This window comes from Aulostomus chinensis, chromosome 16 (genome assembly GCF_037954235.1).
Source record: "Aulostomus chinensis isolate RoL2024-O1b breed Wild chromosome 16, RoL_Achi_v1.0, whole genome shotgun sequence".
Lineage (NCBI taxonomy): Eukaryota > Metazoa > Chordata > Actinopteri > Syngnathiformes > Aulostomidae > Aulostomus > Aulostomus chinensis.
Genome location: NC_141335.1, coordinates 23,504,194 through 23,626,750, shown reverse-complemented (window position 1 = coordinate 23,626,750; position 122,557 = coordinate 23,504,194). Strand labels below are relative to the sequence as shown.

At 42.8% G+C, this 122,557-nt stretch overlaps 1 protein-coding gene, 2 long non-coding RNA genes and 1 pseudogene across 3 annotated transcripts; 3 read left to right on the top strand and 1 right to left on the bottom strand.

Annotated features, from left to right (window-relative positions):
• The first annotated feature begins 29,727 nt into the window (after positions 1-29,727).
• LOC147247895 (uncharacterized) lies at positions 29,728-31,159 on the top strand. Its single transcript, XR_015109340.1, has 3 exons — positions 29,728-29,914; positions 30,071-30,325; positions 31,036-31,159. It is a non-coding gene; the product is annotated as an uncharacterized LOC147247895 (long non-coding RNA).
• A 2,662-nt stretch (positions 31,160-33,821) lies between these two features.
• On the top strand, positions 33,822-84,088 carry wdr11 (WD repeat domain 11). Its single transcript, XM_086180826.1, has 28 exons — positions 33,822-34,015; positions 36,294-36,405; positions 37,469-37,622; positions 37,783-37,956; positions 38,182-38,383; positions 41,048-41,213; positions 46,263-46,374; positions 47,046-47,244; positions 48,211-48,311; positions 51,200-51,376; positions 57,910-57,994; positions 60,361-60,467; positions 63,590-63,665; positions 66,574-66,682; positions 67,482-67,603; positions 68,269-68,416; positions 71,127-71,233; positions 71,597-71,711; positions 72,912-73,083; positions 73,273-73,381; positions 75,085-75,147; positions 75,470-75,535; positions 76,797-76,986; positions 80,621-80,716; positions 81,961-82,126; positions 82,452-82,549; positions 83,228-83,373; positions 83,875-84,088. Exons 1-28 carry the CDS (start codon positions 33,930-33,932, stop codon positions 84,071-84,073), a joined length of 3,657 nt encoding a protein of 1,218 aa, XP_086036952.1. The 5' UTR covers positions 33,822-33,929; the 3' UTR covers positions 84,074-84,088.
• A 15,945-nt stretch (positions 84,089-100,033) lies between these two features.
• LOC147247893 (eukaryotic initiation factor 4A-I pseudogene) lies at positions 100,034-101,059 on the bottom strand (annotated as a pseudogene).
• An 11,796-nt stretch (positions 101,060-112,855) lies between these two features.
• LOC147247892 (uncharacterized) lies at positions 112,856-114,074 on the top strand. Its single transcript, XR_015109615.1, has 3 exons — positions 112,856-113,006; positions 113,566-113,590; positions 113,698-114,074. It is a non-coding gene; the product is annotated as an uncharacterized LOC147247892 (long non-coding RNA).
• The last annotated feature ends 8,483 nt before the right edge of the window (positions 114,075-122,557 follow it).

Sequence of the window (122,557 nt, the reverse complement as noted above, 5' to 3'; positions counted from 1 at the left end):
ATCCCTTCGAAATTATTTTAAACTTCATTCATTCTAAATTGCTAAAGGCATCAAGCTTCTTTCTCTAATGGAACCCACTGGCAGCCTCATCAACCTGCATGTGTGTGTTTGTGTGTGCGGCTTTTGACAAGGCCTATCTCGCACCGGTGCCATCCTAAATGTAAAGAAGAAACTGCCTTTCCTGGCATCCTCACCAGAGGGAAAAGGTGTTTGGCTCTGCACATCAGACTCTCTGACGGGACTTGACAAGAGTCTGGGACTCGACTGGGAACTTCACAAGGAGCTCCCCAGTTCCACAGAGTCTTTCAGCACAGGATATCTGTGAGTGTCAGGTTATAAATCTTGAGGATTTGGGATTCAGTGATTGTGACACAGATGCATTTGTTTGTACAGATCTGCATTTGCCTGATTTGGCAGCCCGATGTTTGTATTTTATCTTTTAGTTTTCTCCTTCTTGATGGCAGTGTGTGTTTTACGAATATCTGTGAGGGTGTTTTCGATTCATTTCTTCCTTAAATTCATTTGAAGATTTGTTTTAATTTGGTGCTATAGAAACATTTGTAGCAGTAGCTGTCACTTTTTCAAATATTAGATGTGCCGTTTTGAAAATAAACCAACAATTTTATACAGAGGAAAAAACAACAACACAAACACCCTTCTTTTCCAAATCAGATGCTAAAGGGCAATGAGTGCTTGCTGTTCCGTTTTTATTTTTCACTGACATTTCACCATCTCAAGGACTAAAGAGATTAAAAGAAAAAGAAACATCATCACTTCTAATGAATAGCTGTGTACAAGTCTTACGATTCTTTGTTCATGGCATGCCAGTTCCATTTGTGAGAAAAGACCGTTTTCTATGAATAAGCATGTCTGGCCTTGATAACTCATTGAGCTGTATTTTGCTGTTTATATACTTCATGTACCATGAAGGATTGTGTGAAATGTGTTCATTGAAGAAAACAAAGAAGCCTACACTCATGTATCTTGTTGAAGTGTGATTGTTCGAGCCTGTTTGTTGCTGAGAGGGCTATGAACTCTGTGCCAAACATGATCACAATTTGAAGATGTGTAGATTTAAAATGTGACAATAAAGGTTTAGAATATTAACAACGTATGAAGAAAATGTCAGTGTATTTTTATTTTCTCAAGTAGTGAGGTGATCCACCTGTCTCTAACGTACTGACCTAACATGCTGCAGGGGTTGATAGAAAGACCCTGGAATTGCTGCGTTCAAAGTTAAAGGTACGTCAAATTTGACCTCAAAGGCCAAGCAATGAGAAAGCAGCTGTTATACGTAGCCAGCAGCATTCGTGAGGGCGAGGTTCTAGAAGCGAGCAGCAGTCAAGGAGGGGAAAAAAACCACAAAGTTTTCACAAACTGCGAAGTGAAATGTAAGGGTTCATAAAAGTTTATCAAAGAACATTTATGAATAACCCTTAATTGAAATCAAATGTTGCATGACATCCTGGCAGCTCTCTCACTCAGCTAGCATGATGCTTATGGTGGTAGTTGTGAGTGTTGCTGGGTTTTCTGCAGGTTCTGTGTACGTGTTGTCGCAGTTTCTGAGGAGGTGGAAGTGGTACGTTCATCATAAAGCGAAGGGGGCCTGTGTCCACCACAGCTTTTTATTTGAACTGAAAACAACAGAAACTATTCTGAAAGTAACCAGCTGGGAGTGTTTGAGAGCATTTATGATACGTATGGCTATCTGAAGAAATATCAGCACGGGGGAGAACGCTTCCTTTAATCTTTGCTTTGCATGAAAATACTGAACCACAACAGGGGTGCAGTCGGAACTGCAGGTCTGTGCCGGTTCATGGAAGTTTTCTGGGCAAGGACACATATTGGCAGGAGGCATCTGGTTCAGAAGATCCTGACACAAAGCTGAACATTTTTCAATTTGGTGACCTGAAATCAAACAAACAAGAAAATACCAGGTACTCGGCACAATAATGGCACTCGGGGCCTCCTCACAAGTCTGGCATTCATAGTATAAAAGGGTCTCACTTCAAACACACCCGTAAAACTGCTACAGTCGCACGCAATTCACCCAGGAGCCTTGTAACCTAGTTATTTGTGTTAGTGCAAAGAAAAGTTGAGTGACTAGAACAGTTCACTTTTTATTGTGTTTTTTGTAAATCCTGCACGTGTTTGTTTTATTGTGTGGTTGTGTTGTTTCTGCTTGCTGATTACCGTTGTTCTCAGGCTCCTGCTGGACTCTTAATCTCAGTCAGAGCGTCCATCCAGCCATCCATCGTCGTCTTTCGCTTATTCGGGGTTGCGGGGGGGCTGGAGCCTATTCCAGCATCTACGGGCGAGAGGCGGGGTTCACCCTGGACAGGTCGCCAGTCCATCGCAGGGCCAACATACAGAGACGAACAACCATTCACACTCACATTCACACCTACTGTCAATTTAGAGAATTCAATCAGCCTCGTCCCCTCTTGATGTCTTTGGACGGTGGGAAGAAGCCGGAGTACCAACACAGGTACGGGGAGAACATGCAGAGTCCACACAGAAAGATCCCGCGCCCAAGCCGGGACTCGAACCCAGAACCTTCTTGCTGTGAGGCCACAGTGCTGACCACTGCACCACCGTGCAGCCCCAATCTCAGTCATATGCAAAAGATATTTAAAGCCTTAAAAGATTAGAATAATAATCTGGGAGATTGGTGCAATTTCTGTAACAGGTGAAAAAGTAGGGCTGCAGGTGTCTCACCTGAAAGTTCCCTGCCTCACCTCACAACTGAGGCTGCTGGGGCTCAGAGTCATGCGCACAACTATGAAATAATAGACTGACACCTCAGCCACTGCTGTTGAAGAGTGAAAACAAGCAGGATGCAATGCATCAAGCGTCAGCTGGCATCTAATATCAATTAACTTTGCGATACCCTTGAAGACGCTACACATAATCTTCATCACACTCAGCGTTTCCAAATGAGCATTTAAAGGGAGATTGTATGAACCTGCTGTTCCTTCAGCTCACACCATGAATAAACAAGGCTCATTGACATTTTCATGAGATTATGAGGCTGCTGGCAAACGCTGCTCACTTTGACCAGTTTGTTCTACAGAGAGAGATGATATCAAGTCATAGAGAAAAGTTAAACACCTGTTTAGGATCAACCCCTTCTGTTCTTGTGTGCTGCAGAGTGAAAGTGGAATTAAACATGTCATTAGCTCTCAAGTTTATTTTGTCTTTAAAGAACTCACAAAGAAAGTGTGGGCCTCACAAAGACATTTTACCCTCCTGCATTTCTTTTTGCTGTTTCCAGAAAGCAGAAAAAGCCAGCCACGTATATTTAGATGGAAGCTAACGATGCCTCGTGGCTACCAACTACAAGCAGCAGCAAAACTGTCGATTTTCAAACTATAACTTCCAGTGGACAAATGTAGACAAGTCGTAATAGTAGCACATTGCTTCATAGTAGCACAGAAATGGAAGGGTGATAGTTTGTTTTACTGTTGCTTGTTCGTCATTAGCTAACAACATTAGCTTTGAGCTAAATAAACATGGCTGGCTCTTCCTGCAATCTGGAGTCACAAAGAAGAATTTCAGGCTTGAAAAAATGTCCTTGAGAGCTCAAGACACCTATTTAAACCCAAATGCAAAATCCAGTGTTGGGATGAAGATCAGTTTAATTTACTATTGTGTAGTCAATGATTAACTTAATGGCCTCAGACTGACACCATTAGTGTTACGATCTGTTGCCAGTGGATGCAAAATCTCCTCCGTCTTAAGATGGTGAGAACAAATTTTTCCATCTTTTCTAATTCAATATGAAGACGTGTCTACCAGGGCAACCCTCTGCTGTGACAGGGTGACACATTCTCACACTTTGCCACACACCCTCAAAGTGATTATCAATGCACACTCTTAGGTGTGAGTATGAGATGCACCTTACTTTCAACGAACTTTATGGCCCTTGGCGCTGAAAAGTCTCAATTTTTAACTGCACAAATTAACACCGAAGCAGTAGGTGAACGTGTTTACCTCTAATACGTTTTGTTGAGACTTGCTTAACCCTCAAGCGATAAATTAAACTTAAATAAGGAAGACAGCACAATCACTGCAGGTTCTGCAGGTAACAGGGTTTTATTTTCCCTGCATTTGTTTTATTGCCAGCATCTGTTACTGCTAGAACTCCTGGAGCTCGTCCACCCTGGAGATCCATCAGTTGATCTGACGGGGTTCTGAGTGAAGAACCGGTACTCAAAATACGACTTAAACACTTGATAGTCACATGATCAGCATCAACATCAGAGTTCAGAAAGTGCATGGTGGGCAATTTAATCATGCTTTATTTGTTATGTGAAAACTGACATGTGTAGTCAATCAAACCTTCATGTTTATTATATTTAGGGGAAGAGGAAGGGATGTTTAATGACTTATGGGTTTAAACATTAAAGCATTATGACTCCGAGGACACATGGAAATGAACGGGTGACTATGAATGGGTGTCAGCTCAGTAGAAGCGCAGACTGTTGCAGTAGCTGCAGCATGATGATGTCATGTGGATTGTTTCAGCAAACATAGGAGCGATTCGACCACGAAGGGGTGCAGGATGACTCAGCTGCAAACTCAGAGACAAAAAAAAAGCTCAAATCTTTGGGTTTAATCAGTCCAGCGTTGCACACAGCCAATCCGGCAGCATGGGCTACAGTCCAGGTAAAAACAGTGGTCATAAAAAAAGAATAATCACGTGGCCATCAGAAGAGCCCATAGGCAGAATAAGGCTGGAACACTGACACAGGGCACAAGACGAACTGGCACAGAGGGAAAGGAAGATACTGTGCAACTGGAACACACTGAGGAGCAAAGACAATGAAGGGCAACACACTAGGGCGTGTCCAGGTAATCACAGCGGCGGGAAGGGGAGGATCTGTAACGAGACAACAACAGGTGAGAACCAAAATAAAAGCATGAGACAGGAAACACGAGGAATGAAAGAAAACACAACATGGCTGAGGTGACAAAGTCAGCAGGAGGCATTTAACTGCGATTCCAACTAAAAATCATTCAGCCCACTTATGCAAACAGAGACCACTCAACTGGGAGGCTGAGCGTGTGACTTAAACTGAGCTTTTAGATGCTGTGTGAGAGTGTTCCCACATTACAGGGACTTCCTCTTTGGATCCTGTGCTGGAAGAGTGGGACAAAGACAGCGGAGGAAGGTAATGAGACACCTCAGGCCTGGATAGAAAATGTGTCTGGGGAACTGAGATGTAGTGGATGTTCCCTTGATGTAATTCATGGAAATGTATTAGTTGTGATCATCACCATCTTTGGCTGTGAAGAAAGTGATGTGATATGAATTCCAGTCGGTTCACTTGACTACACAGTGTGTGTGTGTATTCAGCCACGATTGGGTAGGTACTCGTACTTTGCTATTTTTAAATACGGCTTGGCTTTCAATGACTTTGAACCATGATAATCAGAATAAATTATCACGTTGTCTTTGTGACAAAAGTGAGGCACAGGTCAACAAGAGGTTGTTGGAGAGCGTTGTTTCTTAAGTTCCCCTGGTGAGATGTGCTGAAATACAGTCATCGGATTCAAGTCCTTCCTTCTGATGGTCAAAACAACAACAACAAAAATCGGTTTTGGTCTTTGGTTTGTTTTTTCTTCATAAAGAAAAATGAAGTTGATATGTAAATGACGCATGCAGCTGTTTCTGTTGTATATGTCCTCTTTTCAGCAATGTCAACAAAAAAGGGAATCTTCTACTAATACTACTTTTACTACTTCTGTTACTGCAACTCTGCTACTGCTGGTATTTGCTGCTAACTTTTGAGAGCGATGGAGAGACTCCATGATCTGTGAGATTATGGATCAAGCTCTGGGCAATGACTCCTGAGACTCATTTGGAGAGTTGAATCAAATATCCAGTTTTTTTGTTGTTGTTGTTGTTGTATCGTCACTATAAGGAAGTATTTAATTACTGCAGAAGCTTTGAATAATAAATACCCCTTTCTCCCCTCTACTCTTCTAATTTGTTATCACTTTTCAGAAAACTCAGGATTTCTGAATAATGAATGGATTTGAATTCAGTCATCAGATTGTCTCATAAATAATGGAACAGCTAAGGAATGTGAAATTGATCTTCCAGAAGTTTCCGCTGCAGTGTTGTAACTAATATTGGAAAAAGAAAAGAGATAAGGTTTTGTGGCTGAGGCTCCCCTCGAAATACGTCAGGACACATTTACCATTTCTTTTCTGCTTTTGGACAGAGAAGTTTTTTTTGGTGTTCAGAGGCAGACGACCTGTCTGAATTTATTACTATGGCACCCATTCTACGATAAAACCACATACTCCTCCGTCAGGCCGTAGTCACAAACCTCCTGTCAGATCCAAAGTCTGCCATGTTCCACCTACACATACATACATTATTTGGGTGATCTGAAGTCCAAATCTCTTAATTCAGATGTGAATGCGCTTAGGACGTACTGGTCTAATCTGCATAACTGAGTACAACAACGTGTTCTGGATCACACTCAGGGACCCCCCTTCCTGCCTGACATCCTCGAGACCCGCTGAGGTGGCAGCTGGTGGAAAACCTTCACGGTAGCTTCGTGCTGCATGCAGTTAATTTCAGCAAAAATCCCAACATGATTTCCTTTAAATAAGCTTGAAATGAAGCAGTAAATATCATCGGACGAACACATCAGTACATTTTGCTTTTATCACCTTCGGGAGAATTCAGACAGATATGACACGTGTTTCCTGTCCTTTTTGGAGGGGACCCAATAGAAAGGTTAAGGTCAGGATTAGTTGAGATACAATGGTGTTTATATTTGTGGACGTTAATGGAGAGAAGCATGAAAGTTAAGTGCTCTGAGGTGAAGAGACAGTAAACTCCAGGAAAAATAAGGTGAAGAGATACAAACACAGAGCAGGATGTTTGCTTGAAAGCTTTTATTTCGTTCCATTTATTAAGGACATAAATTACCCATGTATTTTATGGATGTGTACTCCTCTCCTCCCCTCAAGTACTGCAACAGAGGAACTTGTTGTTCTTGTACCATGCCTACTTCAAAACTTTTCTTTGTTGTTTTACATTAAATATGAGAACAGTCATTGCCTAAACTTAAGATCATGCATGCATGTTTTTATTTTAGGATTTCTTCAGTATCCCGGGCCCACACTGAGACGGAGGCTATGGGCAGAGAGAGCTGATAGCACAGTATTACTGGGTGCATTGAAGAATTAAAATGCACAAACATGGAAAACTGATATATCATATATTTCGTACTGGTTGCGGCTCAAGGAGGATGGTGCCCTGCATTGGCTTGTTGGCCCTTGGAGGAATGTACTCATCTGGTCCTCAAATCACGTAATCTGAAAAATCCCATAAAGATGTATTGGTCTGGTCTATTTTTTTTTATTATTTCTTCAGTTGATAGATTGAGGCAAAGACTGCGCGTTGATATATCAAATTCAGAATAGAATTCAAAATTCTCCTTCTAACATAAAAAGTCCTCAACAGTCAGGCTCCTTCATATTTGACAGAGCTCCTAGTCCCTTATTACCCAGCTAGAACCCTTCGCTTCCAGGATGCGGGGTTACTTGTGGTTCCTAGAGTTTCTAAAAGTAGAATGGGAGCCAGAGCCTTCAGCTATCAGGCTCCGCTCCTGTGGAACCGTCTCCCAGTTTCAGTCTGGGATGCAGACACCTTCTCTATCTTTAAGAGCAGACTTAAGACCTTCCTTTTTGATCAGGCTTATAGTTAGGACTGCTTAGGCTGGCCCTTAGATATGCTGCCATAGGCTTAGACTGCTGGGGGATCTCCCATGATGCACTGGGCTCCTCTCTTCCCTCTCTGTCCTCCTGTATGTGTCATATATAAATCATACTCATACATATTACTAGCTCATCTTCTTCTCCGGAGCCTTTGGGCTCCCCTCATCCCAGATCCCGGGTGCTGCTGGAGGAGGCTGCAGACCTGAAGAGGCTCAAGCTGCCACCCGTAGCTCCACCTGCTCACGTCCCCGTCTGTCCATCAGTCTCTTCCTTTTCTCTCTCTCTTTATCTCTGTCCCACTCTTTCCTTCTGTATATCTGTCTTCCTCCATTATCTGTCTTTGTCCCTGCCCCGCTCTCCTGCTCTCTTCCCCCCAACCGGTCAAAGCAGAAGGCCGTCCCCATTGAGCCTGGGTCTGCTCGACGTTCCTGCCTGTTAAAAGGAAGGTTTTCGTCGCCGCTGTTGCAGGATGTGCTTGCTGATGGAGAAATGTTGGGTGTAGATTCATTGAAGGAGCGTGGTGCTGGACCTGCTCTACCTGTAAAGTGTCATGAGATAACTTTTGTTGTGATTTGGCACTAGACAAATAAATTGACTTGACTTGACTATTTTTGCAGAAGGAAATGCTGTTTATTTACATATGGAGCTGGGAAGTGAGATGGCTTAGACATTGTGTATCGTCACGCAGGGACCGGCGAGTGCATCAAAGGGATCATTAACGATAGGAGTCTGCGTCTCTTGCGTCTCGGCGGTGTGTCTTCGCTGTGGTGGTCAAAGAATCAAGTTGAACTTCAGGGAATTCAACTGTAATGAATTTTGAAGTGCTCTGCTCCAGGGAGCCTCAGAGAACGCGTAAACTTCGGTTCCTACTGATCATCGGTCCTCCTGCAGTGGCAGTTTTCGATCATATATGACGTTCTAGATTGTGGAAAGAGACATAAATTTCAAAGTGAGGCATTGGAAGCGTGGTCCTGAAGTTGGTGTTGCAAGTTTTGAGGTGGATAATGTATCTGGGAAAGATATAGGAAGCTGCACACTAACAGCCTCTGTAAGACCAAGCCCTGCAGAGGAACTCGCTGCCACCTACGTAAGAACACCCACTCCTGGGACAGCGTTATTCACAGAGCAGCCAGAGGAATTTATGATGCTCCCTGTGTGAACTTTCACTAATGCCATGTGTGAAGTTGCATACTTAGACGCGTCCACTTGTGATGAGATCACCCAAGATGCATTTTAAAAGTCTGAGCTCAAATGAATGTTATCTGGGTGTAGAAGTCTCATCCTGTGAAATATCTTTTTGCGTAGAAAAAACTGTGTATATGTCAGGTAGTGTTCAGAATGAATCTCCCGAGTCAGCATGAATCATTACCTCGTAGTGGAAAGTGACATCCATAATAGATCAATAACAATGAGCAGACAGCTGTAGATGTACCTCTCGTGCTCCTGCCAATTCCTCGGGGTACTGTGCTACATCGCAGCGATTTCTGTCATGTCTGCCTCATGAATACACAAACCTCAATACTGTCAAAGTGCAACATTCTGTGTAAACCCTCAAGGAAGGGTCTGGGGATTTGATTTCTCTCTCTCCATTCTTAAATGCAAATTACTGATTGCAGTCTCATTCAGAAACATGGTGTAGTCAGACGTTATTGTAGGACAAACACACTTTCAACGGAGCAGTGGAGGCCTCCCCCCCCCCCCCCCCTCCCTCAAGGGAATATTGTTAATTAATTATGAGAGGGGCTTTGAGAAACTTTACAAAGTATACTTTTTCAAACAACTGAAGTCTTTTCACACTAACGCTGAGGAGGAGCTTGCTCACGCTTTGCTGTGCAGTTTAACTGGTCAGTTAAACGTTTCAATTCAAATCCTAAAAAATGTAATTCGAGATCAATTTTCTGGTCCGTTAGTTCAAAATTGCGAAAGCAAATCGATGCCCATCCACTAACAGGCGGTGAAAATCAAAATACTATTAAGACGTGGTTTTGGTTGGATCCATTGTGTGGATAATATCAATATAAAAGGCAGTTGTGGAAGGCGGTAAGTGTAGCGGGATGGCAGTCAAAAGAAATTCTAGCTGACACAACTGCCAAGGTAAGGTCTCAATTCCAGTGTGTTTTCTCTGCCTGACTGTGCCGGCTCTGTTTTCCACTGTCACTATTTGTTTCCTCATCTGACTAAGCTTTTATCAAAAGAAAATCACTTGCCTCCTCCACGTCTCTTTACTTTCACTGCTACCGTTGCTGCTAAACTTTCAACATTAAAAGCTTTTCTTCACACAAACCTGAAAAAAATCTTTTTAGAACTTTTTGGAAAGAAAGTGACTTAATGGAAAGCAGGAGCATTATGATATGATAAAAATCTATTATTCATGTCGGTGAAGGTTCTCAGTCATCCAGGTCATGGTCGTCTAAGAGTGAGGAGTAGGCAGCTGGACTTCTTTTTGGTGCAGAAGACGTTTCACTTCTTATCCAAGAGTATTCTTCAGCTCTGGAGAAGTTGAGGAAGAACTGAAGAAGCCTGGCGATGACGTCATCGTGACATCTGGTGATTCTCAGCGTGATGAAACGCTCGACGGACAATCAGTTGCAATGACATCATCAAATCTAATCCAGTTCCGCCCAAAGAGGATTCAGCTCCAGGATCCCTCAAATCTAGCAAAAACACTTTCAAGGATGTGGTTCTCCATCTCAAATTATTCATTTGCACGTGAAATATTAGAGGGTCAAAGAGAGGTGAGTGGACGAGGATATCAATAAATGTTGGTTTCAGGGATTACAGTTCTCATCCTGACACACTGGACCGTCAAAGACGAAGCTCGAGTTCATTTTTAACAGGCAAAAAAAACGCTCCACATTAGTGGGCACACGTATTCATCAAAGTTCTCTTATCACAGAGAAACTTCTCATCAAAGACTTGAGTCAAAGTTTTAAACTTGAACTTCTCACTGTATTTGAGTACAGAATGAAACAGTATAATTTGCTTGTAAATGCCTCTTGAGACGATGATCCGGGGCAAAGGGGGGAAGATGGTAATGTTCCAAAAGAATTGTTACATTTATATTACATTTTAAACGTTAAAAACTTGAAAGGTTGTGCCAGTAAAGGAATAATACCTTATAATGAACCTGTTTCGGGGCAAATGCCGTTTAGCTGAGCGCTAATGTTCTCCGTTTTAAATGTAACATGATAAAAGTGAAAAGCACACTCAGTTTTCAATCAAAGTAGAACGCAGGAGAGAGGCCGCACTGCTAACGTCTTATTTCTAACTCTGTTACGCTGTGATCAAACCTCGTCATCATGAAGCTCGTTATGTCGTGACAATGAGGCAAAAGATGATTAACTTATTATTTTAACACGAGTCTCAAGCTTCATTTTACGAGTGGAAAGAAAAGTTTTACTTAAGCCACTGAGTGATGAGGAAGCTTTAATGATTGTGTGTGTGTGTGTGTGTGTGTGTGTGTGTGTGTGTGTGTGTGTGTGTCTCTGTGTGTAGACCTGGTGCCGACAGCTACATGTATTCTGATAACAAGCTTTGTTTTCTCAAGATGAGAAGATAACCTGTTATCATGAACAAACAGCTTTAAAAAATAATTTCAAATGCAGCTTTTCTCCGATTTCCACAACAGACACTTTGGCAAAGTAACAAAGAATTTTCTAGGGATGTGCGATAACATTTGGGACCTTTTTGAAGATTCACAAATACACATTCATTTGACACTGCTCCTGCCCCCCCCCCGGATACCAGAAAGGACCCTTGCTCCCAGCCTGTGGAGGACCTGGTGAGGAAGGACCCCTCCCTCTACGGAAGGATCCTTGAAAGACCTAAATGTTCTCTCCCTCAGACAACTTTCCCCGTTATCTGTTTGACACCCAGTGCTGCAGCTACAGGTGTGCTACATTATGCTAACAGCTACTGACCTAGTTGTGAGCTCTGACTGAGCGCCGTGCCTGCTGGGAGTTAATAGATATCGCTGCTGTAGCTGCTCCAGCCGGCTGCTCATACATACTGTACATCACAAACATAGGACAACTTCAGAGTTCCAGATAGGCAGGAAGCTGGAAAAATGATTATTGGCTTTGCTTTCATGCAGCTCATCAAAATAAAATATGCTGCACCACCATATTTCAAACAGGCTTTATTCTACAAATGTTCTTGGCAGACTAACAGAACATCAAATTTGTAAGAAAGGGATTTATGAATAATAAGTTGTATATTTAATTGATGAACGTCTTTATTTTGATGAAAGTCTCACTCGTCTACATGCTCTTTGTGTGTACACGTTACACATTTGTGCATGTACAACACAATAATGCTCACTTTCATTTACAGTACTCGACTGGACAGAAAACACATCCACGCTGAATGACACTGAAACAGCTGTAGACTCTGCACACACATTCCATTACACAATCTGCCGTGTTTCTCTGGGTGTTTCTTCATTGGATACGATTGCCATCAGTGCAAATGCCCCGGGGGGTGTGTGTGTGTGTGTGTGTGTGGAGGTGGGGGGTGGGGGGTGGGGGGTGTACAGTACACAGCAGAGGGTTGAATGTCTGGGAACTACTGCTCTATAGTTTCAGAAATTTCGGCTGACACTGATAGTTTATTTCAGCAGCTCACACCAACCAATCAGTCTGATACTACCTCGTCTGACAGCACTCGTTCTTGAGTTATGACTCTGAAGGGGGGTTGTTGTCGGTAATTCACAGCTGCAGTTGACGCACAGAAACTGAACGGAGACCTTCCAGATTCTGACTATTTTTCCGAATGAATGTAAGACGACTCCCTTTTAAGGACACGATTTCATTTCTCCTCAATCAGTTTCTTTTAACTGGGGCAGCTCCACCTGAAATACTGACTTATTCGCTATCTGCAGACCCGCGGGTGACACGGGGGACGTGAGGCTCTTACCATCCTCCTCCATCTCAACGCCATGACTGATGGCAGGATTCCTCTTTTTGATGATGCTCTTTATGGCATAAAAAATGCCTTGTACTTTCATGTCAATGTGAAACCCTACAGTAGATTTTGACAGTGACATGACGGGTCTGATGACATCTTTAACAGATTCATTGTGTCAGACAATCAGAGACTAAAAAGAGAACTATTTCATGAGTAATGTGAAGTAAGCAGGTACAGAAGATCTAACTCTTAAAACTGAATCCTAAACACCTCCAGTACACTGAATGCCAACTATTGTCTGTTGTCTTTGGAGGTCTGAGCATTATTTATTCAACATGTACAATAACTCAGCACAGGTTATAAACCTGGCCTCTTGTTTTATCTTTGCTTTACAACATCCTGCTTGTGTGACTTCCACTGTCACACTGAGCTCCACCGCCAAGATCTGTCAAACAAGATCATTTACTCCATTTACCTGAGCAGAGCTGCTGTGTATACAGCCTTGATAACAGGATGCACTTATCTCCTACTGTCTGTCCCTGCGGGACTGTTTCTTGGCTTTACGTGAACCTGGAATTGAAACTCAATAGCAAATATGCTGCCAGATAAATAAAGAACTCGATTAGAGAGTTTGACAGGATGATTCCTGCTCAAGTCTATGCAGAGGATATGAAGGCAAAGGGCACAGTTAGCTTAGCTTAGCATAAAGAATGAAAACAATTGGAACTCTTCTGTCTGCAGTTGCTTGGTTGCTCCACGAGTTTAAAAAAAAGTGGATACATAAAAGCTTTTGGTCCTGAACTAGTTTTTTGTGCTTAAACCTCACTAGGCATTAACTTGGCTGACGCTATATTTTTTATTCCTTTTTTTACTATAAATTTCCCCAGTATGAGATGAATAAAGTATTCCAATTATAACTGACTGAACTTTGACAATATTCTCTAAACTGCCACCCAGCATTGGGTGTCCCAGTACTGCAATGGGCTTTTGCATTGCTCATCAACTAAGGGGGGCACTGATTTGGTTCCTCTGGCTTGGTTGGTACAGGCATAATAAGCAGTGTTGTCAGGTGAGGGTTTGTGCGCGGTCCCCTGCATTTGCGCGTCCTCTGGTCAGTCTGGGTGTCTGTTCATGTAGGAGTAGTATGATCCTCTCATGCCCAGCAGCCAATGACTCCACATGAGACAGAGGAAACATGTGGTGGAGAAAAGAAGGAGGGGAAAGGCAAAAACAGCGACAAAAAAAACAACGGAATCTAGCTTTGTCAACTGCTGCTTATAGCAGCTGCATAATCAGGGACGTCATGTCTTCAGCACAACAGCTAACCCTTCAGCTGAGAGTTTCCATGGTGCTGTTGGTATTTCTGGCGGATGTCGTGCCACAAAAACATAATACGGTATTAAGAAGTTGTGGTCATTTCACATTTCTATGACAACAGGTTTTGAATTCACACGTTTATAACCGAGGACGTCTTACACGTCTCTCAAATTGCAACAATTACCCACAAACTCATCAGAGGCCGATCAGGAAATTAATGCGTTCTACAGTAACTGTCACGTTTTTCTACTTGTCCATTTCTTTGATGCGAGGGAGGTGGTAAGCTGGGAGGTAGAACAATTCAAAACACCATAATTGACAGTCCACTATAATGGTCCTCACTCATGAAGCATGACTAGAAAGAGATATTTATTCTAATATTCTACCTCATCTTGCTTGAGGTGCAAAAATTGTCTCCAAAACTATGTGTCCCTGAATGAAACCAGCCTAGCAACTGCACAGCCCCGAGGCTCCCCGAAGCACTCTCTTCCTCTCCTCGTCTTCCTCCCATCGTATCAGTGACGAATGCACCGGCTCAAACATTTTATCAAGAGCTCTCCTGATGAATTATAGATACATTGTTTTAGTATTTTTTTGGTCTGTCAGCGGAGATGTCTACCTTTAACATCACAACAGCAGACGTGAACAGTGAGGATGACATTCAAGAATTATATTTCAAGCTCCACTGTGGACATCAACTCTTAACAGGGATCTTTTTGAGAAAAGGAGACAATAAATATTTAAACAGTCTCCCGTCGCTGCTTATTTATTTATTTTTTTCTTTTTGATTGGCTTTCAGTCCCTTCATTTGGTTCCAGTTGCTGAATCACAGATGAATCACAGGCTATAATTATTTTTTTTTCCCTCCCAGAAGAACCTGGGGCAACAAATGTATACAGCTGTATTAAAAAAATGGAATTTCTGCTGTGTGTCCATCAGTCGTTGTTGTGTACTGGCAGAAGACCGTCATTGTCATCTGGAGGGCAGATAAGATCTATTCAGCAGCTATTCAAACTTGAATCATGTGACAGAAATTACTTCTCTGGGACTTTTACAATATGGGCTGAGGTGTCATTCAGCGGCTGTAATTTGTATGAGATGCAGATATAAATCACCATTTCACAACACAAAAAAAACCCAATCTCTCGACATTATTCCGGCAGCTGAATTGTATCAGGTTTGTTTGTGTCAGGCCTCTTTCGCGCAAATAATTATATTCATGAAATCTTTAATTGCCGCGCTTAGTTAATTTCTTGCACACAGACGGACTCACACAAGCGGTCGGCTGTCCCTCTGAAGTGGTGATGATGTGTGAATCTGGGGCATGCAGCGACTGATGTGGGGTGCTGATGGGCATTGGCACTCTTGCTCTGTCAGACCCATGAGGCACCTAGCAGAGGAGAGGGGGTACAGCTGGCCTGGATAAGATTCACCATCCAGAGTGACAGGAACCTGGCTTCAAGAGGACTGGGACCACAGTCGGCCAGGAACACTTCCAGGATGCTGGTGGTGCTGCTGACTTACGATGTGAGATGTTTTGTGAAAGATTAATGCTACATTTCTGTATCCTGGGCTGAGACTTAGTGAAGGGATCAATATCGAGCAGGAGAGAGGAGCTGAAATGATTTGTTGATCGGTATCAAAGGATCTTCTGAGAGAGACTAATTTACATCCAGTAAAACATGCAGCCCAAATCTTAGTGAAAGGAGGTTTACAGATTCAAACTCAGTCTTGGTGATGGATCTGAGTCAATCTGATGTTGTGGGATATAAATTCAATATTTGAATTCATGTCCTGTGGTGTGTGCATAGGGACTGATGCCAGGAGTGGAATGGAAAGCCAATAGGAGATGGGTTCACAGCGAGGTGAAGCTGGCTGCTTCACTGCAAACATGTACTGTGTGAGGGATTAGAGAAGGAGAATGTATCAGAACACAACTGGATTTTCCCTCCTTATTACATTGTGTAATCACGTGGGGAGGACAGATCTGAGATTTAGAAACTCATTTAATGTTAAAGATCCAGTGCGTGTGATTGAGAGAGAATTTTTGGCAGCAGTGGACTATCGTACTCAGAAGTATGTTTTCATCTGTGTTTAATCACGGAAAACTTCTAAAATGCTGTTTTAATGAGCTTTGAGCAGAGGTTCCCAACTTTTTCCCCATAAGTCTTGAAAAGCCTCCCACCTCCTACTGTGGACCTCCTCTGATTCAGGAGGATATGATTATTCTCCTCATCCTCAGAGCACCTGCCCGTCATCCTACTCCTCCTCCGATTGGTTCGTATTTGGTGCCTATAGGTGTGGGGAGTGAGCTGGGTCAGGGTGAGAGCAGAGGAAGAGAAGGGACGGGTAAAAAGGCAAAGGCATAAAACATGTTGTTGTAGGATTTTGAGAGGATACTACAGGTTTTTTTTTACCCCTCTGATGGAGCTGTGTGGACCCTTGGAGCTGCAAATACCCCAGTTTGGGAATTATGGGCTTATTACTCTTTGAAGTGGCAAAAAAATTTGATTTTTGGAGCAATGGTTTGCTCATCTTTTTATTTTGTCTTACATGTTTAAAACCTATTTAATCTGCATCTGCTCCAAGCAAGATTTCTGCTCTTTTTTCATCTTGGTATTCCTTTTTTTTTTCTTTTTTCTTTTTCACTTCAACAACACTGGCCAGGGACCAACCAGGTGACATCCCAACAGAAATTACGTGGACACACATTCAAAGAATGGAAACGCTGTCGAGGACTTCACAGGCTGCAGGCCATGACTACCTTTGAATTTCAGATGGTTCTGACGGAGAGGAAGAAACCCAAGATCAGGAGAAGAGGTGGTAGCGCCGAGGTGCTTTCTGAGATCTGCCGGGACTTAAATCATGTCAGATTGATTATTTTTAATAGTTTTTTTTAAAGCATTAAGCATCATTGTAGCTTAACAAAGTAATTATCCTGCAGGTCAATGAAGTTATTCTGATTCTGAAGGGGTACTTTATGCTGGTTAACCATGGTGTGACAAGCCAGATTTTGATAAATGAGCAAGCATATGTGAAGTATCCTCAGAAAGGGTGATTTAAGGGGTTGCATCTGCCTCTAGGTGTCACTAAATCTTATAAATTGCTCCTTTAAATATGCATGATGCACATCCCTTTTTTATGTTTTGACTGATTTTCAAAGTCTAATGTTGCAGCGCAGTCATAAGAGACCAGTTAGTGCCTCCAGACATGTGCACACTGATTGTGATGTCTTGTGCTGATGAGTCTTTGTTAGTCTACCAGCACTAACAGTAATAAGATGCCAGCATATGTTGGATTGTGTCCTCACTCCTTCTCTTCTGTTCTGCCCCCCAAACAGTGACAGTTTATGGCATAAGAATAACTCAAGTCTTCCAAATTGGACACCCCCTCCTGTCAGATTCATTCCCTTACCTTGCAGCATAAGAAATAGCAGCATGGAGCATGCGTGTCCTAAACTAACAACAGGTTTTAGTGCCTGGCTCCCCTGTGGAAGCACTCAAACCAATAAAAACCAAACTTTGTTTTTTGGCATGGAAGATTGTACACACTTTCGGGTCATTGTAGCATTGACGCAAAAGCTTGTCTATGTTTCAACAATAGAAATGTGGGATATAAAACTAATTAGGTCTTTTCTGTCAGTCCATGTTAGCTGCGAGGTTTAAAAAAACATCTCTTTCCATCCAGCTGGACTGATCTGACCCTCTCGCTCTCTCTCTCTCTCTCCCTCTCTCTGTCGCAGGAATGAGACATATCGCATTTGATTTGCAAAGTTAGTTTGGCTGCTTCAAGCATACAACAGGTCAAAATTAAAAATCTTGAGTGTCCGTGCCTCCCACGACATAAGGTCACTGGGCACGAATCCCTGGGCTCATTAGGAATCAAGCTTGCTCAACAAACTGGCTGCAAAGACCTGCAAATAATGACAGACATGAGCTATCACAGCTCTATGAAATATGGAGAAAATTACAGTTGTTTCTAACAAATTTGATATTAAATGTGGAGAATAGCATGTTTGCGTGTTGCCTTTAATTGGGTGCACAGTTTCAATGCATCAGCGTCACTGTTTTTTTACCCTGCTCTGCTATTTTTTTTCCTGTGGTGCTCAGAAAGAAGAACTTCTCCATTGTGTTCAACCTTTAAGAAGGTTATTTTCAAGTAATTGCTTATAAGACGTCAACCCTGCTCTTCAGTTTGCTCGCCTAAGTCCATTTTGACTGATGCGGGGGGCTTGTTAGCCGCAGCGGACTGTTTGCACAACAGAGAGAAGGATGCACACATGGGAACAGGTAGGTTTGTTCATCCAATCATTTTCATTTAGATCCACTCATCCATCTGAGGGGCTTCATGAAAGATGTTGCTTTCAGGTTACAGTTACGTGCATTCATTAGCATACAAAGCTGAAGGTGCATCTCTGGCCCTGGGTTTTACTGCTTATGGCTTCATTAAATATGCAGGAATCATAATAATGATTTACAGTATGATTTCCTGTGAATGAATTTTTAATGTCTCTTAATGTGTCATCCGGCAACTGTAACACCTCCTCAGCTATGACAAATCTGTTTTCGGAACCCTGTGGTCTCACTGTCTTCCGTGTAACATCTCACAACAAAATGTGCCTGTTGAGGAAGGTGTGTTAAAGGGAGGATTGTTTTTGCCTTTCTTTGAAATGATGAATAACTTTCCACATCTGTATTTTTTTAATGGATAATTATCCACTAACGTGTTCCAAATTCTGTTTCATTATATCTAATTGCAGCCAGTTATGATCCGGGATTTGCGTGTGGAGCATCTTAGAGGTAATTGAGCACCAATAAACCGATGGAACTGATGACAAATGCTACAGCTGGGAAGTCAACATACATTTGCCTGCAACACAGATGAACACTGGTGAACAATAAGAGAAATCTGCCGGCTAGTTAGAGCAAGAAAAGAACAACAGGAAGGATATTTTATTGGCACGATCACAGTGCAACCTCAAATGTGTCAAGGAAATTAATTGAGAACAACAGAAATCCCTGCTCTCCTTAAGTGCCACCTTTCCATCAGACTGCATTAATTGTGAGTTCTGGCGCCTGGAAACTTCCCATTTGGGAACGTCCCACTTTCTAGTTCAGAGCAGTCACATAACAGCAAACATGCAACACGGTCACCCTGAGTGAATGTGCTGGGATTCTGCTGTCACAATCCAGAAACTGACGGACACGACCCATAACCTCAGTGATGGAACCAAGCTCAGGGCGTCAACACGATTGGCAGTTAGGTTAGTTATTATTAAAGTTATTGTAGCTAAACAGAAGGCTAATATGGCATTACATAGTTGAATATCAGCCAACATATCATAACCATTTGAGGACGGCGACTACAGGTGTGAGCGGGTTGTGATGGTATCTGCTCCTGAACAAGTCTCCAGCTCAGAACCGTTTAAAGAAGTTGAAAGAAAAACAGTTCCATCGGCAAACTCACGCAGAAATCCTACAATCCTGAAGTGCGTCAGCGCGATGTTATCATCGAAATGCAATCCTGCATCACTCACTGTGGACCATTTTACATTTCACAGATTTAGCAAAGGTTTTAGAAGAACTTGGCTGCAACAACATGGTTTTGTTTGTTGTTTGTTTTGGTGTTTGCATATTACATGAGAACTGACATCAGTTTCGAGTTAGCTAAGGACAATGAAACGGTCAACCGGTCGTATAAAACAACGCTGGGTCTGAAATATCATCTGCGATGCTTTATGGTGTGAGTTGCTCTTTAGCTCTCCAGATAATTGTGCACCTTTGACTTTTTCTCAGTTTTTCTCAGGAGATGCTGGAGCAGAAACCAGGACTCTCATCCTCCTCCAGCTTCTCACCCACGCACGCCACAAACTGCAACCGTAAGGACATCCAATAATCATACAAGTAGCACAGGGATTCAAGCTGGTGAATTGTTGAGAGCCTCATGAATTCATCAGACTCTGATAACAGGATTTCCTTGAAATGTCATTAAGAATAGAGTTGTAAAATGTAAAAAAAACTGGAGAGCTTGTGATTTTGCGATGCTGACGTGCTATCGACACACAGCAGGCCTTTAGTGAGGGATGCGGCGGGAAAGGAAAGGGGTGCACATGATTTATTTCAAAAGGAGAGCACCATAGCAAAATGTAACGTGGTACAATTTATCATCATCTAATTCCAACATGCAATTCATCACTTTATTTCAGCAATCTTGTTTTAATAATTGTTGATTACCAAAATTGTTAACTGGAAATAAAACGTGATTAATTGTCCAGCCTTGATGTCCTATCTAGTTTCATTAATGCAGCCATGTTGAGTGGCGTCACACTCGCTCCTGTCCTAGACAGATAGTCTACATGGTCACAGTGTGGAGGTTTCCAACTTTCCCAATTTCCAGTTGCTCTTGAACACACTCTGTGTCTCCGATGCAGATGCAGAGCCTGTCCCGGTTCTCACGGATGAACTCCTCCTTGTGAGTTCCCTCCCATTGGTGTGTATTGCTAATCTTCTTATTCCACTGCCAGTTGGATTACCTGACTGCTGATAAATTGAGTAAACCTTGGTGTGTTTTCACTCTCCTGCTTCCCCCCAGGCGCTCTCGTCTTGTGAGTGTGTCCAGGCAGAAGATGCAGTTAGTAATCATTTAGTTGCAGCTGGTTGGGCAGCAAAATTGCAGCATACACTCACTTGAATATTATCTGAAGATGTACTCAAGCACGTATACTGTTCATCTCTTGAGAGAAACATATAAGCAGCAATGTTGGAATCCTACTGTGTTTGCACATTGATTAAACTTTCATGCATAATCTGGATATTTCTGGTGTAACCTTGCAGTGTTAATTATCACGAAGCCTTCAGGAGTGCTAGAAACGGGGGACATTTTCGTGTCAGCTTTGTGATCAACAGTTGCCAGCAGCTGATTGGAAAACAGCAGCCTCACCGTCCCTCATATGCCGTGACATTCCAGCAAGGACAAATGAAGCCCTTCCTCAGAGTTGCCTCAGGCTGTGTTTTCTTTCGCCTCCCTTTCTTACACATTCTCAGGAAAGTGCTTCATATCTACTCACACAAATGTGCTGGTGGTGCTCTTTCATCTCCCCGAGGCTCTACTATCAGCCCTGGAAACACAAAGATTTGGCATTCAACGGAGCAACAGCAAAACAAAATGTGTTTTGTTAATTTTCCCTGTTCTGCTCTAGTTGGTGCAACGGCTAAACTGCTGCTCATTAGAGGAGGTGCGACCACAACGTGTCCATTCAGCTCCTCTATGTTTGGGCAACAACGAAACTATTAAGAAGAGAAGCATTAAGCGTGCCCATTAGCGAGCGTACCGTGGAGACACATAAAAAGCAAAACTGCCCTGAACACTGGCAGAGAGATGCCGTTTCAATCTTTACGATGATGACGGAACTTCCAAAAAACCTGGACACACAACGTGTGACGACAGGAACATGCTTTCTTGTTTTAACAGCAATTAGAGCAACACTTCAATAAGTTATTGGATATAATCATGTTTCATCATCATCATCATAACTTCTGCATATTCATTCAGTTAAAAAGGACTAAATCTTATCGATAAAATCAAACAGAAACACCACCATAGCTGTCATACATAAACTGAAGTTTCGTTTCTGAATGAGGCTTTTGCTTGCATGGACAAAGTCAAATCATGTCGACTTCTAGCAGATTCTAAAGACGCATGTGACATATTGCAAAAACTAAATCAAATTTGTTGCATACAGTAGAACTAAAATCAGAGCAAACAGTGGTCGGAAAATATCTGAAAGAAATCACATTATTATGTATGTAAGCCTAGGACATTAGTAATCACCTATGGTTAAAGTGTGCTCTCCAGACACATGCAACAGTTTCTAGTCACCAACCAATTCAGAGCTGCTGCTGACTGCATATATTTAATGTGTTTGCTTCCAAAATACAGCAAAATCTTAAATATTTACAACTATTTCTCTATTTTGTAAAGGTTCAATCAATCAAATATTATTCAAAATGCCCCAAATCACAAACAAGCACCAAATGCAACATCCTCTCTCCTTAGACCCGCAATGAGGGTGAAGAAAAACTAAAACGGCAAAAAGGCAGAAACCTCACGGAGCGTCACAGAGGAGGGGACCGTCACCCAGGACGGACAGACATGCAGTAGACGTTGTAGTACAGACCACAAAACGATGACAGGACACGCAACGAGTTGAGGATTCACGATCCTAACAAACGTATGCAGAGGTTTGTTGAGCAGCTTCGTCGGCTGGGTCCTGGACGAACGTCCTCGTCTCGATGTGTTAGTTATGTTCCACAATCCATCAGCGCCATGGAGGAGGTCTGGTTAGGTTTAAGGAAACATAAATTGGCTTCACCTGCCGTTAGCTGAAAGCATTGAGCCTCAAATACCAACAGTCTTTGTTGGTATCAGATGTCAAGGGTTGCAGCAAAATGCCATTATTTGGCTCTGATGATGCAAACAGGCTGTTTTTTTTTTTGTTTGTTTGTTTTTTTTACCAGCGAGGTGGGAAACCATGTCTGATCTGAACTTTAACAACGTAGCAACTGAACGGCTTGAAAGGTCAGCGCTGCTCCCATCAACGCCGGTTTAATGTCTCACTAAGCCAGGCTCAATGTGGAACCATGCGTCTGTGAAACTTTTGTCTTTAATTTCCTCCAGGTAAGTTCACTTCAATAAGCCCTCTGCTAAGATGAAACAGTCTTTGACAGGCCGCTTCATCCCGGAAGATGATCTCTTCTATCTGCCTTAAAATCTTGTCATCAGCACTCATGCACATTTTCAGCAGCTGTTTCGTGTTAGTCTGTCTAAATGTTACATTTATTCATCACAGCTGTTTAATATTGCATGTGATTCTGAATGACAGTGGTTTGCAGTTAATCATTTATCTTTTAAAAAAAGGGATTTTTGGCAGGTTTAAGGGGGATCTTAATGGGCACTAACAGCTCAAATTCAGAGGAAATTAAAAAAAGGCTTGCGTTAATTCCCACTGACAGTCTCAGCACATTTTAATGTGTTTTCACACAGTCTTTTGAAATGTTAGGCAAACTTAATCTTCATGTACCACCTATATAACACATGAGATCAAATAAAAACAGCGGCTGTGGCTCTTGTATTAGATTAGTTGGAGATCTCTACCCTTTTTCTTCAAAGGAAGCATTAATTATTCTTATGATCTTCCTCTTAGTCAAGTTCTGGCGGAGCTGGTGGTGGTGGTGACCTCTTGGTACGCAAGAGAGCAAAATTAAAGTCTGCATTAATAGACAGCAAACTGTATAGAGAGTACATCGGTGGCAACACAGCTGTGTGGAGTGTCATGTTTTATTCAACACTGTCCTATAAAGTTAGACCTTGAAATAAGAACAATCTGGTTAGGAGAGAGGGAGAGAGGCAGGAGGACGGGGAGGAATCAGCAGAAATTTGCTTCTTTTTGACAGTGCACTCCAGTTCAAGTTGAATATACTCCAGCCGTCCTTTGTTGTCAAATATTCTTCTTTAAGGAGGTCAAACATTTCTCTTTAGGGATGGAAAATCTGCTAAAATGACAGTTTGTCTGTTTTCTAGAAGCCTGCTGACAACAGTCTCCACCAAATTACATTAATACAGTCTATATCACCCATCCATTCATTTTCTATACTGCTTATCTGTTAAGGGTTGCGTGTGTGTGTGGGGGGGGGGGGGCTATCCCAGCTGACATTGGGCGAGAGGCGGGGTTCACCCTGAATGGGTCACCAGCCCGTCGCAGGGCCATCAGGAGCAATTAGGGGTTCAGTATCTTGCCCACAGATTCTTGGACATTGTCACCGGGGGAAGTGGAGATCGAACCAGCAACCCTTCAGTTGCTCGATGGCCACTCTACCTCTGAGCTACGCCGCCCCCCTCAGTCTGTATCAGTTACCTCCTTGTCTGAAATGACAGGAAGGTTTTCTTCCCGCAGTGAGATCAGGTTTGGGTGAGATGTCAGTGTCTTGTGCTCAAAATCACTGGAAGTGAAGACCATGCTTTTTCTCTTAATTGGTTCTAATCAGTGTTTTAATGAGAAAGCACTCAGCGACCTCATACCTCAACCATGGAGAACCTTTGGCCCCTGACAGTATCTTGCTTGGGGAGAGATGAACCCTCACACCCCCAAGCACACTGTGGGGGCGTGAAACGTGATTCCACTTCCTTTGCATTTTAGAATTTCAATCTATTGGGGTTTTTACTCAGCCCTTTAATATTTGAACATAGGAAAAAGTGAAATCATACATTTCTAGAGTCTTCTTACAAAACCTGTCACCTTCCGCATATGAAGTTGAACTTGAAAATTGTCCTTGCGAGACCCAAGACTGCACTGCGAAGTTGTGATTTGAATGTGAAAAAGAATGAAACATAATCCCTGAAGTCATCTAAATTGTTCACCGTGACTGTGTGACTGAGTGCTCAAGACAGTTGACATTCTGGTGCAAAGCTCTCAATTTACCAGCTGATTTGTGTTCCCTCACCTACAGTCACAAGCCTCCGATGGTGACTAAAAGAAAGAGTTGAGTTTCCCCTGTAGCGTGGCTGGGGGGGGGGGGGGGGGGGGTGGGGGCTCCACTCCGGAGAGAGGGGGAGGAGGTTGGGAGCTCAGAGTAGAGCCACTGCTCCCTCGTACCCAGAGGGGTCGACTGAGGTGGTCCAGGCACCTAACGGTCCCCTGCTGAAGGTGTTCTGGCCACATCCAATCAGAAGGAGTCTTTGTAGTTGACCCAGAAGACACAGGAGCGATTATACTGTGTTGCTTGGGAGACAGACACTGTGACCTGCTGGATATCAACTGAAAACGTACGGATGTTACAGGGTCTTCTAGAATATTTTGACTCTACAATCTGCATCCACACAAACACAGTGCTGACTAAATTATTTGTAATTTCCAGTGAATGGTAAACATTTCGCCTGCGAAGTCATCAGAACACAGAAGCCTGAGGGGTGATGAGGAGCAGCAGGCCGCACGTCCCGAGCAGCTTTGCCACGCAGCCCTCCCTGTCTAAGGGGCCGGGTCTCTGGCCCCGTGCTTGGAAAGGGACACGATCAAACTTTTCCACCCCGCTGCACTTTATCTCAGTAACCTTCTCTCTGCTGCCACCCTGGTGTCTCTTCGCCTCCCCTCCCTCCTCATCAGCGCCGCTGGATCACTGCAGTGGAACTTTGTCTCATCTCATCTGTGCTGGTGATTAATTACCCATCAACACCCAGACTCGTCTACTCTTGCCATCACTGCCTCGCTGGTCGATGCTCATTTTTAAGTGCTAGCATTGATCAGAGCAGGTCTCTAAAGCCAAAAATAAGGACAATGACTGCTGTGGATTCTATCCCAGCATCGTTAAAAAAAAAAAAAAAAAAATCCTCTCATTTTGGTTGTTACTTTAACCAATTACAACCCTTGGCTCCGCAAGAGTTGAATGACCTTCGCACAGCAGTTAGATGATTAATGTCAGCTGTATTCTTCCCCAGCAGTGGCTTTAACCATCTTTTAGTTATGACTACATCACTTTATCAGATGCTGATGTAATGACTCGAGACTGCCCCTCTCAGAGCCAGGATTCTCTTCCTATTCGTGAGATTTATGGAGTGTATTGCAACTTAATTTACTTAATCAACATTTCCCTCCTTAATTAGATATGATATGATTTATCACACTATTTCAGATACTATATGTAGGTGATTTTGTTTTATATAAGCGGTTCCTGAAATCCTCCTTCATCCTAATTCCTTACCTACCTCTCAAAAACTGCACTTAACAACTAAATGAAAGAGCAGTTCAATTTTAAATCAATTAAAATGTAGCTGTTGGGATGGATTATTGTGAGCGTACAATGTTTGTTTCTTCAACCAGCTCGAGGGAAGTGGGGCTGGGGGTCCTGAGATGAAAAGTTTAGCAACCCCTGTCTTTTAAGGGGATTGTATACTTTGACTAGAAACTCAAACATTGGAGGATATTGAATTCTGCAGTTTTGGAGCTGAACATAAATCTTGATAGCTGAATTATTGGCTCAGGAGCGGAGCGTGAAGGAATCATCCTGCTGTGGTGCAGCCCGGTGAAGGGCAAAGAGAGTGGGAAGGTTTCACATGAATCTTTGGAGCTTTACTGTAAAGTTGTTGTTTTTGTTTTTTGATTAATAAAGATGGTAAACCTGGATTAAAGCTACAGGACTAAAGCGCATCTTATTTTGATTTGAATGAATGTCCTTTTGCCAAACGAGATTATGCCGAGTTTCTGTATGGTGTTGTATAAGTGAAGACATTCCTGCACTGCAGGAAGTAAATTCAAAGAACTACAAGAAATTAGACTCAGATAAAAGTGCTGGCGGATCTGCAATCAAGCAAAAAGACATAAGACACAAATTCAAAAATTATATATAAATGATGGACATGTGCTGTTATACATGAGCATATATCTTGCATGAAGGGGATATTTGCATCAGAGTGAGAGGAATGACTGTGTCATCCAATCAGCTGCAGGTCCTGACGACCGATTCTTTTGTCCTCACTGAGGTAGAAGCCGGACAACATTCTGGCAAACAGACGAATAAGATGACACTTTACGTTTTCAGGATCGGCCGCTGCGTCTTTAACAAACGAGATCTGTCAGCTCGTCGTCTTTCTTTTGCTGCTGGTTTCACTGCAGTGCTGCAACATCCCTCTCAAACAGGATAAACAAACATTTAAAGGAATCTCTGAGTGAAACTTTAAATTAACATTTGAAACTGAGGTAAAACCTGCTTTCATTCATCAACATGACAATCAAAGAGTACAATTATGCAACACTGGTGCAGCTTGTAACGAGGGATGTTTTGTTATAGAGCGGCTTTGCCTGACAAAAACACTGCTGCTCAGTGAAGAGAAGTCAGGAGAAGTAAACAGAAGATGGAACAGCCACTCCCTCACCCCCTCCCTCCTTTACGCACTCATTCACTCAATCGCTAGTCAATTAATACTGAGCTGTCATGCATCCTTGCTTTTGGAAAGTAATCTGGTTTAATTGAAACTCTGGTGATTAGCGCATAAGTCGTCCCCTGTTCAAGATGGAGTGCTTCTAATTCAATGCCAAACATGCACCAGTGAATGTGTGCATGCACATAATGTGTGCACAGATAAACTCACATTATAGAGGTGCACAAGAGAGTCGTAAACCTTTGTGGTCTAATGAAAGGGAGATTGAGGGGAGTTTGGATAATGCAAGGTTTCAACCGCATTCCGCCTTTACATTCTTTGCCTTTCTTTCACAGTTCACCTTCCGTTACACTCACTCTGTTATATTCACTCTGTCTCATGTCAATTTCCCATCAGATCAATATTCTTTATCATCAAAAATCCCGTGATCTCTTTGTCTTTCAAATCCGAAGTGCGATGGCCATGATTTAAGTGTAACCCATGGCAACAGGCTCTACATTGGCGCTGTAGCAATTGTATGGCTGCCAAGGATGAACCTCTTTGCTTTCTCTGTGTATGAGGGAATGTGGCCCCACATGTTTTCAGTTGATACTGAAGTCTGTTCAAAGGAGGGTGAGAGAAAATTGGGTATCCGTGTGTGTGTGTGTGTGTGTGTGTGTTTGTGTGTGTGTGTGTGTGTGTGTTTAATAAAATTGCATGGCTGTAAGACAGTGTATCAAATTGCTGGAGACAATTTAAGCTGGTTAAATTCCATCAAAACTGCTTTCATGGCTTTTAGAACACCTCTACAACACCATTCTTGCCTTTTGCAAATAGTCCTACTCTCCCATTGAAACATCACACACCCCAGTCTGAATTCATTTTACCAACTGGCCTCTTGGGAGAAATGTGTTTTCTTTAATGACATTTCATGTCCTACCGTCCATCACTTTGTCATTTATTAGATGCTAATAAAACATCAAGAGGGGGAACATTGTGAGAATAGTAATAGGCAGCCACATCAGCATATGTTGCTGTGTTAAGAAGGGAAACTAAAAGCACCACTGATGGTTTATGAGTCAACATTTTGCACCTGGCACCTCCGTGTTGAATGGTCTTCACAGGAAAATGAAACACTGTAACAGAATTTTGTTAAAGGTTAATTGTCTTTGTTTTTGTGTGTATGGAATGGTCTCTGTGTTTGACTCCATTCCATCACTCTCAGTGCTTTCTTCTCTGTCTGTTTAGTGGTTTAGCAACTCATTGCCTGAGATGTTTCGATGAGCCTGCAGGTTCAGAGGTCACATGACCATTATCATATACAGCTCAGAGGAACATGCTAGCCTTTAGGGAAATATGGTTATCGTCCATCCTCCCCAGAGCCAGAGGGGAAAATTGACTCTCTCCTTCTGTGAGTGCAGGAGGGACTTGCTGACTGCTTGCTGGTGCAGCACAATGAGTAGCTGCTGGTGTTCCCACTCCACACACTTTTCTCCGGAATGGTGTTTTCCTGCATTTGCCATGAAATAACTTTTTTTTTTTTAATTTGCAAGATATCCTAATTTTAGAATCAGACATACCAGAGAGCTTGTTTCCTGACTGGGTGCAGTGATTTGACAGGGCACTTCAACAAAAACAAAACCTTTCTTGATGACTAGAAGAGCAACGGCCACTACCAACCATCACCGGTTTTTAAAAGAGAACCAGAATAAATAAAGGCAGAACAAGAAATTTTTGGAAGCTGAGTGGGCATGACAAATGTATGCTACACAGCCCACTCGCTACCATTCATTATGCTAAGCTAATTAGCAGTCTCTGTGGATCTCAACACCCTTCATGCACTGAGGAGAGAAGGGTATCCATCTTCTTGTGTGTCTCTGGGGAGGATGAAAAATAAGAGCATTTCCAAAAGAAGTTGGTGTGTTCCTTTAAATAACTACATCTCACAGAAAATGGCTAAAGATACATTTTATATATATATATATATATATATATATATATATATATATATATATATATATATATATATATACATATATATACATTACTAAGATTTAAAAAGAAAAGCTACTGTTGTGTCACCTTGAGCTGCTTAATACAGGTGCACAGAGTAGATATCAAGTCTGTAACTTTTCTGGACGGATTCTTTCAAACAATATTTTCCTCTCTGCGTGTGTTTTGATGGTGAAGGAACGTTTTCAAACAGCACATGGAGGATTTTGAGTCTAAAGGCACTTTGTCAGAGCTGTGCTGATGAAAGGTACCTACAGACTCCCTGTTGCTAAGTACTTTGGAAATGACTATTTCTGTGAGTAATGTACGTCATCAGCAATGGATGATTGGTTATGCTTCTCCAAGTTTCTATTTTTATTTTTTTTGGTTTCCTAGCCACCAAAACGTCACTGCGCACCAGATACATCAACTGAAAATTCACTTGCAGAGAGACAAACAAATGTCAGATTGAGACATAATTTACTCTGTTAAAGGCTGTTTCCCTGGGATTTTAGTTGGGCCAACGAAAATGTAGTTCTGGGTTTGGTGGCCCATAACGCCAGTGCTTTAAAATATGTGAGTAAGGGTTCTGTTTTGTTTTTAATAAAAAAAAATTAAATAAATACTTAAACACAAACGCGTTAATCCACTCGCTCTATCTGATAGAATCTCTCTCTGAGTTTGTTGTACTCAGACAGGACTTGGACAGTTTTATGTGTAATCAGAGAAATTGTACAAACACATGACCCTCATTAGTATTCAGCTGATGAAAGTAACCTTCCTAGATGGACTGTGTTGGACTTTTCCCTTGTGGAAGCTTTCTATGCATATCCAATGTTGCAATGTTGCACCAGGCAACTCGTTCTCGCTCTCTCTCTCAACCTTTTCCTTACATGCGTGTTATAGTTAATTTTCTCCTCATCAGTTTCCAATATGTTGTTCTCATTATATCACTGAGTTTAGCATTATGTCCGTTAATGATTCTACTGTATTTGTGGTAAGATCTGCCAGTAATGTGTAATTGTCACAGCATGAAGAAATCAAGCAGTCTGTGAGTAGAATGATGACTCATTTTGATGTTACAATCTAGCAATTTAGAGTCAATGTCATACCAGCAGAAATAATAGAAACGGCGCTGGTAATTACACACGTGACAATGTCTTTACTATGGAACTCACTCAGGCTGTCATTAATATTCATATGGCAGATGTTCGATTGCCTGGATGATAAAAGATAATCAGGGTTATCTTGTGGGGATCTCGCTTCTGAATGTGTGACATCGTCACTCATTCTGACACCCAGTGCTGCAGCCATCAAGCGAGACTTTTTGAAATATGGGTGAGAGCTATTCACACATTGTGGAGACATAATTCAAAGGACTATCCTACTCATGTGGATATGACATTGTTCAGGACAACTGGCAGATGGACTCATCAGGGGATGAAAACACTGATCAGACTTTGTAAGTCAACTGCGGTGTGACATATAGTGAAATATTAACTTACTTGAAGAGGCTCTGTCTCATTGTTATCTCTGCCCGCTGGCTTGCAGAGGGAATTCTTTGGACATGAGCCTCAATGGATTTCTCTCATAAAAACACGTGACAGGCCTGAATTTGTGCAATTGTGTGGGAAATAGTGGTAGGGCTCATTGTTGTCTGTATTTGTGGTCTCAGCATGTGAGATAAACTGTCTTCAATACTGCCTACGGAAATCTATTTATATACCATATATATATATATTAGATTGCACAAGGTTTTTTTTATGAGATCAACTGCCTTGTGTGTGCTTTCTTCTTGTAACAGTTCACCAATTCCCTCTACGGGAGTAAATCATTTCTAACTAATACGACTGCATGGAACAAACAAAGGAAACAAAAACACATCATTTTTGTTGTCATGAGCAAATATTTGTGTTTTATTTTCAGTGTAAGTCACATCGCGGGGGCAGGAAGAGTCTGTGTGCATAAATATATAATGCAAACAGAATATCAATAAAACATTTCTGCTTGCACATGAAAGCAGCAGAAACCCAAGGGTGAGCCAAGCCAACAGGCCGTTATCATGGGGATATCTCACACAGCTGACCAGCAGCAGTCAAGAACACTCACATCCTAATTTGTTTTTCATTTGATCCAAAGTGTGATTATTCCTCCTGTCCATTTTCATTACAGATCCCCCATCACACACTGGCCCCCCCCCAGGTCCCTCGGCCAATATAGCAACAGACACTAGAAGGCTGCAGGAGTACAAACAAGACCGAGACATAAAGGACTGATTCAATCAGTCAAACGGTCCTGTGAGGGTATCTTGACTAAACGTTACTTCTTCAGCACAAAATGGGAGAAACTAAGTCAGACAAGTTTCGAGTGAGGAGAAGTGCACACCGAGCAGCTACAGTAAATAACTATATATCTATTTAATGTTTTTTATTTGCAGTTGAAAGGGATTAAACCAGAGCTAAAACTGTTTGCTTTATCAGATGACTGTTCCTCCAGGATTGAAGAGGTGTAACATGTTCCGTGATGCCCCCAGCAGCCAGTCGCTATGCTAGTCTACAGCTAAGCTGATTGACTGCTGGTTGTCTCAGTTGAAGGGGATTTGCAAAACGTTCGAGATCTTTACGTGTTTGCATAACTTTAACTTTAACTCCTGTTCACATTTATGCTATTGAACTTTTATCTAAAGGATTCACTCTTGGTGCAGGTTCTATGTTAACTTCAAAAGATAAACCAATCACTCACTCATACAAAAAAAAAAAAATCTAGTGACATCGGATGCTCATCAGGAAAAAATTAGTGCCTTAGTTTCTTCTTCACTGTTCACAGTGTTGAAACCAGGTATCAAACTAGCAACCCTCCAATTATCAGATAGCTAATCAACCTCCTGAGCCTCCTCATACCTGATCTGGACCCCCAGCATCAAAACCTAGTGGTCTATGTGGAAAATCTCTTGGTTCGAGCAAATTTGTGTGTCAAACATCAGCTATACTGGATAGTTTCTCTACCCTCCTGTCTTTTTAAGCTACCATTTTATGAACCAATTCTTCTTCCTCTCACATATATCAATATTTTCCCCCTTTCATTGACTGCTACCGAGGGTTTCTTCTCCAAGTCACTGCGATAGATTAACTGACAAACAATGCACTGCAAAAAAATGATAAAGTCAGAGTTGATCATATTCACAACCAATCATCTGTATCGGAATTAAATGTAGAAATATGTGCTACAGTAAAGGGTTGGGTAATGATTCTACATCAGCTCAGTGTTGTCCAGAAAGCCACCAGGCATACAATAATGTGAGAGGCTCCTGGTGTGTACACTGAAAGTGTAGAATATTGTGGTCATGGGATGATGTGATGTGTGAGGAGACATGCAGTCGAATCAACCAATTGCCAGTTAACATCCATCCATCCATCCATTTTCTGTCACTTATCCTGTTAAGGGTCGCGGGGGGTGGAGCCTATCCTGGCAGCCTTCGGGGGAGAAAGACCCCGTGCTCCAGCTGGGACTCAAACCTGGAACCTTCTTGCTGTGAGGTGACAGTCCTGACCACTGCACCACCGTGCTGCCTTTGCCAATTAACATGTTAATCAGAAATAACTGTAGGAGAATGCTGAGTAAGAAAGCTATGAGATATTTTGTCTGCCACCTGGGATATGTATGTGAAAATGAAATTCATTCTTTTGGTTCTTGGAAAGGCAGAGTTTATTTGACTTACTTTGCAGAAAATAAAAAGGTTAATGCTGTGACTGCACTATGTTGCTGTGTCAATGCAGCGCGAGTGCTTCACTGAGAAAGTCCCGAGGAAAATAATCTGTAGAAATTAGATTCTCTGATATCATTAAAACAACACAGCCAGCCAGAGCTGAACTGCAGCCAGTGAACCATGTGTGAAGCAGCTGTTAACCTGAAAACCTTTCGATTTGTTGTCAGCTTTTCTGCATATCTGTAAAACGGGAACAATGAATCTATCATGTTCAGTATGTCTAAGTCAGTGGGGCAGAATGGCTATATCTTTCTCAAAGGCCAACACCAGGTTTTGTGAGAATCAATCAAATCCTATCAGCTACCAGATAATAGTAAATCATAGTTAAAGTAATTTAACTTTCAAAGACAAAACATCAATCACAGATTCAATTAATTTTTTCTGCATTTTCCTTCTTTCATTCAACTTCAAAAGACACTAATAAGCTTTCAAGACTGGTACCCGATATCAAACAAAAGGCATCAGATGAATCAAAGCGGGATTCTCGTAGAACAATGGTGTCTTGTATTAGACCTGCAAATGTTAAATGTATCTCAGTGTAATTTACCAAATTACAAAAACAAATCAGCCAAACCTGTATTTTAGGGTCCTTGGGAGTCATGGCAATATATTCCTGTTTATGATATATAATATATTCTGTCAACATTTATTTAAAGCTCAAAATTAAGATTGATTTATGGTAATAGAAAAAGGAGGAAGACATTCAATTCAATCTATGACTATCAGTTTGAACTAGGAACTTTTGAAATGAAAAAAAAAAAAAAAAAAAACAGACCAAAAAAAACCTCCTACTGCCTTGTACTGGACAGTGTGTTCAAAAGATGGACCAAAGCTTCTAACAGTCATCATAACCACACACAAACTGTTTTTCTCACATTATGTTTTAAATTGCTTTGTGTAAAAAGTAGTTCATAAAAAAAAAATCTTCAGGCTTAACCCAAGGAATTTTATTATCATGATAAAGAAATTCTGACATATAGAAGAAGGAAAATAATCATGATGTATACTTCCAGAGGGGAAAAATGTTTATTAAAATACACTTGAATAAACATTAAATGAAATGTAAATCATAAAAAAGCATGTTACTTTTCAGAGAATGTGTTAATTTCACTACCAAGCGCAACACCCCATGTGGAACCTTTGCTATGCTTGGTTTCGTTCCCACACGACGTTATTTTTAGCAGCACTGATTCACTTCCTGCTAGAATTGACAACACAGAGCCGAAGCAAAGCACAGAAGCTAATTCCAGCGAAATTTGGTCAACTAGCGTGAATGAAGTAGAAATATCGATTGCCGACAATGATTCCTTACACCGTCAACATCAAACTCGCGGCTCGGACGTTGACTGGCACCCTCAACCTTCAGAATAAAACCGCTGTAGATTGGTGAGTACTGCTACTCCTCCTCCGTTAGCATCATTGATAACCTCAGCTGCCTGTACGAAATGAAGATGCGCGAATGACAGCCGATATCTACAAACTCTGGCTGTGTGTACTTTACATTTATTGCTAATTAGGATGATGCGTGTGTTCATATATGCCGGTTCCGTATGTTTTCCACAGCAAAGCATATGAACATGCGAAGCAACCTGTCATGTGATTTGAGATTTTGCTGGGCCTGATGCATTTCTGAAGTCTTGTGAGTCAGGAGCACTTGTTAGTAATTGTCACTCATGAAATCGAATTTTCTGGTTCACACATCAGTTAGTGCCGAGGAAAGCATGGCAAAGGATCTTCATGTAGCATTTTTGCTGCAGACATAATCAAATCCTCATTTAATAGTATAAAGTGTCAAAGGAGCGGCAGTCACACGTGTTTCCTGCTGTTATTGTGTCAGTTTTATCAGCCAGATGCACCAGGACTTCTTTAAAAGTTATATCTCCCAAAATATGATATGGAGTTTAATTAATTTGCTGTTTTGATGTATCGGAGTTACATGAATGCAGGCATTTAACTTTACTTAAAGTTGAGTTTCAGTCAAACTGTGCAGTCTCACAATGATCATTGATTATTCTTGATATATGTGTCTCCAAATGACCATATTCATTGATGTTGTCATCTCATACTTAAAATGGTGCTACACATCTGGGCATTTGCAAGTAAAAAAGAAAAAAAAATCAAAGACATCAGCTATGGCGGAACAATATTCAGCGTTGTACTGAATCGTGATAAGGCCTTGTGCAATATTGAAAGTGCAGGATATGTCTGCTAAAGGTGGAAAAAATATCACTCTAGACGAAGTACTTTTGCGCTTCGGTGATATTGGAACCATCGAATAGTTTTCTACAGATTTAAAAAACCCCATCTCTGTTTGGTACAGATTCCTTCAAAAAGGGTCACACCATAATAACTTCAGTATGTTTTTCACTTAGAATGTGACTAATGACACAAAAATAATAATTCCATCAAATATATTTTATCGTATCCTATTGCAGTATCAGTTGGACTAATCAGTTTACCTTCAGAACTGTCCAGCCCTGATATGTGCCACTATTCTCAGTCTGAGTGCTGGTGATGGTCGCCTGGCTGCTGACTGTCTTCTACCACCGAGGCTTCTCTCTTAAGATCAGCGCCTAGAACACGCCGGCACATGCCGCGTTGGTGATTGTGATGTTTGAACCATTTGTGAAGGCTGAGCGGGCTGCTAAACTTCAGCTGCTCACCCAAATAATGGAATCAACAGATCATTGAGACGCTCTAATTTAATAGTATCAATTTCCTTTGAAGTTCCTCTCAGATGATTTATGCCCCAGATTGGTTGAGTGCTTGACTGAGATGTTTTCCCAGTCATTGAGCTGTAACTCGGCCTCGTGGTTTAGTTCACAGCTCAGCTCACTCTGAAACATTTGTGAGGGAATAAGCAGTGAGCTGAGAATTTTGTTGGATGAAACAGCATTTTCAGACTGAAAGCTAATATCACGCCAGCTCTATTTTACAGGTTATGGTGTTTATATTTTTGTGGCATCCAATAAATCATCAAGTAAAGTGTTGAGTAGAAATTATGATGAGACACTTGAGGCAAGCAGGGTAAAAGCTTTAATTAATAGGCCTCATCGTGATTCTTCCACAGTTAATTACTTACTTGAAGTGTATAAGTGCTCTTGAAGTGTATAACAGTGTGTGTGTGTGTGTGTGTGTGTGTCACAGCTACGTGTGAGGAAACAGTGTGACACAGACTTGGTGGACTTGAGCTCTCTTCTGCTGATGGGGATTTGTCTTTGCTGAGAAGGGTGGTTTCAATTGTGTCTGAGTGGGTTTCCCAGTGGACGGATTAATCGCAGGGGTCTTAAGTTTGATTGATCTGGTGCGAGCAGCCTGCCGAGTTCCTGCACTCACACAGCTGATGAGAGCTCAGCGCCAATAAACTGAGAAAGTTAAAGACCATTTCAGGAAGTAATCAGGGTCAATTAGTTCACCTAAAATATTTATTCTTGTCAGATTTAACTCTAGCTTGCAGTGCTGTCGAACATGCAGACTATTTGATGTATGATAAATAATCAAAACACCTCTGACTGCATTATGCTCTACATTTGAAAACTAATAGTCATGTCCCCGGGATGGGTCAGTATGGGCTGTTTTGTGATCTCTGACCCTTCCACATCATTTCATGTCCTCAGCAACTGTAACCATCATCCCTTTCCTTCATTCTCTGGCTCTTCTGTAGGGGCTGGCAGGGGCTGATAGCTCAGGGATGTCACTCCAGCGTCCTCATTATTGATCCAAAGACAGCCCAGACCATCCAGGTTCTGGAGAAGCACAAAGCCAATGTGGTCAAGGTGAGCTGCCACAGTTGCTCCTCTTTTATCGGTGTAAATGTTTAGCAGGCTGATGGGAATATCATGTGAATGCTTCACACAAGACGGACTAATTAAAAAAATAGGTTCTCTTTAGGTTAGATTTATGATACAAAATGAAGCTGACAACTTTTGTTATTTTCTTATTGAATGGCAAATCTTTAGTTGCACGTTAAACCATATATGGTTGTCCTATATATGGTAGTTTTTCCACTTTATTCTGTTTTCTGAAGTAGAGTTCTTATTGACAAAGGACAATCTTTCCAAGGGTAAAACAAACACACAACTGCAGGTGAAATATTCTTTCACTCTGCTAATGTTAGCATTGTGTAACCTTGAGCTAAGTTATTGTCTTTCCTCTTTGTTAGATTCAGCTTTGTTTTTTCTTTAAGGCAACACTTGTAACAATGACAAAGAAGCCTCTGCATGGATAGGGAGGCCTATTGCGCGTGCTTGTGTGTGTGTGTGTGTATGGTGTGTGTGTGTGCGTGCATGTGTGTGTGCGTGTGTGTGTGCGTGTGTGTGTGTGTGTTGCTGAAGGGTAAATAATGGGCCATACATTCTAGAGTGATTATCGGTGGCTGGTCTCAAGCTGAAGCACTCATTCCTCACTCCAAAGCACACTTTAATCTTATAAAGCACCATGGCTGCAGAGGTAGGACGTTCCTCACCAGCCACCCTGACACAAGACAGTTGGACATGGAAGGAGCTGCCAGGAAGAGCAGGAACAAACACAGTCAAATCAATTTTTATACACCAATCTGTTCTTTGAATAATTTGTCTTTTAAAGTATAGGCTTGGCATCGATTGGCTGTTGATTTCTTTGTCTTTCCCCCTCTCACTTACATTTGTTCAGACAGTTGTTAAAAAAAAAATCAACTTTAACAAATGCTTTAGTTTTAAATAGTTGTATTCTTATCAGCCAATGTGTCACCAGTGACATTCATCATCAGGACTACATTATTTACTTTATTTAAATGGAAAATATGTAAATCTAGCAATGTCTCTGTAGCTTCTGCCACATAATCATGATTGTTTTTGTCAGGTTAAATGGTCGAGAGAGAACTACTACCATAACGTGAGCTCGCCCTACTGCCTGCGGTTGGCTTCAGGAGACGCCTCAGGGAAGATCATCGTGTGGGATGTCGTTAGTGGCACTGCTCATTGTGAGATCCAAGAACACTCCAAACCCATCCAGGGTAAGGGATCTTGTAGAGCCCCCTCGCCTTGATTCTTTATCCGGGAACATGGCAGCAGCCCTGCCAAGAGGAACATGGAGGCTGGATGTGCTCTTGCTGATACTCTGTTTACCATCCTCTATCCTCTTCATCCCTGGCTTCCATTTTCCCTCCCTTCCAGATTTAGAGTGGCTGTGGAATCAGGATGCGTCTCGTGATCTGCTCTTAGCCGTACACCCACCCAACTACATTGTTCTGTGGAACGGAGACACAGGGACCAAGCTGTGGAAGAAGAGCTATGCTGAGAACATCCTCTCCTTCTCTTTTGACCCATTTGACCCCTCTAACATGGCATGTAGGTGACCAGGCTTACTTACTGTTCAGTGTATTATCTAATCTTCTACCCGACTGATACACCCCATGTAACTATTCTGTAAAATTAATGCATACTTTTCAACACATAGAGATGCTGTTTTGGTTACCCTTGAACACGAGTTAATAGACACCAGATCTTTTTCCAAGTGATGGAAGTAAAAGATTCAAGCAAATTAATGTTTTTCTTTTTTGTTTTGCTCGGCAGTGCTGACCAGCGAAGGAATAGTCTTCATCACAGACTTTTCCCACTCCAAACCACCAGGGAGCGCTGGCAAAAAGGTCTATATTGCCAGTCCCCATGCAAGCCCCGCCCATACCAAGCCTGCGCCTGCTGCTACGCCGGTCCCTACTGGTGCCAAGAAGGCTCTCAACAAGGTCAAAGTTCTCATCACTAATGAAAAACCCACGTAAGAACCACTACTCACCTCCATCACAGTACCTGAGAATGTAGTACACAGGGGGTATGGTGTATTGCTGTTGAATCGTTCCGAGTCTGGACCCTCACCTAGGACCCCCTTGCTTGGGCTGAGTTTGCCAGGGGCTACAGAGGGATGAGGAATGTTTGTAGGCCAGCACTGAAGTTAGCATCACTAGAGGTTCCCTCCGTCATAAACCAATGGGATTTTAACATTGGATTGAATCACTGAAGAAAATAAACTCTTTGGTGAATAGAAAGTCAATGATATTTACATATTTTGCTCAGAAAGATCATCTCACAAATGAACAGAACATTCATGATTTTTCAAGAGTAAATGTAAACGCAGACGTGAAGTAAGCTAGACAAAAAAGCTAACGTCACAAGCTACTTGGAGGACTCATGACTTCAGTGTCACAACAAGCTTCACCAAAGATGATCTAGAAGGCCAAGAGGGGAATCAGGAAGGGAACAACAGCACTGCTGCCATTGTGAACTGAAAACAGCGATGGAAGCGACTCAGCAAAGGTCTTTTATTTTCCTGCCGACAACCACCCCCGCACTGTGCTGATAGCCGGTGTTTCCCATTTCTGGCCTTTTGGGGAGATAAGATGAGCTCACAACATCATTATCAGTGGACGGCACTTGTTTAGCCACTGATGCAGAAATGTGAGGTCAGCTGGCCGTGGCCTGTCAGCAGGAGCGCCAGGAACTGGAGGTCAAGGGCTGTGCAGATGCAGACGCACTGACAGATTCAGGGCTTAAGAGTTACAACTACCAACATCTGTTACAACATCTAATGTGTGTGTGTGTGTGTGTGTGTGTGTGTGAGTGTGTGTATATACATACATATACATACTGTATACTGTATACGTATGTATGGGATTTACCAGGATCCACATAGGATTCTAGAGGAGCAGGGATAATGGCAGCCAAACAAATTTTGAGTGTATATTTAGTGATATAAACTGTTTCCTAGGTGGACCATGGCACGTTTAAAAAATGAGAGATTTTCTTACATGTACTTCTATAAGAAGATAAAAATGAAATAAAGTTTAATTTATAAGAATTTTTTTAAAATGTTTTTCTTCCTTCAAGAGTTATGTCATTGCTAATGATACTTGTGTAAAACAGTATTTGTGAAACCAGGATGCTTTCAGAAGCGTTACCATCCCATGAAAATCTCATACCGTTGCAACTCTTTTATATGTATGAAAGATATCTATTATATAATGCATTGGAAACATTGTTTTCAGCATCTATTTCTTATTTATGTTTTCAGTGGAGACTAGAAGGTTCATCTGAGTGAGCCTCTGGTACTGTCAATCTCACCCAGGTCTTATCATCTGAATGTGTGTGTGTGTGTACATGTATGCTTGTGGCAGTGTACTCCTACATTACCTCCACCGCCTGCTGTACTCTCCATGCCTTGCTCGCAGCAGACGGAGCGATGTGAGGAGTGTGTGATTTTTGTGGACTTAGACAGCAGAATGTTTTGGCTTGTTTTCTCTCTGTTTTGTTTTCTTTCTCTCTCTGAAGAGCCGTTGCTTTCTTTTCTGCATCTAATGCAGAAGTCTCGTTCCCTTTTTGTTTCTGGTGTTTTGCCTTTGGTGGCTGTTTTCAGCCCCTGTTGCTGCCTCGCTCGGCTTCAGTGAACTGCTAACAGTGTGATGTAGCTTCGTAACACATAAGGTGCCTCTCTTGACTGCATTTTCTCTTCTATGCCTTTAGATGATAATGACCTCCATGGTGTCTGTCTCTCCTTTATTTGATCATGGTGACATGCAGGGATGAAGGTGGAGGCATGCATTATGGGTGGAATCCTGCTCATAAATTCAGTAAAAATCAACCCTTTGTCCCTCGTTTCTTGACTGAACTGCGGAGCATTTGTGGCTGCTTTGTTTCACGCAGAGAAAACATTCCACTGCCATGCATGATAGGATATCCAACTAATTTAAACCTGCTTGTAAGAAGTGAGTTAGAATCTTCAGTTGATACATTTCAGAAATTACAGAAGGGGATTTTGTTTGATGCTGCCAATACCTGCTTAATTCATCAGCCTCCCATCACTGCACCAAATTCACTTTTAAGTTCCCTCTCATTTGCCTCACTGAGACCACAACAGTAATAATTCACTCAGCCTGGAAGACATGAATAAAGATCTCGTTGCTCCCTAACATGAGCGCTGTAATTAAACTTACTCTAATATGTCATCACACTGGAATTATTTGTCTTTTTGTATGCATGTTCGGTTACTTGTAGAATGTATATTGCAGTATGTGGCATGATCCAGATCTTTCAGTGTGTGCCTGTGATGAATCGAGGCGAATGTATTTTTAGTTCACAATAATTAGGCGTAACAGCTTGGAGCGTAAGAATAAATCTGCAAAAGCATCTAAAACAAATAAGAAGAAGACGGTGTCCAAAAATAGCAACTACTGAACTGTGAGAGAGAGACTTTCAAAAGGGGTGGTGGCATAATTATCTTTGAAATGTAAGACAATTAATCAATAAATACACAATTATTTCTCTTAGAGTTTTAGCTGACCTGTTTTTAGTGTAATTTTTAAATATGTTCTTCATTCACAATATAACATAACAGTGAGGCTAACCCCCCTTTTCTGCTTTCCTCTTCTTCTGCTGTGTGGCCCTGCAGCACCGAGGCAGTGACCCTGAACGACTGCCTTCAGTTGTCCTACCTGCCATCCAAGAGGAACCACATGCTGCTACTTTATCCGAGAGAGATCCTCATCCTGGACCTGGAGCTCAGCCAGACAGTGGGCGTGGTGGCCATTGAGCGCTCAGGGGTGCCCTTCATCCAGGTGAGGCATCCTATACTTGCGCAGCCCATTCTGTTTAATAACAAACTCAATAAATCTTCTGCAATACCGCTGTAAATATGACCCCGCCGTCATCCCATCATGCTTGTTTACTTTGAGACAAATGGAGCCCCCAGCGTGTGGCTCTAGATAGCATGCTGGCACTCTGCAATCAGAAGTGTGCCTTGTCCCACTAGGTCCATGTCTCATGTGGTTCTGTCCTGAAGTCACATCCTCTCTTTTATTTATGATGTGTGCCAAGATATAATAAGAGTGCATATTCCCACCTTGAACAGGTTGGGTGAACAGGCTTGAGTTCCAGGGAACTTCCAGCTTCAAGTGATTTTTTTTGCCCAAAAATTGCATTTTATTTATCAAGTACTTGCCAGTAGATGAATCATATCCATGAATAGGGAATTCAGAAAACTCCAGCTGCATACTTGTTGCTCGAAGCTTCTGGAGACTGATAATTAACAACATCTAAACTTCCACAACCTCATTGGCCAGGACTCTACCCGGATGTTAGGCTCCACATCATGAACACATCTGGCCAATAAATGATGTTTTGTATTGTTTTACCGTTGTCAATTATTAGTCTCCAGTAGCTTCCAGCAACAAGCCCTCATTTTCTAAATTCTGTATTCACAAAGAAGTTGTGCAGGGGCAAAAAAAAAAAATCCCTCAGTGAATTCCAGATATCTAACAGCAAGTACTTGATAAACAAATTACAGTTTCTGGGTCAAATATGTCTTTAAAAGGACTTATAATGTGGTTAATTGGCCAATTATTCGGAATGTTCACGGTCAGAATGTCAGCTTGCCTTTGGAAGTTCCAAGCAGAGACAATTTACAAAATGTTTGCAGTATTAGCTTAGTTGGTCTCGGTGAAATTAATGAAAGGAAGTCTCGCTCCTACATGCTTGGTACATTACCATCTTTCCCTTCCCTCAAATGAACCCTCTGCGCAATTTCTACTTTCATTCCATTATTCGCAGGGCTTTACCAAAGTCTGTCTTTCTTTTATGGATGAATCTTCCAAGAAGCCAATTCCCCCTGCCGTGAATGATAAAGTTCTCTACTTTTCTTCCTCTCTCTCTGTGCTCACCTCATCATGGTCTGGAGAGTGCACAGCACAGCAGGCATGTGCACTCCGTAGCGACAGGAACAAAATAAAATAAAAAAAAAAAACCTCACCAGCACACACACTGCCGTCTTACTTGTTCCTGCCAGTATCCCCTTTCTGCAGCACCAGTGACCTTTAGGTGCCAATTCCCTTCTTTTGGAGTCTGGATTTCTAATTGGAAATTGATGAATGCTGCGGGGGTTAGATAGAGGATTTGTCACGGCTTCAGACCCCGTAATGGAACAGAAACTGTCTCTCTGTGTGTCATTCTGTTAACTATTCTTTCACTCACTCACTGTCTGTCTGTGATAAGATGGCCATTGTGATGGCTTGACATTACACTGAGCGTATCTTGTGGTTTTCTGGTCATGCTCTGTGCAGTTGGATCCATAATTTGCCCTTTTAAATATCTAACTTGAAGTTCAGGTTCTGCCCGTTCCATGTTTTTTTTGTTCCTCAAGTTGATTCCAAGGGTTAATTGACATCTTCTGCTCCATATTTTAGCACACATCCCCATAAATCATACTTTCTTTGGCTTGTCAGTGATCCTGTTTTGATAAATGTACCCTCTGCAAAACACTTCAAAGGTGGAAAACACGGCTTTGTTGTCAAGGAAGTCACAGAGCAGGAGTGGAGGGGTATTACTCAACTGCCCAGGCCAGTGCCTCCTTTCTCTAAGTGTTATAAAGTGCTTGTCATACAGCCAATTTGCATGACTGATGACTCAGCTTTAGCAAATGTCCAGGCAGGAGGGCAGAAGCTCGAAAGCCAAGAGGAGACGGGGAGAACCAGACACCTACACGTATATACTTCCCATCCCGGGTTGTCCCTTCGTGTGTGCTAGGCTCAGTGGATGCATGTACACTCGCTGTGGCTAGAAATGCAATGCAGTCCAATTGAAATTCAGCCTGTGTGAAGTTGATTTTTTTTCTTCGTTTAAGACATCAGGAGGTATTGATCCTTGTCCCTGGTCATCAAAACAAGGTGATTATGGTTCTGTTGTTAATTACCAGGTGCAACAGCATCTGGCCTGCTATTGTTTCTTTCCCAGTGAGTGTCTGTGTGTGTTTGTGTGGAATCATGACACAACACTGCCCCAGGGACACCCTCCTTAACGGCCCTGTCAGTCTCTGTGCCTGTGGACAGATTCTGTCAACCTTTAGTGCCACAATCATGCAACAAGCAGTCACCAAACATTTAGGTGTGTAGTTGAAATGAAAATGAACACCAAGTTCAAAGATGGTTGCTGTCCCATCCATGAATCCTGATTCCTGATGTAATAATGCAGTCATGAATTCTCACTACTCGGCTGAGGAAATGTCAACATGTGTTTCCGCTGTTGGGATCCCATCACGACAGCAGACCAGTTTTTAGTGTAGCATGGCGATGCTTCCTGGTCAGGTGACAGTCCAGACAGAAGTATCTCTTCACCTGTATAGGACAGATTACAGTACATTTGCTCATGTATCATTTGTTCAAGAGAACAATCCAAATATTGCCCATAAAGCCTCAAGTGTAAGTTTTAATCACTGAAAAACAAACCAAATCTGACAAGGTTGAACGATGCAATTATGGGACAAACTCTCGTCTAATGATGCAATGTTTTTCACTGTAATATTTTATGATGCAATTTCCCATGCTCTGTATTTCTGTATGAATGTTAATGTTTGATTACAATGCCATCATCAGTTCTTCATCACTGCAGACGACTGATGTAGCTATCTAGCCAATGACTTACCTTTGCCCCTGCTAGAGAATCCAGTATGACTGTGCCATGTCCTACCCCGATCATGGGGTTGCCTAAACGTAAAAATGTATTGTTTTCCAGAAAGCCACACAACCAAATAACCCTCTCTGGGTTCTTCACAGAAAAAAAAAGTCAGGAAATCTATAATGACACGACCAAATAACCCTCTCTGGGTTCGGGTCTAGGAATTTTTTCTGGGGGTTGCCAGATAGGAGCACAGACTGCAGAAGGGTGGAGTAGAATGTCACGCTCCATGCGTGTATGAAATAGTTACTAACTGACTGTGTTCACACCAAACGGCAATGTGAATTTTCGCGTTGCTTTATTCACGAATATAAACATATTGATCCAGCGATCAAATTCGCACGAATAAAGTGACGTGAAAATTCGCATTGTGTTTGGTGTGAACATTCGGGCTGCACCTAACGACTATTTTAATAGTCGACTAGTCACCGACTATTGAAACGATTAGTCGACTCATTGGATAATTATTAACTTTTTCTTAAATTTAGCATGAAGTTGATTTAATTATGTGGCAAATGATAATAAACAATTAAGATGGGTACAATGAAAAATACATCTTTTATTGAACATTCGTTAATTTAAAATACATTTGTCAGGCACAGTCTGGCATCACGCTAGAGCTCTCTTTTATAGTGAAAATACGCTTCTAAAATGTACAATGTGTGTCATAAAAACCGTATTGGCTTCAATGTTACTTGAATCTCACCGAGGCGAGTCTTTTTATTCGCCGTATCCAGGCTAAAATGCCACCAAACTTTAGAAGTTTTGGTGCGCGTGCCTGATGTTGACGCCGCGTTCCTGTATGTTCCCCCTCAGAGACAGAGACGCTACTGCGCATGAGCGACTCTCGGCAGAGATTATAATCAAGTGAGATACCTCACTCTGTTGGAGAAACGCGTTTGGCGACAATAGTCGACAATGGAATTCATTGTCGACTATTTCTATTATCGATTTTTGTCATCAACGTCGACTAATCATTGCAGCCCTAGTGAACACACCTTAATATTTAATAATGGAAGTAGTTCATTGCTAGTTATCAATTTTATTATCAAATACAAATACACACATGGAAAAAATAATCAAAATGCGTCTCTGGTATTGTTCAGGGGGCCGGGCCAAATGTGGAGGCGGGCCATATCCGGCCCGCGGGCCGTAGTTTGGGGACCACTGATATAGATCATCATCTCAGTGATACCACAAACAAGAGGGCAGTCAACTTAAGAACCAAGCTAGCTCAGCCTCTTATTGCCTCTTATTGCCCTTTTCCATATATTCAGACTCGATCAAACACATGAATCCGGTCTTTCGTGAGTCATTCATTACTCTCTGACTCTTGAAAAGTAAAGGAAAAACACTTTGTTTTTCTCGTAACCATTTCTTTAACCACATCGCAAACAGGCACAATGTGTTTTCCTTCCAATATTTCATATTCTTTCACCTTCATTCACAGAGCCTCCGCTGGAACAGTCGGGAGCCCCCTGTAGAGGCCTGCCTTTCACTTTAAAAACTTAATTATAGATACAGTCATTATCATGCCACTGTAGGTACATTTCCATTATCAAAACACCATTTGCTGTTTTACAGAATGAAAGTGTAATTACAATATTCCCATTTGTGAATATTGCCAGTATTGGAGTTTTTGAATTGGTGGCTGATGTTCGGACTCTTTAAGTTTTTACTTTATTGATCTTGGTCAACTAGCTAACCGAAAGCAGCCAACACATTGAAAATAGCAAGTTTTGTCAAAGATTTGTAAATTGCAGCAAGGCTGGAATGCTCATTTGTTTCAGTCAGTTGATGTCAGCATGGACAGCAAACATCTTTAGAGAATTTGCTGTTGACCAGAGATGTTCAGTTCTTCTGCACTTTCCCATCGGTTATGGAAGGAGTTTTATAGACCAAGCATGGCCTGGTTGTGGTTTCCCTGATGTTATTTAGCAAAGCGCCATTGTTGCATCCTGGACATGGCATCTCTCCCCCCTCAACGATTAGGACTGACAAACAGAAATATGAATAGCCAGAGTGTATTTCCACTCAAGCAGAATGATAAGGGTTGAACCCAACGTCTCTCCTGTGCTGCTCCAGCTCACTGGAGGGGCGACAAGTGTTAGCACAGTGTTACTCTGTTTTATTAATCTGTGATGACTGTGTGTGTTTAGGTGATCCCATGTGCTCAGAGGGATGCCCTGTACTGCCTCCATGAGAACGGGTGTATCACACTCCGAGTGTGCCGCTCCACTTCTGTTCCAGAGGAAGCAGCAGGAGCAGCAGGTAGGAATCTGCTCTCACCTTTACATACACCGGGTCTGCTAAAAGTGCTCAGAAAACAAACCCTCATTCCTGTGCTGTCGTCCAGTCATCATCTATTCAGCCAACCAGCACTGCAGTTGGAGCCTCGAGCCTTTCTCTCTGCTCCAGTGGGCATTTAGCCTCTCTTACTGTCTCATTTATCTTTGGATTAGTGGGAGTCCATTGTCTCTCTGAATCTCTCTTTTTCTCCCTCTCCCTCACATACTCTCCTGGCTATCTCTGCAACGCTGATCTCTGTCTACTCTCACTCTGTCATTTTTCTTTTATTGGTCTCTCACACTCGTTTATGCCCTTATTTCCTGCCCTCCTTTCTTATCTCCTTAAATCCTTCCCTCTCTATTCTCCTACTGTCTTTCGTTTCACACTTACTTAAAATATGTCTTTGCTGGTCTCTCTGTCATTCTTTCACCCACGCTTATCTCTTCCCATTCCTCATTCCTTCTCCTCTCCTAATTAACATCTACTCAGTGTCTTATCCCACATTTGTGTCTCCCTTCACTCACATGCCAGCCAATTTGCTGAGATTCTTTCACCCTGTCTTTTTTATTTCCCACCATTTGTCTTTTTTATTCACCGCCCTCTCACACCATCTCTGTCTACACTTAACTCCTCTGTTTCCACCTCCCCTACAGACCCAGAGCAGAGCGTCCAGGAGCTTGTGTACGACCTGCGCTCTCAGTGTGATGCTATCCGAGTCACTAAGACAGTGCGGCCCTATCGGATGGTTATCTGCCCTGTCAATGAAAACAATGCTGCTCTCATGGTGAGCGATGGCAGAGTCATGCTGTGGGAGCTCAAAGCCTACACCGGCAGGGCTCCTGTCAATCCCAGGTAAACACACATACGCACACACGAACACACACACACACACACACACAGCCAAATAAATCTGCAATCCTACATTACATTTCTGTTAAATTGGAAGGAGAGGGAAGCGTTAAATGTCAGAATATTTCGTAACGTGACTTAAATAAACTGCATAATCCTCTGACCTAAATTTACTCTTCCCAGCGACTGTCACAGGTAGGATGTGCTGAGACTTAAGCTATCATTGATGAGCCCTTCTTTCCTTTGAAGGATGAATCCCTCGATGCTGATGAGGCGACGGTGTTGTATTTCTCTATTAAGTTTGCTTCCTGTGTGAGGACACCAATAGTTGATTTAGGCAAATAAGACAAATCCACAGTTTTGACTAAAGAAGGGATGGCATGTTCTCTCCCTTTGTGTCACCACTTAGTGATACTTGCTGTATTATAATTCTGCCAAGTTTGAATTAATCTGCTTGAAGCACTCTAGTTTTCTATTTCAGACGTTAGCCATTTCTTTCACAACACTAAATTGATATTCAAATGCGTTCTTGTGGTAATCTGAATATTCTGGTGCTCAGTGTTCTCATTTAAAGCCTGAAAAAAAACATGCTTAGCCATGGTTTGAAGTACAGATAAGCGTTTGAATTAGAGGGCCTGTGATGTGATGCAGACTTACATGTATTCAGACACTCTTCACTCTTAATGTTCGGGTCTGATTGGCAGGTTAAACCCAGGTGGCATCCAGCGCCTGAGCATTTGTGAAAACATTTTTTCTCTTGAAAGCATCTCTTGTTTTTTTATTGAGTGGCATCTAATCAATACAAGGAATCGTTAAACATGTCATCCAGTACAAGCACTGCAATCTCCAGGTCGATCATCCTTGCAAGCAATATTCATTTATCACTCCTCGTTCACTTGGGCTCAATAATGAATGTGTTGCAACCTTTTGCCATCTAGTAGATTAACACCCTCCCCCCTTCTCTTCCAGCTCCTGTCTCTCACCACTCTACTCCCCTGTGTCATTTTGTGGAGCTCCGCTGGGTCCAAACCAGAAAAGGATTCATGATCTATCTCTCAACAGCATGATCGGTACTTCTCCCACACACACACACACACACACACACACACACACACACACACACACACACACACACACCATTCATGGCTGTTGGCATCACTGTCTACAAGTACAAAATATATCTGCCCTGTACAAGTCCACGTGTCACACATGTTCTGTTCTCATGTTTGTATAAGTCAGCGTATCGGGCCCTTCTTATATCTTTGATCATAACATGTGAGTTATGAGGGCCTTGGGACAACCCTCACTCTCCACTGATGTGTGGCTGACACAGGCCAGTGTTATTCCCCAGGCTGAGTTGCTCTGTACTCTCCCATGGGTGCTTGGCTCTTCCTTTCACATTCCTCTCTGAAGCCCAGGGTGCACTATGCAGTTCTGGGCTCTGGCAGAAGAAGACTGAACGGTGGGTTGTTATTAGTTCCGAAACAGGGGTCCTACATCGAGGCTCAAAGATGGCTGTCAACACAGGACCAGAGCTGGTTGGCTCAAGGTCAGACTGCTGCTGGACAGATATATAGACGGATAGATGGATAGATAGGTAGATGGATGGATTGATGGATAGATAGATAGGTCAATGGATGGATGGATGGATGGATAGATAGATAGATAGACCAATACCCATGACCAAATACACGTACATCCTCATAAAAACTTTAAATTGTTGAATAAACACTCTAAAACTATGTACATAAATAAAGGGCATTGACTTGTTTTCTACCCTCAGATTCTGTATGTGCCTCATCACACAGTGCACATCAGATTGATCAACCTACCCAAGATTAGTAGATCTGTGTTCCATAGTGTTGTTAGCAGTAAACTTTAGAGATTAGAGACGAGAAACCTCGTATTGTATACCAGACTTGAACCATCTCATCCTTTCATGATGGGTGTCCCTCCCTCTCGCCCTCTCGCCCTCTCTCCACTCACCCTTTCCCTCCTCCTGCTGTTGATTTAAAGCAGGGCTGCCTGACAGAAGATGAATGTGGGTATAAAATAGTAATAAGATTCAGGGTTTTCTTGTTAGCTTTTTTTTTTTTTTTGCATTTTTCTGTCGTATTCAGTGAGAGTCAAACTGGCTGAGAGTGGAGGACCTTGGGGAGGCGGAGCAGTAGTCGTTACACTGGCATAAGAGGGGAAGATGTTGTCTGTTCCCCTCAAACACTCACAGATTTGAGCCAACATTTGCCTGAAGCAATTGCTCTGTCTGACAGATGCTGACTAAAGCTCTCGTTATATTGAAATATCACTGGCCTGCAGGTTGCTATAATTCTGGGAATCCTACACTGATGCAGCTCATTTGTTGCTGTAATCAGATGAATGGGTGATACATGGAGGGCATCCGACGGTAAAGCCAAAACAATCCTTGTTAGTATGGATGCTGAACAATGACATCGGAACCATTAAATACATGTTTAAAAATACAGGAATAACCTATTTTTCTTTCACAAGAAATTCTGTTGGTGTCATTTTTTCATCATCCGTACTGTATGTCAGAGGTTTGAGCAGCCAAAAACATCCCTCTGTCCATTTCGCACTTACATACTGTCCTATATTTTCATGCTGCTCATTTAGGCTAATATAAAATGTCCTATATGATGCATGACATGAAGCCAAAACGAATTTTCAACCAATATCAATTATAAGTGGAAGGTTGCTGTGCCCTCAGAGGATGCACTACTATACCTCTGCGTGAAGGGGATGATTGCCCATTTATAACACATAAACATGTGGCCATTAATCGTCTTGAGTGTGTAGACCGGGACCATCAAAATCCATGCCTCAAGGGGCAGGATGGCTCTTCGAAAGTTTTAAAGAAACTGGGGCTTCTATTTATGGGGAATGCTGGTGTTAACTTCTATGAATACCCGCTAATCAGCTTTAAGTGGATGAAACCTTTTGTTAGTCCTGCGTAAAAGAATATTTGAAACCCCTAAATCCGGCTGCCCTGAGAATTGAGGCCAATGAAAGAAACAATGCAGGTTCATTTATGTTGACTATTCTTCCTCAAAGAAAGAGCAGCTTTGACCCTAGATTAGTAGTGACATGTTCACAGTTTTAAAGAGCTCTTTTACACATCTGAAATGGCGACATGGGTAGACAGAGAGGGGGAAGAGGGGGAGAAAGAGAGAGAGAACTGCTGGGACTAAACAACATACGTCTTTTCACTTATTCCTTCATTATTGAACAAGTGACACTGTGTCACAGGACTCACAGTAAGATGACTCACCTGCGCAAAATGAGGACACCGTCTCATGTATATGCAGCAGCATCTGGTGTTCGAGCTACTTTTGGATCCTGCTCAATCGTTGATGTTACTACTGTATGTACATGGGATATTTGCTTGGCTTGTCTTTTAAATATTGCACTTGGTGTGTTGTCTGTTCCATGGGGTCGTTCTTGGATTTAAACTAGTGCACACTCTCGAACATCTTGATGCAAGCTTGTGACTGCTCAGTCCTTTCAAATGCTTTTCAGATTGTATAGCTTGTAACTGATGTTAGATAAAATGCCTAAGCGCTATTGGAAACCATTTAACTAAAGTTGAAATGGAGGCCATATTTTCTTAATTCGGATTTCTGTAGCTGGCTGTGGTATCCTTGAAATTGGATGGGGTTAACTCATTTTCATGTGCTCTGAAAATTATGTTTGCCACAGTGATATCATCACATTTGCAATATGAAAGGACTCTCAAGGGGCAGAAAACCTCTCTGGACAAGCTTCAAGAGGCTTTCATTTCATTAATTATTACTATGTTATTTATTAAACAGGCATTGATTTTTAATAAAGATTTATTATAGATTAGATGATCAATGCTTTATGTTAAAGATGAAAATGCGATTTTTTTTTTTTTTTTTTTTTTAATAACACCCTCCTTCCTGTGTTATGTTTTTATGTCCAGGTCAGACGTTGATTGCTGGCGAAGCTCCTCTTCCATCGTCCAATCAGCAGGAAGTCCAGCTGAAGTTCCTCCTGACTGGCCTTCTCTCTGGTTTGCCTCTGCCACCGTTTGCCATCCGCATGTGCCCCCCTCTTACCACCAAGAACATCAACCACTACCAACCCATGCTGGCTATTGGTATGTCATAATCTAAAACACACTCTCATAAATTATCACGCTCACTAAATAGGAAAGGGTTACCAATAGCACTCTAGGATATGAAATGTGTTGCAGATGATTCTCTTTACCTGAGAAGTTACACATTGGTAAACTTTGATCAGCAACTTCTTTGGGATCTAACCGTCACAAGGACTTAGAAATCTAGTTTTTTTTTAAGGAAAACTTTTTGGTGTGTATGTGACGTTGTTGTTAATGTGCCACAGCACAAGTGCAGAGATCCTCATTTATTTCAGTGGGGACAGAGCGTTGCTGCTGTTGAACTCATCCAGACGGCTGTAAAATGTGTCTCCTTTCACACTCTATAACTTTCTAAGCAGAGAGAATTGACCTGTTGTGCTCCATGACCCTTCAAATATCAATAGCAACCCAAATAGCCTCCCGGGCTCCAGTGTTAAGTGGATGGGATGGAGCCATCAATAATATCAGTGTTCACACTTTGGATTTCTGCTTTGACATGTTCAATTTTTTGAAACGAAAAGGGCTCATTAGACACACTCTTGACCATGTCTGCCAGTTTAACTTCTATTTAATTTAATTCTTGAAGTAATGAGCTGGAGTCAATGGTGGCACCTGTGTGTGGGGACGTCAGTGTACTTGCACTCGGATAAGTCATTCAAACAATGGGTCATGATTTTGTTCCTCAGGTCAGGTGTCCTTTTCCATTTTACAAGGTCAAACCCAGAAGAAAATGTCCTTTATCTCAGTGAAACCTGCAGCACCACCATATAATAACAGTTACTTCATTACCTCCACCAAGGAAATAATATTTTTTGTTCTATTTGTTGTTGTTTTAAGAATAACAAAAAAAAACAATGAAACTGAATTTCAGTCAAGGAATTGTCCTTTACATTTATCCTGCTCAAAAAAAGGGGGCATTGTTTTCCACTGGCTTTGGCTGAGTCTGCTTTGGTGGAGGTTTGTGCTCTCTCAGTGCCATTACTTCTCTATTTGAAGAATTTGATGTTATTTTTATTGATGAAAAACTCCATCCAAAAACTTTGCATGGCAAATGGGCAGAATGTGTCTGGTCTGGAGTTTGTGATAAATCTCTGTCGTGATAAAACAGCAACTGTTTCAACATTCTGTTCTCAGCGGTTGTCATTCACGCTATCTCTGACAATGACCCACCAGGCTCTCCACCAGTGGCTTGACCACCAGGCCTAATAACTTTTCTTGTGGACTCTACACATATTTTTGGTTTGAAAAGAAGCATCTTGTCTGGTTTGATCTATGAAATGCTGCTGCTAAGCGACGAGGGTGAGCGAGGAGTGCTTTGAAATGGCACCTGGGCTGAATGATCATGTAGCACATTTTTATTGCTTGCACGTCTAAGGCCTTTTATTAATCTGTTCTGAAAACTAACACATAATAAGCACTGGAAATGAATAGCAGCATAGCAACACCCAAACACTGGTCTGTTACAAAACAGGAAATTAACAGCCACTGAAATGAGGGCAAGCAGGTCTTTACCTCGGAACAGTGACACAGTGTTATTAATTCCTATCTTCAGCCTAAGGGACCTGTCAAAACAAAATCATCCTTCAATAATCGTTGCGTCAATGATTCCCAGTTGTGGGCTTTATATTTTTGTATTATTTTGTATCCAAATCTTGTTTTTAATCATGCTTTTTGGAGTCCAACGTTCCTACAATTACACAAAAAACAACAAAAAAAACATTGACATCTTGCGAATACTCATCCATGGTTTTGAAGGTCAAACAGATTCACCAGTATGAATGTTGAGGTCTTCACTCTGAATTTGACTTGCTGGGACAGAAAGAAACGGAAGAAACTGACTGTGATTGGAACAAATGATGCTAATGATCGAGGCGTGGACGTGGACTCACCCCCAGACAGCTGGCAGGCAGAGAGCGAGACCTACAGATGGACAGACAAAAGTCTGGATTTGTTTTAATGCAATGCAATTTTCTTCAAAAGATGCTCATTTATATTTGCTGCAGTAATTGTTCCCAAAAATGAGATGCAATTTGAGTGGAAAAGGAGGAAGCTGAGAGAGGATGTGTCTTTCTGTATCTGTGTGTGTGTGTGTGTGTGTGTGTGTGTGTGCGCGTGTGTGTGTGTGTCTGAGCTCTTCTCCTAAGCATCTCATTCTATTGAAGGCCCAGGCGAACTGCTGTTGTCTCCCCACCGCAACAAACCTTCAGGCTGAAAAATAGGCTGTTCTCAGTCCCCTGACATAGCCCACATCAATTAATCATACCTCAAAGATACATCGCCTCCCTCACACTCCCAGACAAGCAGATTAATAATGACACCTTCAACCTACACATCTTCCAACAACTACTTTCTTTATGATTCTCATTGTCTCTCTGATTTGTCCATTATACCCACAGTGGTTGGACATGAAGATCCACTCCTCATTATTACTTAATGACTATAATATTTCTAAATGGCCTTAAGAGACGGCTCGGCTCTTCTCCATCTGTGATTAAGAGGTTTGCTGAAAGTGAAAGGGCCTCTCTGCCTCAAAAACTATCGCTCTCTCAAATGAAGAGATGTGCGATAAAAAACAATTCTCAGGTTTCAAACTGTCATGTCTTCCTCTCTTCCACCCATTCGTGGATTCTGGAGTGGGTGCTACAGATGGTCTTAGGTTGACTTGGCACAGCTGGTTCCCAGAGTGCTCTGAATCTTCAACTAGGACAAGGCGTATTCTGTGCACATCATTTGTCTGGTCCCTGTAGTCATCTTGAAGAGGGGAGGAGTAAAACAGTCTCTAGCTGCATTATTGAATGTGCTTTTTGTTCCACTTCCTGTACAGTGGCCAGTGAATATGACTATGAACACTGAGAGATATGATACGGGTCACCATCTTTGCTGGAAGGTGAGGATGATATCCTGGGTATTAGAAAAAAACTGCCATGTATTATATTGAAAAAGTATCTTGGTGTTCTTCATTTCATGTATTGCCAGTTTATTGAAACAGCACAGTTAGGAATAGTTTAATTAGCTTTATTAATGACCATATCTAACTGACTGTCATGCTCTATAAATTGGATTTATTCCTGGTGTGTCAATTTGACTGGCTCAGTAATGATGCCCAGGCTGGTAGTGTGACAGGTGTTCTGACGGGTGCTGGCATCTCTTACCTCTCCTGTTTACCAAGACCCAGAAATGTCTGATCAATAAATCCAGAGTGAGCCGTGCTCGAGTGCATGGCAGCTGCAGCTCCTTCTCTCTCCACAATAGTAGTTCAAAACTGAGGCCTGACGAGGCAACACCAGTTGGAGGGAAGCAGGTTTTTACACCTTCGTGTAGGTGCAGATAAAGCAAGAGATGAGCTCACTGCTCATGCTGCGAGAGTACCTGTGGTTTCATTACAGTCTGACAGATGGCAAGAATTCCTACACCTGTTTCTAACACTTTACCTTGCCTGCAAAGGGAATGTTTCAAGAAGCTGACCATTCTAGCAATCCAGAGGCTGGTCTGTCCAAAAAGTTCTACGCTGCTGGATAGAAACTAAATCCAGAGCAGCTAAGAAGGAAGCACACACACACGCACACACACACACACACACACACACACACACACACACACACACACACACACACACACACACACACACACACACACACACCCGTTAGCCCAATACTACCTTCTGCGTATCTACAAAATGTAACAGAATTCCATCCATCCATCCATTTTCTTCCGCTTATCCTGTTAAGGGTCACAGGGGGTGGAGCGTATCCCAGCAGCTACAGGCGAGAGGCGGGGTTCACCGGTCCACAGGTCACCAGTCCATCGCAGGGCCAACACATAGAGACAGACAACCATTGGCTCTCACAGTCATGCCTACGGTCAATTTAGAGTCTGGATTAACCTGGTCCCCTCTTGATGTCTTTGGACTGTGAGAGGAAGCCAGAGTACCAGAGAGAACCCACGCAGGCACAGGGAGAACATGGAGACTCCACAGAAAGATTCCATGCCCGAACCGGGACTCGAACCCGGAGCCTTCTTGCTGTGAGGCGACAGTACTGTAGTACTGGAACAACATACTAGCCTAAAAAAGACCAGGAATTGCCTAAATGTGTCACTTGCACAATGTATGAAAAGACACACCTGCAATTTAATATTTACACAACTGCTGAGATGGCAACTTGAAAAGCAACAGTTATCAGATGGTCTGCCTCTCAAACTCAGCTCTAGTCAGTCTGTCAAAGGCAATATCATTCATGACATTATCAACCGCCGTTGCAGTTTTTATTCATAGAATTCTGGTTCAAGTGAAGGCGCCTCCTCAGCTGGGGCGTTGAACCTAACAGACCTAGTAGAAGTATTTCCTTTAAATGACTGTGGTGAAGTAAATTATCTACTTATGATAAAAATGTGTGAAAATAACTGTGTGACATTCTGATTTGTTAATTAGTTTTTCAGATTTAATCAAATGATTAACATTCGATGTAGGCTTTAATTCCTTTAGCTGTCAGTATGAGTTTGCCAAGCAAGAAGTAGAGTCTTTAGTCTCTGCATCTGAGCATTAAAATAACCCAGAACATTACACTTGATTGATTAAGTGATTGAAAAGTTAATTTTAAAGCTGTAAAGAACAAGAAACAACACAAGACACAAAAGAAACATTTTGAAAAACAAAGAAAACTGAAATAAACCAGTTTACATGCTCCAAAAGGAGTTTGAGTAAGTATAAAATAATTTAATTGTACTCCTCCTCAGCTAATCATACCATTTACTTGTGTATTGACCTCCTTTTTTAATATTCATCGTCATTTAAAATGAATTCATAATGATGTTTTAAATAAAACATACACACACACACATATATAAAAATTATACATATATATATGTATATATATATAATTATATTATATTATAATGTATATATATATATAATTATATTATATTATAATATATATATATATCAATATCTATATATATATATCTATATATATATATATCTATATATATATCTATATATATATATATATATATATATATCACAATTGTATATCATATACATTCTTCTCCTCTACAGGTGTAAATTAATTTGTATCATACAAATAATTCACTTATTATTTCATGAGCAGGTATTTAGGAACAACTTGTTGGTTCTTTCTAGACACCTAAAACAAACAAGATGTAATGTGCTCATTAGTGAGTTTAGAGACGCTGGAAGGTGAATTTAGTTCTAGAGCCAGATGAGCTATTTAATCCTGTTCCCAGTGTTTGTGCTAAGCTAAGCTAAATGTTTTATAGCTCCAGCTTTATATTATATTGCTCATAATGAGAATGCTACTGTTTTAATCTTGACTAAAGCAGTGTCATCTTTTTTATTTTATTTTTTGCAGAATATGATGTTTTATTCATAACTGTATTAACATGATGTAGTGATGCTTTAGCATTGAGGTCAAACACCAGGTCAGATTGATCCTCTTATAGTATGCCGCTGGAGAATCTCTAAGTATCTATTTATCCCCCCCCCACACACACACACACACATTTCCTGTTTGCTGAAACATCCCCGAGTCCCTCACTACATGCTATCCATCAGCTACACAGTGAGAGATGTCTCACACACACACGCACACACGCACGCACGCACCAGCACACTTCCAGATGTTTTGTCAGCATGTGGTGGTCTCGCTGGAGCCCAGTGTGTACGAGGCTATCCAGCTGCCATCACAATCAGAATAATAGAGAACAAAATAGGATTGTGCACCTGCTTATTTTCTCTGCAAAATATACAAAACAAATCCATCAAATCTGCTTAAAGACGTTCAAAGTATCACAAGAGTGGAATTGTGATTTGCTCTCAGATCTGCAGCAGAACGTGTCATTGAATTGACTAATTACTTTAATTGCAGCGTCTTTCAGCTTCCTTGCTAACGTTATAACCTCAGTTGTTTTTTTTAGATGACTGTTTTTTCCTTCTTGGTAAAAGTTAGCATGGCTCACTGAAAAACTGAGATCAGGCTGTTGTAATCAGGGGGAGAATGTAGATGTAGAATTGATATTTCAAACCTGAAACCATTAATATAGGCTAAAATCATCACCAGTGTAAACCAGTGCGCTATACACACGCTAACAACACATGAGATAATCAGTTTTCACTAAGCTGTTAATTAAACATCGTCTGTTTTGACATTTGTTAGCATTGTAAACTTGGGTTTATAATTTCTCAGTTACAGTATGAACAGATCCGTGGGTAGGAAGGTGTCAGATGTCACCTGCAGTGTTTAATCAGGTGCAGCTTGGGAGGTGATTGAGCTGTTGTGCTATTTCCCAGCAGCAGCAGCTGATGAAGCGGTGCAGTGTTGGCAGCTTGTCTATTGAGTGACGTGAAGTTTGATGTACACCTACTGCAGTGACAGGGAAGCCGTAGGAGAGTCAGCGTCTCTGATTCTGCTGCAGGGTAGATGCTGCTACGATTATTGCATCGCTTGTGGCCTTAGGTTTTTCTTTATCAGTTATATCTCATACTTTTTCCTCATGTATGTTCTTCTATCTCCTCTCAGGCACCAGTAATGGATCTGTACTGGTCTATAACCTCACCAGTGGTCTCCTCCACAAGGAACTTAGTGTCCACTCTTGCGAAGTCAGGTAAGATTTTTCTAACTGTGTAGCTGATGTGAAAGGATCAGCACATACACTCTCAGCTTCTCCCCCCCTGCTGATCACGTAGATGAACTCTTTCCCCTCAATTATACTCTGAAACTGGCACGGACATAAACGTGTTCCACACGTTTGCACAGCAGATCTTTGTTTATCGGGAAAAAAAGTTTTTTGTGCATCTACACTCAAGCGGTTCAGTTGTGGCAGAAGATCATTTAATTCACAGAGCAGAGCACAAAAGAACACAAGCCTGATGATCCACTGGGATCAACTCTGATTGACTCAACAGCTTGCTGGCAGGGATCCTGCTCAGACAACTTCTCTGATGACTGACATGCTGCAGGGTTTTCGTCATATTCACCACAGACTCTGTCATGTACTCCGTCACTCACAACTAAGTACTGCATGTGCCGTTGATGCTGTTGTTGGCGCAGTCCCGAGAAATCGCCCCGCACAAGACGTTTGAACCGACCCTCGACGCACTTGTTGATGCAGAAAGTGTAGCATTAGCTTTAGTGTGTGACTGATTGTAGTTAAGGAATATTTGACAGCTACCCTGTTGTTTGGAAATATTCTCGATTGAACTCAAACTGGATATCTGGATATATACTGTGATTGCAATCAATCTTATTGTTGCATAGAAAAAAACAAAAGCCAACCTGCTGATGGAATGCCTGAAAATCCAATCAACCGTTTTTAAAATGTTTCAGTTGGACGTACGTGATCAGCAGGTTCTCATGTCCATGTCCTCATTATCAGATTAACCAAGGCCTCTTTCTCTTTGTTTGAGGTTGATACATTTTGTTCATGTTCTAAGTTTATACATTTAATGATAACTAGAGATGCTCTTGGTGAACGAAATTGCTCAGAGACGAGTTTCACTACGTGTCTGCCGTGTTATGAATGACAGCATCCACAGGCTAGACTGGGCCCGTCAATGAGATCAACATGAGAGGCAGGACTGCAGCTCATTACCCTGAGTAACACATGATGAATGATGCATCCACCATGGAGACTGCATGAATACAGCATCTGAGCATCGTATACAGTATACATTCTGTTCCCAGCTGCCAGAAATAGGTCATCCTCATCACCGATCCAGAACCTGATCCATAACACCTCTGGGACCTTAATAGTTCTTGTAATTGCCTTGACAAATTTCATCAAAAAACCTGACAAATGGAGGGGCAGCAGACCCTTAAACTATACATATGGTTCTTCCATAATTTCATTAATTCTATTGTGTGTGATTGGTTGCCATTATGAGAAGAGTTTTCACCCGCTAGCATTCATTGTGCTGTACTAACTAGTGGTCAGCCAGTCTCTGAGGGTCTCATAATTCACACACAGTGTAGAGAAAGGTATCAGTTTTCTTGTCTTGGTCTGGGTAGGATGGCAAATAAATATGGTTCCAAAATGTTAGGACCAAACACAAGGCAGGCTAAATTGGAAAGTGGTAAATCCCCTCTGCTCTCTACCGTCCGCGTACCTGACAATGCAACAGCTAAAGATCAATGAAGATCAGGCCACTCGTCACTTGTTATTATTCTCTAATGGGCAGCAACACCAGTTCACCAGGTTTAATTAAGCAGGAGATTTAATCAATTAATTCTGTTAAGAGATAAGTTGGGAGCAGGCACCATTCGTTCAAGCAGGCCAGGGTCTGTTTAATGAGAGAAGTTCATCTCCGCAATTAAAACTCCAGCAAACTTTAATGAGCTATATTTATATGTATATACACATGCACAGTGCAAAAACGTACTCTCCTCTAGTTTTTTTTGTGTTGTGTTGTTCCGGTCCACACCACCAAAAAGCAGAGCACAATTAAAATTTAAAAGATTCATATCATCATACATGGAACTAAACATCAACATTCAAAGTTGTGTTTCTCTTCAAGCCTCTGCATTCGTCTCACTGTGCTCCTGCACTGTGTTGTTTCCAGCTCTGTGACATTCAGCATGAAGTTCAAAGAGGTGTGGTCTGTGCTGCCGGGGGGAGCTGGGATGCTCCGCACAAATGAGCCCAGCCACCATTGCCCTGGCATCGCAGTGCCAAAGGAGGCCAAGCTACTTAGCATCTCATTTACATTTAGTGGGGGAAACTGACTAATTAATCCTGTGGATATTTACCATCTCATTACGAGGTGGAGGTCCCTGAGCTGGGCTGGCTCCTTGAAAATATTCAGATCTAACAGGTGCTGTTTCGTTTTGCTGAGCAATTTCTACAGCTCTCTAATGGGTTCTATAGAGGTTTTAGTTTTTCCAGAGTGCTGTGGGGCAGTATTTCACAGCTACATTATGAGTATTGTTTGTAGATTTATCCTTGACCTGTGCATGTGTGTGTTTATTCCACAGGGGTATTGAATGGGTGAGTCTCACCAGTTTCCTATCATTTGCTACATCTGCTCCCAACAATATGGGCCTGGTACGAAATGAGCTGCAGCATGTGGACCTGCCTACTGGTGAGAGAAACGCACGCATGCGCGCACACACACACACACACACACACACACAAACACCCCACGCACGCACGCACGCACACACACGCACACACACACACACACACACACACACACACACACACACACACACACACACACACACAGGTTTACCCAAGAGTACCAATCACCAAGTTTTATCGGCCTTTCTTCTTGTGGTTTAGTCACTTGAGTCTCACTCTCTGGTTTTCAACTTTTATCTGTGTCCATGTAGTATTTCCTCTAGGGGATACTTATAGGCTCAAAATTAAGTTCCAAACTAAACAGTGATAAGACACAACCATAGGGCTACCAAGCTCTGAAAATAAGATCCTATCATGAAGCGTCCAGAGAACCTTACATCCCCTTCTGAGCCCAGTGATGAGTTACTGCACCACTAGTGACGGTAGAGTGTACTGGTCTCCCTCAGGGGTGAAAATATACAGCACTGCTTTGTCTGTTCCAAACAACAAGCAATAGAGATAGAATGTCAACTGAGGATGGACTCGAGAGTGGTTAGTTAATTAAAAACATCTAGGAGATGGTTTGAAAAGTACTCGATTATTATTCATGATAACAAATCCTGTGTTGCATAATTTAAAAAAATACAAGCTCTTTATTGTTTTCACTAATCGTCTCCTTTGTTCTGTTGCTTTCTTATTTGAAACCTTTATTGCCTCTGGATGGATGAATTAACTTGGTCACAATAATGGTCGAGCCTTTCTTGGCTACTCATTCAGGGTAACAGCCGGGAAGAATCTGCCTTTCAGAGACTCTCTTTTGAGCACCAGACTCTTCATAGTTAACAGTCCGCAGCATTAGCTGTGGTTAAAGGCCTGCGCACTTTCCAACAAACACTTGATGATTCTTACAAGGTCGAGTGACTGGGAATCATCAGGAATGTTCTTGACTCAGGTTGTGAGGTTGTTCGTGTCACACCTCATGGCTCTGGTGCATGCAAAAATGTGTGTGTGTGTGTGTGTGTGTGTGTGTGTGTGTTTGCTCTTTTCACAATATTTTGGAAAAGTAGAAGATTTTGAAAAGCTCAATATGAATATTTTTGTGTTCATTGTGTTTAGTACAGAAATATAAAAGGTGTTTACCCCAAGCACAATATGACAAAGGAAGTAAGTGAAACACGTAAAGACTTAATAACTGATTGAATACTTCAAGATTAAAGTTATTGCTGCACCTCGATATCAAGTGTCAGCGCTGACAGTGTAGATGAATCCACATTAGTCACACATCTGATGTGAGTCATTTCAGTTTGTTTTTTTTGGAGGCTGAATCGAGAAAAAAAAACACTTAATAACACTGCCATGTCTTCATATTTTATGTTGTTTTACTACCTTTTTGCAGCGGGAGCACAAACTGCAAACTCTTATTCAAGAAAATCTTTGAGAGTGTGTGCAGGTAGAGGAGGTACACAGCAGGAGGTTAAATGCTTCACTTAAAATAAAAGCGAAAACTGGCTCACAGGAGCAGATTGATAACAGCACACAAGTGAATTCCTCACTCAAATATTGTGTTCCTCACATGTGAGACTGATCTGCTAAGATGTTCAACAACTACCTGGGCTGTGCAAATTTCAGGAGTCAAATATGAGGAAAATAGAAAATAAAAATAAAAAAAAATCCGCACAAATACTGAAATTGTTCTTCACACATATATGTATTTATGTCTGTTTGTTTACATAAAAATAAACATTTTTGGATTTCAGTCAACAAACAGAAAAGGCAAAGATAAATAATCTCCTGAATAGACCAGAGCTAAATAGAATATAACTTGACACAGAGCAACCTGAGGACAAGTGATAATGTTGCACCCTGGCAAGCAAGGTGAGTTAGTGCCTGAGGAGACCCAGCTCAAGCAAGCATGACTTTCTGACCTCACCTCCTCTGGTTAGTATTATTCAACCCTGTGTGGCAAAGTACGGAGGGTCAGCAGAGCTTCTCTAAGTGACAGCACCAATGGAAACAGGCGGACCTTTCAAACACAGTCCTGCAAACACAGCTGAAAGTTTACCGCCGAAAAAACAAGGAATTTCTGGTATTTTAAGCTTGTAATTAATCATAATTAATCACTGGATCTTATTGTGATTAACTCAATTCACTTTTTAATTGATTCCCAGTGCTAATAAGGGATAATGATAAGCCAAATTTGATTTTTAAAAAGTTGAATATCAGTCAGAAATTACAAATAAAGAGGAATGCGACTGGAATCTAACTGTAGAGGAAGACTTAAAGTAATCTGATGGGATTTGAGACTTCAGGATGAAAACCATTGCTTGCTCACCATTTTCAATTGTTCTGATGCCTAATTGCTGCAGCTGGTAGAAGCTGTGATGAAAGGGCTTGTTTTTGTGTGCCTCTGCATCTCCGGAGACTTGGTTTGAGAAGTGTTGTGCGCTCAGTCTCAAGTTCGGTATAAAAATGTTAGCAATAAGCATCGCACATCTTTTTTATATTAATGATCATGACGGTTATTAGATTATCACCCGCATTTGCAGAATTTTACTGAGAAGTCACACTACTTACAACGTGTGTGTGTGTGTGTGTATGTAGGATTATGTCATAAGGGAGTATTGGCTGATGAGCTGTTACATTAATTGACACTCTGTAAACAGGACATGCGACTACTCCCACTACGATGGTACAAAGGAGGCAGTTGAGAAGAGGGCTGCATTAATCCCTAGAGCAGCGCAGGTCTCCAAAGTTTACACGCCCCTCCTCTAAATTACTGTCTGTGCACAACTTGTTCATTTTTAATACACCGCTTCCCTGTGTCCTTGGAAAATCAGATCAGAGCTTTCTTCGGCAACTCTGAGATGCCTGAAGGGCATTCTTGTTTGTTTAAAGGGGCACCTTGATGATCTGCATAATGACTGCTTCACCATGAAAAGTGAGGATCAGAGCAGGCGGTAAGATGAAGTTGTCGGCAGTTTGCTCCCCCCGCTTCGTGGAAAACAGCTAAAACCCTGACGGCCTGGCACTAAAGGGAAATGAGATGAATCAGTCTTTTCTCAGGTGTAAAGCAAGATACTGTCTCCTGTCTTCCATCATCACCCCTCTCGCTTACTTTCTCTGCCCCTGTGTTGTGTTTTGCAGGCAGATGCTTTGCATTCAGAGGCGAGCGAGGGAACGACGAGCCACCCATTGAGATGATTAAAGTGTCTCATCTCAAGTGAGTTGCCTGCTCTCCTCATTACCACCAAAACCAAACAGCATCCTTGTGCTGTTGCTAATGCTTTTACCTGAGACACATACAGACGCACAAGCACACACACACACACACACACGCACACACAGCCTTGAACTTTACCTGCACCGAGCCACCGCACTGTCTGTCTCCAGTCATTACAGTTTTAAAAATATCGAAAGTGCTCTTCCTTTTCCCCTTTTTGTCTTGAATCCAAATGAAAGTCCGCAGGCAAAAAGCTTAACATGATCATTTGTGGAGGTTCTAATTGGCAATTTGTATGCCAACATTTGTTGTTACTTCATCATTCATTGTAACTTTGAAAGTCGGAACAATATATTTACAGTCATCAAATATAAAGTGGGAAATTATACTGAGGTGTATCCAATAACAACACTTTCATCTGATTTTACGAACACACTCAGAGTGACACACGATTCAGAACTACCATGATACTTTCCCTTTCGTAAACACGGTGTCATGATACTGCAGTTCTGGGATTGTCATCGAAAATCAAAGTCATTCAGCTGTGATCCATCGTCCATCGTCGTCTTCCGCTCATTCCTTACTAGTAAGGGTCGTGGGGGGGGGGGGAGCTGGAGCCTATCCCAGCATCTACGGGCGAGAGGCGGGGTTCACCCTGGACAGGTCGCCAGTCCATCGCAGGGCCTCGGCTGTGATAAATTGCAATATTTTTGGAACTGAAGATGAAGAAAAAGTACCAGACAAAGGCTAAAAGCAGGAATGTAGCTTGACAGAATTTGGATGGATCCGTCTGCTGCTGACACCTGCTGTCTCCGATGTATACCTCAGTATCAATATTTTGTCCCGCTACTATTGTGCATTCAGTTGTTAATTAATAATTAATATTTGATTGATATAGTTCAACAAGTCCAAACCAGCCTCAGCTTTGTTTAATCAAGGTTACTAAACGATGAATTTTCACCTTCATTCAGTGACAGCGCTTCAAACAGTAATAATAGTGTTTTGCAAGTCAGAACATTACAACAGTAAATAATTAACTCAGTAGCATTGATTAGATCTTGATAAATAAGTCTAAGAGATAGATGTGCCAATTAGAACCTCCACAAATGATCATGTGAAGCTTTTTAATGAATAAGGCTCCGATTCCAAAAGTGTGGCGCAAGCTGCCACTCGGGGGTAAGCGAGGTAAAACTGTGACGGCGGTTTGCAGTGATTCTTAAGTGGGACTTTCCCACACAATAAAGATGTGTGAGTAAACATTTCCTTTGTAAAATTTAAAATAAAAAGCTGACATATTAATACATGAATAGATGAAGGCTATTCAAAATGCACCTCATCGTAAGATGAAGTGTAGAAGAAGTTGTCTTTTACGCACTGTATACAGAATTTTTCTGTTTTTTTTCCCCCAAAGGTGTGGGGAATAAGATAAGATAAACCTTTATTTGTCCCACAGTGGGGAACTTGGCAGAATAGGGCATGATAGGGCGTGTGTTAACCCGGTTAGGATGTAGAAGGGGGTGCACGGGAACTGCTGCTCTTAAGTAAAAAAAAAAATTGTATAATGTGTATATATATATATCTTTTTATATATATATATATATATATATATATATATATATATATATATATATATATATATATATATATATATATATATATATATATATATATATATATATATATATATATATATATATCCAGTGGCAGTTGACAAGTGGTCTTGTGCAGTTACAGTGTGCTAAGGGCAACAAGTGTTCCACCTCCAGAGCGTGGTCAAAAAGTGTGGGAAGCTCTGAATGCAATTATTGCAGGGGCCATGGCCTGCAGCATTATCATTCGAGATTTCACATAAAGGTTTCTCACCAGCTGCAGAGTGACTGCACCGTAAACACAAAAGGTTACCTTGGCATTTGCACCTGAGTTTGTCACTACATAAACTGTGTCTTCCCTAGCTTCTTTACGTATACAACTGCTTTAGATGAACCGTCATTTGCTTTGTGTCGGATCAGAATACCTTATAATATTGTAGCCTTTGATTTTACATGGGTGTAATCTCTTCAGAGTGTTTAGCTGTGTTTAGATGTTTGATGCAGGTTTACAGACACCATAAAGGAAACACTCCAGAAGCTTCAACTAGGTTATCCTGTAAGAATGCACTAGACAACCTTGTGTGTAATAGAGGCGTGACATCATTCCATGGATGTCAGAGTAAAAAGACCTGAAAAGGGTGTAATTACTTGACGATATCTCTCCATCTTAACCAGGTGTGTTGTCACAGATTACTATCTTATAATACTAAAGACCCGGGGGTTGTGCTAATGGATAGCATGCTGTCATAACCTGAAGCATGTTCTTGCACTGCGATAAGCCTGGATACACGCTCTGACACTGAGAGACCCAGTTCACAGCTGCATTAAACATGTTTTGGGATCGTATGCAGTCCGATGAAGATCCAGATGCACCCAAGATGCATTGGAAATGGAACATGATCCAGTCGGCCATGCGGAGATGGTCAGGGACGATCCACATTGACGTGTAAATTGATACAAGGCATGGCTGTGGATGGATGGAAACATGCAATGAGTTGTTTAAGACGGCTTCTCCGCTGCTTCGATTAGTAGTGAAAAGTCTGTATGATACCACAGCTTGACAGACGGCAACCATCCTTTTCTCTTCATCTTTTTCCATTTTTTAAATTTTTCATTACATTTTCATGATATAAAGTACAGCTCTTACCATGGTCTATGGAAACTCATTCTACTACCGGGTGGAAATTGAATTCATAGGTTAAACATTCAGCTACTGTACAGTTTGGATACGAGACACATTTTAATGATGACAAGTGTTCAGTGACTCAGAGTTTGCTCAAGTTTTGATTTTGTCCATTTTTGTCCATGTGCATCCTCAGACAGTATTTGGTGGTGGTGTTCAGAGACAAACCCCTGGAGCTGTGGGACATCAGGACGGGGACACTTCTCAGAGAGATGGCGAAGAACTTCCCGACTGTTACTGCTCTGGTACTGAGAAATCCACTTACCAAGAGAACATTGTGTCTCACCACCTTAAGTATTAAGGTGCCGGTGAAACTAAAGAAATAATAAAGTTTCCACTCGGATGCCCATAATCCACCGCTGCATGTCTGAGCACTTAATGCTGGTCTCACAATCCAAGGTTATTCCTAGTCTTGGACTACAGTGAACTCTGTATTAAGATTCTCCTTTTAAAATTTGGTTTAATTCACAACTATTTACTTAAACAAAACACACAGTCAGTTTTTTATTAGTGTCTCTTCCCTCTGGTAAAAGTCTGTTATACTTTTTGACCCCTGCACAGTCTTGTGTTTCTGTGGGCCATTTGAAAGATTACTCTGAAAATTTTTCCCAAGCTCAGCAAAGAACATTGCCTTCATTAGGCCAGAGAAATGCTCATAAAAGAAGAGTTATGCTGGACGAACTTTACAGTGCGGCTGTAAAATCCTCCACAGTGTGAATAAAACCGCCAGTAGCCTTAATAATACATGCTGGCCTTCCCCAGAACCATATTGCTGTCTCATTTCCATATTGATTACAACCCTGACTCCAGCCAGGCTTTTCCAACAGTACGACAGGAAGGCTGGGGAAAAATAACTCATCTGTGTTTTAGTATCAGTTATGAGAGCATCTAGTGTATGTGCAAAACATTTCCCTTTCCTATTCTCTGCTTTTAGGTCAGTAATAGTGAATGTGTCCTCCTGTGTGTGTGTGTGTGTGTGTGTGTGTGTGTGTGTGTGTGTGTGTGTGTGTGTGTGTGTGTGTGTGTGTGCGTGCGTGTGTGTAGGAGTGGTCGCCCTCTCACAACCTGAAAAGCCTAAAGAAGAAGCAGATGGCGGCAAGGGAGGCCATGGCTCGGCAGACGGTGTCAGACGCTGAGCAAAGTAGTGTTGAATCATCAGTCATCAGGTCAGCATCATTATGTGTCTGAATTATCCCCTTAAAGTTATTAAAGAGGATTTATGATGCTCATTTTAATTTTATGTCCGTACATACAGTATATCGTTAGAATATAAGGTGTTCCGTCACCAGACATTCAAATAATGAGGTAAATGTGAGTGATATCAAACTGATGTCAGCACGTCATTGATGTCTTTATACGGTTGTTGTTTCTTATAAAATTGTGACAGAAAACCCACTTTACACAGGTGAGTAAGCTTAGATGGGATTTCCAGAGTGACCATATCGAATATCAAGTGAAGGCATAAATTTTATGCATCCACTTCATTTTTTTTTAAGATTGCAATAAAATTCTCAGACATTTTGATATGCTGGTGTCTCCACACTGTCTTTTTGCCAAAAAAAATTCTTGGGGTCTTGTGTATTAGCAGTAAAAGAATTATGTGAACTAAGTGTCAAACTATACATTTTAAACCAATGTCAACTTAATATCATATGCTAAAACACATAAAGCTCAAGGAACGTCACTAGAACATTTAATCAGGTCTGCATGGAAAAACCCATCATATTGTTGTATACATTTAGATATTCGCACCAAATGTTTTTGTATTCTGGTAAAGGGGGAAATAAGGCACGTGCTTATCTGAGGAAACCGTGTCTGATTCCTCCACCAGCCTCCTGCAGGACGCAGAGAGCAAGTCAGAGACCAGCCAGGCCATATCAGCCAGGGAGCACTTTGTGTTCACTGACACAGATGGGCAGGTCTACCACATCACCGTGGAGGGCAACACGGTCAAAGACGGAGCACGAATCCCTCCTGATGTGAGTCCAGATGCTAAACTTTGATGTCAGTCTTGTCTGAACTTCATGCTTCATCTCACTCTCAAGTTTAAGGCACCAAACAGCAACTTATGCTTTTAGGGCGGCCTCTTCTACCCCATCTGGTAATTAGAGGAGAGCAATATTCTGGTGGTGTGTGAACATTCAAGATGGCAGCACATACAGAAATGAAAAAAAGGTTCACTACGACTTGTCTTTGTTATTTGTGTCTTGTTCTGGGCTGAAAAGTTGACCTCCTAAGAATCAGCACTGATGTTTGTCTCTGAGGAACATACCTGTTGGAACCATAATGACTCAGGGGAGTGTTATTCTCAGTACTAGATGAAAATTAAGTTATATTTTTAAAGGGAATTAAGTTGAAAATTATTATGGTTCATGATTTATGTAAAGTGCTACAAACATGGTAAGTTTTGATGGTATTGAAAATGGGAGTTGAGGCATGTGAGGCGAGCAAGGCTGCCCGTTCACCCTACGAGGCTCCCCTGGTCATTGCTCCACCCCTCTGCTACTCTGCGGGGCACCGCGGGCTACCACATGCTTCCTCCATCACATGCGGAGTCGTCAGCCTCTGCGACCATTTGACGTTTGATTTGAAGTTTGTTTTAAGGTAAAATAGTTGCAAACTGTGGTTTTAAATGGAGATTTTATTATGCGCACAGAGATCTAGCCCGTGTGTAAGCCTCCTGGCACTCTGGTTTTGGGTCGGCCATCCTTCCATCCATTCTCGTGGAGATTTAATCACAAGATGCTTTGTGCAGGTTCCATCCGACTTTGATTCTTGCGTCCACTTGAAGACAGACTTCATCTGTATCTTGACTGCTTGTCAGAGGCATAGAACAGGGAGTTTATCCGTCTTTTTCTTTTTCTTTTATTCATGCTCTATCACTGTGTCTCTTCAGTTGTTTGTAAAACGCATTCGTCTTTCTCAAGACATTTGAAGGATGAAAGCGAATTGTCTCACTTCTATTGCTTCCTCCATCTGCATTGTGTCAAAATCTCACCTTCTTTTGGGGCTCAAACAGAAACACTGCTGTCTGGTTGGAAGCCAACGCCACTGTGTTGTCCTCTTGAAAGTTAACGCCATCTTTCTAAAATTAAAGTAAAATCTTCAGTCTGTTTTTTTTTTTTTTCACATTGAGCCTTTTTATTTTTCTCTTTCACAGAAGAAACAGCCAACTGAGTGTGTGTGTGTGTGAGTGTTTGATTTTGCATGTGTCATCAGTGTGTCGTCAGTTTGTCCCAGATAGTGTTTTCTCCAGTGGTGAGGCTCAGGGAAACACAGTATTTACCTGTCTGGCATCTAACAGTAACCTAGCTATTCATTTGCTTTGACAGCGAAATGGTTGGGACGGCGAACGGAAACAAGCTATTACTGAAGAAAGGGTTGCTATTCACTTGGCTGACAACAAGATGCAGTGGTAATCAAGATACTGTAGTTTTAGATTACAAGTCAATGTCAAAGCTAACAAAGAACTCACACATATCGTGACTTGGAAAGGAATTGTGTCTCCCTGAGTTATGACAGGTGCTGGATGCCTATTTATCTCTCCGTGATACGCATTTTCTTTTAAGACAGCAAAAACTCATCCGTATTGTTTAAACGTCTTTGCTGCACAGTATTTGTAAAGGGAAGCCACACATGAAATTCTGAAGTCCATTTGTGAGCAGCAGATTGGATTCTTCAACAGTCCCCCTCAGTACCTGCATCTATTCACACCACAGAGACAGACACTGCAGGTTTATCTGGGGATTTAACGCCTTATCTTCATGACGGCTGCAGATTCATTGCTCGACGATTTGCATACCCCAAAGGTTTTACAGTCCTTTCAGGATATAAGTTCTTCATATCTTTGTCAGGAAACTGACAGAAACTCTTCTAAATAGTTTTATCCTCTCATCTACTACACGCACACACACACTGAAGGTGAGCTGACACATAGAGTCTTCACAGCAACATTTTGTCTGGTAGCATAATTTAACTCAGCAGTGGCACGCTTGTTTACCACTCGGCTGCCACAGATATTTTTAATTTCCTGCTCTCTTCTCAGTCAAATGTGGAACGCCAGAGATTGTTATGTTTTATTGTTTGAAAAAGTTGTATTTTTTTATACGTTGTTGAGATTGCAAGTGACCTGGAACATCAGAAGATGATTTAATATTCTACCCTCACACATATATAGATGGTCTTGCAACATAAAGGGTACAACTACAATAAATCACTGTACAACTGCAATAAATCACTGATGCAACTTTTGCTTTTCCAAACTGAAGAAACAATTTGCAGTTAGAGTTGTAAAGGTATGATCATTTTTCTATATATGGGACACATGGCAGTATCTGGGTATGCACATTTATTATTATCAGTTTAAATGACCCTTAAACAAATGAGCACGGGGGTTTTTTGGGGGATGAACAAATACTGAATTATTATTTAGATTAGACTGAATTCTTTTCTGTCTATGCTGTTTTGTGTTGACTGTTTAGTTTACATCTCTCAGATCATCAGTGTTGGTTTTTAAAGGAATTATGCATTAAAGGAGGAAAAGAGATGATAAGCAAATACACATGTAGGGTAACTGTCATTGGAACCACCTCATATTGTGAGATCACTATAGTTATGCAGCCCCGGTTGCAGTTTTTAGATGAATGATGTACGTGCAGCTCACTGTTTCTGTCCTTGAATGTGTTGCAGGGGAGCATGGGAAGTATCGCCTGCATCGCCTGGAAAGGCGACACCCTGGTGCTTGGAGACGTGGACGGAAACCTCAACTTCTGGGACCTCAAAGCTCGTTTGTCCAGGTGACTGCTTCGATTCTTTCCGAGGTTCTAGCCTCTTTGCTCTTTGTGGACAGTATTTCAGCTAATTTTCAAAATATCCCCACACCTGCAAGAAGTTCATACCTGCACCGACAAACAGAAGGATATACAGACGTATACGGGCAAAAATAACTGGAACAGAAATAATCCCGACTTGAATGTTCATAGATTATTCATCTGTGTTTCCTACTGTACAAATGATAAATAAAAAATGAATTCAGGAATAAGGTAAAGTAGGAAAAAAGTAAAGTTTATGCCATTACGGCTGGGTTTTAAATGATTTAAAGTGTAATAAAATGTATATATCTATATATATCTTTATATATATATTTATATATTTTTCAGGGGCATCCCGACACACCGTGGTTGGGTGAAGAAAATTCGCTTCGCCCCCGGAAAGGGAAACCAGAAACTACTGGTCATGTACACTGATGGAGCCGAGGTCTGGGACACCAAGGAGGTGAGGTTTTACAGGACAGACTAGCAACGTGACAAAAATGTCACAAGTGCTTTATAAAGAAGTTTGTTAAATCTCATTATAAATTCCCAGCATGCATCACCTGAGGGGACTGCAGTGCTCAAACAAAAGACTGTGCAACGCTCTGTGAGCACATAGCTGCACTTTGCAGTTTTACAGATTTATGGTGGCAGAATTAATGTCTCACAGTAGCACTTTATTCACTGAAGCTCTACAGTATTGTGGGGTATATTTTACTAATGTCCTCTGTCGAACTAACACTAGTATATTCGCTGTAATTGCCTTGTTGTGTTAAAGAACCATTACAGTGTGCTGGGCAAACACACCATCCTTAAAAGCTTTCCGCTGCCACGTATAAGTCTTTCCTCTAAGTGGCACGCATCTCCACTTCCTCTTTAACTTTGTTTGCTGAAGTATTTATCCTTCAGAAAGTCCTCGCTCTGCAAAGTCTTCATTACACCTCATCTAAGAATCCCTCCGGCTAGTTTGCGCTCCAGTTCATCATTTGATCTAATGTCATAGACTGCTGGCCTTTTTTTCCCCTTCTTTATCTGTATCCACACCACAATTTGCAAGCTTACCCAGCGGGGAACAAAACAATATATGTGGGCTCAGGTATATCCTCCGGTGTATTAAAGATTGTGGGGTGCATGGGTGGAGGGAGGTGGTCTCAATGGAGGAGTCTTGTCAGGGTGGAGGGATGGATGCGCGCTCTTTTTGGGAATCGAGATAAGACATAGTTTTCAGTCCCCAATCGTAAAAGCCAGACAACAGATGGATCAAGTCCCTGAGGGAACTGAGCAACCGCTATTGAACAGGAAGTAGAGGGAGGAGAGGGAGAGACTGAGGAAGGAGAGGAAATACAGGAGAAATCTCTGAAATGCTTCAGCGCTCTGCTGACAGCTGGGCTGCTCTAACTCCCATGCAGCTCCATAAAAAGCCAACGAGAACGGTTTGAAAGAACATATCTTGAAAAAGCTGTGTCCGCTGAGTCTTCCCTTCTGCTAAATTCAGCATAAATTAATTGAGTCTACTGTAGTCTATCCCCATTTTTGATCATGCTTTTATTGAATCAACTTATTCCATATTTTGGTTTGTTGTGCAGAATGTTGGCTCCTTACATCCCTGAATTTATTGCGTAAGCCTTTATGTAACATTTTGACAACTGTTTCTTTGGAACAGGTCCAAATGGTGAGCAGCATGCGGATCGGTCGCAATGTCAACTATCGAATCCTCGACATCGACTGGTGCACATCAGACAAAGTGGTGCTGGCTTCAGACGATGGCTGTATCCGTGTGCTGGAGATGGCCATGAAGTCTGCTAGCTACCGCATGGATGAACAAGACCTGACCGGTGAGGCAAAGGGAGTGATAAATACAGCTTTAATTAAATGGGTGCTTGTCCTGTTAAGATAAAGGCATAGAAAGTGATCTTCTCTTTAAAGGGCTATCCAATTACATAATGACACATGCTGTAATTGTACTCTCAGTGGTGTTAACAGCCATTTCCTAATACAGTCTGGTCTTTTGTGAATGTGTCCAGATTCGGTGTGGTGTCCTTACCTGCTGGTGCCCCGAGCCGCCCTCACTCTCAAGGCTTTCCTCCTGCTGCAGCCCTGGTCAGGAACCTTCACCATGGACATCACTCAAGTGTGAGTCTTGTGACGTCATGAGCTTCACACTTCGTCACACCTCTGATCATCTGAGAGTTTGAACGTAATATGCGTCCTTGAACTGTAGCTCTCGCTAGAACCTTAATGAGCTAGAAATAGACGGTATGAGCTGCAGTTTTGATGGCGTCTGCTCAAACTTCGTACGAGTTTTAAAGTGCTCAATAAATAATAAAGGTTATTGAAGAATAAAACGGCATGGTATGAACAGACTTTTTTAGTGCTTGGCATGCACTGAGCCAGTCTGCAAAATCACTATCAGTGCTGACCAATGCATTTTTTTTTTAAATTTAATTGCATCAGCTGCCTAAAGCTCAATCCAATTCCAGTCCTTTGTGTATTTCTAGATCGTTGCAGTTGGGTTTCAGGGGCTGTAAAAATACTCCTAATTCTTCACTGGCGCTGTAATAGCAGCCTGTAATTTACTGATATCTGATCTGATATCCTCATTGCATGCGTCAATGAGCGAGCAGCACCACTTGAGGTTGAATGGTGTGTGAACATAAACCGGAGCTGTCAGTCTTCTGTTGAAGCTTCTAGCCCCAGGCTGCCCAAATTTGGGCCTGTGGACCCAAATATCCTGCTGTAATGTTAAATTTGGCTCCACCATAGGTACAATTTTAAAATGGCAGGTACTGCTTATGCTGTTTTCTCTTTGAGTGAGGTAAAAATTGCAGCATAAATGTAAGGATTTCTGTTTTTTTTTTTTTCCATAATTTTTAATCAGGTGGCAAAAGGACACTTTTTCATACACTGGATGGCTGAAATGAATCCCTGCTATAGAGTTTTACACTGCTTTTGTGTCCTCCAGTTACCAATTTTTTTTCAAATAGAAGTTACCTGAAAAACTGACCTGCGATGTAATGGAAGCACCTTACAAAGAAGATGTTACATTGTCACTGACTCAACTGAGACGTTAAGTTGTTACGCTCAAAGCTTAGATAACGTTTAATAGTTTATATTTAATCACTTTTTTTTTTTTTTTTAATGAAACATGGGCTCTTGTTCAATTTTGTATTTGAATAATTCAATATGTATTGGCTTTTGCCTCACGCCCCACTATTAAGTTTTAGTTTTGGCCCTCTAAGTGAAAAAGTTTGGGCACAAATGGCCACAACTTTAACAAAAACATCATTAAACCCTTCACTTTAACTCATTTCAGCTGATAAATACCATTGTTGTTAGGAATCGGGATGAATAAAATATTGATTCAAGAGTTTTTGTGGTGTTTTCTGTGATACCACCTACCATCTGTTCAGCATGCAGTTTAACTTCATAAAAGCACAATTGTTCACTTAATCAACTCGCCTCTGTAAACGCATGGTCCGCATGGGAGCCAATAGAAACCATCCTCAGTGAACGGGATGGGGGGGGGGTTGTTTTCTCCAACATCTGTTTTTAACTATATCCTGATGAAATTGTGTCCAAGTTAACAGTGTGTGGCTCTGATTTCTTCCATTAAACAGCCGCAGCTGCCTCGCGGTGGGTCAGGCAGCAATATTAGCAGCGTTTGAAAGGTGCCGCTGACCTCAGCATAATTTATTAGAATGGAGTTATCTGTTATTACCTCACAACAGAGATTGACTGCTGTTAACAAGCAGGTGCCCAGCTCCCCATTTAATATCAGGTCAGGTTTGTGGAAAGTGGTGAGGGAGCCATTTGACTGGATGCGACCCTCCTTTCAGAGACTACGATGAGAAGGATGAAATAAAAGGCCTGATCCAGGAGCAGCTCAATTCCTTGTCAAAGTAAGTTATCACACTCTTGCCTTGTCCTCTGGAGGCAGCAGTTACACACTGTTGTTTAAGCTGGTAGAATATTTCATGTTGATGTTAATGATGCAAATGCAGTCAATCAGATGTTATTGCATGTGAATGCTAATATATCTTGCAACTTTTGTGTTTATGTACATTTGTACTGGGAGTCCCGGTGTGCTTTGTGTTTGGACAGCTGTCTGTGGTTGGACAGATAAGCGTAATCCTCTGTAGCAGCATCACCGCCACTGCTGTGTTGGAGAGGTGTAACTGGCTCTTGCTGTGCTCTTATTGTCTGCCTCTGATTGGCTCCCAGTGATATGAAGAGTGTGCTGCAGGACCCAGAGCTCAGCCTGCTGCAGCGCTGCCTCCTGGTGTCACGGTGAGTTGCACTTCAGCGTTCTGTCACAGCGCTACGGCCTGTTGTCTGTCTTCGTCACGCTTGTACCTTGGCACCGGTACTTAACACTCAGACGCTCTGACCTCGTCAAAGAATCAATGATTCTTGTTTGTGTGTAGCAGATGGGTTGTTAATGGTCATTTTATAGAGGCAATGATTTTGTCCTTTGACATTCTCTAGACATAACAGCCAGCTATGACATGTTGATGTTTCTTGTGGATGCTGCCTGGAAGCCCCTGCAAGCTTTTTGGCAGCTCTCCTTCACACTGTTTTTATCACACAGTGCATATTCGCAATTCTGTAAGTGGAAATAAGGAAAAGAAAGAAACTGACGTGGTAGCCAAGTTATAAAACATTTTGTTTCTATAGACTGTTCTATGAAAGCAGAGAAAAGAGGACATAAAACAGCCTTTGACTGTTCACTGACTCCATTTCTGTGTGAATTTTACATGCTGGTAATAGACAGACATTTAAATAAACAGTCAAAAACTAAACCGAGCAAGATATAATTAGATCTCAGGGCTCATTAATTTCTGCTAAATGATGTACACGAAATTCCTTATTTGATTATATACAACTGTTATTTGGACAATATAAATATAAAATCAAAAATACGAATGGTGGATTTATGACTACCGTATATTACGGTTCCTAGTCCTTTAATCAAACCCAATTATGAGGCTGAATGCATGTGGTTTTATCTGACGGAAGTGTACAGCTGTGTATTCTCTACTTTACAAAAATCAGACATGAGAGTTGGTGTCAACAACTCTGATCTCGTCTCTGCTCCACTTCTGATTTCCCTCAAGCGTCTGACGTATCTAGAACAGCCAGTCGGAGCAGAAATGCACCGTCTCCCTTACGTTTGCATCTGATTATTAAAGTCAGGATTTTCTTGGAAAGACCAAAAGAAACTTTTGGCACTGTGAATATTTAGGCTGCGCACTCACACAGAGCCCATGATTCTTTAATGTCGCTGCATCTGGCCGACCAAGTTTTCATGTCATTGTTAGTGTGGTGGGGTAACCTAGCAACAGCTGTGTGCCGGTGCAGATATGTTGAAATGAGGCTGAGGAAAGTAAACGAAGAAGAAAAGAAAAGGGGGGGTTGACCGGGAGCTTGCTGAGAGAGGTGAGCGTGGGCTGCAGGATGCAGGAACTCCGGTCATTAGTGAGCTAACTTCTATGAGAACCCAGCATGTTGATCCAGACTGATGCCTCCTTCTTGTTGTGACAAACCACAGGCTGTTTGGGGACGAGTCTGACCTTCACTTCTGGACAGTAGCTTCCCACTACCTCCAGTCATTCGCCCAGGCTCGTCAGCTGAGCGTGTCCACAGCCGAGGGGCAGGGCCAAAGCGAAGGAACTCAGCTGTCTACTCACAACCACCTGGACATCTGCCACGACGTCCTGTGTGAGAGCTCGTACTTCCAGGTCAGTGGGAAGAGGGAGGAGAATGTTTGTGCCAGTTTAAAGATGCTTTTTCTCCATTTTTGAACACACATCTGAAAATGTGATCCCAACAGTTAAAAAAAGAATCACTCCTGATTCATAAACAGTGTACTCAAATCAGCCCAAACACACCACTCTGTCCCCCACGGTGTCAACAACATCGCCTTGGTCATGTTTCACATTCCATTATTAATGTCATTTCGCCTCTCTGAGCCGCATTCTTCAAGCCCCTAAGCCTTTGAGGTCAAAGCTGTCCGCCACTGACTCTCCATCTAATTTTCCTCACAGTGATACAAGCTCATACACGTTACACATTCACTTTTAAGAATCCCTCTTCTCTGTGCTGTGTGGTTGCTCAGATCAATGCCTCTGGCTGATGACATAGCTAAAGCTGAATACAAAGCCCTTGTAAACAATACCCTCAATCTTTTCCCCCCTTTAATTATTGACCCAGAGAGTCTTAGAAAAGTTTTTTTCTGAAGAGGTTCATTGATTGGTCCTCTGCTGTGTCTGCCTGTATCTCTTTGCTAGTTGACATGGCAGCCACGCAGCCTATTCAGCAGACATATACCTCTATGTTGCCAAAGTCAAAAGAAGATTTAATATCTTTAGGATTAGATTCATTCCTCAAGCCGCTTCTGTTGCTGCTGCAGGCTTTACTTTGGAAGAATAAAGGTATTATGGTGGTAATTGATTAGTTGGCCCATCGGCTGCCCCCCGATCAGAACTTACCAGAACACAGAAAAAGAGAATTATCAAGTCTTAGATGGCACTGGAGAAGTAAATGTAGATGTATCTGTCTGTGCAGAGATATCTGATTTCAGGCAGTTAGGTAGTATTTTTTTCATAGTAGATTTTTTTCTCTAGGAAAAAGAACTTTCTTCACAAACATTTCCATCAAGCATTTTCTTTTCTTTTTGTTTTTGCCCCCACCCTTCAACCCCAAACTGTCAAAAAAAAAAAAAAAAAGAAAACAAAAAGATATCTACTCAGGGGATTAGAACTCCAAACCGAAAAAAGAAAGTGATTGATTGTTGATTTGAAGTGATTTACATTTTCAGAAGTGACATGATTTGTTTCAATCGTGACAAAAGCGAACACTCAGGTTCATCCTTTATCTTTGTCAAAAATAGACGATATTGAATAATCAACCAAGATGTTATTATAGTGTTGGGTTCAAAGTATATTTAGTCCTTTGAAATCTGATCACATTTATGCGCTTGTAACATAATCACAAATAATTAAGCCGTATTAAAAGATTTTAAAAATAGTTGGCAGAGGAAAGGACAAAAAAAGAAGTCAGTCAGTTTAACCCTTTTTTTTTATAATGTGCATTGTTGTGTTCCAGAAGTGACACATTTCTGGGGTTCTAAAATATTTCAGGAACTAGTATAGATATATCTTCCTCGGATTTTATTTACACAAAACATTTTTTTCCCAGAGGGCCACGCAAAGTGTCACGCATCAAAAAGTTTGTTTGCTAACGTGTGAGGGTTGATTCTTTAACAGCTGACTACTTTTTAGAAATATTCTTCCCGGAAGTTTAGGGTGCATCCACGCTTGTGTCGGTTGCAGATGTTCTCAGCACTCACGCTGGCCTTTGCTCACATTGCTCTGAGCTGGACCCGACCGGAGCGTGCTTCTGTCATACCTGAGCAGTACCACCAGCCACATATTTGATTGGTAATTGTGCCAATCAGGATTTATTGGCCTGAGAGCCTTCTGTCACTGGGTGAGCCCTACCAGGCATGCTTGGCCCCCAAAATCCAGCTCATTTGAGTCTTGTGATTCCTGCATCAGACGTGGTATGGAGCACAATTTCAGGGCTCTTATGTCCCCAACGGACAACAGCAAGGAGTGTGCACATATTGATAAAAGACTGATGTTCCCTGATGGAGCCTGAACGGTCCTCAGTAATTAACTCGTTGCTGCTAATTAGGAGTTTGGCTAATAACTTTAGATCACAGTTCAGAAGAAATGTCTCACGCCAGGTTTTAATAGAAGTGTAATGTGTGTTTGTGCTTCGACCCCTGATCCCAGGAATATTTAAGCATTTCAAGCAGAACGGGAGCTCATTTAGATGAGAATAATTTTTCTAAACTTCAATAGCAGGGCCATCTGGTCCAGGGGTCTCGCTGCTTTACTTTGCTGTAATTGAGTTAATGGCTTGGCTCATGCAGATCCTTCCACTTTACCACCAGAGTTTATGGAATCTAAATTGTTTCATAACTCTTGTATATCACAGCCATCGTCTGGAAACTCGGATGAATATAGTGTTATTGATTTCAACTGGGTCTGTTAGCTTACCAGAGATTTAGGTTTAGAGGCTAAAAGGTGATCTTCTTTTCACCACACTCATAATCAAACCCTCTGGATGCGATTAGAGCTGCTCAGTATTTTCCATCAATAACAAGTTATATTACCTTTAAGGCCAGACTGTTTATCGCTCAGGAGAGGGCTATGTGGAGTACCTGTGGTATAATTCACGTATTTCATTTGCTCCTCTTTTGTTTCATTGCGCGTTGTAGTGCACGGTATTAATTCTCTACTGCTTGCAACCTTGAGCTTCTCCCATCAGAAATTGCCGTTTTACTGAGCCTGCTTCATTTGTTTGTTTGTAACTAATTACGTTTTGTGGCGAATGTGAAACTACAGTATAAAACCCTTGATCTGCCAGTAAAGTAGAATCCAATCTCCAGTTGCTGCATTTTCCTCAGCCTTATTTTAGCAGGGGTTTGGTCGTTTCGAAAGGTTTAAAACAAGGAAGTGTTTTCATATTTTTTTTCAAGGATTATAGGCATTACTTCGTTTTTGTGAGAAAGTTCTACTCCCCGTTAATGAGGGGCCATGCAGTGATCACAAATGTTCAGTTTCAAAGAACCACCCAGACAGTCTGTAGCTACATTTGACTCCTGTTGTCATAAAACAGCGTCAGTGGCATCAGCCTGACTGTAATTACTAATATCCAAGACTCCGGTGCGGAGCACGAGGCTCTGAACTTACTAAACTCATTTGATATCTCTGCAAGGATTTATGCCCACGGCTGTGACTCACAGAAGAATTCATCATAATAACATACAAAAAAAGGATAGCTGATGTAGATACACAAATGTGCGCAAGTACACACAAACACACACAGTGTATGCAACTAATTTTCTACCCTGCTGTCTCTCCCCTCATTCTCCTTTTCTTTTTCTAGTCTCCTTATCCGACTGATGAGCTCTCGTTCTTTGAAATATCTATTGCTGTTTTCATGTTTCTCACAGCTCGGAGAAAAAAAACTCCTCCCATCAGAGAACGTGTAGGAAAATAACGGAGAGAAAGCCACCAATAACAAAGGACTCTATTGAAGACGGTAGCTCCAGAGACACTATGAAAACTCCTGAATATTTTAAAGACTTTATAATTACATGCTCCATCTCTGGACTCTATTTCTGTAATTGTCCTCCATCCTCATCTCTCTCTACATCAATCATAGTGTACCAACCACTCTCTGTCTCTCTCCCTCACATACCCGAGGTTTGATTTGTGTCTTTATTAATTCTCCTGTGTTGGGAAACAGGTTGGAAAAAAAAAATAAATGAAGTGAACTTATGACTCTTTCACTTCTTTACAGAAATTCCAGTTGGATCGTGTTCACCTGCAGGAGCTCAAGCGCTCCAGTTATGAGCACACTAAGAAATGTGCTGACCAGCTCCTCCTGCTGGGCCAGGTAAGTACTGCATCACCTGTATTGCCCACAGGAAACCAGGAGACGTAGATTCGTGAATTCATAACATGCAGGAGTGACATTCCACATGGTTTCAATCCTGCTTCTCATAGTAAATACATTGTTATGGTTTTTCACACTTAAACTACAAAGTAGACGTCACATGCTCAACATACTGCAACATAATTGTCCCTGTTACTTCAGTAAGGGAATTCTTAGATTTATTTCTACAATTCTACAATTTCATTTAGCAGACGCTTTTGTCCAAAGCGACGCACAACACAAATGATGCTTATTTTTAGCTGTCACATCATTTTTAAAGCAATACTCAGACCAAACAGAGCATTTTACCCTTTTGACACTCAGAAATAGGAGTCTTATGCTCACAAAGACATTTTTCATTTTTTCTTTGTGACTCCAGAATTCAAAAAGAGGCAGCCATGTTTATTTAGCTTGAAGCTAATGAACTCTATGTAATGTCTGCACTGTAATTTGTGCCATGGACACTCAACAATGTTGTCAAACTGGAAGTGTTATAGTTTTTATGGTTTTTATGACCAATCCAAGTCTATATGGGTTACTGAGCACACAGCTGGATTAAGAAGGCACAGATTATGTCCCATGATGCATTTGAAATTCTGTGAGCTTGCTGTCATTGGCCATCAACCATCATTAGCCTCATGCTAAGTACACATGGCTGGCTCTTCCAACATTCTGGACTCAAAACAAAGTGGATGCAGGATGTTTCTTTGACAGATGTCTTCATGAGCTCAGGGCACCTACTTGTAAGTGTGTTAAAGACAAAATACGCTTTGGTGAAGTGGTTCTTGCTTTCTGTCTCTTTGTTACATCAAGCTTTCTGATCATCCTCTGCCGTCATGCACACGAACGGCTTCACTTTGCTGTGCATGTTGTCATAATGACAAAAATCTGTGCAACCCGCCAAAGCAAGATGGAGGATAAGTGTTTCCTCTGTCCGATGGGGATTGTTGTCGCCTCTCCTGCCTCTCAGTGTCAACACTCTGACTCTAATCACAGGCTGCAATCAGCAGGCTGTGTGTTGGATGTGCAGGCCCCGCAGTGGGCAGACAGACAGAGGTCAGCTCGCACTGACCCCAGAGTGGACTTGAGCCGTCATCTCCACCAGATGAAAAGCATGACGATAATCATAATTCCCCCCTGCAATTCAGGCTGATGCTTTCTCCCTTTTACCTCGGTCATTACCAACTCTTTGTTCTTTCTGTCAGACGGACCGTGCTGTGCAGTTACTGTTGGAGACCAGCGCAGACAATCCCAGCTACTACTGCGATTCCCTCAAGGCCTGCCTCGTGACCACCATCACCTCCTCGGGTCCGTCCCAGTCCACCATCAAACTTGTGGCAACCAACATGATTGCTAATGGCAAGCTAGCAGGTAGATGTTGATGCTCCTTAATAACCATTTCCACTCTCTTTTTTATTAGTGTGAGCAGGAGTCAAAGTATCACAGATGTTTAACTTTGCCTTTAAAAAAATGCAGCATCACTCATTACAGATGCTACCTTGTTTTCGCACTGTCAAAATATAAATTAGGGTTTTATCCACATTTGTTTCCTTGAAAGATTGTGGCTCCCGTCGTCAAGTTTATAGTCTACACAGAAATCATCACACGCACCGTGTCAGAATGATGGACAGTGGTGGGCCGCCGTGTCTCAATCTCACACAAACAACGTCTCCACACCCTTTTGTGTTTCTATCAGAGGGAGTCCAGCTGTTGTGTTTGATTGACAAGGCGGTGGATGCTTGCCGCTACCTGCAGACCTACGGGGAGTGGAACCGTGCAGCTTGGCTGGCAAAGGTAACCCAACATGATGTGTCCATCAGCAGCAAACATCATCAGCTGTGTAATAGTTGGATTGCGTGTGCTTGAATTTTTATGTTTTCTGTTGTTAATACAAGTAATGCATCATGATAAATAAATTACAGCATAGCACTCACATTGATTAGTCCAGTCCAAAAAAAAAAGGAAATCATAAATTTATAATGATAGGTAATAGAAACTGAACTCACCAGGAAAATACTCTTCATCGACATTCTCCAAAAGTTCAGGTTTTGTCATATCGGACAAAGACTTCACAATCGCACTGAAAGATGTTGCTGATTTGATGTAAATGTCATCGTTTCCATCCTTTTTTTCCCCTTTTTTATGAGGTCCACATCCATTTCACTCCAACCAGGCTCTCACGTTCATGATTTGGGAAAATCTTGACATGAAGCTTGACCTTGGTCCTCCAGGTTCACCTCCTCTGCAGAGGGAATGTTAGCCCGCTTTAGAAGCTCCTCACAGTGTCCCCCCCCCCCCCCCCCAACCTGGACGTGTCCCCAGTAGAGGACAGCAGTGTTCTGCTCCTGCTGTACTCAACCTGAACCAAGCCCTGCTTCCCTCCCCTGAAACTCTCTGAAACCACCCAAAGGTCCTTCTCCATGGCCTGTGCAGTTACAGGAGACCCTTGAACCACATGTTGTGTTTTTCCAGGTGCGTCTGAACGCAGCGGAGAGCTCCGATGTGCTGAAGCGATGGGCGGAGCATCTGTGCTCCCCACAGGTCAACCAGAAGTCCAAAGCCATCCTTGTGTTGCTTTCTCTGGGATGCTTCTACAAAGTAGGAGAAATGCTCCACAGGTAAGAAGACGCTCCCTGTGTAGCTACACAGGAAGCCCATCATCATAGTATACCAGGTCATGCAACTGTCTGAGATGACGCCTTAAAAAGTACTGAAATATTGTGTCGAACCCCAAAGAAAATCAAGTGCTGATTCTTCAGTCTTTTTCATTCTTCTGCAGTACAGTGTACTTCCCTCTTTTTCCTTCCTTTTCAATCAGTTGAATCTTTCCCACTTTTCTTTCATTTTTCCCTGAGCACATTTGGAGGACAAGTCTCAGTGTGTCTTTAGCCTCTGTATCGATCTGCCGTTGGTCTACCTGTCCTCCTCCTTGACAGCTCGTGCTCTGAAATGCTGTTAGCAGCAAAAGCTCTCAGAGGGAATTAGAGAGGCATCAGAGTGACAGGGTGGATGTACGCTTCAGGATCGCAGATATCAAGGCAGGGATAATACTCGTCCTATCTGACAATGGCTCTCTCATCCTCTTCCCTCTGCCTGTCTTTGTCCTCCCTCCATCTCAGTATGAGGCACTTTGATTGCGCCGCCCTGTTCATCGAAGCCTGTCTGAAGTACGGGGTCATGGAGGCCAACGACTCCTCAAATATCCTTTTTAAAAAGCCATCCTCTACCCTGAAGGTCATTTATTACCAGAGATGTAGCTACTGCGTTAACGCTGCTGCAGACGTGCTCTCACAAGCAGATTTCTCACAAAACATTTAACGTGTTATCAGCAGCTTTTAACACGCTCTCGTCACACAGCGAAGCTCAGACTGCCTGGAAAACTCGGTTAAATGGGCTATTATCTTGAATCCCATTAATGAATTAATGAATACTAACCTCAGCTTTAAAAAAGGCTCTCAAAGGTTAGGGAGTATTTAACTCTGCAGTACATTTTTTAGAATGACTGTTTTTATTTAATGGGTTCTAAATTTTATATAATCAATCCGTGATCATCACCGATCACCACAAATACGGAAGCAAAGGGTTGCACCGTAAACATACGTCTAGTCTAGAATATGTTTAAATATACTGTAAAAATTGTGCTCAAATTGAATTGAAGACATTTTCTTTGTCTTGTAAGCCACAAAATGGAGATATGATTCATGGGGAGAAGCCCTGCGTGTGCCGGGCTGGGATGTCTTTGTGGAGGAGGGATTTTATTGGGCAGTATATCAGTAAAAGTATTTATTTTTATGGACTGTTGTTCATCTTCGCTGTGTTTTTGCAAGAGTGGCTTCTAGTCTAGGCTGGGCTCACATACATGTGTGGGTGAAAGGAGAAATAGTGGAAAGAGACTGGAGGGTCGTTGATTTATTAAGGTCAGCGGCGTTGTGGTTGGTGCAGTCCAGTCCTGGCAGGGTCCATCGGGGAGGTCTTCGAGTTTTAATATTTGAAGGAGGTCCATAAAACAAACAAACCTGTAGGTAGTCAGTGAAGCAGGTCTGAAACCACAAGATGGACGGGTGCGGCGTTACCCACTGAGACCTGTTCACCTGGAACACTGGCTGAGTTTAATAAGCTGCCCCCCTCCCTCTGCTGCCAGCCAGCCAGCCTGTTTCTGAGCCCACCCCCCATCCACACCACTGTAGTAGCTCCACTTAGAAATACAGCTGGGCGAGGAAGACCCAGCGAAAGATCCATTTTAGCATACAGTTAAGCCCAAGTGCAGCCCACATGAACGAACACTCGTGTCGCCTCCTGACGGCTGGGATGTTAGCGAGCAGCATCAGGAACAAGTGTGATGCAGTTAAAGCTAATGAGGTCAGTACATAGTAGCAGCTTTTACTGACACCGCTTTTGTTAGAAACGAGCTGGGGGGGTGTTGACTCAACTTCGGTCTCCTTGTTGAGAGTGGAGTTTGTGTTTCCATTTAATTGCCTTGTACTGAGAATGAGAAGCACTTCACCGCCCTTCCTCTCTAAAAGCACGGATGTGTTACTTTTTTGTGTGTTTTTCAGGATATACAAAGTATAAATATCATAAATCTTGTTTTTGTGCAGATGATATCAGCATCTGTAAAATATTAGCTGGAAATTCAATATTCTTTTTAAAAAAATTATGGAGGTCTGTGTGCCTACACTGAGTACCAAAAGATTTGATATCCTGCAGAAATATTTTTCTTTTGATTTGTTGGTCGTCTTCTTTTATGTATTTTTCCTTTAACTTGTCAGCCGTTTGTTTATCTCTGGAGCTCTAATCAGGTAAAGGTTGCACCTAAATTTGCCTCATAGTTGGAGTTCTCCTTGACCCACGTTTTCACATAAGCTCATCGAGGCCGCATTTCTGGACTACGCGCGGCTGCTGCGCTCGCTTGGCCTGCGGGAGGGAGCCGCTCTGTGGGCGTCACGAGCCGGCAGTGCCGGTGAGCAGCTGATGGAGGAGCTGTTCCAGGGGGAGGGAGGCGTGCCTGAAGCCATCCTTGATGAGGACAAATTCGAGTTGGCCCTGGAGAGCACGGAGTGAACCCTTAAAGATGAGGGTTTGGGAACAAAGGAACAAAATTAAATCATGTGAATGAACTTTGTCATCATGCAGGAGAGTCATGATCATCGTCTCCTCGTGACGAAAGAGGTGGAGCCTGCTCTCCGTGAAGCCATCTAGGGTCTGCGGCTGTACTTGGTTGTCATTCCTCTAGTGTTGTATGACCGGCGTGTTTTTGTGCGTTTGTGTTTTTGTGTTTGCATGTAACAGCCTCAAAGGAACACATTTCCTTATTCCCTTAACACGTTGTTATCCCCCGCCTCGATATCAGTCTGTTAATGTTGGTATTTAATGGTTGGTCTTGTGTGTGCCTGTATCAATAACATCGCAGTACTGTTGTAGCTCCGCATTTTGAGATATAATTAGCCTCTTTGCTCCAGGCAACACTCTTGCCTCAGTGAATTTAGCCGGAATTCATTTTGAATCTGCACTGCTTTCACCTTCAGCACGTTTTCACGAGTGATTCACAAAATGCTACACTTGTGATAAAACCAAAACTCTTCATTGTTTGAGTGATAATTTGCATGTAACTGAGACACGGAGCCACTCAGACACAAACTGACCCAGCGCTCTTAAGTGGGACCAAATCCTGGATGTGCACTGGCCCCTGCAGCTGTACCTGGGGGGGGGGGGGGGGGGGGGGGGGGGTCGGCCATGAAGCAGGCCCTCATGCACCTAATAGACCCGTACTGGTGTGTTGTCGCCCTGAGCAGGGCTGAGTTCGACCATGAGATACAATATAATTAGCTTTTGTGCAGACTTCATCTGTTCTTTGATCCAAATAGAATTTTTAATTTGGGACTTTAATGGAGACATGAGAGGACACTCAATGTGCGCTTTCTTTGATGTTTGTGCAATGAAGTCACACTGCGACGTGTGTACCAACAAGAAGACTCACTTCAGTCAGACCTCGAGTGGATCATTTACACACTTCAGAATCTGTGCTGCTCCCACTACTTGCTCAACACAATCACACACTAGAACACACTCCGAGGCCGCCTGGATACAGAAGCTTGCATACCTCCAACATACTTCCTGAATCCAGAACACGATCTTTCCCATCTCCAGGAATTGGTTGGAGCCTCAACAATTTCCATCAAGACGTGCTGTGATTTCACTGAGATATCAGCCACTGTATCAGAAATAGGTGTTAAAGATTGCTGATCCAGCATATGATCAAGATTAGGAAATATTCTTATGTCGACCATTTTACATGGACTCAAGGAAGTCCAGGAAAGTCCAGTCAACAGCTACTTAATGGCTCCTCGGAACAGTCTTCAGGATTCAGCATCTATAATTTGAATGAAATCAGCTCAAGAAGTAACACTTTCTGTCTTTCCACCAAATGTCATTGAAATGTATCCATTAGTATTGAGATATCCTGCAAACACATCCTAAAATAAAACTGAACAAACTAGACACACTGAACCTCCTCCAAGGCAACATGACGTCATCGAACCCAGTAACTTCCAAACTCCAACTAATTGTTCCTCAATCTCGGCTCATCGTACCACTGTTTCATCAAAATCAACTCTTTGAGTTATGCTGCTGACAGACAAACCCCCACCAGGATCCCTGAACCTGCCATGTCTAGACTCAGGCTTGACTCTTAGGTACGCATCTACACGTCATCACTGGAGAGACGTGGAACAATACTTGTGTATTTCATTGTCCTCGGATGTGTAGATTTGCCCTGAAACGAGTGTATCAACCCTCCGTGAGACCTTTAGCGCGTGGCTGTGTTTCACACACACGCCAGTGCTGTTTTTCTTCTGTGTACAAGTGAACCCCAAGCAGTGTCACTATGGCAACACAGGCCTATTTTAGGGGAATACATGTTGTTCCTGTATATCCAATTTCACAAATCCCCACTAACGTCTCATGGAGAGCTAACACTTGAGTCACACAAGCCAAACAGGTAATGAGCACGCGTTCGCCTGACGCTGTGCAGCATTCGGGAGTAACATGCACTGTACTAACTCCTCCTGAGTCGCCACTAGATTGATTAACAACCTGCTGCTTCTCTTTGTACTGGAACAAAATAATCTTCTATCAAAATTCAGGCATGGAGCCAAGAGAGACGACATGCCCTGAATGGTCTTTTATTGTAATTTTGTCTCTGAAACACACAGAAAGCCTTTTTTCATTGTTCTCTGTTCATGGATTACAAAGTGATGCTTATGCTTTAAACTATGTATGTATAAATAAAACAAGACAAAAAAGATATATGTACATATGGATGGCAATAAAATCAATATTTGGATTTTCTGCGTGGCGTCATGTCTGAAGATTGTTGACACAAGAGGGCGCTCTTACCTCTCCCTAGGAGACAGCAGGCTCGTGTGGGTCTTTCCTTTTTAATAACAGGTACTTTCCTGAAAGGACCTGTTTTATTAGGCCTCAGGTAGATAGAATCTATTTGAATTCATTCACCAAACTGTCTTTAAAGTGAATTAGGTCTTACATAAACCGCTTCCGCAACTAATGAATTCTTTTCTGCTCCGAGGGAGGGCCTGGCTCCAGCTCGCCGCCCAGGTCTAACCACTTCACTCTTTTCTTGGCCTCAGATTTATTCATTGACGTGTATTCTGTTTCTTCTCCGTCTCAGGCCACACCAAGAAGAAAAAAACAGCCTGAAACAGAAAGCCACACAAATGACTTGATTGTGTTCTTTTAATGGTTTCATGAATGAGAGCCGATCCAACCGTTACAGCCAGGTCATCAGTATGCAGGGTGCTTCTACTTGTAGGCTAACACCCAGCTAGCCAAATGGCTCTGATACCTCCTCCCTTCACCGACAGCTCCATCTTCTTCTGTGTGTGTGCTTCCACACACTCTCTGTCCATCTCTGATTTTCCTCCACCTCAAGGAAACACACAAGCATGCCAACTCGTGTTCCTGCAGCACCCCACCTCCACTAATTTCCTGGAAGGCTTGTTTCCATCTGCTGCCCCCTCCTGATTCAAGATTCAAAGTGCTGTCACAAGATTAAATGTGTTTGGATCTAGAGCTGCAAGGAGCACTTATGTTCATTTAACAAATGGGAAACACTTGCTCTCACGGTTACACACAACATACAGCAAGAATTAACGTCCGGTTCTAAATGGTGCACGGTAGTCTCGCTGTCACACGTCCTCAATCATCCGTACAAGCAGCTATTGAGGCCTTGATGTGCAGCGCGCAGCCGGGGCTGTGTGGTACGGAACGTGAGGAACAGCAGGTCATTCAGTTCCCATGAGTGTGTTCTCCTCTGGCGCTGACAGATGCGTGTATCCAGGGTGGGCAGGTCGAAGCTTGCTCGCACAACTCACTGAAAGCCCACTGTCTCTTCCTCTGCGGTTTTGTGAGATGTTTTCCAGTATGTTTTTTCCCCTCTTTAAGCAAAGCTAACCGCTGAGTTCATTCCTCTTTTTCTGTGGAGCATTCATTCATTTGCCCCACACCCCAGATAGTGGAGTTATGTTAGGGTAAGTAGTTGCTGCATTCATGAGGATAATTCACCTGCAAAGTTCATCGTCTGAACCCTTCCTGTAATTGTGACACATTTTCCCACCGTTCCCGTCACTCTCCCTCACTCAGTTCACGCATGTAAGGGTCGTACGTGTTTCTGTCACCCCCACATCACCTCCCGTCGCCCACATCTGGAGCTCTCGTCTGGTGTTGAAGGAACCTGCAGATCTGATCTCATCTGATATCCGCTGACCTCAACTTTCCTTCCCTCCTCTCAGCTTTCACCATTGGTTGATCTCTCCGTTCCTCCTGACGTTCGCTCCCTCTGGTAGGCTGCGGGGCCGTGCCCGGGCCCCTACAGGGTCTGCCAGATGATGTTTATGTTGAAGGTATTCAGGCCCCCAACTTTATCTGATTCCATTTAGTTGAATGCTGCAGCGTTCAGCCGACCATGGCCTCACCCTTACCGCAACACCACGCTGCTCCCATTTGAGAAAGTGAGTTAAAGGGTGGACGAGGGCTAGACGGTGGCATTATGGGGGAGCAACAGGAACTCTGGAACATTACCACTCGATGACAAACTCTTATCGACCCCCAGTTAATGACCTGTGGACAGGATAATCTTTTAAAAAGCTCCTGCTATCTCTAAAACAACTCTTTTGTGGCTTCCACGTGTGCATGTTGCATTCAAGGCTGTTTTTCACGAAAGGGAAATGGAATGAATGAGTGCATTGTGCCGGGAGTGTGGCGCTGCCTCCGTCAGCCACAGTGTGGTCTGCAGATCCTGCACAGGCTTTTACATGAGGCTATGTTACTAATCCTCCACGAATGATGTGTGTGAGAGAAGAGACAAAGTCGTCGCAAACAAGATCGAACAGACTCAGATGAGCCGACTTCATCTGGACAAACACACCCAGGCAGAGAAGGTGGTTCATCTGCTGATATTAATCCCGTGTTTGTTTGAAAGATCCCTGCTTGATTACAAAGCTTAAACCTCATCCCAACCCTCCTCTCTTTGCGTACCTAAAAAAACACAAAGTCTCGACTATATTTGAAAAGTCCTGGTAGGAAAAACAAAACTAGCAATAACATCTGAAAAATTAATTTGCTTATTGCAAGCAAAGGCTTTCAACAAGCTGTTCTTTTACTTATAAAACTGATTCTTAAAGGAACACACCAACTTTGGGAAGTGCATTTATTTCTCATCCTCTCCAGGGTCCCACAGGGGAGAGAAGGGTATCCACAGACCAGCTGAATGCTAGTTAGCTTAGCACAATGAATGGAAATCGGTGGGAAGTGTTAGCTCTGTCAGAAGTCATCAGATAGATGAGGTTCAGAATGTTGGTTTTTCCATTCGTATTCCTCCTCATCGTCTGACATAGTCGAGTATACAGCAGCAGCAGTCGCTCTTCTAGAGGTTTCATTTTGTCGGCTATTGTAGTGACATTGGGGCTTTTGAGGTGCTGAGTGAAATTATTGCGCCAAGCAGTTTTGTCAGGAAAGTAGTTCCGGCTACATTTTCTGATTCCAAACACTAGTAACACATTTTGGAGGAAAATTTATAGGTTGACTTTTGATGGCAGGAGCTATACTAACACTTCTCATCCAATGCCATTCATTGTGCTAAGCTAAGTAGCAGTTAGCAGCTCTCTCGCTCACAGAGGAGAGAACAGTATCTATCTCCCTGTCTGACTCTCGGGAGGATAGCATGTAAGTTTATTTCCCAAAACAGTAAACTCAGGCTAGAAGCTATGTTTCAGATAGTATGTTGTTCTTTTTTTGGAGGGGGGGTCACTGGCTGGCCATGAGGTAACACAGCATGCCACAGATGCCCTGCTACAGTAAGGCCTTCCCCAGGCTAATTGCCACTGTCCTTTGGGAGATTAGAGCGGGGGAAAGCAGGGTGATTACGAAGGAAATGGCCTTTTATAAGCTGCTGTACATTGGGCCAGCCGGGCCCCAGCATACAGTCACGGGGGGGTATTCCCTTTCATCAGAGGACAGTCCCGGCCAGGAGAGGATGTAAAGGATACCTGTGCTGCAGCCAAGCCATTTCCTGTGTTGCTGCTTTTGCATGTATGTGTGTTCATCTTTGTGTTGTATGTGTAGTTGTGAAAATTAATGTTGTGTATGAACGTACAGAACGATCCCAGTTTAACTGCCCGAGCCTCTTTCCTGCTATGGTTGGGTCTCGTGTGGCGTCTCGTGTTTTTGTTTCTAGTCAAGCAGAGTGTATGTGTTTCCTCTCTATGTAGTCTGACCGGACACACAGGGTCTGTGTGTGTCTGTGTGTGTGTGAAAGAAAGAGAGAGGCTGCACAGGGAGCCAGAGGCTCAGGAGTGGGGGGCTTTTATGCCGCGGCCCGTGCAGCCCTTCACTCCCGGGGATAAGCACGTGCAACACTGCCGAGAGAGCAACAGGTCCAGGCTGTTCTCAGATGGTTCCAAAGGAAAAACAGCCACTGAGCAGAGGTCTTGTCTAGAAGGTCCTATAAACTGCAAGCCCCAGTCGCAATACACAGTCCACCTAGAGGAGTCATTTTTGATGCTGAGTGGATTTGATGGTTGAGCGTGGCGTTGATGGACGTCAGTGTCTCACGTTGACAAACTACACGGAAACAACAGGGCAGCTGAGTTACAGGTCATGTGGAACAGCACGAGACAAACATTAAAAAACGATGAATCTTTAAAGAAAAGAACTATTTTATAAGCTTTGTGACGTGTCTCAAAGTTCACATGACCGATGCACCTCTTGTCTCTTTCCTGTTGCAAGATAATGTACAGTTGATTCAAGGTTATGCGCATGTATCAGTGCGCATACTGCTGGCTTTATGGTGTGTCCACTAGAGGGCAGCAGAAGTCTAAAGAAGAGATGAGCAGTTCTTGGTGGTGTGTTGCTGCGTTTTTGATGACACATCTTAATTTAAGAGTCCCCAGACGTCTTTAATTAGAAATTAATACTAATTTGTACATTTGATTTTCTTTTATTGGGTCATGTCTTTTTTTTGCTATTTATCATTTTGGCTTTTGATTTGTTTTGTCTACTTTTTTTTATTTTTGTGATGTTTCATTAATAATAGAGTATGTTTTTGATTTTTTTTTTGCAATATTAATCATCCTTGTATGTGTCCTTTTTACATGCTGCCATCTCCTCCTGGGCTCGCTGGCCAAAGAGATATTGTATCTCGATGGAACTTTCCTGGAGGAATAAAGTTAAAATTCAGAAGTAAAAATTAAAATTAAGTGATGAAAACAGTTAGAATTATTCCATTAACTTGATCATTATTCATGTGATGAAACATAAATTAACATGTTAAAAGCAGTAAACTTTCTACTGTTGAGCCAACCGAGTCATCGGTCAGATCAACATGATATTTTAGCAGGACGCTAACAAGGACGCAGGATCTTTGTCTGAATCTTATTGAAAGGAGTCACATTCCAGTGTGTCTGTTGTGTGTTTTCTCAGCGGCTGAGGTGCATGTTAGTGGGTCACGCAGTGAGAGAGCCAACCAGAAGTTGCAGATCCATTTCATAACAACGTGCTGTGTTTGTGCACGGCGGCGCCATGTTCCCCCTATCACCCGACAATCTGACACCGCTGCATGTTGCCCAATCTGGGAATCAGTGTAGCGGCTCTTCCTCATATAGCTCGCTGTACAGTGAGACAGAGAGAGAAGAGAGAGAGAGAGAGAGAGAGAGAGAGAAGAGTGAGAGAGACAGAGCACCTCTCAGGTGTGCCAGCTTCTGATAAATATTCGAGGTCACCCTTCATTGACATTCTTGATTCATCTCTTTGAGAGTGCTGGTACTCTGCAAAGGTATTACATCAGACTAGAGAGAAGTCTAATAGCTGGAGAAGTGAGAGTGAAGGATTGAAAGGTTAAAGCGATGAGGAGACAGTGGAGAGAAAAGCAGGATGGGTTGATGAGCGAGGGGTGGGGTCCTGCTGACAGTGTTTTGTTGAAGTCATGTAGATGTAATCCCCTCTGATGGGCAGATCACGTCGCCTGAGTGTGCTCGTGCAGGCGCGCATCACACACACACACACACACACACACACCCGAGCGTGTACAAGGAGCCTGTTGTGTGTTGGTGCAGGTCTGCGTGCGTGTGCCTCCATTGAGCCCCTTGTTGCAATCTGGCGAGGCTCATGAAAGGAGGAACAAAGGCTAGATTTTCTTTTCCTTGAAGCAACGAGGGACGACCCGCAGGGGAAGGAGTGATGGATCTTCTCCAAATGCCACCGTGGGTGCACTAATGCCTGCTTTGTGCGCCGTGCTAATTCTATTATGGTAATGGAGGATGAATCCTAGCTTTCTTCCCCTACTTGCTCCTTCCAAGGTCCAAGTCTCCTGTCCCCTCGCCCCCCCCCCCCCCCCACTCTCCCCACCACCACCACAGAGCTTCCGGCACAAGAACATGGCAGTTAAGTGACCCTCAGCGGCCCCTGGGAGATTAAATGCGAAGTCCTAACTGCTGTGTAAATGTACTGGCTGGAGAAGTAGCCAGTCTTTTCCCTCTTCACTCTGTCCTGAGCAGTGCAAATGTACGCGAGTCCTCGTTCTTTGCATTTATCACTCAGTTGTTGTTTGCAGACAAGCAGCAGATGAGATAATGATGTTCTGCCTCAGTAAGGTAGGTAGAGAGGGGAAAATACTGAGCCAGATTTGTTAAGATTTGGAAATCATCCATGACACGCTGATGTGCCATCCTCTGGGACTCGCTCTAGCTTCCCGGAAGGTTGGTGTGGGTCTGGGTCAGGCCAGACCCTCAAGGCCTGCAGTGACGGGTGAGATACCCAGTAATGCTCTCTCCTCAGGGACAGGCCTCTCTCTCATGGGCAACACTTCCCCACTTTACCCAGGGGCCCCTGGAGAGCCCCTAATCCTTCCAGCCTGGGAACAACTCCAACTTGCAGTCCCTTAAAATGTCTTGGTTGGTTCATTATTAGATGCTATGAATTACACTTAAGGAAAACATGGCGGCTGGCAAACATGGCAGTGATAAATCTAAAATAATGAAATGGGGCTCTAAGTGGAACCAGGAGGGCTTTGCTAACCCAAAATCAGGGAAACCCGATAGGCCTGCAGAGTCGCTGGAGGCAGAACCTCTAGTAAAGCCCAGCTGGACTTTGGGGTACCTAACCTCTGCACAATGTGGAGCTCATTGGAGCCCTGGGAGATCTGTGGTTGGTCACATTCCTGGCCTACAGAGCGACCCTGGGAGAGATGGAGCGTCGGTAGAAGGACTGCATCGTTGCCAAGGTCTCACTGAGAGTAAAAATTCTTGCTGTGGCTTTTTCTTACCATAATATCTCTCTATTTTTATTTCTCTGACTTCCACGAGGAGTTATAGCTCTGACAAAGTTGTGATTGATGGCAAGTAGAGGTAGAGCTAACTAATGACAGGCTGTTTAGCTTTGAACTCTGATAAGTTATTGCTCCATACGGGATGAATAAACGGCTTAACCAAGACGAATGCTCTGCTGTCTTCATGCTCCAAATCCTCATTCTGCTGTCTGTACATTAATAAACATACAAATGTTTTTCCACATGTGTACAGATGATATGTGATAACTCAAGACGGCTCTGCGGTAATTCCCTGTGTGTGTCACGGCTCAGAGTGTATTCTGAGCTCAGTGTGTATGAGGGGCCTCACTACTGTGCAGCCATAAAGGGCATCGTACGCACATGAGCGATGGCGCGCTGCACTCCGACTGAGGCGTCGTTGCTTTTTCACTCTGAAAGCGATATAAATTCCCAGCCGGTAATATAACATGTTTGGGTTGTTCTGAGTGTGTGTGAGAGTGAACGAGGGGCTGTCCTGAGTGTGTGTCAGAGAGGAATGGTAGTGCAGGCCAGTGGATGAATAGTGCTGTCACAGAGACGCTGGCTAATAAACTAGCTAGTTGAGGGAGGGGGGGCTAAAAGAATGTGTCTCGTCTTTCACCTCGCTCCGTGGGTTGTCATCGAGAGTGAATTAGTTTTTATGTAGAGGCAACCAATGAAGCTCCATCCACAGTCCTGGGCCCTCCCCAACATACCCTGCCCCCTCCACACCCCTCGCCTGCCAGTGGAAATTGCATTGGCCATGGTTTAAGAGATGCAAACGGCTCAAGTTTCAAGCCTTTTGAAGTTTTCATCGTCAATAAATTGCTAGATCAAGCAGATTAGTTAAGTGTATTTTGGCTTCTTTTCATTGCCTGGCGACCTGTGTGTGTGTGTGTGTGTGTGTGTGTGTGTGTGTGTGTGTGTGTGTGTGTGTGTGTGTGTGTGTGTGTGTGTGTGTGTGTGTGTGTGTGTGTGTGTGTGTGTGAAAATGTGGTTGTTCTTGGACTTCAATTTAGCCTTTCCAGTAACAGCTCTAACACTTTTGTTTGGAGCCATTTGATCGGATACAGCCGATAATTCCAAAATCAAAAGCTTTTTTTTTTTACTCTGATGCTGCAGGGATGATCTCGCAGCAGCATCTGTGCTCACAGAAGATAAAATAATCCCAACATGTGTCATAGAAAGTCGACTGGAGTGAGATGTACCTGTCATTAGATGCGTGAGTGCACTTTATAGCAACCTTTAAACTCTGCTGATGCCATAGTAAACAAGGATAGATCACCATTGAGGCGTTTCTCAGAGAACATCATCGCACCGTATTCATCCGACTTGACCCTTTGACAGAGAAACAGCCCTCCACCAGGCTCACTGCTCCGCTTTATTCAAACCAGAGGAGCCGTGCACTGCTTTCCCAGGGTCTCTCTGGAGGAGGGGAGGTGTACCGTTTGATAGCCTCTCTCCATCACCCTGAAGGTGGGAGGCAGCGGGGCCTGTGGGTTACCCCCCCACCCCCAAGGCTGAGGTTAAGAGCTCATCAGCAGAGGAGGGAGGTGAAGGGGAGATAAAGAGAGGAGGGGCACCTGTGATAGAGTTATCTGCTGGCTCATATCAGACCGTTTCTCTCCCGCTCAATCACTCACTGTCTTGTGATATCAGTGGCGCCTGCTTGTGGCACGGTGTATTACCTCATGTGGTCATTGCAGATTTGAGTTATCATAAATACGCATTACCGCATGTTTTCTTAACTCCACTGACAGATAATGAAACATCCCTGTTATGTTGCTTTTATCTCACGTTTGCACTGCGTTGTTTCATATGACAAACAAGATATGGACGCCTGCAAATGTGGCAGCATCGGCCTCAGTTAGTAATTCTCGTACAAGAGGAGCCTGCTGCCGCGCAACATTCAGTCCAGGTCTGCACACGTGAGAAGAAGTCTGTCACAACCCTACTTCACCCCCATCTGAGAAAGATGTGGAGAGGGAAGGAGGAAGGTTGGAGGGAGTCTAAATTTTAATGGAACCCAGGCAGTCACATGGTTGATAACAAATTTCACAATTGGGAATAAGGGAATACCCTAATGCAAAGCAGCCATGGTTGTGTGTGTGTGTGTGTGTGTGGGTGTGTGTGTGTGTGTGTGTGTGTGTGTGTGTGTGTGTGTGTGTGTGTGTGTCTGTGGGCTGCACTGACCACGACAGAGCCAGCATCTCACACACACACACACACACACTCACACACAGCAGGTACTAGGTCTTGTGCAACAATATCTTGGAGGCTTTTCCTCTTTAGTCTGGCAGACTGATGCACACACACTCTCCACTCTACCCGGCAGTTAATTTCTTCATATGCTTCTGTAACGGCTTGTTCAAGTGCTTAGTAACGCAGTGCTGTTCGAATATTTATAGCAACCCCAAAGCCAGTTAAAGTCTTTTCGGCTGCATGCTGCTCTCAGCAGAATTCGTGCTGGGACAGGTGAGCCGAGTCATCACGGTGTAAAACACAGTAATTGTGGGAATGTTGGCTTTACAGGTGAGGTTGAGCAACGCTTGAGAGCAGAAGACGCTCTTGTTGAAAGGCTCTGCTGTTATTTCAGGCTTGGCTTCACCACACTAGAAATATCCGATCCCGCAAATGTCTTCCTCCCCCAGCCTTTATTGGAAAATAAAAAGGAAATATTGAACACAAATTGATATAAACAACTTAGTTTATTGGTGCTTCAACAGATGTCACGTATTTGTTCGCTGCAGTGAAAAATGACCTCCGTCGGTGTCGTTCTAGTTACGGAGAAAACGAGCCTTTGTGAAAAGACGCATCCGAGTTTAACAGCGGTGACACAGGTGGAACATCTGTGAACATCTGGGTTGGGAGCAGAGCTACTACAGGGAGACAATTTGGGTTTGCATCCAATATCATTGTAAAATTTTGAAACTCAACTAAAATACATAATCTACATTTCAGCAAAATAGACACCTCAGATAATCCAGAGAATTTCAGGATACTTTGAATCTGGAGTGAGGAGCATTCAACCGTCTAATCTGCACCGAATAGTGATGCGTTTCCCATCACCCCCCCCCCCCCATCGCCATATTAGCCACCATTGCAATAGTTTGAATAAAAATGCATATTGATTGACATATTTCACAGACAGTGTTGGAAAACACCAAAACAAACTGTATTTTCTGCCCTCTCAGAGCGGCGAACACAGCTGGCGTCAACGCGCACGATCTCAATGAGAAACTCTGGAAAAACAGCAGTAAAAATACCGGCAGTCATAAAAAAAAATAAAAGAGAAAAAACTACTGCAAACAATTCATAATTAGAGCCATGAAAACAGGAATGATTTTTATAAGAAAGCCTTCTGATAAAAGAATTTTTTAATTGAAAAAAACGATTTTTTTTTTTTCAGGTTCTTTTCGGCGTGACGCATGTTGCTGGTTGACGCGGAGACCAACTTTGTGAAAAGGTTTCTCATCGCGTGACGTCCTAAGAGGGACAAACACGAAGGTCTGAGACGTGAATCACAGACATCTAAAAATAAAAACATAAAAGAATGTGTGAGTTTGTATGAAAGGGTGCAACTGCTGGAACAGTTGTGGGGCTTGAGTGCAGATGTTGCACACTCCTTGGCTTCACGTCCTGCTCATGTGACCTCCCCACTGAAATGTCACAGGAGAAGTGGACGAATTAAACTTTCTTTTAATCGATAAAAGCGTCTGATTGCAAAAGAGTACGCTACTTAATGAAGCTAATGAGATGTGATGGGGGTGGAGTGGAGGAGCGTCTCCCTGGTAGGGAGCCAACTCGCTGACACTTTGTGCCATTTGAAATCCCCTTTGTGTCAAAACCACGCTGACATACAAAGATGGATGTAGTTTTACACTAAAATACCACCCCCGCATCATCCCTTTAAACTGTTTTGTTAGAGGTAAACTAGTCAGCATGTGTGTTTTTGAAACCCACACCAGTGAGAAAAGACTGAGTGATGTGTTCCAAGGATTGGATAAATATTTGATATTCCTCCGCCAGACCACACCAAAAGCTCAGGGAAAGATCACAATGGAAGAGTAAACTCACGCAAACTATGAATAAAGAAGAAAAAATATATAAATTTGTTTTATTAAGCTTGTGATTTTTTATTTTTTTTTATTTTTTTAGTCTCCCCAAACTGTTTCTTTTGTCTGGATCCGTCAGTTGTCAGCTTCAAAGCTTTGGCATGCGTGCTTAACACTTGGAAAACCAAAAAAATTCAGCATGTTGTCATTTTGTAGCCGAGTTTTCAGCCCCGGGCTGGTGTTTGTGAGATATTGTTCTTTCATTCCGGGGCCTGGGCTGTGGATATTTTCTCTCTCTGGATTCGAGTTTCGCTGTTCTTTCTGGACCGTGATCCCTTCATCAGCCCTCTGCTTCTGTTTGCTTTCCCCTGGCTCGCCTCTGCTCCTCACGTCATGGGCCGGTGATGTGCTTACGTGGGACATACACACACACACACACACACACACACACACACACACACACACACACACACACACACACACACGTGCAAAACTTAATTAAAAACTTGAATGGATTTAATGCACCGATTTAAAAACATTATACAAATCTGCGCTGGCAGCTGAAGACTTGGAGGCAGTGCTGCGACCCGTTGCTGTAAAATATTATCAAAGAAGCTGTCGACCAGATTTGTCCAATTACTATTGAATATGAATTCAGGTTCTTTTAAAATGGTGTTCCTCCAGTTCTAAACCTCCATCAGCAGCAGAACGGCAGTGACACCACCAGACCAGGAAGAAACTGATGTGCCACAATCAGAAGATTCATAAAACTGCCAAAAAGATGTAAATACACCACAATCTCATTTTGTTTCGACTGATTGCGGGGAGGAAACACAGCTTGTGAGTGTGATTGACTTTTAAAACGAGAGCGAGCAGAGCAGCGATGGTTTTCTGAGCCTGTCAATCAAATATTAGGAGAGCTATGAAAACAACCTAAACCATTAAACTGTTACTGAAAAATCAAACCAGCCAACATGTCTGAAACTCTTGTTATGAGGGCTTCAGATTAGAGGGTTCATTTTTAAGACTGAATTAATTAGGAGGTACTGAATAGTGAGAGATGAGTGATATATTTCAAAAGATTTGCACAAAATATTCTGAAATTTAAAAAAAAAACTAGCGTCACTTGCTGTGCTGAGTGAATCAGAAATTCATCCAGATATGATCTTGGGTTTATATGGTGAGAAGCATGATGGGACACACAGGAAACAGTCACAGCGCACTCATGATAACAACAGAAAACTGTAGTTTATGCAGATTTATTTTCATAATAGGTTTATGTTTATTCCCCAACCTTAATCCCATTGTTATCTATGAAAACATGTCAGAATTCACTTGCAACATTATGTTTGTTTTTAATCTCCGGGGTGTCTTTTCTCCACCACTGCTACTTCCCACGAGGACGTTCACTCAACCATTTTAGAAACAGCAGAACTTCTAAAATGGCGGGTGACCACGTGTGTGTGGACTCTCTTGGATCAGCTCAGCCACGTCGGAGGGCGTCTGCTGGACGGTGGTGTGAAGGAAGGTCTCGATGTCCTCCAGGGTTTTCTTCTCATCCTCAGTCATCAGGCTGATAGCTGCTCCCTTTCACCATAACGACCACTACCACCAATCCTGTGGGTGTGATTTTCCCTGTTGATGGGCAGACAAATTGTCTTTCTCTCAGCGTCGGGGTGAGCCAGTCCACCTTTCTCTTGGTCTTAACAAAAATGATTGTGACTGTGAGGGTTTCATATAAATCACAAAGGGTGTCCAGCTTCCACTCCTCTCCGTCCACATTGATGTAGAACCGCTGGATCCCCTCAAGCGTTAGCTCCTCCTTGTTGACCAGAATTCTAACTGGTTGGAACATAAAGCGAGTTGTGACCTCCAGCACTTATTGTGGCTGACTGGAGGACCACCTGAGTTCTGGCTGGTAGGGCCTGGATGATGTCATAGATCTGGTCCTTAAACCCTCTACTGAGCATCTCGTCATCTTCATCCATCACCAACACGTTGATGTTCTTTGCAGAGACGAGTCTGCGGTTCAACATGTCCACCAATAGACTGGGGGTCCCCACTGCAATTTGAGGGGCGTTCGACACAAAGCCCCTGCACCTCACGCCAGATGTTGGCCCCCCCAATACAGATGTAGCAGCTGATTCTCAGGTAGTCACCCAGGACCAGCACCTCCTCCTGGATCTTGGCCAACTCCCTGGTGGGGGCCACAGCCACAGCCTGAGTGGCGTTCAGCTTCACATTGATTCTCTGCAGTATGGAAATGGCAAAGGTGGCGGTCTTCCCAGTGCCAGACTGGGCCTGAGCGATGACGTCATAGCCCTTGATGATAGGGATGATGGCTCTCTGCTGGATAGCACAAAGTTTCTCCGGACCGTTAGCATAAATGCCCCTGAGCAAATAATTTCAACAAATTAAATGGGCTCATTTCACCATTTGGTATTTAGATACATTTCATGTTTCATGTTCTTAAGACACACACACACACACACACACACACACACACACACACACACACACACACACACACACACAGGTTCTTTTGAACTCCTATCTTAAGTCTCAAGTGTGTTTGTTGTCATGAACTCAGCTTCTTCTTTCTGAAAAAACATGGAGCTAATTCTTGGCCTGCTGCCGACAGTTGTAACATTTCGGAGGTTTGGTATGAACGTATTTAGACTTCACCCTCAAACATCCCGCCCCCCCAACATCACCGCCCCCCACTACAATATTTCCACATGTGTTTCAGCAAGCTTGTTGGCATTCACTGTGTTTGTATGTGTGTGTGTGTGTGTGTGTGTCTGGTGCAGTGTGTCTGTCGTAGCTTGGGAAGCGGGGGTCAGCACATGCTTTTAATCAGGCCATCTCTGGACTTGCCAGACGACTGCACACTGTTCCCCCTCCTCTCTTTCTTTCCTCCCTGCCTGCTGTCCCCTCCCCTCTATATTAAAAACATTCTCTCTCTCTCTCTCTCTCTCTCTCTCTCTCTCTCTCTCTCTCTCTCTTTCTCTCTGCTCCAGGGTAAAAGGCTCTTTGGCTCCACACAGTGGTAGAAAAGTGCATAAACCATAGTCTTGAGGCTTGAGGACAATTTTGACGCGTTTTACTATACTTGATTTAGCCCTGCAATGGACTGGTGACCTGTCAAGGATGAACCCCACCTCTCTCCCGAAGGCAGCAGGGATAGGCTCCACCCCCTGCCTCCCCCGCGACCCTTAATGGATCAGAAGGTGGATGGATGGATTGATTATTTCTAATTCATACTTCATATGAATTTGCGTCTTTTTATTTCTTTTACTTAATATTTAAATTGTTTCGTTTTTCAGAATTATATTTTTAAAAAAGTACAAAATGCACCAACGTTGTTAAAAGTAGAAATTTTCAGTTTTTTTCTTTGTGCAAAGTTGTACTTGACGCTAAACGCAACTTGTTTTTATATATATATTTTAAATGTCATGATATTGATTGTACATCAGTCACGGAACCTTTTGTTTTAGCAGACTGAGTACTTTTACTTTGGATATTTGTACCTTGGGTAGTACCTTCATTTGTTGAACATGTTCTTCAAATGGCCCACAAATATATTCAGACTTGCTGGTGTTTTTTCTGTCATTTCTTTTTCAATTTAAATGAAAATCATCATCAGTCTGATCCTATCACCAACTTGGCTCCTTCAATAGAGGAGCTGTTAATCGAAACATTCCTTTAATGAGCCCCTTTGTCTTTAATGTCCTCGTGCGCTCTTTCAGCCCTTATTTATGACGTTGTCTCTCAGGTGAGAAGAAGTGATATTTGGAGTGACAGGCTCATTAGGGCTTCATTACATGGCTGCTTGGACAGGAGGAGGAGAGAGGCCCATGAGATGAGCTATAAAGCTGGACTGGCTGGCTAAGCAGCCCCAGCACAGTTTCTCCACACAGGCTCACTGATTGCCCCTGGGTGGGAACGCACACCTGGGCCAGGTGAGGTGTGCAGTGAGGAAGGGCACCGAGTGCACATTTACAGAGAAAGCTTGGGCGGATTCCTTGCATTCAGCCCAGGAGGAAACCTGGAGGCCCTGGTGGATACAAACACAGCGTTCACAAAGACATGGACTGTGTGTTGAGGGTGTTACAACAGGTTTAGACTTCTCAACTTCACTCAAAGAATCAAGGCAAACATCGAAATTACTTTTCCAAGCTTGAATAATGAGAACTAAGACAGGCACAAGTCGTAACATGAACTCTTCACATTAGCGGTCCGGTGCTGCTCCTCGTTGACTGTAACGCACCTCCGAGTCTTGTCAATTGACTTGAAAACCAGAGCCAGTTGCTCAGCAGCTGGCAAAATGACAGCGAGTTTGTTTTCTTGAGGAGCAACTGAGAGAAACATACGCCGAGTTGCGGTGATGAAGGCATTCAGGAACCATTAAGTAGTTAAATTAAGTGGTTTAATGGAAACCAGGTTGCTCCTCATTTCTGTAAGACGTGAGTGAGGCCGTGGGTAGCAGAGCCAGGATGAGAAGCGACTGTAGTCACACAGTCTTTACACGCACGTATACAGCAATATAATAGAAACAGAGTGAAGGAGGCTTTTATCATCCCATATTAATATTTTCTGCAGTTGTGGTACAAATACAATTAGTCAAGGCTGAATAAAAGAAACTCCTGCTGCACAGTGCAACCCTCCACCCCATTATTACAGTACTTCCTCCATCTGCAATAAATGCTTCAACCACTCTGCAAAATATTGATAGTGATGGTGTTTTGTGTCAAAATACAGGGAACCTTCAGTGAGAAGGTTTCGCCACCTGTTCCAGGCTCCTCGCACTTCCTGAATTGTGATAAATGAGCCGGGCGTCTGTTGGGGTCCTCCTGAAACAGGCAGCAACGGGAGCTCGTTGCTTGTGAAATATATCTTAATGAAGGAACTACAGCTTCTCTGGGACCTGCGACAACGTTAGCATGCGGGAGTGTGCGGTTAAATGTAGCGTGAATGATCGGAGGTGATTGGAAGAAGAGCAGGTAGAGGGTGTCGTTAAGATTAGTTGGAATTTGAATTGTGAGTGTTTCCTTTACTTTTACGTTCCTAAAGAGGTTCAGGCCAAAGATATACAGCAACACTTTAATCTCAGTGGAATGTAAACCTAATAAACTCAACTTAGATGAGAGCCTCACTGATACGACCCTGAAAAATACAGAGGGACTTTGTTGTTTTAGTAATGTAGTTATTTTCAGCACATTTGCAGTAAATTGTCTTGAATTTTGTCTTTAGAACATGCGGTAAAGCCATTAGTAAGTTAGCACCAGCGACTGTTAAAAGTTACAAGCAAATAACCTGGATGATGGACAAAAAAAGACAGAAAATAAGAAACAAAATTTAAAGGGACTGGAATAATATTTCTATAAATCGTTGATTTAAAGGTCACATTACTGATGCTATGCAAAATTTCTTGCTAGTCTACATTTTGCCGAGGACTCCAGGAAGACCTTCAAGTACCTCTGGGGGGTCCCCAGGCCCCACTTTGAGAGCCTCTGATTTACAATACGGAAACATATTTTACACAGTGTTGTCAGACTTCCTTCTCAGCAAGCAAACATCGCACAAGAGCTGTAAATCACTTCCTAAGTGGCCCGTGGGCTCTCACCCCAGCCCACCCCCACACCACCAACCCCTCCACCTTCACCTCCACCCCCATCCCAAAGCTGCCTCGGCAGCAAGAACAAGCAAGGGGACTGAAAGGAAAGCAAAACCGAAGCAAAAGCACACAAGACGTTTAAAAGAGTGCGACGACTGCCCCAAACACAACTGAGCACCCCCCCCCCACACACACACACACACACACACACACACACTGTGACACAGTGCAGCATCACACAGTGGATGTTGTTACAGGCACAAGAACCTGGCATCCACCCGCCTCCGATGCGGCGCTCTCTCTTGCCAAACAGTTGCCTGAAATATGAAGCAAACTAATTCAGCTTCCATGTACAGGTTTCTGTGTTTATTTGTTCACATTCTGGTGAGCTTCTTTTGACTCCGTCCAAAATGTTTTTCCTTCAGCCGAAAGCGAACTCAGAGAGGAGGACTTGGCTATGAGCAGGACGGTGGAACCTCCAGTGGGTGAAATGTGATTGACATTCATGGACGGCCTCAAACACAAAGTCTAAACATTAGAATGCAACCCCTCTGCTTCTCATTTCTTACTGCCAGTGAACACATAACCACCCTCTCTCTCTCTCTCCGTTATTCTTCCTTTGGCTGGAACGGTTTCGCATCCTGATGCTCAGATGTGACCTTTCCCCCCCCGGCGGCGTATTGACTCCTGTTGGCAGACATGCAGGGGTCTAAACGCTCGCTGCTCCACATATCGGTGAAGTCACGGTCATTTCCGACAGACACTGTGGCTGAGGCAGAGAGGAGATTGATGGAGATGGAGGATGGATGCTAGAATTGCCTTGGATGAATACAAACTACTACTGACTTCACTTTTTCCCCGTCTCTCCTCTGCTCGGAGACTGGCAGACGCCTCATGTCTTCCTGCTTTTTATTTCTCTCTCTTTCATGGACCGGCTCTGGTCAGCCTGTGCACAGCCAGATGTGTAAGAGCAAAGAAGGAAGCAGCATTTGATAGCTCAAAATCACTACCTTTTCTATTTATAAATTGATCCGAACTGGGGAGGTGACGTTCACTCATGTCTGTTTACATGTTAGCAGGACTACGCAAAAACTAACTCACAGATTACACAAGAGCAGGGCTGGAATAAGTCCGCACTGAAGAACTACTGGTTCTGATGGTTTTTGATTCAGTGAAATAAGGTCCGTGGTGAACAGACGCTATCAAAGATATTTTGATGTTGCAGTTGTTTTTTTTACACCATCTCACCATCTGACTTTACATCAGCAAAATTGTAAATTCAGACAGTTTTGGGCTTTTAAAAAAGTCAATTGTGAACAAGCGGCTAAATGAGGCTACAAAGGTAGTCAAGCACGTTAAACATCATCATACCGAAGAAGAATAAAGAAGTGAGAAGGTTAGGAGAGGTGACGTTAAACTCAGGCGTCCACGACGTCGTTTGTCAGTAGCAGCGATTTCATCTATGCTTCAAAAGCTGTTTCTTACTGAACCAATTGCATCAGAAATGGTAGTTATTATAGCTTATTTTGGCAATAATACCAAATCCAAAGCTAAAAATCCCTTAGGCTTTTGTTTGACGCAACTCATGGCAATGTTGACCTCGAAATGCGTCACCCTGGTGAAACTTTGTAAACTTGGTGGAAGTTTGGGACCAAGTATGGGCCCGTTTGATATTGGAGCATCAAGAGGCTGAAACAAAAAATAGTGCATTTTAGTTTCATTAACATTGCAAGACATCTATTTAATTCACAGAGGGTTCCAAGGCTCGACGTCACGTTCAGAATAGGAGAAGCTGTTAAAGTGTTCTCCAATTGTGTTTTATTTCCCCCAGATCATAGACAGAGTTGTCACATGACTCCCCAGGTGAAAGAAGTCACCTCCAGTTGCCCCACTGACAAATGAGACCATTTTTTTTTGGGGGGGGGGGGGGCTAAAGTAAATATGCATGGAATTTCCCATATCTTTAACAACTTCAGCAATGATGACTGCATTCAACTGTCTCTTCTCTCTCAAGATATAAAGGAGGATATTATATTTTAGAATCATAAGCCAGGGTTAAGGAGGTTATTGACTCCCCCTCCCATTCAAAAGAAACTAAGCAGTTAGCATCACCATAGCAACCTGTAATTGCAGTTTAAGTGTATTTCTCAGGTTTTTCAGCTGATCAGCTCGAGGTGCCGGTTTGTGCCTTTCTTGCAGCGGCCACTTCTTACCGTGAACGACTGCGTCACTGCTTCCCATGACCAAACACTGAGGGAGACAAAATTAAAGACAGAAGGCAAAATAGAAACATATCAGGCAAATCAAGCTGACATTCAAACCCCCGTGACAGCCGCATGATACACTGCTCTTTGGTGAGATGATAATTATGATAATTGTTCTGTGAACTGTAGCAGTGTGGGCTTGTAATAGTCGATCTCCCCGCAACAGGAACTACTGGGATCTCTGCACCGGCATGCCAAAACCACAGAGCTTACACAGCCCCGAGGATGACAAGACACGGAGGATGGAGGGAAGGGGTAAATGAAACTAGGAACGAGGCCTATAAAGACTTTCATATGTACCCTGTCCTGCGCGTTTGATTTTCAGCGGTTGCAGCACAGCTTGGCCCACTCTCAAGGCAATCCAAGAATAATTTCCATGAGTGGAGGAGCGGATCTATGATTCTACAAATCATAGCGCACTGTTAGTCATATGTATCTCATTGATTCTCCTGCCCTGTCATTTGAGTATTGCAGTGATGGCTACAGTATCATGGCTGCATGGCTTAAATGTAAAACCCTGTCATTTAAAGCTTCGTGAGCACTCGGCATTGAAGCTTTTTTTGGTTCAAACTGAAAACATTATGACGATTGACAGCACAGGGAAACTGTTCTTTCCATTAAATCCACCACGACCACCGTCAGGTCTACCACAACTTTTCCATCAAAAATCTATTTTGTGTTAATGTCTCTTCTCTTAACCCTCAATCTCTCTAAAAATAAATGGATAAATAGTAAAAGAAGAGCTTTACTTTGGTCTTTGGGCTGAGCTGTCTCCTCTCATCACGCTGGCTGTTCAGTGTGTGTTACATTTCAAGCTAGGGCGCATTGTTAGCAGAGGCTGGGCAAACCTTCACTGGAAGTCATGCTGGTTCAGTAGGAAAGACACTGGCTGGCCAGCTCCGCCATGAAATCCAAGCTTATCATCTATTGATTATTGAATTATTGTGCTTGGGGGTGGACGACCAGAGAAAAAGGAGGCCCCCCTGTCATGGTAGATAATCGGAGACAGGAAGGTAAGAGGGTTGACACCATCAAGTCCATCCCAAAACTAAACTAAAGCTTTCTGAATGGCCGGATCAGATTCTGAGGAGATTTACCTTTAGTTGCTTCCCTCTTGTCTCAATCATTTGTAAAGTTTCTTTACTTGGGGATTTTTCTCCTTGCTTCTATTTGCTTTCACAGGGAGGGAAATCCAGGCAAGCAATCACAAAGCGTGTGAGAACATTCACTCTGTTAATTGGTAAGAACCATTCAGCTTTTGGAACAAGATGGTAAAACAGGAAGTAGGTCCTTTGCTCTGGACTGCACGTTTGCATATGTGCTAGTTTTCTGTACCATATAGTTTGCCTGCTCTGCAACATACAGAACTTCTAAGTCTGCTTGGTTACAGGAGCCATTTATTAGCTTAAACTTGCAAAGTTGTCGTGGCAGTTTTGTCAAATCAAGTTTGGATCAACCACAAACAACTCAACTTCATTAATAACAGGACTGAGCTCAAGTCTTTACCAAGGGCTCTGTCTTCAAGTCCAGCCTACTAAAATAATCACCCAGGTCCAGGCGAACGCTGCTCCAGGTACACCAGTGCTGTGACCTTGACCTCTGAACACCAAAATGTAGTCTGATGACCTCATTAGAGTCCAAATGCATGTTCACAAGGCCAACATCATCTGACCTTCACCCTGAGAGTCAGTTCAGTTCATCCCTGAGTCCAACTGAAGGTTTGTACCAAATCTGAAGAAACCGCATCACTGAGGTATAGAGGGAGACGGACAAACACACAGTTTGTCCAATGTTTGCACGTTCAGCAGGCAGCATTTCTATCCACTGACCTGCTGAATGTGTTACACTCACAGTTATTAACTCTTTGCTCTGTCCCTCTGAATCCCCTCTTCATATCCAGCGTCCTCTCTGTCTCTGGCAAGCGTCTTGTTTTTCCAGAGCTCTTCTCTCTGTGACAGGATGATCCTGTGCAGTGCAGCCAGACAGAGGTGAGGGGTGACACGCAGGGAAGTGAGATGAATCTTCTCTTCATCAACACCTCAGTGATAGATGTGCATCCTGCGTCTGGTCACTGACCTTCCATTGATCAGTTCTTCCACTCAGATCTTCCACTTTATCCAGTGTGCTCAGTAACATTCATTCAAAGCAATACTTCACCCAAAAAGTGTGTGGTTTTTTTTAATCTTCCAAGTACTCCTGAATTGGTGTATTTACAGCAGAAAAGGTGAGCCATGCATATTTAGCTTGACGCTTATGGCAACTGATGGTTAACAGCTGCTACAGAAAAACGTCAGCAGCCGACTGTCCCGTATTAGCTGGGACATCCGTATACCAGGCAAAGTAAATACGTCTCCTACAGACCCGCTCGGTGAGATTCCAAGTTGGAGCGAGGGGCCAGCTTCCGGTCCTCGAGTCCATAATGTTTTTCTAAAAGTCATAAATCTCTTGGCTTTTTAACAGAACCCCTTCAAATCTTAATTTGATTGACAGGTGCTGAACGCAGCGCCCCACGACGGAGCACACGGTTATTACGATTAACTGCTGTGTAGTGCGATTCCCCTAAAACATGTTACTACCCTTTGTTTAAAAAAAAACAACAACCCTTCAGATTAAAAATGTGAGGAAAAGACGAGAAAAAGGAAATGAGATTTCACGTAAAGGACTGAGGAGAAAGGGAGAGAAAAGAGTGAGGGAGGAAAGAGACAGGAACAGGTGCCAGGTAACAAGACATTATCTTTGGTGCATCCTAAATTTATGATCAGAAATATTGTTGTTCCATATTTTCCATATTCTAACATAAATCTTGTCTTATTTTATGTGTTGGAATTTGCCTTTCCTCAGTAGTTGTTGTAGGATAATGATACAATTACAAGCAATACAATTACAAAGAAAAGAGGACGTAGGCTCCATCATGGCAGATATCTACAATTAAAAAAAATCTCCTCATAGATAGAAGGCATCGGACATTTGTTTCACTGATAGTCATCAGCAGGAGTGATGCAGGATAGAAAAACATCTTTGTTTGTATATTCAGCTCATCTTCATGTTTGGTTGAGACAACTAGAATGTCATCGAGCGGAATACAGTGACATTAAAAGAAAATGATTAACTTGATTCATGAAACTGTGCCACCGTGTGTTCACATGCACTCACAAACCCCGTGTGCAGGCATGATGCTGGCGTCACACGCTGCATGGTCATAAACGCATCGATTCTATTTTCTACCTCTAATATGGGGGTTTCAGGCAGGATGCGCGTGGACATTGTGCACGTTACCAGGTTTGAGTCAACATTTGCTGTGCTATTGCGGCGTTAATGGCTACACTTTGAATTGTCACCACGGCAATGATCAAACTTTGGCCAGGCTGGTGACGTCCATCGGTGGATCCATCCAAGGGAAACAGCATATATATGTGTATTTTGAGTTGTGTTCAAAGTCCTCGCACTCCTCTCCTCCCCTCCCTTCCTTCTGATCCCTAAGAAGTGGGCAGCGGTGTGAACAAAGGGTCAATACCAGGACTTTTCATCCGCTTTGGAGGGCTTTGGCAGAGCAAACCTTTGGCACGTCACATTACCGTGACTCCTCTCAATCACAGCATCATTTATCTGATTCTTACCAGACCAATGGGGAATCTTGATTTAATTATGGTGCAACTGCTGCTGTGTGCATACAGATTAGTAGTAGCAGTGTGATGGAGAAACAGGGTGGCCTGCTGGACAGTTTTCCTGACTGAGAGTTTGCTGCTTCAGTGTCCCTTTTCCCTCCGAGCCTGAACTGAAAGCAGCCATCCATGAAGAACCACTCAGCAAGGACTTTGTTTTGTGAAAACAGTTTTAGTTAATTGATGTGACAAGGTTCGCGCTGTCGCAACAGCCACCGCTCCACCTTCATGTTTCTTTCTGCAAACACATCCATATGTGGGACTTGACGTCCCATGATGTTTGCCCGGTCCAGGAACTGCAGCCGCCATATGACGGGTAGGAACTCGCAGAACAGGAGGGAGGGCTGCTAATTGGCCTGAATAGCTGCAATCTGAGCCAATAAGCGATAAGTGCTGGATAGCGCTCCAGATTGGCAGCGATAGCATTGTGCCGTGTGACCGGGCCACGATTGCACTGTTGTCCAAACAGAGAACAGGTGTGCAAGTTCTCTCCAACTCAGGTGTCCTCCCCAGCAACCCCTCACGCCCTGAGCAAACACACTGGATACATGGATTGTTCTCTGTTTTTACACTTCATGGAAAAAGACCTCTGTGTGACAGGTGTGTTACAAGTGGATAATCTACAGTTTAGAGGAATGTAGCTATAAATGTTAGAACAAAGGTGCTTTCTTCACGGCTAATCGAGCTGTATTGACTTAAATGATAGGACAGGTTGAACAGGGTGCAATGCCGTCTTTTAATGCTCGTGGCTGCTGCAACCGCTCCGATAATACGAAGTCCTTAAACTTGCCTCTGAAGCAAGTATTTATATTTCACAAACAAAATCTTTGTTTTGATTTGGAGCCATAAGTGTATAAATATGCCTCGATCTTTCTTGCCAACGCACCCTGACATTAATGGCTTGCAGATGGCAACAGACCAATGGAGGAATCCACATTCAGTATTAAAAACAAAGGAAAAGGAATAGGAAAAAGAACAAGCGGGAATATCAAAACAGTTGTTCAATGGTTTCCCGTTAAAGCTTTTTTTTTGTGTTCATTTTAGCACGTAGCATCACAGCCATGAGCCAGCGTATGGTTTAATAGGATTTCTAAAAATGTTGTTTCACCAAGGCACCAAATGCCTTTGTGCTGTGAGTGTTTATGCAGTTTACATCAGTATTTGTGTGAGTTCAACTTTCTCTAAGATAGGACAGGGGTCTTTAAGCATCCTGTCCTGGAGCCCTGCACAGCCAGCAGCAGTGATGGGTGTGCTGGGATAATGACGGAGTCGGTATCAGAGGGTGAAGGCATTTGGGGATAAGCTGTGGCTAATGATGAGGAAGTCAGAGGCAGCTTTGATCTACACAGGTCCCCTGGCACATTGAGAGAGTGCAGCAAGCAGACCCCTAATCTTCTTAAGAATATAACATTCCTCTCGTTTTGGGGTCCAAAATAACGCTTCATTTCTCTGTCTGTCCTCTTAATAATGGATACGATTCAGATCTGTCTGCAAATCTGCATGCTATTTTGCTTTTGGGGGAAAACCCAAGTGAACCCAGAGGAAGAAGAGAGCTGTGGGTTGGCTGCTGGATGGAAGGAAGACTTCTTGGTCACACTGCAGGATGGTTTCTACTAAGCTGGAACAGGTTTTTAGTGGTTTTTTTTTTTTTTTTGTGAAGATTTCCGCATCAATCACTGGCATCGAATAGCTGAAGCTAATCCTGCAGAGGAAATTTTGGTTTCATTTTGGACGTTGTCCCCTTTCAAAGTCTCCGTAATAACTCCAAAGTGATTGATTTGTCCTCATTTCTGCTTTGATTATTTCCTAGAAAACCATCCTTTTTTTCTGCAGTTGGTTGGAAGGTATTAATAGATGTGATATTTCTAATTAGGCTGAAGTGGCCCAAAAGTGACATTAAGCACAAGGCGTTTTGAGAAAAAGCAGAGCTGTAAATTAAAGTGTCCATACCAGTCTGGTGCCTCCCTGCGAACCAGTCAAGGACAAAAACCCAAAAAGCAACAACTAGGATGGAAAAAATGGAACAGTCCTTTTCTCTCCTGGCTGGACTGGCACTGTGACTCACCAAACTGAAATGAGTTCAGCTCTGTTCCCAGCGAGACATGTTTTCTATCAACACATTTGCCTTGTTGGTTTCAGCTACCTTTCTTGCAGTGATGCAGCCATATTCCTCCAAGAGCCCTGCTGATCAGTGTGATGTTTGGGATATTTTGGCACCCGCAGCCCCCTCCTTCTTGCTTGCTCTTAGGCCAACAGAACAGTACCCAGCCAAGCCCTGCGTGTCTGCAGGGTCTTAGGCCTGCCTTCATTCCCTGCTCTGCAGCCAAAGCCGAAACCCCTCCAGGGTATGAGGAGAGAGGCTTGCTCTCTGACCCTCCTCTCCTCTATCCCTCCAGAGGTGCACAGATGGAGACCCCTTTATGGAAAGTAACCGAGACCCCAGGCATCCGAACCCTCTGTTTTTCATCCTTCTTTTACCTCCTCACCCTTTGCTCTTTTTTCTCCCCTTTGTGTGAGGCTGTTTGCAGTGGTAGAGTACACAGCGCAGTGGAGCCACAGCCTTCCAGAGGGCTGTGGTGAGCTAGGCCGGGGCCCCTGATAAGGGCTCACTCGGCTGCTGTGAGGGCCATGAGTGCACAAACATTACGCCACTGAGTAAACGGACCCTGGGGCCCACTGCTGAGCGCCTTTGTTATTGCGGCTCACATACAACCGGGTCAGAGCAGATAGAGAATGCAGCTCATATGGCTAAAATCCAGTCCTGGACCTTGTGGTGCAGCCTATTCTTGGAACTGGGGGTATGTTAACTCTTGCTGTTTTTCCTCACGTTTTGTGCTGTTTCAAGGATGTGAATCAAAGCTATTTTTAAGCGCCGTTATGAAGGAGCGTGTTGAAACAGTCTCTGTTACAGATCACTATCCTCGCTGTTTGTTTGACTGTGATAAACCAGATCAATCCTTTACGTTGAATATTTGCCAGTGATATTAATGTTTAATTAAAAAGGAAATGGCTCTCACAAATCTCTGGTAATCTCATCGAAACTCATGTTATCTTGCAGCGCTGTGGAAAAAACACATCTCTGCCGCGGTTCAGATTATCTGTAGATGTCCTTGACTTGTGCAGGAATTTCTGTTTTAAAGGGAGGCGAGCGAAATCATTGCTTTCAGTAATGTTGGATTATTTTTACAGATTGCATTTCCTGACAGATGCAATAGTGACTAGAGTAGATCTGCATCTGTAAATCAGTATCTGTTTCATGTGTGTGTACCGCTTCTTCTTCTTCTCTCTCTCTCTCCGTCTGTCTCTCTCTCTGTCTGTCTCTCTCTCTCGCTGTCATCTTCCTTCCTGGAGATGCAGGATGAAGGAGGCAAGAGGAGGCTCAGTGAGTTATAACGGGAAACAGAGACTTAAACAGTTGTCTAAATAGTGTCAGCAGTGTTCCTGGCTTTAAAGAAAGATCTCCCTCTGTTGCTGTGTGTTCTGTCTAAGGTGACACACTGGAGGCTCTGGTTCCTGTCCTGGACCTGCACTCTGGCTCTGAATCATCCATCCTGATGTCTCACAGGCAGTGGGACAGTTTCTGATATCAAGTCTATGAAGAAGTAGCTCATTTGGGATTGTAAATCTGTTTCTTGCAGTTTCCCATCATGTTGTTATTTTCTGGTTTCCTGCTGACTGGACAAGCATGCGATTGCCCAAGCAACACATCTTGTAGACTACTCTAGAATTCATGAGGCATGTTATTTTTCTTCCAAATGATGACTTTGCTGGAATTTGCCTTTAAGGCCACACGCCAGCGACCCGAGTCACCGCTCTTTATGCACATGCCAAACACGCATCACCACTTTCTTTCCTGCTGCATAATTTTTGGGGGGGGGGGGGGGGGGGTTAAAGGGATGTTCCATTATTTTTCCAACCTGGGCCCTTTTTTCCCTCTGTGTTTGGTTCATAATGATTGATGAAGATGAGCATACGAGGCAATCGTGCATCCACTGAAAGAGTTAGTCAGCTGAGCTCGCTAGTATGGTGCCAGTAACTAGCAACAGCACCTGGAACACACCAGGGCCGTCCATAATGTGAGCGCCCGCTGCACCAGAGCTTCGGCCCTGGTGTGTTCCAGGCGTGAGCAACAAACCCACTCAATCCCACTGTCATTCCTCACTATACAGGGGCCGATGAAATGTTTCCCCAAACACCAGCATCTTATAAAATGATCGTAAATGCGCACCTCACCACCAAGATGGTGCTGTGTGTGTGCATCGTCAACAACTTGGGAACATTTGCAGATTTATGATCTAACACCACACTGAGTAGTAAGAAGCCTGTCACACAATGGTTAGGAGTAAAGTATTTTGGACATCATTCACAACCGCTCCTTATGACCGTATATATTGCATGCATTGTATGTATAGGTATAACTACACATGGGACGCGTGACTTCAGCGTCGCCACGACTAACTTTGCGCTTCTCATCTTTTCAGAACGATGATGTTTAAAGTATGCAACGACCTCTGCAGACTCATTTAGCCACTTGTCAGAAACTGCCATTCTAAAGACAAATAAACACCATACAAACTTATTCCCAGGTTTTTGACCTCATTCCTACTCCACTTTATAGTGGAATAATCCCACCATCAATCCTTTTGACATAAACACATAGAAAATGGGTCCCTTTAAGGTAACTGCAAGCTTCTTTGTGCTCTTTCACGACCCGCAGTTCAGCATCACAGTCACGAGTGTTCAGACAGAAGGGGTCTCGCCTTGGTCAACTCTGGGCACGTAATGAAAACTGATGACAGATCAGTCATTAGGGCTGCACACAGAAGCCTTTTATCCTCTGAATCTGTTACACAGAAGTGACCTTGATCTTTGTGTATGTGTGTGTAATCAAGAGTGTGTTCTTCCAGGGATGTTCTTCATGTTAGGGTGATTGACCGATACAAAAGTGAACATTTGCATTATTCTCCAAATTTCATTTCACTTTTTCGCACAAGCAGAATGGATCTCTAATCGCAATGATGATCGCTTACAAATTAAAATCCATCCTATGAGTTGCATGCCTGGAGCCATTCTGTGTTTCTGTGCCATGAGGTTGTTATTCCTATGGCTCTATTTCATCTAGATAAAATGTTTGCAGGGCACTGACTTTATTTCAGGAGACTTGGAAGCAAATATTTTCTATCTTATCATGGATCATGTGACTACTTTTATGTAAGGGTTCATGAACCCAGAAGGAGTAGAGGGAATTATCATCCGGCTCTCTTACTGCTACAGAGCTTTATGGTGTGATTCAGCTCACTGTTTTCATTATCTGGCCTGTTTTGGTTTAGTCTCACCACTCTCATGATGTTGTTTTCCGCTGCAGACAGCTGTTTTCAGTGAAACACATCTACAGAGCCTACAAACTAGTCTGCCCGGCAACAAGTGGTTGAGCCCCAAAATGGAGGAAAAAAAAAAAGAAGGATAGTAGACGTTAACCAATTGGCCAGAAAAATAACTCTAAGTATATGTTATGTTGCACCATGTCTACCGCAAACATTCGCCATATCAACCTTAAAAAGCAAAGCAAGTCAGTGGGATGGTAGTAATTATCAGACAGTATGTGACGTGACGCGGCTGCTTCGTAGCGTCCGTGTCATCGGGGTCCACGTGGGTCAGCATGACTCAATCTTTTGCGCATGTTCGTTCTGGTTCAGGATCTGTGGATCCTGTCCTCATACCACCTAAGGGTTGTTACCAAACAAACCAGATGCCAATAAAGTGCACCGATATGCAGACTCCATCTCATGAGCTCCTGACACCACAGCACCTTAGCATATGCAGCTCTGGGTCAGAAGCAGAAGAGGACGGTCCTGTGTGTGCTGCATCCTCCATCCCTGCTCCTGTTCTCATTTCTTGCATCTTTTTTTCCTTGTTCACTTATAAACAACAAATGCAGGGGCTCGCCATCTTGTTCGCAACGTTGTCATGCAACGCGCTAAAATTTCAAACGCGATTTTATGGTTGGTACTCAAATTCCCTGGTTCTGGTTGCAACAGGTGGCGAGTCTGCATCAGAGGCCAGGCTGATGCAGTGGCTACGTTCGGAACACTGCAATTCACAACTTCAACCCAAACCACAATGTTTTCTCAACCTAAACCAAGTGGGTTTGTTCCTAAATCTAACCAGAATTGAACTGTACTGACAAATCATTCATTTTTTGGTTTTCCAATAGCGAAGGTCATTTCAAGAAACTGTTGCTGGAAGCTGCTCTTTTCCAAACGACAACATTCACCGGTGGTCAGGAGGCTGCACTGTTGATTTGACTTTCCATTAGAATTGTTGTTGAGGTTCTGGCACGTGAATTTAACAGATCTATAGCTGGCATCTCCACATAGTGGGGGGTCCTACTTCCACTGCCGCCAATTCTCAAATCATCTGTTGATACAGGGGCGTTTGTTGACATGTGTCTTAGCCTCTGTTCCTTCTGTGTTACCAGCAGTGGAAAAACTGCCGCTATGCTATTGCCCCCATTCAAGCGCATTCTGTGGTTTTCTTTCAAATGCTGGAAACAACAACTGGATGCAGCAGCCTGGTGGAAAATGGAACATTTGAAGAGAAAATAGCCACATTCTTGTATTTCACTAGGGCAAAAGATTGATTACGACACTTGAAGAGGGGATGGAATTTTCCTTTTAGGTGTGCGTCCCTATGCATGTCTGCAGAATATAGATGAAAGCCTACGAGTCTCAACAAGCACTTGTGAGCCACAGAAATAATTCAAATCAAGAGCATCATTGAAGTGATCCGGAAGGTTCAAGCAGCTTAGCTATGTAAAAAATTAATTTACTTCTCATAAATAACCCCTTGACAAGACATTGATAGGAAGAATTCCAATATACAATCTCTTGTCGTCTTTCGTAACAATTCCCTCAGCACAGTTTGCAGAGTCAACATGATAGAGATTGAGTCAACAAGATACACTTGTTATTGTTTCCTGGTTGGAACGGAGCTGGAGTGGAGCCAGAAGTCTTTATAGCCTCGCACCACCATTTGCTAAACAATGTCTCCGTGATCTCTTGTTTTTGCCACTGTCTCCTTCGGGCTCATTAAAATGATGAATGGATATATGAGAAGCTAATGGAAAGCCAGCTGGATCCAAGCATAGCACTGGATTTCCACAGCTTTTACATTTCTCATCACTCGTTAAGAGAAAGTCATTCAAGTCTCTTGCTGAGATATGAGCTGCAGACTAATGGCTGGAACTCTCCAAGAAGGCAAGAGCGTTATGAGTTAACTGAGAATTTGTCTTTAATTTCACTTTGTAAGCGTTCTAAATCCCTAAAAACGTATCAGAGATGAGTGCATTAAAGCATCTGTCCTATTGTTTTATTGCTGGATAAACACTCCTGTCTCATACCAAAGAAAGTAATACTAACCTTATCTCCTCCCCCTTGTCTGTCTTCCTAATGGGGAATTTCATTTACTGAGGAAGTGATCCGTTTTGTCTGAGCATAAATTGCAGATAATTGTACCATTTGAACAGCGGACAGCAGCGTCGCTAGACGAACAGCGAGGCTGAGTGAAAGTGGATGCCTGGGAGTTTACGGATGGCTGATGCTAAATGCACGGGTGCACATATGTGTGGCTACATGATGTGAGAGCACTCCTCCCTACATTTGTTCCTCCATTCACACGAGTTTTAAAATGAGTGTTCTCTTCAACTGTGTGTAAAGCCACCATGTTTGGTCTGGCAGCTCTCAACCTCCAGGCTGTGAGAGGGAAGGCTGGGGTCCAGGACTTTATTTTCCTATGGTATCTCACTTTACTGTCGGCTGCCAAGAACTATGAGGGCAATGGGAGTGCATGGAGATATCTGTGAGGTGTTGCTACACCAATGCTCTTTCCCACTCTTTCTCTCACAAATTTCCAAGAATGACACAAAGTGAACTCTCTGTGTGACACGGTGGCTGGTCCTCGTAGGGTGAGCTGTGTTGATCTGCCCCAGGGCGAGGTGACGCCTCAGCACAAGCTCAGTCAGGTGCAGTTGTTGGAGGGGGTTAAGTGGTGCCCCAAGCCAACACAGGGAAGCTTAAACTTTTGATTGACAGCTCTTTAAAGCATGGCCCTGGAGCTGGCCCAGGTGTGTGTGTGAGTGTGTGTGTGTGTGTGTGTGTGTGTGTGTGTGTGTGTGTGTGTGTGTGTGTGTGTGTGTGTGTGTGTGTGTACGTGTGAGAGAGAGCGGGAGAGAGAGAGAGAGAAAGCAAAAAAGAGGCTGAAGTTCAGCAAACAGGGCCACATCAGGTGCTATTTTTTCAAGGAGCCCTGTCAGGGTCATTGTGATGATTTATGATTTATGACATCACTGTCTGGAGGGAGATGGCGATATCTTGTCTGGTGAGACCATTCGTGTCTCACAACCTCAGAGGTGGATCTCTGCTGCGATGGCTGGTTCCTCTCCAGAGCCATAGTGAGAAAGCAGAGATAGTGAACCAGTCGGGACTGACACCCACCCGTGGTTGTTGACGCCACTGGTGGTGCTGGTGGTGCTGTAGTAGAAATGGCTACTCTGGAAGCAACAAGGGTAACACAGCAGCTCCTGCAGAAACAGATTCACAAAGAGCAGTTAAATGAGAGGCACCAGCGGAGCTCCTCAAACATTTTTTGCAATTTTCAGCATATGAAGTTATCACACGTTTTCCCACGCTGATTGGCTGGACAAGATTGTCCATCGGGGCAAGTAAACCACCCGCGTGTTGTTGTTTTAAAGGAGGATCCACACACCACATATACACACATGTCATAGTGTCCTTATGAATCCATTTGATGTTACATGAAGTACAAAAACATCACCATGTTCATCTCACGGCTGAGCGACTATCCATCTGAATCAGTTACAGGCCCTGCACTCTCTCCTAGATCAGCATCACCAGATCACTTCCTGTCAGTGATGGCAACAGGAAATCAATGGAGGCAAAAGGGCGTGCATCAGTCCGAGCAGCCATCTGCTTATCCACCACAGCTGAGTGTGTTTTGGCCAACTTAGGAGCCCTGAGAAACTTTCCCCTGCGAGGCAAACTACATACCCTCTGTCTCCTCCGCTCATGTCAACCTTGATGCGCAGCCACAGGGACCTCTGCGATGCAGCGCTAATTCACTGACACTTTCATCTACCAGGAAGTACGTGTCATATTAAGTTACAATTTTGAATTCATTTTCATCAAAGTAAGAGACATGCTCACTTACAATGAATCTGGCATCAGAGCCAGAGAACTGCAGGTAAAGATGTGAGGCAAAATATTACTATTTAAATGAAACAATATTGCTATTATCAACCCTGTATGAGAGAGAGAGAGAAAGAGAGAGAGAGAGAGAGAGAGAGAGAGAGAGAGAGAGAGAGAGAGAGAGATGCCCTGCCAGTCTGAGGAGCATTCATCCAGAAAAGTTAACCAGTCAAACCAAAGCAGCAAGCTTGTCTTTACCTGCAGGATTCTAACAAAGTCAGAAATTTGCACCTGCATCTATCCGGATTCTTTCATAAATAAATTCAGCCCACAGATCTCAAAACACAGAAGGTTTTGATTTATGAGAATAAACTGATTACATCTCACAGATTTCGTCCAAGCGCATGATGGTCCTCTCATGCTGGTGGTTGTTTTCCAGTCTTGTCCTCACATGCATGTGTCTAATTACTGTAAATATTCATGTCTGCCTGTTTGGAGGAGGCTACTGTTTGGAAGAAGGCAGAGGGAAGTGCAGGGGCCCTGTAAACCAAGCAGTCTTTGGAGAAGAATCCATTAATCTCACCTCTTGTGTGTCTTTCCCTGCACAAAGCGCTCCGTCTGGATTGTCACGAAAGAGTCTGATAGTGTATCTTCATGGTTTAGCAGAGCTGCATATGGAAACTGAGAGGCTGAGATTTAGAGGCCGGCCTCCTCCTACGCGCTGTGGTTTATCCTGTGTGTTGTGTTTGTTTTGTTGGCCTACACACCACTTTCAGGACGCCTGTCCTCTTTGCTGTATGACTCCAGCCATAATGTTTAGATTCTGAGTTACACTTTGGTGTGGTTTCCGGGAGTAGGGGGGCTCTGCTCTGAACAACAACGCTACTAAAACAGCAACATAGCCATAGGGATTGTGACACTACCGGTTCCACATGAATGGCAAAAAACAACAAAAAGGAACTGGTGACAAATTGATTTTTTTCCACTGGATTCCTCCTTTTTTTTTTTCCTCCATCTGCATTTTCTACTGAAAATGTTTATTTAGTGCTTCAGGTTTTTATTAGCAATAAGCAGCACTGTGGGGGAGCAGATTTGGCGAGAAGCAGAGAAGTTGCCATCCAGTAAAATGGTCTGTGCTCTGCAGGAGGAAAAAGAACGCTGTTTCTCCTGCAGTATAAACCTTCAGTGCTCCTCAAATACAAGAATGCAAAATTTCCTGTTCTGACCTTCTGATACAATTTGCACGTGTCCTTTACAGCCCATATGCATGTGACACATAGGCGTGTTCCCTAACACGATTGCACCTTCCAAAACCTTCATTATATGATGTGTCAATGCTGTGGTTAAAGTCTGGTTAGGTTTGGGCACAAAAACACTTGGTTTGGTTAGGAAACAGGAAATGAACCGCAGTTTCCCATTGCAGAGTCAGTTTTGTTGCCCTCTATCCTGCATACTTTCTGACGTCAGCTGATTTCCTCTTGTCATAGTTAGAGTGGCCACTAGAGGGCATCTGTAACTGAGGCATGGGTTGTTATTGGCTTCTAGTCATTTATCTAGTTGTTATTCTTGGACAGACAGTCTCCAAATGTGCGCCAGAGTGTGTAAACACACACTTTTGGACCACAGACATACACAGCCTCAGTGTCTCCCTGCCTGTTGGGGGTAGATGTCATAAGAGCTCTGCTTGCCAAAGGAAATCACTGTTGTATTTACGTATGTGAGCACAACTATTATTACAGCGGATGTTTTAAACAGAAGAAAATGGGGGTGATGAATGAGGCTCATACATTCCACAATTCCAGTGGTTTTTCGCCCGCTCACCCCACCTCTGAAAAACAATGAGACATTGTCGCTAGAGAGACGAGATCTCTATTTGACAGTCTGCTGCTGCTGCTGCTGCTGTCGCTGAAGTTTCCCCTCTTTCCCTCTCATGTCTTTCCTCAACCCTGCGCTTTATTTTCTTCACTCACTTTTTCCTTATTTGTCGTGTTATTTATATGAGCTCACCCGGCTCACGCTGGGCAACGTCAGGTCAGGTTGTGAAAGGTGTGTGTGTGTGTGTGTGTGTGTGTGTGTGTGTGTGTGTGTGTGTGTGTGTGTGTGTGTGTGTATAGCCTTGCTTTACTATAATTGTGGGGGCTTGTAGGTTGTGACGTGCAGAATGCTGCAACCTCCAAGTGGAAATGGCCCTTTGAGGGTTAAGACTTGAACTAGTGAGGCATTCAGTTGTGAGGGTTTGGGGAAGGGAATGTGTTATATCAATGGCAGGTCCCCAAAAATACAGTGAAATAAGGTTTACGCACAAGAAAGCGAGCGTCTAACACAGCGACCACCCCTGCACAGAGGGCCTTTTGTGCACATCCCTGGTTCATAACACCTCCATACTTCTCTTATATGTGCTCTCCTTCTCGTTGCAACTGCTGCCAATTCTGCCCACTGACACTGTAATGTACACACATGCACACACACGCACGCGCGTGCACGCACACACACACATGCACACACTCCTGCCCGTTTTTTATTGTAGTTTTTATTGTAGTCATTCTTTCCAGGGAGGGAAGCGTGTCATGAACTCTGCGGCTCTAAGCCCGGGACTCTGGCAGTGGCGGTCTGTGATGCAGCCACAAATTCAAACCAACCACCCCCCCCCCCCCCCCCACTCCACCCCTCCCGTTCTGAAACATCCTGCTGCTGTGTCTTTCACTTATGGGAATAGCACCCAGATGTTCAGATGTATTATAATGCTTTGGTGTTCTTGCAAGTCGTGGTATCTATTTCCCCGCTTTTCCATTTTCATCTCAAATTAAATAGCTCCAACTGAGCATCGCATGCATCACTCCCTGGATTTCAATTTTGTATTTCAGCACAATTCAAAGATATTTTAGTGATGTCATTCATTCCACCTGTTCCTGTGGTGCAATATAACTTATTATTTCCATGATTGAACTCAAAGACATAAGAGTATAATCACATTCATGCTTCCAAAGCTAGCTGCTTGAACAAACTCAAAGCCCGGCTAAAGCTCATTGATTTTACTTTTTATTAATATTTTTTAAAATACGCAGTCGTAATAAATAGCAGTCTGTTTTAGAATTATTTTGATAAAGATTTCATATTTGATAATTATATTTTTATAATCCTTTTTA

Coding starts and splice junctions, on each gene's coding strand:
- wdr11 (XM_086180826.1), top strand. CDS start 33,930: ATGATTCCTTACACCGTCAACATCAAACTCGCGGCTCGGACGTTGACT. Junction 38,384..41,047: donor ATCACTAATGAAAAACCCAC/GTAAGAACCACT, acceptor GTGGCCCTGCAG/CACCGAGGCAGTGACCCTGA. Junction 48,312..51,199: donor ATCTCTCAACAGCATGATCG/GTACTTCTCCCA, acceptor TTTTATGTCCAG/GTCAGACGTTGATTGCTGGC.